Source organism: Myripristis murdjan, chromosome 4, assembly GCF_902150065.1.
Source record: "Myripristis murdjan chromosome 4, fMyrMur1.1, whole genome shotgun sequence".
In the NCBI taxonomy this organism is placed as follows: domain Eukaryota; kingdom Metazoa; phylum Chordata; class Actinopteri; order Holocentriformes; family Holocentridae; genus Myripristis; species Myripristis murdjan.
This window is the reverse complement of record NC_043983.1, coordinates 26,102,667-26,231,702: the sequence shown is the minus strand read 5'-3', so window position 1 is coordinate 26,231,702 and position 129,036 is coordinate 26,102,667. Positions and strand designations below refer to the sequence as shown.

The 129,036-nt window shown below is 42.5% G+C and overlaps 3 protein-coding genes across 5 annotated transcripts in view; 1 reads left to right on the top strand and 2 right to left on the bottom strand.

The window, feature by feature from the left end:
• Window positions 1-7,915: 7,915 nt before the first annotated feature.
• On the bottom strand, window positions 7,916-59,057 carry syde2 (synapse defective 1, Rho GTPase, homolog 2 (C. elegans)). Of its 3 annotated transcripts, none has more exons than XM_030050058.1 (8): window positions 56,694-59,057; window positions 46,797-47,098; window positions 45,514-45,940; window positions 32,943-34,138; window positions 27,660-27,786; window positions 16,441-16,622; window positions 15,752-15,983; window positions 7,916-12,099 (listed from the first exon to the last, which is right to left on the bottom strand). In XM_030050058.1, exons 1-8 carry the CDS (start codon window positions 58,885-58,887, stop codon window positions 11,354-11,356), a joined length of 5,406 nt encoding a protein of 1,801 aa, XP_029905918.1. In that variant the 5' UTR covers window positions 58,888-59,057; the 3' UTR covers window positions 7,916-11,353. The 3 variants fall into 3 exon arrangements, with proteins under 3 accessions (XP_029905918.1, XP_029905919.1, XP_029905920.1); XM_030050059.1 differs by having other exon boundaries at window positions 32,943-34,135; XM_030050060.1 differs by having other exon boundaries at window positions 58,755-59,057.
• Window positions 59,058-68,686: 9,629 nt separating this feature from the next.
• c4h1orf52 (chromosome 4 C1orf52 homolog) lies at window positions 68,687-73,734 on the bottom strand. Its single transcript, XM_030050114.1, has 3 exons — window positions 73,243-73,734; window positions 71,080-71,290; window positions 68,687-70,027 (listed from the first exon to the last, which is right to left on the bottom strand). Exons 1-3 carry the CDS (start codon window positions 73,558-73,560, stop codon window positions 69,873-69,875), a joined length of 684 nt encoding a protein of 227 aa, XP_029905974.1. The 5' UTR covers window positions 73,561-73,734; the 3' UTR covers window positions 68,687-69,872.
• Window positions 73,735-99,741: 26,007 nt separating this feature from the next.
• Window positions 99,742-129,036, top strand: part of col24a1 (collagen type XXIV alpha 1 chain) — a 115,770-nt gene continuing 86,475 nt past the window's right edge. Inside the window, exons 1-5 of the mRNA XM_030050414.1 lie at window positions 99,742-100,109; window positions 110,308-110,378; window positions 115,239-116,629; window positions 120,522-120,575; window positions 124,898-124,951. Coding sequence (XP_029906274.1) covers window positions 100,054-100,109; window positions 110,308-110,378; window positions 115,239-116,629; window positions 120,522-120,575; window positions 124,898-124,951 — 1,626 coding nt within the window. The 5' untranslated portion in view covers window positions 99,742-100,053. The remainder of the gene's footprint in view (window positions 100,110-110,307; window positions 110,379-115,238; window positions 116,630-120,521; window positions 120,576-124,897; window positions 124,952-129,036) is intronic.

Here is a 129,036-nt window from a genome sequence, read left to right as displayed (position 1 = left end):
TCAAGTGTTACCATGGATTTATTTAATGCCTGTTGTTCTTGTCCAGCTGAACAACAAACTGGCTAAAAATAGAAACTTGCATTGAAGATAGCTTAAAAAATATATATATAATATATAACTCACTTCCTCGGAAAAGCATTTTCTCATGTCATTTATTTTACCTCACAGCAGCCTCAGGATCATTAGGATCATCACAGCCTTGCCCACATCTAAAATTATTCCATGCAGGATGTATCAGGCTGTGTTTCCTCTCCATACACTATAAAGTCGTGTTTCTCTTTAAAACCTCAGAGAGGCCAGTGGTAGGTTTCATTAGTTGACCCTTAACCTCATAAGAGATCAGGTGACCAGGACGCTGCTTTGGAATGTTCCCTCTCGACCTCTTTTCATTTTCTAATTTCAAAGCTCTTAACAGTTTGGATTCCTTACTTTACAACCCCCCACACATACCCCAAAAACTTTCAGCACGGCACATACCATAGATGGCATAGACTTTGGAGAGGTGCGGTAATGTTGTCCCCACAAAAATAGAAAACCCAGGAAAGTGGAATGAATATAAGTCAGCTGGATGACTGATTTATTCAGTGCAGCATGCCGAAACTTTCAACACGTACGCAAAGCAGTTACTCGATCCACTGTTTGGACCTCACAGTAATCGGTAGTGACCGAGCCAACTGTATAGTTTTATATTTAGCATCTCGGTCAGTTCTTAGCCTGTAAACATATTGGATTTCTGTTGCAGATATCATTTAAAAGGTGATTTAGTTTCATTTGATGCACTCACATGTTTCCCAGTTTAATAACTTCTGCCTATATGTTGCTATTTGTGTTTTTATGCCTTCTTGTGAAGCACTTCATAAATTCTGTTCTCAGATAGGCGCCACAATAATAAAGTCTATTATTATTGATCCAAACAAAAGACTGTAACTTCCTCTTGGGGGGAGTCTCTGCCACTCTAAACCCTGCTGTCCCTGCCAGCATGATAAACTGTATTGGATTACTGATGTGTTTTGCCAGTTTAGCCAGGTTAAAAGCTCTTCAATTAGGAAAAAAAATAACATTCCTACTTGATGATTGAGTTTAAATAACTTCAGTTCGTCAGGTTTCCTGAGCACACTGAACTAATGAGAAAAGAACTAATCTTTCCTTTTCATCTCTTGAGCATCAGATTAAGGAGCATACCGTCTAAAATGTGATATGTTTCAGGTTAAAATCACACTGCACGTCGCCCTGTCTCTTTCACCTCAGGCCAGGATCTGTCCTCTGTATTATCAATCCATCAAAACAATCTGCTAGAAAACTTATCAAACTATTTACACACCGGTGGAAGTCAAAAGTACACAAAAAATGTGTGTGTGTGTGTGTGTGAGTGTGTGGGTGTCTGTGTATATTTTGTCCTGTGACCTTGAAAAGTTCGGTCCAGCTTTTTGAACATAAAGCTGGACTAAACTGGCGCTCTTCAAAAGCTAAAAAAAAAAAAAAAAAAAAAAAAAAAAAAAAAAAAAAAAAACAGAAAGAAACAAGACAAAGGTTTATATTTATAAGGTATATTTTAAAGTCAGTTGCTTTTTCAATGTTTCAATGCCAAAAGTGCAGCTCCATCTGTTGATGACATCAGAGTTTTGGTTCTTGTTTGTTTGGTCTCTTGCCTTGAGAGACAGTTTACATTCACAAACACTCATCTTGATCAGACTAAAATTGCTTGAATAACATAGTTTGTGAATTGTGTTTTTTTTCCCTTTGGGGTGAAGAAAAGACGTCAGGGTATCTGCTTCCTAGTCAGCGTCAGGCGGTCTTCACCTTGAAAAGCAAGGAGCCTGAGTTTTCCTGTTGACAAGCGGAGAGCGCTCTGCTGAGAGGCTGAGGAGAGCTCTGACAGGAGGCAGGCGATATCATATCATACTAAAATACCAACTGTATCACTCCACTTCCTCTGCGGAGAACAAAGTTATCGCCAAGTCTCATATCGTCAGCGAGATGTTAAAGGTTGGTTGCAGGATGAATCACAGAACACAAGTAAGGGTGTGCCACCTGCAAACTTATCAAACCAGGGGGGCCCAAATCTCCTCGCTGAGCCAGACCACAGCTGCCGTCAAGGTCTCTTTTCAGTCTCACCTTTCACATTTTTCTCTCCTATCAAGCGGAGCTAACCCCAACCCTCATCCTGTCCTCACATTGAAAGGAGATTGCTCTCTTATGGAGGAGAGAGAAAGAAAGCAGAGAGAAGGAGCGGGAGGGAGAGAGGTGATGAGCAGCTTACCTCTAAGAGGGATTAGCCTTATTAAAATGAAATAGTCTAGTCCTGAGTGACAGAGCAATGGAGGTGGAGGGGGGACGAGGCTGAGAGGAGTGAGAGGGTCTACGTTGTGTGAGGCCCGGCTTCTGGGATCTGAGGAGCCGCTCCTCTGTGTTCTCCTTCCCTCCATTCTTCACTTTCACCTCTCTCTCTCTCTCTCTCTCCTCATCTCCCCTCCATCCCCTTCCCCCTGCTCTGCCCTCTCATCATCACCACACTCCCGAGCAGGGCTTCGAGCAGGGGGATCTGTCAGCACTGCGTCAGAGATCTGCCCCGTAGCCCTCAGATGAGCTGCCAAGTACAGGGGCTGGCCCCGTGGGGAACAAAAGACCCCCCAAAAAAACACATCAGAAAAGACCCGGGACTTCGGTAAAATGTGATTAATAGCAGCCTTATTGAAGTACGGTGCACCTATGGAATGTCTGTCCAGTGTCGCCCCGTAAAGGTTCCCAGCAATTACAGAGGCTTAGCCATGCCATGTTCATAAGAATTACATGGGTAGTATATTTTGGGCACTTGAGTATCAACCAAGCTAAGCCTCACTGAACATGCTCAGCGACAGATGTACATGCTTAATTTTTCTTTGTAATTATAACCTAATTAGATGTATGGTAATCCTTGGAAGGAACCTGGAGCCATGATCAGAGCCAGTGACGGGAACTGAAAAATTAACTGAGAGAGCTCCTTGGGTGCTGAGTGAATCAGTCACAACTGATGATCTGGCACAAGGTCATCCAGAAAACAAGATGCATGGAATAGTTAGGACTGAATGAAAAAAGTGAGAGGAGTTCAGCCTTAAAACCACTGTGGTGCATGTTGTTTTCTTTCATCAAGGTTTTACAAAGGTGTACTAATGCATTCAGGTGGGACTTGTCAGTGCTTAAAGTCCTGTGTTTGGATGTCAAGAGGCTGGACCAATGACTCTCTGTTCCCTGGATCATGCTTACCTAATGATAGTTCTTGTTTTGCAAAGATTTGCACGTGTTTGAAAAAACTATTTGGATGGCAAATAATATCCAGTACATGGATATTATTTGGGGACATTCTGTTGAAGTTGTTGAAGCCTCACAACATGCCTGACTTTACCACTGATGGCCACTGAAAACAAAATGACAATAAAACAGACAAACTATAGGTAAAAAAAAAAAAAATGAGTTAAACTAAACAAAGGCTAAGCTAAAGTATTGGCAGGGATGAATGTGGAGTCTACGTCCTCATCACTTACCAGGCAGGTTTACCAGCGGCGTTACAAACTCATATTCCTGTGACGTTCATTGTCACTTTCCACATTACAGTGGACTGAAATAACAACACAAACACAGAGAGTGTGTTTGTGTGGGTCGACCTCTCGTGTTGAGTGGTTGGCTGCAATCAAAGGTCAGTGGCGGGAGCATAAAGGCCCAGAGGAGGAAAGGTCTGGTTTCACATGCAGGTGGCTGTCAAGGATGTTTACCCAAAGAGACCCCTATCTCTCCTGCTCTCTCTCTCTCTCTGTCTCTCTCTCTGTCTCTCTCTCTCTCTCTCTCTCTCTCTCTCTCCCAAATTAGAAATGAACAAAAGTTCAGTTCAGTTCACTCAGACAGACGGTCTGATATCAAGTGGCGTCCCTGACTAACCAAACTGGCTCCGTGTTATTATGACTACCTTTCTTCATATGGTATTCCACTCTGTCGCGTTTACTGGGACTTAAAGAACAGCTTTCCTGAACGCTTTGGACATTTACACAATTTCCAGAGAGACACTTTAGGGCCACCACCTGAATTTAAGCATAAAACCATAGTGCAGATGTTCAAAGGTGGAATTAAGATGAAGTTTATGTTACAGCTTGAAAACAGTTTAACTACTGAATTCTTTCAAGTCTCCATTTCCACTGAGAGTTGCATAACCATGTTTACATCTGAAATAAGATCCCGAGACTAATGGTGCCTGACAGACAGGAACATTATACCATGTACATGTAAAATTATATACATCCTCAGATTGTCAATGAAAAACTTGGCTCCATCTCCACATAAATTCCAGTGTAAATGTTCATTGAGGCTAAGTGCAGGTAGAAAAATTATTATTTTCATCTATACTTCAACAGGGATATTACACAGAACCACAGGGCATGGCTGGCATGGTTACATTCTGTACCCTACAGCTTTCCAGGCACCCCATACTTCTTTAAGACAGCTGTAAGAAGATGACATGAATGTACAGTACCGACATGAAAAAAGGCTGAAAACCATTTAGTGCTGAAAGGGCCCCGCTTGATCTGCCTTCTCATGCGAACTGCCAGAGATGTTTATCGCCTCAGCTGGAGCCCCTGAGGCTGGGTTTTCACGGTCCTGCTTGCAACTGATTTTAGGGTTCGGGTTGGGAAAATACATCAAATTATGTTTAAATGACGTCCAACTGCTTCAGCAAACTGTATTTAAATTACCAGAGCATACTTGAATGGGCCATCTGTGGAATATGCCAGGGGAATTCAAATGCTCTCCTGTCCCGGACCCCCAAGTTGACTTTCATGAAGACTCAGTTTGAGGTGATGTTGCTCTATAGACCCTGATATGAAAAAAATATGTTGTCTAGTGTTACGTAAGTTTAGATGCTGTACTTGAACATTTAAAAAACAGTTTCAAAGTGGACATTTTAAGAATTTCTACACTGCAAAAAACTTAAAAGTAATTTAGTTTCATATGTAGTCCTAATGATGTTTACTTTTAAGTGAAAAAAAAAAAAAAAAACAGCCACCGGGATGAAATAATCCCACTTATGTATGTATAACTTGTTTAGGTATAAACACGTTGAAACGAGGCAGAATAAGGCAGATCAGCCCACTGGCATCAACAAAACTCTGTAAACATGTTGATTAGCATTGGACACAAGCTGGTTTATCCCATCTCAGAGGCAGATTTTTATTTTTTTTTCACTTGCTTTAACAAAACCAGGACTTTAACACTGAATATGGGACTAATACAGGTGATTTTGCAGTGAAGTGACTTATTTATAGTGAAATTAAGCTGTTCTCCATTTTGCTGAGTGTCCTGTGGAGGCCTGTAAAGTACCACTTAGTGTTCCTGGACCCCACATTGAAAACCACTGGAATATGTTACTTCTCAGAATAGGTTTACTGTATTCATCCCACAACTGTTGCAGTGCTGTTGGTTTTGGAGCCTCAGTGAAACTGCAGCCTTTCAGCAGTGAGATTTTACAAGATGCCTTGATGCAGCTGTGTCCTGGGAATGTCCCTGAAGCTGTGCGCTGTGCTGGGAGATTCCCACAAGTCAACAAGGGCAATTCCCCGACTTTACTATCTATACTCTATGGAGGCTGGGCTCTTACTGCACTCTCCCACAGCAAAACGAGATGAATCTGCAAAATAAGGTCAACTTTCCTGAAGACATTTCAGTTACAGTAGGTCAGCTTTTCCTGTTCCACCAAAGATGGTCTTTAGGATGCTTTTGGGGGAAGTGGGCCCACAGTATCAAGGATATGAGCAAGAGTCTTGTTGAATACGTGATATGTGTGGGTCACAAACAAATCTGTTAGGGAATATTACAAGGAAAGAGTGGATGTTCATCTGTTTACGCAGATGCTAAGCCTGCCACTCATGGCCTGAAAATGTATTTTTTGGTCTGTGTAAACCAAGAGGTTGTGGCGTTGTTGTGCACAAGAGAAATTTTTCCTTTTTTAAATGGCCACAAGATCAGATGTGTGAGGAACATCTGAGCTGGTTTCAAGTGTGAATGAAGTTTTAGTTCAAATGTCAGTGTTAATGAGTGTTTTAGTTGGAATTAAAAAAAGCTAAAAATAAAAACTCATTAACACTCATACTCCAGCTAAAGCTTCATTTACACTTTGGATAAGAGCAGATGTGCGGCACATGTGATCATGTTTAATTTTAGTTGTTCTCTCCTGGACAGTTACCTTGTGTCCTGCCACGCCCCTCCTCGAGCTGCGCTGGCAGGGAGTTAAATCCCTGTGAGGTGCAACATGGCAGGCAGGCCAAAGGGATGGAGGGAGACCAAGACAGTCCCTGGTGCTCCTTATTCCAGGGAGGCAAACTACTTCATCCCATCAAACAAACATTAAATACAGAAACACTGATGAATGATAACACAAAATTACGCAAATTACATTTTTCTGACAAAGCTGCAAGAGCATTAGGAAGCAGCTGAATCTTCTGATGCCAAAGACGACCACCTTTAGGACACAGAACGTGAGGACTGTGTTTCAGGCAGGGAAAACTACCACCATTAAGTTTGTCAATGGTCTGTGCTTCCTAGAGGAGCCAAGGCCCTCAGTCCAGTGAGCCAAGTCATTTCTCTGTTGTGAAACTTGACTGCTTTGGGAAATCCTGCACATAAAGACAAAATTATTCCCTACTGAGAAAAAAAAAAACAAAAAACAAACAAACGACAATTTAACTGAATTCTTTTGCCGCTGCAGAAACATTTTTTTGTTATATTTTGATGTGCAGTTGACACTCTCCATTGTTTGCCATCAAAGATATTACAAAACCATAAATGATTAATCAGTTATGGGAAACTTGCGCTAGCAAATCTAGTATAAACACGGCAGTGTCTGTGCATGTATTAAATTGACTGGCAGTCTTGTCGCTGAAACCAAAAGCCAGTGATGGAATTTCTATCAGCGGCGCCATGAAAAACACAGAGTGAAATGAGCAAGGAAAAACACGCAGCGGAGGCCACATGTGAATGTGAAATAATATACTTTTATTATGACCATACATTTCTCAGGATCAGTACAAAGTAATTTTCTGTTTAGTGATGTTTTCCATGTGGCATTTTTCTCTCCAAAGGATTGACAGGACAGGACAGAGAGAGCAACCAACTGCGATGTGACACAAACAGTGTACACACACACACACACCAGTGACGTGGGTGTACATATATACATGCTCATATTTGACATAAAGAGAGGAAGGGAGGCAAGAGGATTATAATAGCGAGAGTAAAGCATTGACAGAGAAACAGGATGCCGCTCACATCACACGCTGTAAGCAGCCAGAGGTTACAGTTGTCTGGTTGTGGCCCTGTTCCAACACCGCTTCCCTCTGGCCTCCTTTCCTTGAAGTGACTGACTGATTGAACAGGGTTGTGTTGGTTAAATCAGGCTTGCATGACTAACTTCAGCCATATCTGAGGATGGATTTACACTTCTATTGTCATCGGGAGGATTTCTGTTTCATGTCTGGACAAGACTCAAAAGATCTGATGTGTCAAATGAGTGAAAAGAAATCTGACTTCCACCCACACTGTAAACCCAGCCGTAGTTTTTTAAAACAACGGGGGAGGGAATAATGTAATCAGAGCGGGGGGCTCGTTTACAAAAACCTCTCACACTGCATTTAGTGTCATATTCAGTCTTAAATCTTATTTTTCTTACAACACTTGAAAAAAACTGTCAGTGGGATGAGATAAACCCTCTTGTTTCCAGAGTTTTATTGAATCAAATGTCATTTTCTTGATACTGGTGATACTGATCTGCCTTATTCTGCCCTGTTTTCAACATATTTATACTTGTTCCCCGAAAAAAAAAAAAAATCCAAGTGAAACAGCACTGGAAACAAGTGGGATTATCTCAACCCACTAGCAGATTTTTTTTTTTTCCCCAAGTTGTCTGGACTGAAATCCAAACAACATTCCGAGGCAAAAACAATCTTTAAATGATCTTCAAGTGTAAGAAAAAAAAAAAGAAAGATCAAAATAAGATCGAGTTGAAGATGAAATTCCAAGTGGGTTTGTGTGAATGAGGCCCTGGGCTGTTCTTTGTCCTGCCCTCCCAGTGACCGGGCAGACAGATGGTTTAAAAGGAGCCCTGCTGAAATTCACTTTCACCACCAGCCCCTCTGAGAGCGAGACGGCACAAGTGACAGCTAGACCGTGAAGCAGGACCATGCACAGATATTATAGGGGGGTGGGGAGGGGTGGAGGGGCTCAAGAAAATACACAAAAGAGCACTTGAACACGGCCAAGTGCATTTGCTGCAAAAAATGTCCATCTTACCGAGTCACTTAGTTTCATAGTCCGCCTTGATGACTTATTTTTCTTGTTACCTATTCATATCACAACAGTCTACTATTTACAAAAACAATATAAATTTCTCTAGTTGTAAGAGAAATAGGATGACTGCACAGATAAGATGAATATTTCTTGCAACGTTTTAGCGGCTTGGCGATATTTGGCCCTGTTTTATTGAGATTATGGTGTACATATATATAGATATATATTTCTTTCATACAAAAACGTATATGAATGAAGACATTCTAGCTCACTTTGGACTGCGCCTGTGCATGACGGAGGTCTAGAGCCACAACACCACAAACTCTTGCGTACAGACAGTCAGAAACTGTCCCTATCAGATAGTCCAGTGCCTCAGGGAACTGCAGCAAACTGAATCAGTGTCTGCCTTTTAGTCCTCTGGAGGAAAGCTTGAACAATGCAGTCATCTGTCTATTGGAGCGACAGGGTGAACAAATGAGGATACAATACAAAATACATAGTCTCTATACACATAAATATCAAATACCAAGGCAGATGAGAAATATTTCTTGTTTATGTCAGTAAAGCTTTTGACCATGCAACGTTCAGTACCTAAAAAAACAAACAAACAAAAAAAAAAAACAAAACACCAAAATTATGAACACAGCTTAGTCCACCAGAGACAAAATAACAATGTCAAATATGTACACAATTATAACAAAAATAACAATATCACTCTTTCTGCAAGAACACATTTTATCATATATTTTACAGCTAAGGTTGTACCATTAGTCCAGCACATTAAGATGTGTACAGGTAGCTCGAAGGGAAGAAAGCGACTGTTACTACAAGTCAACACTACGAGGTCATCAGAAGTATTTAAATACGCCATTGAAACATAAGCTGCAAAAAATAATATACTCCGAATAATATGTATATATATGTATATATATATATATATATATATATATATATATATATATATATATATATATGTTAAATACTGATCATTCTGAATCCCTGGATCGCTGAAAACGTACTTTGTCTATTTAGGCATAGGCAACTAAATCATACTAACCAAAACCCCTCCAGTAATCATGTCGATGCTGCTCTGCAATTTGTGTTTCACATTTGGCTTTGTCTCTTTCACTTGTTTGATGCTCTGCCAAAAAGTGGGCAGCTGGGAGGAGATATCGGCGGGTTTTTAAGCCTTTTCAACTTTTATTGACTGAATATGATGCCAGATGAAACACATTCTCTCTTTTTAGTCACCTGCGTAAGATCAAATACACGTCTACTGTACACCTTTGTGCTAGCCGAGATAAGAGTGTCATCACACTTATCTTGCATCCAATTCGAGCAGGTGTGTGTGTGTGTATGTATGTGTGTGTGTGTGTGTGTGTGTGTGTGTGTGTGTGTGTGTGTAGCCATGCAAGCATTATAGAACCTTGTATAATTTGAGCTCAATGTGAACTAAATGAATTGTTGCATCCATATTCATTCATATATAGAAAAAACTCCTGTATATATGTATGTATGTGTGTGCATGTGCATGCGTGTGTGTGTGTGTGTGTGTGTGTTTTCATGTCCCAGGCTCCAGCAGAGCCTTGCATGGCTCTGTGCCTTGAGAGGAGGTTTCAGTGGGCTAGTTGCAGCCAAGTATTACTGCATGTACTACTATATCTACACTACTGCCTGCCTCATAAGTGCATTATTGTTGTACAACATTTAGTGTTTTGTACCTCAATAGAAAAGCTCTCTGCTGCCTTAAAGGGGAAATCCGCCCTAAAACAGAATTTACATATGTTACTCCTACAATGACCCGGTCTGGATATGAGAACACAAAGTTTACAAGCTCGAGACTCTCCAGACAGCCTGCCACTGAGAACCAAAATCCTTGGGTTTCCCCCTTTCACAATGAAAAAGAGACCAGCTTTCAGCTCAACCGTTTTAAATATGGAATATGAGCCTATAATGTCACCAACCAAATTTGCTGCACGACCACAGCTCCTCACAAACTCGATAAAGATTAGTATGGGATTTTTGTTTTCTTGCACAAACAATTTCCCCTTGGGGAAAATTAAGTTTGTGTCTATCTAGTAATTGTTAAATTCTGTTTTTATAAATTTGTTATTCACTTAAAGACCTACTACATCTCTGTCAGATGTGGTGAAGCGTTTCAGTCTCCCACGGTCCAAACGCTGTTTGAGAAGCTTTCCTGCGCCAAGTTTAAATTACGGGGAAACACTGAATACTTGGAATTTTTTGGCAGGGCAATGGTCAGATTTTAAGTCATTGCACATCCACACAAACACTTTTCATCACACCCAGCAGTACTCAGGGTGTTTTCCTGATTTGTACACATAAACTATAGCTTATTTAGATCTAAAATCATCCATTCACCAAGTATTCTGTGTTTCTCAAATGCACATAATCTCCAAATCACTGGTAATGGAGGAGGTCCAGGATTTCACTCTTCATCACATTAGAGGTTTGAGGTCGGGCCGCCTGAACTGTCCAAGATCATAGGAGAGACATACATGCATTGTGTTTCAGTGTGCATTTTTCCCTTGAAGTACCACCTTCACACAATTAAGGCACCTTTTACACCCCTGGGGGTCAATGGGTTCTTCTAATAAGAAGAGAAGCAACAATAACAACATGGAACACAGAACCGGACCGAAACAGACCAACAGCAATGACGATTAACAACAACATACAGTAAGACAGTCGACAAAAAAAAATCAAAGGAAAACACTGCGGAATGTCTATGGGTAAGGTAAAAAAAATGACACTGACACAAAACGCCAGAAGTGCCCCGTTACATTTCTTCTCATCTCATCCATTAGATTTACACACACAGCACCGCGCGCCACGTTGCCATGACGTCATCATCACAGGATCTCCGTGGAGTCGCTGTGGCTGTATCCTGAAGCACCTTGATTGGTAAAGTCAGTTCTCAACCCCCCCTCCCCAACTCTTGCCTTATCGGGCTTAGTGTGTGTGTGTGTGTGAGAGTGTGTGTGTGTGTGTGTGTGTGTGTGTGTGTGTGTGTGTGCGAGTGCGGTCAATATCCAACATTGAGCTTGTTCTTATTGAGCTCCCTCTCTAGGTTTCCTATCAGGGTGTCTATGCTCTCCTGCAGGTCCCTCAGGTTCACCCTGTTGCTGAGCACAGGGCTAATGTCCTGGATCTTCATGTAGGCCTGATACGTGTGCTCTTTGGGGAGGCGCGGGGGCAAGATGTGCTCGCACATCCTCTCCTCCTCCTCCGACGGCTGACCGTTGCCTGAACCGTCGCTCTCCACCTCCTCCTGATGCTCCTCGTCTTCTTCCTCACCCTCTTTCACCTCTTCCTCTTCCATCTGAGTCTCAACCGCCTCTCCCGAGAGTCGCTCCTGCTCGGTCGGAGCTGGCGCAGGAGTCGGGACGTCCTGCCCTTGATCTGGTCCTCTTTCCGCTCCTTTCTCCTGTCCCCTGTCCTCCGATTTCTCCTGCGCCTCCTCGGCCGGCTCCATGTCCTCAGAGGGCACATCATCGTAGTCCGCCTCCTCTTTACTGGGAGGCAGCAGCAGCTCGGGAGGGAAGTAGCTCTCTCCACACCCACTCCAGTCGCCCGCATAGCGGTTACTGGGGCTGTCCAGGCGTCCCGGTTTGGGCCTCAGGACGCCCGCCATCTCCGCATCAGTCAGGTTCAACACCTGGGGGCGCTCTTTTCTCCGCCGCAGAGGGAGGACGGCCAGTAGATCAGATGACGATGGGGCCACAGGGGCCACGGGGGTGTTTGCAGAGGACTGGCCATGTGGGTCCACAACTGGAAGAGTAGACACAAAGAAAGACAAAAGCAGGGAAAAAGACAGAAAGTGAGTCAGTGGTTAAAAAAAGGAGCTACTTTGACTAACAATTGTGTTTCAGTGCCACATCGATGACTTCACAAACAAACTGACATTTGCCTTGAAAGAAAAAAAAACCCTTTGGCAACACAACACTGTGCCTGCCATTTGCAAAAGGGCACAGGTGTATCTATCCTCCCCTGACTCTCCTGCTACACCAAAGAACTTTATTTTGAGTGATATTTAGACTAAGTGCTAATTATTGTGTAATGAACCCCCTTCACGGTCAGCACAGAGCTCTGAGTGACTCATTGATGTGTTCATTAGGTCCTTTCAGAACAGCTACTCCTGCTTGTCCGATTCAATTGCGAGGTGAGGCTTCTCCCAAAAATGCAGCCAAAATAATACAAATACAGCACAAGGTAGAAATGCAGACGCAGACAGACACACACATGCTCAAGTCACACTGCAATGCTCTCCTGAAGCTGCACTCACTTGAATTTAATGCTCTCTTTTATTATATAATTCAATTACTGTCAATTAAACCAAGCTTAGCGACAGTAAACTACATGGAAAGCACTCCAACACAACCAGCACAGCCCAGTTACCTGTCTCTCTCTCATTTCTCTCTGTCTTTCTCTCTCTCTCTCTGTGTACCTACACTTGTCGACACCGCTAGCTCGCCCTTACTGGAAACAAAAAAAAACAAAACAAGAAGTGTTAACAGCAGTTAGGCCTAAAGGATGTTTATACCATTACTTAAGGTAAATACTGGATAATGCAGTTATGGTGAAAATTATTTTGACAACTTGGTGTATGAAGGAAAACTTTGAGGTCTCTGGTTTAAGAACGATAATTCATGCTTGTTCATTTGTTTAAAAAAAAAAAACTCTGATATGCTATGGCTTCTATTCATTAAACATTAGGAGTGGCTGAATATCGCTGGTATGTGTGCGCAGTGATTGCATTCCTTGCATCTTCCCCGAGGCTGAAGACTCATCTAATTATCACCTAAAACAAACAGGAATTATCCTCCAGGAGAGACCGTGTTATTTGATTTCACCAGACGTGATTCAGTGATAAGACAAAAATTATGTTGACACTCAGCTTTCAGCATTATAATGGGAAGTGGAAGCGGCGGCCCTGTTATTATCCATTTATTGTACTTGTACAGTGACATCCTCAGAGAGAAAGGTAAAATATTGTATCCTCTGTCATTGGGACAAAAAATACCAACAACACAATATACTTTTTTCTGATGGTACATATGGGCCACAGAGCACTGCTAGTAGATTAAAAATACCAAGGGCCCAAACACACACACACACCCTCTCTCCTCTTCCACTTTCCCCATTGTGTGATCTCTCCCTAACCACCTGCTAACATGTGTAGGCACAAATACACGCAGTTGGCACAGCATATGTTTCACACCAAGAATTCAAGCAAATTTTCCACACACGATACCTCCCTGTGAGATTTGTCAAATACCAAGAGGCAGTAGTCACACAATCACACACAAACACAAAAGCACTCATGCGCTCTCTCACACACACACACTGTTACAGTGCAAAGACCTTGCCCTTGCAGAAAGCACAGCCTGTACAGTTGTCAGCTATCTCACGCTCACTCAGCGGCACAAGACACACACTCTTGAGGCTGCGGCAACAATGCCGTGGAGGGTTGGGTATGTGTGTGGGGTGTGAAGAGGCGGCTGAAAATATCCCATAATGGTTGTGAAATGCTAGGGTGAAGCTTCGAGGGCCGAGGGCTAAGGTTAGGGCTGGAATGCCTTTAATTATAGTCCATTCGTCCTACGCTTGGAGCTGGGGAAGTGGACGGAGAGATGTCACAAGGGGTGTAAACAGCAGCTTGCAACTAGACTGAGAGCTCGGTCAAGGTTAGTATTTCTCAGCAGAGCGGGTCATTACAGCCACCAGCCGGGTGACACAGGCTGCTGTCAGGACCAGGACAGGTCACTCCCTATCCTCTATTAAAGGCTGACAACCCTACACCCTGCCCCCACCTCCCCAAAACCTCCACCGGCTCTTATTCTCTATTTCTTCTCTGTCACATCTTCTAGAAGAGCCCCCCGAGGAAACATTTCCTATTTGAATTCTTCGCATTTTATTAACAATTCTCTTTCCTTTTGTTCATTACTGGCCACCAGCAATGATGGGATTTCCATTTGCTGACTTATTCAACTGCTGCACTTAGTGTAAATTGTTTCATGTGCCCCCCTCCCCCCCGTGCCGTTAAGGAGGGTGGAGGGTGCTTCACGTCTGTGGTTTACACTGAACTGGCTGAATTTGGGAGTGGGAGGATGCAGTTAAATTTAAGGGCAAGAGCATATGCCTACACTTTAGGTTCCATGACAGAGTCTGTTCTCCTTAAGGCATCAATCAAGATGAACTCAGATGAACTCTTTAAAAGGACCACGTTGGTCCCATTTTCATTATTAATGAAAGTCATGATTGAAACTGATCGTCACAAATATTGGCCATGCCAAAGCATTTCATTCCCAACTCCTCATGCTGCGAATACCTCTGATCTGTACACTCACTAAATTTGCTGTTTTACTCTATTATGAGCACTTGAAATTTGCACATTTTCAGCAAATGTGTTCAAGCTTCACTGAGCATTTTTCAGGGGACCATGTACTCCTTCAGTTCAATAAAAACATGAAAATCATCAACACTAGATAACAGTGAAGTGTTTTCATATGGTGATATCCTTTCAATCTGCTTGTAGACAGGGTAGCTCAGTTAATTTGGAAGTTTACACCGTTTCTACAGTTTCTCAGACCTCAACTGTATCACAGCGTCCACCGTCACACACAAGGACAGTCAGTTGCTTTACTTGGGGTGATCAGAGTGGGTATTAATTCAAATTAAAACAAATAAAGCACCAAAAGAAAAAATGTAATGCCAAAAGAAAAAAGGTCAATTTATTTGTCAAAATAATATTAAGCACAAATTGTGCAGCGCCTGCATTCATTTCCAGTGCTCCTCTATCCTTCCTGAATATTCCTTGATTTCCTTCACATCTCACACTGAGCAGACAGCTGCAGCCTGAGGAGAGCAGTTGGACACGGAGACAGATGACGAGTGAGGACGGCGGCTGGTACCGGGTATCTGTCCTCGGCTGGTGATTTATCTGAACACAGGGGGCCACGCCTCAAAGTTTGGTTTACAGTGGAGCTTAATGGCTTGGCTCTGACTGGCTCGGGTCTTTGCTTTCTGACATGATCAAGCACTCTGTGGAGAGTTTCATCTCTGAGGAGCCAACAGATGGTGGCCAATGGTTATCTGATGTGTTTGTGCCAGTGGTGGGTAACCTCAAGGATCAAAGCAGCCCAGCCCCTTTACAGTCCTGAGCGGAGCTGAACCACAGAGCTGGTATTAATTTGCACGAGACCCTCAAGCAGAAGCAAGGACAGGAGGTTGGTAAATACAGACCTACTAACATGTATAATCTGATTGTATGTTAGACCGAGTTTCATGTCCGCATACCTGGCAGAGCTGCGGAAAACTGAACAGAATTTGGAAACAGAATTTGTTGTCAAAGAACAACAAATTTAGTCAGTAACTCCAAAAAAAAAAAAAAAAAAAAAAAAAAAAAAGACAGGGGGGCTACCTGGCCAGAGCTGCAGCAGGTAGTGCAGGACTTCGATGTGCTTTTTGAAGTGCAGGGCGCTGGCCAGCTCCTCGGAGTCGATGAACACTCGGTTGGTGTGGCAGGACGCCTCCTGGCGCTGGCTGAGCAGCACCGGGCCAAAACACACCGCCAGGTTCTGACACGTCATCTTATTCACTTCCTGGTGGGACGCCACCAGCTTCAAGTGGTCCAGAAGCTTCCGCAGTGTCACCTGATGTATGAACACACATACACATACGCGCGCACACACACGCACGCACACAAATACATCAACAGGCAGACACGCAGGCATATTATTATGATGATTAGTAGTTGTAGCAGCATTGACGTCAGTGCTACGCTGCAAAAAGGTCAGCCTTAACAGATCAATCAGCGCCGTGTAGACTCTTAAAATAGTATTCTTCTTTAAACAAATGAAAAAAATCGGCATATTTGCTGATCAGATTCAGATTCAGTGGAGTTTTCCACCTGTGTCAAGGAAAACTGAATCAGTACAAGATGGAAATTTAAAACATATATTTAAGATCCTGGTAGCACCGCTGGTAGTGGCAGAACCAGCAGCTGCAATAGTAGTAACTATTTGTGTTATCATCCTGATCCTCATTATAACCATCATCATCTTCATCCCCATTTGTGTGACAGTCAGGAGGAATCTAGCTCTTCCTCACCCTCTCCACTTCGGGCAGGTTGTCCAGCAGGCTGACGGTGTGCTCGGAGTCGGCCTGGTCGTTCTCGCAGCCCGTCGCCCCCATCCGCAGAGGCCTCCTGGCCATGGACTCCAGCACGGCCTCATACAGCTGCTTGGTGATCAGAGGGTAGGGCAGCTCTCGCAGGTAGTCCTTCAATACGCCTGAGGAGGGCCGAACACAACGTGGAAGCAGAGAGAGAGAGAGAGAAATAAACAAAAAGAGCATGAGAAACACTCCAAACAGCTGAGAAGACAGTGCAAGTTCAGACGGTGATGACAACAACAACTGGATGTTAATTTAGCTGTTTTCATCGAGACACAATGAATAACCCCCAGAACCCGAAGCTTTGAACTCATCAAAGCTTCACTTGATTTTGCCACATAAACAAGGAGACACCTCTTATCCTTCACACGGGCAACTTAAATCTTAAATACCTGACAAATCGCTAACAATGTCATTTTTATGAGGCGTTGTTATTGAGAAATCAAAGGCTTTTCTTTTCCCTCTGTGTTAGACGACTGGACCTGGTGCACTCTTGGTTGGCTGCCAAACGAAGTCTCATTGTTGCCGTGGCTTTTTTTTTTTTTTTTTTTTTTTTTTTTGTGGCGTCTGGTGAGATGCCTGATTAGAGTCGGGCGTGACGCGGCAGCCAAGAGTGTAAGGGGCCAGATTTACGCGACGGCACATTCACACCTGTGACTTTAGCCCCCTGTGACCTAGACAAAAGCTGCAAGCAAATATGAAACCCATGCTGTCTGTCTCCACTGAGCCCCTGAAATATCACTGGCATGCCTTTTCATCTAAGACGGAGGAAAAAAAAATGAACAAATAGTGGAATACAAAAAAGTCTTTTGGCACTGTGACAGTTCTTTGCGGTGGATTTCTGTTCCCGTTAACCTCGGCGTGAAACTGGATCATTTCTCAGAGAGGGTTCAGGGCTGTGTAATCAGCAGTATTGCTTATGTTCAAAAGTAATAAGCAATATGCACTGCCTTTAAGACATAATATGTTTGTTGATGAACACTGGTATGATTAAATTTCATATCAATCACTTTTACTATTATACTCAAATAGCACGCAAATAAAGCATTCGCCCTATCAATTTAGAATAATGTTCTCTTTCCCCACCCCTGACTGTAATATTAGCGGCTAATTCATAACTGAAAACAAGTTTTGAAACCTAACTTTTGGTACTATTTAAATGAGAATGAGAATCTTCTGCTAGAAAACTGTTTTCATTTTTGTCTATAACCAGTGTCTGCCTACAGAGCAGGATATCAGCCATGTGAAAACTGGTTCCTGTGACATGATCAGACCCCTGAAACCGCTCGCCCACCCAAAGCCATTTCATCTGTTTCTAGGGGGAAAGGAAAACTGCAAGTGAAGATGGATGACACCACTTTGCCACATAAAATCTGGTGGATACACAGAAAGTGAAATATTCTGAGGTATAAAAACAGATAGAAAGGTATATAAATGTCTGTGCACTTTCATCCTGTTGGTCAAAGAAGCAGCGAGGCAATCCCTTAAGCTTTTGAAGCAGATCCTGATTAGGCTGCTGTGAATAGGAGCTCCTGCTTAGACACTTATACATAGCTGACTTGTGCCCCCGCACTCCTCCTCCCCCAGGTGTTTTTCTACTCAGCCTCTGCCTCCTATTTACAGCAACCTACAGTACAATTCACTGTAAGTCCACTGACATCCCCTTAGGCCTCGTGAGGGCACAACTTAACATGCTCGCTTTTTAATCCCACTAAGTCTTTTCTCCCCTCTTTACAAGAGCCTGCGGCTTAACGCTTCCCAGTGTAACTCACTGTATAAACCTGTTAATCTTTACAGAAAAAAAAGTTTAAAAATCAACATGAGGTTTATGTGCTCTCTGGGTTAAAACTCTCAAATTTTGCAGCAAATAAGCTTGCATACGAGCTTATGAATTGAATGTAGGACGTGTTGAAAGAAGGACATGGATTCAGTTCGCTGCTACACTTCCAACTCTCCAATTAGAATCAGATTCACATGAATTACTCCAGTATGGGCTTTCAGCACAAATCACAAATACATACTCAACACTTAGAAAAAATCAAGATCAAGCACAGAACAACTAAAATATAAAAATTCAGCTAATTTTAATGTGAATTTTGCTACACCGTGCATCAAAAACACAACAGGTAAAGTCATTAGAGCTCTAGAGTTCATTGAATGGGTATGTCATCAGTATTATTTTTCAGTTCGTTCCTGTTCTTTCATTTTCTGAGTCAAAAGGTATTTCCCATGGCTCATCCCTCTGCTTCCTTCTGACGTATAAAATGTGTCTTAAAAGTCATGGTGCGTGACAGTATCCCCCTTGTTAAGGGAGCTGTTTTTCTGATCAGCGCTGAGACTCAACACGCCTTGACAATGCACAGCAGAGAGAGAGAGAGAAAGAGAGGGAGAGAGAGAGAGAGAGAGAGAGAGAGAGAGAGAGAGAGAGAGAGAGAGAGGGATGGGGTGCATTCCTGAGGCAGGTATTGGTGGATCCAGTAAAAACACACAACAGTAGAAACAAAACTTCTGGGTTTCAAGCCAGCACAGACCATTAGGAGTTGAAATTAAGTTTCAACAGATTAATTAAAATAGCCACCAAGTTTGGTGATGTTAGGACAAACTATCACTGATTGATTGCCTAATTTGCGCCAGGCCCATGCATGCATGTTGGAACTGGTGGCACCCCCTATTGAGCAATTTAAAGATAGTTTTACAAACATAGTCCTACACTGGGAAACACATCCTGCAAGCACTGTAATGACAAACAAGTCCTGGTTGATTTGAATGAAATTTTACGTTTCAGTTTCATAATGATTGTTCCAAAGGTTGTTGACGTTTGTCCACATATGTATTGAGTCACGCCCTTTTGAAGTTCACTTGTCAATATCTTTAAAATGAAACATTGTATCAACGATCTTTCAGCAACTTTTGATACGCTCGGTCCCATAATGATCCACAGCAAATGTGGTAGCAATCAGACCTACAGTTTAGGAGGAGATGCCAAAAATGTGATCTTTAAAAAATGTTACAATGGCGGAAAATCCATTATGCTGGACTTCATGGGTTCTTAAGACAAAGTTGTAGCGTGAGGATAGACAGAGTTAAGACATTTCAAAGTTCAAAATTTTGACCTTTATTTATAGCACCCCCATCAGGCCGATTGGGGTCATATTTCTTGGGCAGCACTTGCACACAGCTTCCAACCAATGTGAAAATTTTCACTTTGCAATCATTAACCAACTAACAAGAATTTGAGAAAACATCTCTGAAGACAAAGACGAACATGAAGAAGAAGAAGAGGAAGAAGAAGGAGGAGGAGAAAAATAATAATAAATCAGCAAAAAAAAAAAAAAAAAAAACGCTTGAACCAGTAAAGACCAAGTAGATCCAACAATGACAACTATGTTCACAACAGGGTCAGAAATTTGGTTCTGGAAAAATTACAGTCAAACAAAATTACAGTGTACAGTGTTTTTTAGTTGTTTTTTAATCTGATTTTTCTTGAATGCATCTGCTATGCTTTTATCTCGAGAGGTTTGAGCACAAATTTTGGTATGTGCAGAATGTGATAAGGCCAGATAATGCAAAGGAGATTTAACAAAATCACTTTGTGAACATCCTCAGGCTTCCCCTTGTCAGTCTTCACTGAGACCTCACTGAGATAATTATAATCAGCATGTTTCATCGCTGAAAATCAGATTGCCTGGAAGCAAAATGAGCCATGCGTTTTTATCCTTATCTCAGCAAAGCAATGTTTTTTTTCAGCCACTATGCAATAACATGCCAAGAGGTACCACTTGACTGTTTTTTTTTTTTTTTCCCTCAAAATGGAAACACAAGCACAGTGGACCCGATGACCTTCCCTGCAATACCTGTGAGACAGGTAGTGTGGACATAAAAAACAGTAGGATACTTTTCACTTAGCATTGCAGTTGGCCCTTTTCGATTGTCAGGGGTGAACCTAGAACTTTCCTTAACCTGGGACTTGGCAGAACCTGTGAAGTTCAGGTTCAGCCTTTTGTTTCCTTTTCCATGCATGGAGAACAAACCGTGAAGAGTAGGAGGAGCTCAAAGGTTAACCTTTTTAAAGTCTTTGTTTTTCTCCTCTGGCTGTGCACTGGACGCCCTGCTCCTCTACATGAGGTGGCTTTTTTTTTTCTTCATTTCTAATGATTGATCTATGATTTATATATTTTATTATTTTATTACTGAATCCTACAAAAAGTCAATTAAAAGTAGAGTCAGTTACCTCAACAATCATGAGGTATCAGACTCTTGAGCTAACCTAAATTAACCCCTGCTTGTTCAATGATGACATCAGCCTCTGACACTTTTTACAGTGTTTTTTTTTTTTTTTTTTTCTGTTTTACCTGTGGGAGAAAAGCCGCCTCCTCTGGCCACTGCTGCTCATCAGCTGTGAGGAGACAGTTTTCCAGTCACGTCCTGCACACTGCCCCAGGACAGTGGCATCACTCAGTTACTAATATGTTTATGTTATGTTATGTTTTGACAATGTTCACATGAGGCATTCAAGATGGACTCTTTGTTCTCCCCAAATACTGATGAGGACATGCACCCCAACTTGCTGTTTGCATTGTTTTGCAGTTTTTCACTTGTGGCTTGGTGCTTATTTACACATATTTGCGGAAGTGTTGCCAAGTCTCCGCTCAGACGACAGCCCTGTTGCTTCTCCTAAAAGATTCTGAAACTCAGATTTTAGTATCACTGAAGAGGAAATAAATCAGATTCCAGGAATTTAACCTGTAACCGTGCCGTTACCAATGGAAATGCTTTCAGAACCCTTTCCTACGCATTTCTGAAAGAATCTAATGATGGTACCATGTAAAGGTGAACAAAAACATCACATGCTTGCCTACGCTCCATCTATTTCCATGTTTTTACAAAAATATTGCTCCAGCTGCAAGTATGGTTTAGAAAGAATGTGTGTGTTTGTGTGCATGCTGCTCTGAAGTGAGGAGAATACAGCCATTGAGGTAAATCATTAGCCTGTTATGAGTCAGTGCCTGTGTTTACTTTAGTGTCTAAACCCTGTTGTTGTCTGACCCCCCCTCTCCCCCACCCTCCCACACACCCTCCCACACACTCAGTCACACACACACACACACACACACACACACTCACTCACCAAAACACACATGCACATGCTCACTGAATCATGCACATGAACACACATTAACTCACTGAATCTGCACGACCACACACACACACACACACACACACACACACACACACACACACACACACACACACACACAAGGTCATTGGCTTATGGGTGAACAGGTGGGCTTCCTCTGCAGGTGCTCCACTCATTTTCACAGCCAAGATGACAGCAAACACATGCTGAGTGTCTGCTAACTCACTCTCAAACTGTTGGGACTTGACTTTTCACCAGGAGAAAAATGTGCTGTGTTTCCATTTGCACATTCGGCTGGCACTCTTACCTGGAGTGACTTTGACTAAGTACAAACAGTAGAAAGAGCCTTGTAATTGCACACAGCATAGCAATGAAAACACAAAACAATGCTACAGTGTATGGAACTGCAACAGTATCATCCATAATTAAGGCAGTGGAAACACTGATGATTGGGACTCATACATAATGCATACGCCATTTTGATGCAACTGTATTTTTTCCCCTATGCAATGCAAACTACTTCTATGTTGCAAATGTGCCACCAAACACTACAAGGCACACAATGCAATGGGGCACGGCTCTACCTTTGACCTCTTGTTCAAACAAAGCAGCAGGTCACTCCTCTTGTCAGTGCTGCAGTCAATGCCTCGCCCAGAGAACAAATGCGGGTTTGTTCTCCCCTCTCCTCCAGCACCACCCACCCACCCAACCTCCCCTGTCCTCCTCTCTCTTCCACCCGCATGCCCCCAGAGCGCTAGGGGGGGCCAGAGGAGATCTGTGTCGCTGCCTCGTCCGGTGGCATGGTGCAGCCTTGCTCAGTAGCTTTGGTTTCTTCAACTTTTCAACTTTCAACTCCAAAAAATGAGCAAATATAGATTTGCCTTCAGAAACAGTGGAGCTATCTTGCCATGTGTGGACTCATACGAAGCAGACCTTGGACCCATTTCTGATGCCCAACCCACAGTTTAAGAAACGCTGCCCTGACACCCACATAGGCCTGCAGCTCTTTGTGCAGAGGCTGCCTGCTTCTCTAGCCGGCCCAGGGTTCAGCTAATCCCCCATGCGTGAGCCAAATACCATCTGTGTTTGTTCGGCAACAAAGGGGGCACTTGTTAATGACTTTCCATGTCTTCACTGGGGCAAGGCTGCAATACACAGCCAATGGGGGGGAAGGAGTGAAGTTGGAAGCGAGGCTGTGGAAAAGACGAATCAGCAAGGCAAGTAGCAAACTGCAAAAAAAAAAAAAAAAAAAAAAAAAAAAAAAAAAAGGATCAATAACTGTGCTGAACACTCTTGGACTTCATCAGCTAACTGGGCTGGGGGGGCACACTGGCTTCCTTTCATCCTCAGAGGGCATACATCTGAACCAGTTTTCCATCAAGCCTGCTCTGTTCCATTTGGAGGACATTAGACGCCTTGTTTTCACAAAAAGGCCAAACAGGTTGAGCTCGGGCTTAATGATTGGCTAAAGTCACCCGAATGTCTTCCAAAACCAGACGTAACCAGACTTTCCAAAACTGATTTATTCTGCACCGTTTTTTTGACAATGTGGATAACCTATAAGGAGCTGCAGCTTTAAAAAAAAAAAAAAAAAAACAACCAAAAAGTGCTTTCCAGCCCGTGCTGTAAACACTTTGAGCGCTCTTGGCTGTGCTGAGCCACACTTGGCCCTGCTGTGTGGGGGGCTCAGTGGCTGAAGACACTGTTGCTTGTTGTTGTGCTGCTGATCTCCTGCCAAACGGCTCCATAAGACTCTAATGACTGACCTTTGTAACTGAATCCTTCCTCACCAGGTTCAGCTGCATCAACTTATTTATAGTGTTTTTGTTTCTCTTTATTGAAACGGTGTGACAAGACAGACAGCACCAAGGACTATGGACAGGATGGGATCGTAAAACAGAAAGCACAACTATTATTCAGTTACAACTCAGTCCAGTAAGAGTGCAACCAAGCATTAAAGTGGACATTTAAAGAAAAAAACTTAAGTGGAGCTGCTGCTCTGGCCATTTTAAGATCATTGCATTTAATCTATAACAAAATGGGTGAGAGTAAATGCACATATTTAATTAACAGTTCAAACAATTTGAAATGAGTGAATTGAGCATGGCCCTCACCTCTGCCTCTGCTCAACCCCACACCGCTGATGTCAATGCACGATTGTGAGCGGAGTTTAGAGAGATCTGAAACTTTCTGCCTCTACATCTCATAAAGAACAAGTGTAACAGCATGAAGCACGATATGCTGAGTCAAGATGATGTTTTTTTTTCTTCGTCTTTCAGAGCATGCCAGTCAAGTTGATAAGACCGCTTTTGGTTGCTTTGAGTGGATTGCGATTCGAAACAAAGGATTGTGATTTGAAACAAAGGAGGGCCACGCACTGAGCGTGTTTTGCAAGCTTTGGATTGAACTTTGACCCCTGGATAATCCCTTTCACTACCTCTGCTTTTAAATTAGCCGTGTGACATGCCAGCCCTCTTAGCTCATCCGTTTTGCCTGCTTATTAGCCTCTCCGCCTGTGCTGTGACTCCACTCTGGCATCTATACTACAGCAACCCCATTTTAGCAATTATTTTATCTTTTGTTTTCCTTATGAAAATCTTATTTCACTTGAATCTAATTTAAATTTCAAGAAATTGTGTGGTAAGTCATATTTCAAAATATTATCAAAACAGTTCTTGGAAGAAGTGAAATTAGGTCAATCAGTTGGGAGTGTTCCACTTATTTCAAAAACAAACCTTGTAAGACTAAATCCAGGACTAAATCACATGTTGAGGTGCACATTTTTTGAAGTGCACAGCCCAAACCCCCTCATCTGCCAGGCCAGCCGTGGCTCAGACACCCTTCCCCCTCTATGTCCGCTTCCACTCACTCAGGCCCATCTGCAACACCCACTCGCTCGGCAGAGCAAATTTAGACAGCAAGCAAAAACCAACAATCCACGCCGGTGCTGGCCCTTTTTTTCTAACCCGCTCAACTGTTAACTGTGTTCTTTGCCCTGCCATGCAAATGCATGCGGATCAAAGCGGGCATGATAGGAGGACGGCTATACGGGGCCTCTTCCCAAAACCAACAGCAGCTCCCACAATGCCCAGGGGCTTCCATGGTCTTCCTCTTTTTGTGGGAGAAAAAAAAATCATGACCAAGTCATTTTCTCCACCTTTTGCCCCCCAGTCTCTGTCCTAGTGTTGGATCATTACTCAATCCAATGACGCAGCTGTTGGTGGAAGCTGAAGAGTATGTGAGATATGTGGTAACTCAATCTCAAATGGCTGCAGATATGAATCAACAAATCAAGCTGCTGAAACAGAAGACAGCTTGTGACGCTGAGGAAGCAAACACTATCCTGGTTCCATATTAATGGAAAACTATACGAGAAGTCATTACGATCCCCATACATGGGCTGCAAACCAACAGGATTAAATGTGAACGATGAAATCACTTGCATCCTGCTATGGAATAATTTCACACTGATCGCATGTGCATGTGAAGGTCACAGCTTGTCTGTCACACTCTGACCTGTGAATTCACACACACAGCCAACAGAAACCCATCAGCACAACAGAGACTTTGACTCTGTCCGTTTCCCACTAACCAGCAACTTAAAGAGCACAACTCTCCTGTAATACAAATTTCAACACCGATATCGTAGATCACAGCTGTGAGACATTATTAGATGGTACTAAATTTGTTTTGTACAGATTATATTAAACACAATGCTATTTTTGGCTCATAGCATGCCAGTAAGGTTAATTTACTTAATTCACAGACCTAAGTGCACATGATGTCACATTCTGATTCTGTGTGATGTGAAGATAAAATTCATGGGCTGAATTTAGAACTAAGCCATAAGAGCTGACAGTAGAGTGCTGCGCTGGCTCTCTTGTATGTTCGGTGAGACTGATGCCTTGATGTCTTTGCTCAGGTAGCGTGCTGGGTTAAGATCAGACAAGGCAACTGACAATTCAAGACTGCTGAATTGAGCATAAATGTGTCTTTGTGAACGTCTGGAAGCAGCCACGCTGTTCTCATGACGATATCAAAGCTGGGGAGCAGCACGGAGACGCAACTCTCCCTGGCAATGGATTTCACTGGCAATTCTTTTCCTGATTTTTGATAAGGGGACACGGCAGCTGGAACACTGATTCTAGGACAACAAAACATGCTCACAGACAGAGGATGACAATGCCAACGCCGCCAGCTTTTCTTTGAGTGCTCTTCACACTTTTAGAGTCACTCTCTTCAGGCTGAGCTGTTTACTTTTGATTAAAAAAAAAACTCTTCCGTCTTGACTAAGTCGGACAGTAGAAAGCGTGTCTCAACCTGGGACTTGAGGAAGAAAGAATGACCTGAATGTACAGCTTGGCCTGCTTTGTGTGTGTGTGTGTGTGTGTGTGTGTGTGTGTGTGTGTGTGTGGGCCTTTCCCTAAGGCACCGACCCACACTGGCATGTTGACTGCTGGAATGCTTTTACTACAAACATCAGACCCACACACACATACACTCGAAAAGACACATGCATGTGCTGACCTATCTGCAGAGGACACATAAAGAGGAATAGCCTACATAATACAGACCCACTGGTTCAGGCATGTTTACTGGGCTGAGCGAGTACTTCATTCATTTCATCAGATCAATAAATGCAAATACCAGCTATAAATTATTTCCCCAATTTGTGCCGTTACTGGTGCACATGTGCTTCATAGCTGGTTATTTGATATACTGCTATAATATGAGTGCTATGATTCACTGCAGAAAATCATCAACACCTTCCTAAATGTAAGTTGTGCCTCTTCCCGCACACGCCACATCTCAAAACTTAAAAGGAAAAATCTCTCTTTTATCTGCGTCCTCTGCCTCATCTGCTCTTGTCCATGACTGAAGTTGACATAACCGGTCAAATCAATACGGGATCGCCGCTTTCACCCGGCATCACCTGCTCACCCTGTTTCATGGAAAAACCAAGTGCTGCTGATGTTTTGTATACTCAGTGTATTATGTAACATAATAAGGGTGAAAAGGTAGTCTGCTGGACAGGGAGCGTATCTTGAGATCGGAAGGTCAACAGCTCTCTCTGTGACAGCCACCGGCGCCGACTATGGGGGGGGGGGCATTGGGGTGATTTCCCCTGAAATGCTACGGTTGGGAGGGTCGTTGCCCCCGCGCCCAGTCCTGACACTGTGCTGGAGGCCAAATGTTTCCACATGAGGACAGAACGACAAATTACGTTAACTTGCGATTCAAGATAAATTCTCTGACTTTGGAGCCAAACTTGACCGATATTCACCCATGAGTCCTGTTCACGGTGTCCACGCCACCCTCCAAAAGAAGAGCCATTATCAGTTCAGTGCATCACATAAGAACTCACTCACTCAGTATCGTAAACTGATTGGTGTATATGTAATTAGCCTATAATGTCACTAAGTTGTAGGGCTAAGTTATAGGCAAATAGCATGAAACCCTCTCAATCCAAAAAAGAAAAGATCCATGGCAGCGCTCAACAACTGTTCAAAACCTCCATTCGGGTGCAATTTGATGGCCAAAGTCAGGGTTTATGGTTTGTTTAAAAATAGTATTAGCCTACACAACATTAATTTTGCGATGGTAAGCTGACTCTTTTGATACGAATGATCAATCTCAATCTCCGCAGTATGTGTTTTCAATGGTAGGCTGTTGAATGCGGCCAAATTGATTTTTTAATTTATTATTTAGTTATTTTTTAGATTAAAAAACATATTAATAATATTATTAATAATATTAAAAATATATCAATGATGCTGGATGAGATTTCTTGTGTTTGAATGCTTTCACAAGCATTTAATACTGAACAAAAACCAAAATATCTCTTGATATAAGGCTCCCTGTAGGGCAAAATCACTTCAAATTAGAGTCTGTGGCTTATTGAAAGTCAACTCCGTCCAACAACAGCAGTATTGCAAAATTCATATTTAAAGAACATCCTACATTGAGTGTGTGTGTGGTGACCCGGTGCTTTGTGTGCTCTGTGCTCTGGTGAGTTTACCTGTGATGACGTTGATGTCGGGGTAAGTGTTTTCACACAGCTCCACGGCATGGCTGTCTCTCTCAAACGCCTCTCGTAGCTCCTTCTTTACGGCCGCAGAGCCACACAGACGGTACAGACCCACCACCTGGAAAGACATACACACACATAAGTAGGTCAAACAAACACACACGGCCAAGCAGTCAAACAGTTGACAGAAAAGCGGACATTTTTACAACCCTATCGATCAAGTTCTACGTCTTTCCAAACAACGTTGTGCTGGAAGGAAGCCAGACCTACTGTCACGTGTCTCAAAACTCATTCTGGACTATTACTAGAACAGAGCAGTTTCATATATTTTACATATTAAAGCACTGAAGTGGATATTATCATTCAAGGGTATGTTTTTGTGTTTTTTTTGTTTTTGAGACCTTTTTTGAATGCATGTCAGGTCTATAGCCAAAAGATTAGAAAAGGAACCATTTAGACTTCAGGAAGAGTCCCACCTTGAAATTATGAACCTCACTTTATCATTCATTATGTTATTTTTCCTCAGTTGTCGCATTAAGAGGAAAGTTTCCACATTCTGCTGGTCAAAAATAGCCTTAATAGCATATCTGCCTGCCGCTTGAGGTTAGCAAAACCATTTTTTTGATTGTGGAATGCCATGGAGACATTTTTTCAACTGAGAAAAGCACTGACACTGAAATTTTCTTGCCATAGTGTGGCGAGCACCTGCTGAGGAGAAACAAACTGGCATTCAGAGTAGTGCTATGAATCGCTGCATGGCACAGCTCAGTGAAACAAGACCCAGGTGGTGCAGAGTGGAATGGCACCTGGCTGGTACAAGAAAAGCCACTTGGACACTACGTGCAAAACAACTGATCAATAACAGCCCAAATCACATGGCCTTACATAACCAAAAAAAAGGACTGCACCAACCTAACTGGGAGCTCCCACCCCTGCTGAGCCTTCATGAATCCCGGTACGTGGACTGAGTGCCAGCTGCCTCTTTTCAGCTAAAGGCCGACACATTTATTTAAGACATGTTTGACTGTGCTGTGCATTAAAAAAAGCTTTCAAACTTTTTCTGTTTAGGTAAATGACAATCCCATAAGAGTCATTCTCAACACATCTGTACATTATCCCATTGCCATGTTTGGCTACTACTACAGCATGACATTGAAAAGAAACAAAGAAATACGGTATCTGTCTGCGTTGTCCTAAACTGCTCTCATGGATGTGTTGAAAGTATCACATAATGGATAAAAGAATGGATAAATATTGTGGTCTTTTCAAAACTGAGCTGACAACACAGCATCAACAATGGACGAACTAAGCAGGGAACTCCTTCCAAGCGTAATTTCCTTTAGAAATAGCTTCACGTGTTGACATTTGATACTTGAGGCACTGCAAAAAATGGTCTCCTTGTTATGCTGGGATTAGGCCTGGCTACAGACATCCCATAATTTCTCCTACATGTGTCTGTCTGGTATGTGCCATAGCAGGCCAACTGGTGTGGTTGCCCTGGCAACATGTTAAGTCAGTGGGCTGTGAATGGCGGGTCAGGTCCGGTTACACACACGCACACACACACACAAACACACACACACTGCTGCCTTTACAGCGTTTCCAGGCTGCGGTCTCGGACCACTATAATGTCTCTCCATCTCCCCAGCCCGACTATTTGTGAAGTCTTGCTGTCCAGTTGAGCAGCGTTTTCTAAACCTCACGCGAGAGGGAGAGAGGAGGACAGATTAGGCAGGGATTGGGCTTTGTGTGAGAGTAAACAGAAGTCACTGGGCACAATGAACAACAAGTCCATTCAGAAAAAAAGAGCTTTTCTTTAGGGGGGAGCTGAGCACAGGCAGGGAACAGCTGTTAGTGAAGAGGGCTTGCCCTTATGTACCACTGCTGCTGGGCAACACAGCAGCCAGCGCCGGCCAAGGCCTATATGCTGAATAAGGCAAACACAAGGACCTAAACAAAACAAATCAAGTTCCCTTGACGACAACGTGGACTTCCCGCGACTGTAGGAACGGTTTCAGGATCAGAAATCTTTTCGTCTGGGATCAGCTTAACCATTTTTATTGAAACATCAAGGAGGCAGAACGGACAGAAAGGAAAGCGTACTTGAATCGCATTAATTCCCTCGAATGCTGGCCCAAAGTCAGTCCACTGAGCTGTTTACTTTCCCGAAACATGACTCAACTTTCTAATAGTTGGCCTGGACACTGGCCGAGAAATAATGATCTGTTCTCACCTCCATGACAAAACGACAGATTGCGTTCCTGGTGTGACTCAAGGATTCCCCGCATGGTTACACGTAGGACAGGAGGGAGCATAAGCAACCACATAAGCACATTCAGTACACACACATGCACAGAGAAAATTACACGTGCATGCATACAAATGTGTGTACATGGCTAAATGTACACAAATACTTAGCTGACCAAAAATGCAAGGACCTGTCACATCTGTGTCATTCCAAATTGATTCTGATAACTAAAAAAACACATACACAAAGCCAAGCAGACTGTTTGATAATGGTACATCTGTGTAATACTTCATTAAATCCTATCGGTGCACATCTTTTCCAACCAGGTAAGGCAGTATGTAGGTTATCAGGACAGTTCCTCCTTCAAAGTGTCCCACACTGTCTCTTAAAGTGGCACCAAGCGCTCAAGCACATAACTCCTGTCTCTGAAACAGACATGATCTGCAGGCTTTTCAAAACAGCCATAATCATGGAGCGTCTTAAAAGCTCGGAGAAGCCCTCAGGACATGCAGTTCTGAAAGACTCTGGGAAAAAAAAAAAAAAAGCTATCAAAGATCCACATAATCATTTGTTAAGGCACACTACTACACGTTTGGCCATGCGTGCTTTAGTGACACAGCCTGTAAATTCATCTGGGATCTGGTGTCAATCCCATCCTATCATGTCTGCCTGCAACCTGGCGGAGCCCTTACACTGGATCTTATACTGATACCCTGCACAAAGTCGGCTCTACTCTGTGCTACATCTGTGTAATGAAAGAAGGCAGCGAAGGGGGGAGAGAGATGGAGAGTGATTAAGACAAGCACACAGGGGGATAAAAGACAAAGGGCCCCAGAGAGACTGAGAGAAACAGATACAAATACAGAGGGAGACAGATAGAGACAGAGGCAGAGAAAGAGCGACAGACACCAAGACAGACAAGAAGACGCAGAAACAAAATAACAGCGATCCAGATATGGCGAGGCAGAGCAGAGTGAATTACATGCACAGAACAAAGCTGTGCTGATAGATTTGTCCTTGAAACTCCCCGGTAAGATGAGAGCTAGGTGGCCCAGGGGGTAGTCGGTTGAATTTGGCCATGCAGCGGTCCAGACAGCTCCCTCTATAGCACTGATAAATCGTCTTCAGGAGGTAGAGGACATGACTAGCCACCACAACACCACAACTGATATATCGCTGCAACCTAATGCAGCCTAATGCTAACTTGAAAAATGATCATTTCTATTAGATTCAATGAGATTAAACTTAAATGACCCCTGTGGGGAAATTGGGTAAAACTTAATAGTGCAATCAGTGTATACTATTCAACTGACAGTAGTATTCGTGTTGATTTGTGTGAAACAGTGTGGGGCTCGAGCTGACAACCCTGCAATTAAAACTTCTGTAGGCAACTGTTTTCCCTCATAAATCTGACAAAGTACTATTATACACAGAGGGTCTGAGCCCGACTGCATGCAATCAAAAATGATCCAGTCTGCTCCTGGGGAAGTAATTTCATTTGTTCAAATCCATCTCGGTACAACTCCAACAACCAGTCACCTCAAGGAGATGCTCCTACCTCATTGCCAATCATGTCTTCTCTCACACATGTCCCCAACTGCTATGCATGCTCATTTCCCTGGCTATATCTATGGCTATAGTCATTTATCTTAGCTTACTGTAGCTACAAAGTGACAGAGAGGGAAGCTGGCTTAATATTTCCCCATTGCACCGGCAGCGGAGCCACACACAAGCATCCATGAGGGTGGCGACTTGGGCAAGCTACTGAATCTCAGGTGGGTGCTGTTTGAACAGTTTGAGTTCAAATTTTGGACAAAAGCCCACTCACTCTGCAAAGTTATCTACCATAACTTCTACAAAATAAACCAGGCAGGCACATTTTGTAATCATAAAATATTAAATAAATCCTGGCACATGAGCAGAACTAAGGGGTGCACTTGAATGAATGAGATAATTATAGCATAACTATTATTTTTACTGCTGCTAGGAGGGCCCGGCATACAGTAGGAGGGGCCCAGAGTGGGGACTGGGTTGACAGATGAGCTCCTTGGAGAGGCCCACTGTTTGCCCAGTGGCCTCAGGCACCCGCTGCCCCTGGCATGCCCCCCTAGAGCGATCATTCAGGAACAGTGGCCAGACACTTTTACTGCCGGCGTCTCAGCTCTAATTAGGAGAAATGAGAGCTGCCGTGTCTCTCCCCTCTCTGGACTGCGCTACTGGGCTTCAAAGACCACAAGGAAGAGGGGTGAAACAAAATACGAGAAGGTCACGTGAGCCATGGGCACGGTTTAAACCCCCACCCCATCACTACCACCATATTTCCTCTTTATTCTTTTCTCCTCGCTCTCCCTCTGCTGCATACAGGCCAGTCTCCTCAGGACAGCCCACAGCTCTGGGACATCATGAAGTACAGTGCGTCCCTTTCCTCCATACTGCACAGGCCAATTACTCTGCATTATCACCAGCAGCAGAGTGAACTCTAATCTCATGGCGTACTAGGCTAAAAGGCTACTCCGGAAGTGGGATTACTTTTCTCTATACAAAGATGCATTATGTAATTGTATCGTGCCAACCTTTATTTCAGAATAATACCCATGTGCTTTTATTTATAGAATGGGATGGAAATGGCTTTCACTCATATATGTGTATATTGTTATTGTTGACTTTACAAGAGCTAAAAGGAATGGCTTTGCTTTCAGCTTGACCACCAAAATTTTTAGTTTACCCAAAGAGGTCTGAGAGGCTTTTATAGACACTACTTTATTGTGGGTACTTATGGGTCTCACAATCCTTCAGTTCAAATTAAAAACATCAAAAAAAACAAACAAAAAAAAAACCACAAAAATTAAAGGTTAACAACAACAATATGGTTTGTGTGTGTGTGCTCAAGTATATATCATGGCCAAAATGAGCATAAAAAAGTAAATATTACCATGCCGCAGAGCCGCTTTTTAATTAGTTACTGATTGAGAACATTTCAACATCTCTTCTCAAAACCAAAATCTATGAATCATAGACAGACTCACCTGGCAGCCTCTCTTCTCAATCTCAGTGATGCACTTTTCTATGAGCAGCGGCACCATGAGTCCCGTGTTCTCCCTCTCCACCACCCGCCAGGCTTCCACCCCAAATACCTGGGGCTCCCTGTCGGCATCCGGCCCCCCATCCAGCGAATTCTGCCACTGCTCCATCAGACTCAGCTTGACGTAGATCAGTCCCCGTGGCTCCAGCTTTACCGCCAGCTGATGGGAGCGTGTCACCCGGAAGAGGGCAGGTAAAACCACCGTGCCGTGGCAGCAGACACGGTTGCGTCTCGGCGTTGGCTCCCAGCTGAACACCACCAGCTTCAGGTGCTGGGCGTTTTCCAGTTCGATGTTGAAGGTGTGGTCCATGTCCAGGAAGGTGGTTCGACAGGTGAGGAGTGCAGTTCGCGCTTTGTTAACCGAGTCCACCTGGATGGCACAGTAGACGTCACGAGAGTCGATGCGTGGCGGTTTGAGGTCCTCGGCGCCATAGAAATGCAGGCTCATCAGTCCAGAGATGTACTGGCTACACTTGGGCTGCTCTGTGAAGCTATAATGACGGAAGGCATCAATGTCTAACTCCGTGCCATGGAGTTTGGGGCTTCCTCCTCCACTAACGCCTCCTCCTCCTGCACCTCCTCCCCCTGTCCTCTCAGCACCATTTCCAGGAGCTGTCTCCTTCCCTTTCCCTCCCTTCCCTTCCGCAGAGCTGTGCTTCCCAGATTTAGCCACCAGTTCTGGTGAGTCCCCATCACTAAGGTAGCCACCTTTACTGGCGGACTTCGAGCCGCCATTACTTTTCTTCTTGCTGAAGCTGTGCTGGGTGGAAACGCTGCTGTCCAGGTGGTAGCGTGAGATCACGTTGCGGCTAGCTGCTGCCACCTGCCCTCCTCCAGATGCAGACAACCTTGGAGGGCCTGAGAGGTGTGAGCCAGCCTCTGGCCCACTACTATTGGTTTTGGGCTCTGACTGGCTGCTTCCATTGCCGTTATTGCTATTGCTGCTGCTCGGGGTCCCCTTCACACTGAGTTTCCGACTGAGCTCCGGAAGCCTCTTCATCTTCATGGAGATTTTCCTGACGGTGCGAGGAGACTTGATCTTGTCTGGGAAGGACCAGTTGATAGAGCTGGCCTTCTTGGTGGGGTTTGGGCTGGAGGGAGGGGAGAAGCCAACTGCATTGGGCAGGTCAGGACCATCTACTGTAGACACAACAAGAAAACAGAGAAAAAAATGATTAAAAGGAAAGCCTCAACATTTAGATTTTTTTCCTTGGCTGGCAAGGAAACAAATATGAGCTTATGGAAACAAATGGGTCCCCCCCAGCAGCAAGTCAGTGAAGGAACTGTAACCACTAATTTCAAGAAAGATCCACCCTACCGCAGTGATTGCAATTAGCTTTTCAGATTGCTCAGTAAGCACAGATAAGAAATGGAAGAAAATAGTGTCAGCAAAACATGCATGATCCATAATTTGAAGAAAACCAGTTTATTTTCAGACAAAACAGTGGCACGCTACACAACGCCAGCACACCATCAGTGATTAGCAACCTAGTAATCCACTGATGGAAATCCATTAATCTTATTTCAAGGGTAGAACTGCATATAAACACTTCAAGTGGACTAGCCACCATTTATCTGAAGCCTCAAGTTAATGGTCTTTACCGCAAGACTCAAACGTCTTTGCATTGTGTTTAAGTGCAGTATTTTAAGATGATTCTACCACTTTAAACCAAGGAAACAGCGCATAAGTGAGGCTGACAAGACAAACTCAGTTGTCCACTAGCACTGTGCTACTCCCATGCCATTCTGTTGCATGAAAACCCTTTTTTGCTTATTTTTAAAGAAGGCTTTGTTCAATCAAATGCTAGGTACGTGCAACTGGAATGTCATTAGTACAGTACTTAGCCTTCAGGGAAAAAAAAGTGGTTTACATGTAGAGGGATTTCTATTCTAGAGAAACCACTGCTTGAGGGTTGAGAGCTAGAGTTACTCAAAGTCATTATTCATGTTGTAAAAATATCCATTTGGAGTGGACCTCGCAGGCAGTACTTGCCTAAATAGATGTTTACGGCATGAAATTTCAGGGTCTTAATGTCTATGCTTGAATGACAGCCATTGTTTAGTCTACAAGGCTGAATTGTGGATTTTCTTCTCACAGTATTGTATCCATGTGATGTATTTTAACAGGTTATTTCCACAACAACAGCTGTTCCATGGATGAACTAGTAATTTTCAGTGGTTTGCACTGTTTTTGATGTTTGTGCATTCATATGAATCGGTACCTTTCATGTGCATATGCTACCGCTATCCATAAATATACTGTATGCTGACGGTAATGGTGATTTACAGTCATATGTACAGTTTTCTAGGCTGAACACCAAGACACTTTTCTCAGAGCTCCCTCCTCAGTACACTGTAAGGAATTTCACTGTAAAATAACAGTAAAATACTGGCAGCAGGGACGCCAGTATTTTACTGTTATTTTACAATCAATCTACTGTTATTGATTTTAACAGTATATTACCGTATTTTGGATTACAGTATATGATTGTAGGATAACGGTGGGTGTTATGGTAATTTTACAGCGCATCTACCATAATTTATCTAACAGTATAATACCGTTTTTTGGAGTACAGCACATGACAGTAGGATTACAGGGTTATGGTAATTTTACAGCGCATCTACCGTAATTTATCAAACAGTATAATTCCGTTTTTTGGATAACAGTAGGCTACATGACAGTAAAATGGTAAATGGACTGTATTTCTATAGCGCTTTTCTAGGCTACTTACCACTCAAAGCGCTTTACACTGTTTTGCCTTATATTCACCCATTCACACACTGATGGCAGAGGCTGCCATGCAAGGCGCCTAGCTGTCCGTCAGGACAGAGTCAGTATCTTGCTCAAGGACACTTCGACACACTCTGGAGGAGGTGGGGATTGAACCGGGAACCCTCTGGTTACCGGACGACCGCTCTACCTCTTGAACCACGCCACCGGATAGCTATGAAACTTGGTAATTTTACAGTAGGCCTATATGGCAGTGTGTTAAGCTAGCGGAGGACACGGAGAAGCAGCGTAGCACGGAGTGGACAGTGTGATTACTCACTCTGACGCTGTTTTCAAGAACCAAGGACCAGAACTGACAAAGAAGAACACTCACTCTAACACCGTTTTCCAGAAAGTCAAGTGCAGGAATAGCCAGTTAGGCTAGGCTACATCTTGTCAAGCAAAAATGAGGAGTTTGATCAATAAAGAAGTGCTATCATCAAAAAAAGAAAAGAAACATAAGCCCACAATCATCAGATGATGCTGAAAGATAGTGACTGGACTTGAGAAGGGATCATACAGCAGCGCCTGTCTCCACTGCTTGACAGAAAATACTGTTTAATGCTGTTAAATTACAGTTTGTTATTGTTAACAGAGCATTAAATGTTAATTTACATGTAAGCATGAATATTTAACAGTATTTTACAATAATTATAAAATACAGTAAGATACTGTTACAATTTACAGCAATTCATTACAAATACTGTTTTATGCTGTTAAATTACAGTTATCTACTGTTATTGTTAACTGACTGATTTTACTGTTAATTTACATGTGAGGGATGACTATTTAACAGTATTTTTCAATTATTGTAAAATACAGTAGGATACTGTTGTAAATCCACCGTAAAAAAACAGTAATTTGTTACAGTGTAGTATAACAACAAATACTTATTATTTGCTACAGTGAGGCTTTGTTTTGCTGTTTGTTTTAGTCAGCGCAATATAATCTGTATGGAGAAATCGGGATATGTTGTAATGTAACTCATTACCCTTTAGTTTCAAACTGGACTTATCTGGTGAGTAGAGAGAGAGAGAGAGAGAGAGAGAGAGAGAGAGAGAGAAGAAGAGAGGGAGGGACGGGACATGGAGCCAGCGACGGTTTCAATGATTAAAGTGGAATTTGTCAAATTATGGGCGTCTTGCTACTCACCCAACGGGAAGCCTGAGCCCATTTCAAACAGAAAAACAGAGCTTTACCCCCTTCAACTCTCGGCTAATAAGATTTCCTCCTTGGCTAACCTGCCTCTTTTACACATTAGAGGGAATACCTCGCTGCATGGGTCCATGGGAGATCATGGCTGGACCATGTGACTTGGTAGAAAGGAATTACCTTTTTGTAGGTCTTTGGCCTGGTCCCTGCATTCCATGGTTGCCTTGTCTTGAGGCAAAACACACTAAATTGGACTAAATGTGGGACTGGTGGACTATTAAGATATTTAAAGTATCTTGGAAATGAACCCCTATTAATGTTGACATTTTTTCACTTGAGATAAAATTGCACTTTTTGTTTTTTCTCAGTAAATGATGTTGTCTGAATAAACCGCTCAAACAAAGGGGTGATTCTGTTAGGGAGAGTGAAACAGGCAGAAATTCACAGAGGCAGAGAGCGAGAGAGATTAAAACAGAGAGTGAGAGAGAGAGGGAGAGAGAGAGATACAGAGAGACAAGGGAGAAGTAGAGAAAGAGAAAGAGAGAGAGAAAGCTTGACCCTGCCAATATCCCGAGCTCTATTTTCAGAGGGGACCTGCTGTGCTATTCTGGAGCGAGGGGCTGAGAGGGAGAGAGGGAGGCAGAGGAGGTGCAACAGGATGTCAAGGGGTAAGATGGGGGGCAGGAGCAGGGCAGGGTGTAGCAGGCAGATGGGGACAAAGGCGCCCCTTGTCCTGGGACTCAGAGGTCTGGATGGTTAGCTGGAAGGCTGACTGGCTGGCTAGATTGCTGGCCAGCGTACGAATGAACGTGGCTGTTCTCACACATGCCTTACAAAACATGTTTAGCCTCCTTTTCCTCTGACTTAGTAGATTTCGCTCTCGTGGCTTCCTGCCAATAACAGATACAAAGGCGCTCTGAGAAGGGAGAAAATGGGTGGAGAGGGCTGAAGGTGCAAATTCACTGCACAACATCTGGGGAGGGGTCACCAACACAGAGAGCCCTGGTCAGCTCAAAAAACATGTTCTCTGACTTAGGCAGATTTTTTGCACATGTAACATATTTTGCAGAGGAAATTAATTTTTGCACAGATTTGCTTCTATCTAGCCTTAACTTTCTCCATGCTACGGTAGGTGTGAAATAATCTGGGGACAGGCACTACGTACAGAAGTACAATGCTTTTAATGAACCCATTAAGTGGTTTTAGACATAAAACTAAATGAATAGAAACAGCAGTTTCAAATCTCCTTTGGTATTGTATATCACATGTTGTAAGGTGCTAGGGCATTTTAAATATTAGTTTATTTTTTTTGTTTAGTTATTTATTTTTTTTTTGTTTAGTTATCAACACCATAATCCAATTTAAAGCAACAAAATTTCTACTAAATTCAAACCTCTGTCGGTAATGTTCCAGTAAACAATAAACAATATGGTGATATTTTATTGATGTGAAACTGCTACACATAGAACATTTAACAGGATGATGGAGAGAATTATTTCATAAATATGACGAGATAAGACACATGAAAAAAGGATCAACAGAAGTGCATTTTATACTCCAATAAAAAAAAAAACAGCATATAAACTGATGCTGTTTGATTCAGGGTTGAAAAGGTGGATGTCATCGGTTGATCATGGGACACTCACAGAGGTATACAAGCTTTGCGTTTTACATTTTGTTTACATTTGACTACAAAATACACTTAAACGCAAAGTAAAAAAGAAAGCTTTCTGAGTCTTGTAATCTAAACCAATATCCAGTCACTTCAGTATCAAATATATAAGCCTTGAATTTGAGGCCTAAATGCCTCATGACTGTAGCATTTATTTAGTCAACAACATGAACCTGGGCAACGTCCATGAGCCCTTTGAGGCAGACCCACCTTTGGTAAAGTTAATGACTGTTGCAACGCTGTCCTACTAACTTCATACACACACAAACACACACACACACACACACAGACACATAGAGCTGTGTCCTCTGTAGCCTTTGGCCTTGTGGCAGCAGCCAGCAGAGTTACCTGACACCACACTAGCTGAGGTTCAGGGGCAATGGTTTGACACCCTACCCTCAAGGGCCATGTTCCTGGGTCAAAGGGCAAAAGGCCTGCATTCCACCGGGTGACACCTGAGACAGGAACCGAGTCCACCCCCCACTTTAAACACACACATACAGAAACACCCACACAGGCTCTCACCGCATGAACACAAAGACAGCGCATGTAAATATGCATTCATAGAGACACACACACACAGACACATACGAGAACACACACACATGCCCTCCCTGACCCCTAGGCCCACCTCAGGCACTCTGCCTCTGACACCTCTTGACAAAGCCCAGGAATTTATGGCTGTTGATTGCTCTTCACAACACTGGGACCAGACAGGTGCAGAGGGAGGGCGTGTGTACGGATGTCTGCCTGTGCATGTGTACACTCGGCGTTCGGCACCGCAGTTTGGCACAGGGTGTACGTGTTGATATATAAGTATTTATTGTGTATGTGCCCAGCATGTGTTGTGGCTGAACGCTGGGATCTGTCTGTGCTGTGAGAGAAGGCACAGTAAGAAAGTGATAAAGTGTGCGTTAGAGAGAGCGAGAGGCAGGGAGAGAGAGTTGAACAGGGCGCCGACTCTGATAAGCTTTGGAAGGAGACAATAACCCGCTGTTCCCGATTACCCCTGTAAAACCTCCTGCATTCACTGGTGTGTGTGTGAGTATTTGTAGGCATGCAGGCAAGTGTGCATGCTGAACGTGAGAGAGAAAGGGCCTGGGTGTGCTGACAAACAAGAGGAGTGTACATAAATGGGTGAATGGCATACTTGTCCCGTAGTTTCACCTCTCCGTGACGAAGGCCCAAACACTGTATTGGTTCCTCTGCTTTGGCTCTAAATCATTCAGCACTGGAAGGCCTTTCAGGGGCCACGGGAGCCCGGGCGTTTCATTACAATGGTTACAAAACCCCTGCTAATATAGCCAAGCATGCAGGCCCTCTCGCTAGCACAACATGGCCCCCTGCCAAGGCAGCCCTCATGTAGCCTAGCTCGCCTACTGCTACAGGCATTCCTGCTCTGCTGTAACTCTAGCAACAGAGTGGCAGCTAATTCTAGACCCTGCAGCCAGGCTGGCCTCGTGCGCTGCCCTGATCCAAACAACCACCAACAAGCCACCGATAGCTGTGTAATAAACGTTGATGGATGAGCATCACTTTGCTTTTTCTGAACAACCGAGACACAATGAAAGTATCACTCTGACTTTTTTGGAGTTATCAATCATAACTTTGATGTGTAGGTAATTAAATTGTACAAAGAACAAAGCTATTTAAATAGATATACAGCTTTAGGTTTTATATTAATGGTTTTATTTTGGCTGGCTGCCAACAAACAAATAGCTCCTCACTGCTGAGCAATGAACCTTGTTTACTTCATTCCACAAAAATGAGGGAATAAATTAAATGTAAAATAGGCAGCGTAATACCATTGAAGTTATAATATAGCTATACCCTACAGTTTGCACTGCAAAATATCAAGTCTTTTCTTCCCATATTTAGCCTTAAAATCAGTTTTTCCTAAAACAAGTAAAAAGAATCTGCCGGTGGGATGAGATAATCCCAGTTTCAATATATTGAAGCAAGCTGGAATAAGGGAGATCCACTAACTATCAAGAAATGACATTTGATTGAATAAAATTCTGGAAAAAAAAAGTTGATTAGCACTGGCAAAAAGCAAGATTATCTCATCCTACTGGCAGTTTTTCACTTCTTTTAAGAAAAACAACATTTTATCACTAAACATGAGACTAAGTGACTTAAAATGGATAATTTCTGCAGTGCGTTTCACAGAAAAGAGCTTCCAATCACAACACATGGTCAGAAACAACCGCAATTTTTTTTTAAAAAATCAAATGCGACAAGTACATGTGACAGACTAAATATAATATAATGACAGTATACTGAGTACCCAACTGCAGTCTGCAATCAATGAGGGAAGGAAAGATTAGGCACTAAAAAATAGAGGAAGTGCTTTGCAACTGAGACCATAATTGCTTTTTACAAGTATTTTGGTAATGAACTGGAAAACAGAGCAAAAAAAGTCAGAGCAATGAGCAAACTATGTGAACTGAACTTCACAACTAGAGTGAAACTATGGAGTCTGCTGTGCTTTTAAGAGCTGCTCCTGTTAGCCCACTGAGTTGCTGACTTCCTCCAAACCTGACCTTGTAATCCTCAGCCTAGATTAGATTCCAACTCAGGTCGGAGCACTCGTGTAACTCTAGCAGCCCGGGCCAATCCTTGAACGCCGCAGCCAGCACGACCTCCTTACCGCACTGCAGTGACCAAAACAACCCCCAGAAATAGCACTGATCCCATTCTGAGCGCTGGCCAAATCAGATTCCCCGAACAGGCGCTAAAGGGAACAAGAGATAGGGAACACATCATGCTCACCACCCCCAAAGTCCATCAATCATTATTCTCCATACAAATAGAGCATTCAGATGGACAAAAAGCCAGTCAATAGGCAGCACACGAGGAGTCTGGAGTGTATCCGGTGAGGGAAAAAGAACCAGCCAGCCGGACAGAGGAAGCCCATAGCTGCACCGAGTCATATACATCTGCACTGCTTCATTTATTCAGCAGACGCCCTTATTCACAGTCAATAATAACTAAAAGGCCTGTCAATTTTTAGACCTCAGAATAAAGTGGTGTCTGTACTGACCCACATTCATGAGGAGGGGACAGCTGAAATGAAAGACAGAAGAAATGCTCAAAATCTAAAGTGAAGAGAAACACTGCAGTTCCCTCTCTTTATTTGGTGGTTATAGATATTATCAAGGCCTAGATCAAAGGCGAACTATCCCAGAAGGCATAACGGGTACTTCTGAACCAAATGTGGTAAAGCAACCCATGATGTGGTATTCTGCAGATACAAAGATGTAGTAAAAAATATGACAGTGTAGTGGAAACAAAGATTTTACTGTCAACAGATCTGCTCATCTAGGTTCAGTTAGGGATGCCACATCTCTGCGCTAATTCAGCACCAATTTTTTTTTTTGTTAAGTGGCATGAAGTCATTTATGGCTTTTGCAAGAGAATTGCAAGGGAATTAACAGGTCGCTGCTAAAGCTTGCGATTGCTTGTAACAGAAAAAAAAGTAATAGGGACCAGAAAGGCAGTTTTGAAATCAAGAAATTTTGGATAAGATAAGATAAGATAAGATAAAATATTCCTTTATTAGTCCCACGGTGGGGAAATTTCATAATAACTGGCAAGACGTTTAAATCAACAACTCTACAAAAGCCCTGCTGATATATTGTGGTCAATTTCTGCTATGAGACAGAAAAATTGCACCATTTGGGAATGCCATATGAATCAATACTTGGGCTTCAAGTCATTACCAAAATTTATTTTTTTGCTTACAGGACTGTAAATCACATAATCACATCATTGTATTTGTTGTCTCAGCAGGACATTTCATACAGTTCCTCTAATTTGAAATCGGTATTCTGCTAGGCTGCTTTGTTTTCTCTTTGAAGGCTACAGGCTGATGCTGCACTTACTGTGTTCTTATTCTGATGTAGGCGTATATGTTTGCTTATTAATGCGCACATGAGGTTTTTAAACAAAGGAGTGTGTGCTGAATGGGCTCTCCGTTTTTTGCCTGTGGTAAGGAGAACTGCAGAATTCACTGGCACTGCTATCGAGTACCCAAATTGGTACGCTGATATCCGTGGTGCATCTTGAAAATGTGCAGAAAATGATAAACTGTGTTTATCATTGCATTCAGCGTGGGGAGGCGATATGCACTGAAACAAAACAATGGAAGCACAATTTGTGACACACCACAGTCAACTGAAAAAATGGAAATATCCCAAAACACCCACCACAGGGTGACACAGAAAATGTGTAATCCCTATCCGGCCCTGTTTGGCCCTGTAGTGGATCGGCTATTGAATGCTGGGTGGGGTGAAGTGCCACAGTGGGCCCTTGTCCTTTTGACTCCAACCCACCATCCCCCAACCCTCCCAACCAGTTAGTATGGAGGAGGAGGAGGAGGAGGAGGAGTGCACTGTCATTCTCCAGCACCACAAACTGGCTTAGCAACAGTAGCCACAGCCCAAGATACACAAACAAGCACACAGACCCACATACACACACAAATAAAGACATATAACACACACATGCACTGCTTTGAGGATGTAGGACAGAGGAGATACTGACTGGAGATGCAGGGAGAAGGTGAAGCAATATTTTATTTGCACACCATCTTCAAACCTGCCTAGCCTCCTAAAGCTGAACTGTCCACTGCATGCAAACACACACACACACACACACACACACACACACAAGCAACCGGTCATGAGTGTTTCCTCTCTGATGACACGTAGCCGGGCCTGTTGTTCTTTTTTGTTGGGGTGAAGTGTGGGATGGCGTCGCCAAACCCACAGGAATCAACCGCAAAGTCAACAAGCAGAAGGGAGGGAGGCAGTTCCGGAGTGGAGGGAAATACACATACACACACACACACACACACACACACACACACACACTGCTCCCTCTTCTCATTTTCACAGCAGCCAGTCAGAGTGCTAGGCAGCCCACACTATCACAGAACTGCTACTGTGTGCTCCCACAGCGCTCCCATTAAACAGCCCCAATCTGAGAAGCGTATTATGGGGTATAGAGGAGACTCAGGTTCTTGAAAGGTAGAGAGCCTAGCACCTTGATGGAAAGTAATCTCTTCACAAGGAGGCTAGACAGCTCACTGAACCTTAAAAATGAGCCTTTCTGTTCACAGAAGGCCCAGATTCCTTCACTATTGAAACTACTGAACAAGCCAGCCTGCAATTATGTCCACTCACATCTGCTTATTGCACATGAAAGGCCCTAATGATACCGGCAAATTTCATGTTGACTGTAAAATTGGTCTGAAACCTATCAAACGGTACAGGCAGAAATAGCCTCATTTTAATTGGCTGTGTATGCCATGATTAGCACTTTTCCTGGGCTAGTGCTCTGAGACTCCTGGTTTAATCCTAATCCCACAAGGAAAGTCCTTTGAGGACGGAGAGTGTTGTTAATGCACGTGATTTCAGAGAGAGCCAGGACTCTGACGCCAATCAGTGAGGATCGAGCTGTTTACCAGCCGCCAATCAAACCTGTGTCAATCAGAAGGAGGTTCACATTGAAGTGATGAGTTTCCTTCTTTGTTCTGGGTGACGATTTGGCACATCAAGAAAGAACAGAAGAGCTTCTGTTGAAAGCTATGATATCCAGTCCATCACAAGGAGAACTGATATTTATTTACTGATAGTTCAAAAACAAAACGAAAAAAAAAACAGTCTCAAAAGAGTTGGAGTTTAATGAGCACAACAACCACAGTAGGTATCTTTCACATACAGTAGGACATTAAAATTTGCAACAATACTCTCAGTGAGTCCTTTTGCTGGTGTGAAGCTGCTGCTACATAACAATTAAATTTACATAGATTCACTTTGGCTGAGTGTAATGAAACTGTTCAGCCTCACTTTGGGTTTGCACAACTAAAAAAGGCCGTTGCGTGCCATAAGGAAGACTTGTCAAAAGTTGTAATTATGGGCTCAGCCCAAGATGTGCCAATTGGTTCAAACTACCATGTTGCCACATCAGAGAGAACAAAAAGTCGGAAGTGAAAAAATAAACACAGCTTATTAAGACACAGGGGGACGTGTGCTAACTGTCATCATTATATCATCTTTTCAGACCACACTCCTGACAACAATCAGACACACAAATAGATTAAAAAAAAAAAAAAACACAAAAACAGAAGAGAAAGCATCCTGATGCATTTACAGCAATGTTGCTTATAGGCTGCGGCCCTGTTTCTTTTGTGTCTGTACAAACGTCAAAGGCACCGTTTCAGTCGGCCCAGGGCAAGACGAAATTTGCACAAATTAGGGCTGAAAATTTTTAAGAACCAGCCATTCACAATGTACACAGCCCTCTGAGCGAGCTCCAGTCACAAGTAAATGGATATTCTATCCTCTCAGGAATGCCAGCTCTGAATTCCGCCTGGCTAATGTCTGTCTGGGTTTAACTAATGAGGAACACTGATATGGAGTGATATGATTAGACAGCCACAACTCCTGTCTACTCCTATCAAACTGAACAGACCAGGAATTGCAATTGTGTTAATGCGGGCTTGGACTGTTATAGATTTTTCAACAGATTTTGGATTTTAAACGCGCAAAAATCTGCTTTTGGTGTCAATTCAGCTCAAGCAACATGTGAAAAGACACATTTTTCATAAGTGTAATTAGGGCTATAGTTAGCTGTGAATCGCTGAGGGCTAAACAGGCCTGCTGATCCTTTGATTAGTAACACCTATCAACACTAGCAGTAATTAGTGCTCAAGTTGTGCACAACCGCAAAAAATCTGCCGAGACTAACTAGCTGGAAGAGAGAACGACAGACAATGAGTGGCCCCCAAGCAGCGGTCCAGATAAAGAGACGCAAAAGAAGAAAAGAAAATTAAACAAAAGAATAGACTGGATGGTAGGTTGACAAAAAGGAAGAGGGGAGCCAAAGTAAGACGGAGCGTGTGGTTGTGTTTCTTACCTGCGAGTCTGCTGGCGGAAGGCCCCCCCTCCTCCTGAGGTTTGCACGCGAGCATCTGCCTGTGCAGATGTAGTGCCTCTGTGGAATGTACGGCATTGCCCTGACTCCCGTCTCCTCCACTGCCCCCGCCCACGCTGCCGCCACCACCCAGGCTTTCCCCCGGCGCCTCTGGCACAGCACTGCAGGGGCCCTCCGGGGCTCGGCCACCTTGTCCGACATCCCCTCCCCTGCTGGGCCTCCTCTGGGGCGCCTGAGGCTCCCGTCGCGGTGGGACCAGCAGTCTGACAGCCGATCTGTGGGACATCTCTGGTTCATCATCCTCAGGGATCGGGTTGTACCAGATCTCGCCTTCATCGTCTGCATCGTTCTCCTCAGCTGGGTCCACACACCGAGGCTGAGGGGCCACCCTGGTCTGACCCACACTAACCTAAAAGCGTCCAGAAGAAGAGCAACCAAGGCATCGTCAGTGGGACCAGGCACCTTAATCAAACACATTAAAACCTCATGTCTGAGTCATGTCTGAAATCCAAATTACTTATGCCTGACATTACATTGGCAACTCACCTAGCTGTTGTGCCAACAATTTTTTTTTTATCAAATTCAAATCAAAGTTAAATAAAACAATAAGTCCAAAACAAAAAATCAATATTAAATCAAATTAGCATGTGTTAATGCCACATATTGCTGTTGCAGCCGCTGGGTTCCAGCCCGAGCCCTTTGCTGCATGTCATCCACCCACTCTCCACCATCTTTCCTGTTTATCTTTATTATATCTGTCCAGTGAAGCAGAAATGCCAAAAAAAATCTTTAAATCTTTAGTGCAAAGACTGCAAAAATAACAGTTATCCTCTATTTAAGAACTGTATATACTGATACAAATATTAAATTACATCAGCCTTCACATTAATGCCAAAATCACTGGGCTCGATACTGAAGATCTTAGGTAAGATTTTATCTTGCCTAGACATTCTGCTTTGGTCTGGCTATGGTCCTGCAACTTTGGGCGGTGGTCCAAGGGGTTCAATATTCAAGGAAAATATTGCACAGAGCTGCAGATATCGCAATATTCGACATTATCAGATATCAGTCCAAGCCTAGCTGGCACCAGAATTTTCTGATCAACCTTTAAGGAAAGAAGTGAGAGAGGAAAAAAGGCATGAAAGACCAGAAATTAAACACCTTGAGCAACCGCCGTGTTGGACCCATGTCAACCCAGTGAGTCAGTTACTTCCCCAAAGCACTCAGTCTCAGGCTCATGCACACTGAAAGATCCTGATGCTCACCTGAGGCAGGTGCAAGCGAAGTGGCCGAGAGGGGGCTCCCCCGGGGGGTCTCAGGTGGTCTGGGGAGGGGCTGGAAGGAGGAGGAGGCTGATGGGGGACCTGGCTGCTCTCCTCCTCAGGTGCCAGCGTTCCCTGGGGCTCGTCCTTGGCGCCATGGATCTTCCCAAGGGAGCTCTGCTGCAGCCAGTTACGTTTCTTGGAGACGGTGATGGTGTTGAGCGGCGGTCGCCACAGTGATGGCTCGATCGTCCTACCCACCTCTCGGCTGTTAGCACAGGAGCCCTGGACATTCTCTGTGAAAGCTGGAAGGAGTGATGGAGAGAGAAAGAGAGAGAGAGAGAGAGTTATGTCTGCTTGCCAGGAGACGCTAAGAATTATTTTGCTTGGGTAATACTGGTTGCCAAGTCTAATAATCATCATCACTGTCATAATCATTGAATCATTGGATTAGCGTTGAATCTCAGATTAGCTCAGAGGATTTCAACTTTATGTCATGGCCTGTATAAAACATCTGTATCAAGAAACCACAGGAGTGACAGTGGCTGTAGTATGGGATAATGCCATTATATATATACACACACACACACACACACATACTCACAGGCATCCAACGATGCAAAAAACCCACACACATGCATACACCCACATAAAAAAACACTCCACATCTCCTGTCTTTGTCTTTTCCCTCCATCAGAGCGTGATATGAGTCCTAACTATTCTCCCATCTCAACTTTATTCTGACCAAACACAAACTTTCAATTACACAGCCGCAGGCCCCTGGAGTACCTCCCCCTTCTCGCCGCTCTGGCACATTACTCTTCAATGACTTCCCATTTCGGGAATGTCAGCTTTGGGAACATGCGGGCTCTGAATTTAAAGGAGAAGATCACAGGGAGACGGAGGGATTGAGCACACGCTTCTTCCAACATAGCGGAAAGAAACGCCGAAAAAAAAGAGAGAAACCGCTGACATTACAGCTGTGAAAATAGAGCTGGGAGAGGAGGGGGGCGGTGGGGTTGGGGAGAGGGGGACAATAAGTACAGTCAGTGGCGGTGTGTGTGCAGTGAAAAAGGCCAAATAACAGAGGTGCTGACATGGTGCTTTGCCTTTTTCAAAGATGCCCCAAGTCAAAGAAATTGAAGAGTGCCCGTGAACGTCTGTGCCTGCGTGCGTGCGTGCGTGCATGCATGTTTGTGTGGTAGTGTGTGTGTGTGTGTGTGTGTGCGCACCGAAGAGGGAGGAGCGTGTTGCCTAGCAGAGAGTAAAAAATCTTTTCCTACGAGAAGACTGTCTGACATGAATTTCATTTTTTTTTTCACCAAGTGTTGACAAGTCGTGGGTTGATGAGCAGATGCAGAGAGAGAAAAACAAGCTCTGTGTGTGTGAGGGAGAGAAAGAGAGAGAGAGCAAGACAGAGAGAGAGAGAGAGAGAGAGAGAGAGAGAGAGAGGTGCTGAGGGCAGGGTCTTGCTGTAACATGTACAGCAGGCCCGTGTAAAAGACTGTTTTGATCCTCGGCACCCAGACAAGCCCCTCCACACGCTATAATGACAACTTCTCCTTTCCTCAAGGAAATGCATTTTCATGCAAGCCAGCCTACATCCACCAAATTACAGACTTGGGAATATTTTCACTTTATGAAAACAAAACTCATAGGATGTACAGTGTGATTGTACCACTGACAAGTGTGACAGAGTCAGATCAAGCTGCACTTGGAATTTTTTTGCCAGCAAACTGAGAGAAAAGAGCTAAAGCACATACAAAAATCACATGGCTCTAACGTTGCATAACCCCTACTCAGTAGCTTGAGACTAAGGTGCTTTTTTGCTTGGTTGCTTTTATTGACAAAGGCCTTGAAAGCAGCACAGAGAAAGCATAGGACTCTGTGGCGCAAGGGCTCCTTCGGGATTACCTGAAAGTCAACTGGCTCTCTGAGCTGCAGGCTCGGCTTTCCTGTGATCTACAAGGAAACTTTATTAACGCTTCAAGAGAGCAACTGTTGACTCGCAATAATTGCTGCCATCTCCAGTGCCCCAAAATCCCTTAAACCCCAGTCTTGGAGTTCCTCTCACCACAACAGACAGGGTCATCAACTTTCAGTCGGTTTCTCTGCTTCATAGAAACCCCTTTCTACTCAACTTTTTCCATGATTACTTGAGAAATATGATAGTCTATAAAGTGGGATGAAAACAACGGATGCCATTCCCCCGGATTTCAGCCTATTATATAAGATGCTTATGAGAATATAAAACAGCTTTCAGTGGCTACAGCAGAAGCCACTTTTTTAAGACACTCCTAATCTCCGCAGTGGAAAAAAGCACAAAGCCTGAAAGAGAGAAATACAACCCAGCACCATCCCTCTGTCTTCCATTTCAGTTTAATTCAAACAGACCACTACGCTGCTGGGATTTAAAGCACATCTCCTGCCATTCTGCTCCTGTTAATTTACAGAGGGTGCCAGCCAGAAACGTGCATGAACCAAGCCAGCCGTGTGTTTGCATTAGCCTGGATTAGACTGCCGTTGTCTTTGAGGTCCTACAGCTCTGTAGCTTTAGCATGTGCTGACTGCTGTGTAGGGGGGGGCAGCATGTTAGTATTAACATGGGCCACACTGAGTCCTATGTGCTAGAATGCACCCTATTGATACATTTTTGTTATAGCTTGTATTGAGTTTGGGTGAGGGTTTGTCAGACGCTGTCAAGAGGTTTTTTCTTACATTCTACATAATCTAAACATAAGCAAAATCCTGTGAAGAAAATGCATGAATACAGTTAAGTGGCAAATTTGTTTTCAAATTAGTAGTGCAGGCTGCAGCCAGCGGCCTGAACCTCTACACTGGAGGCTCAGCTGCCAGTTTTCTTTCAAGGCTCGGTGGTTTGTTACGCGAGACTAGCAAGAGATGGTTGTGCGTGGAGTTGTTGTCAGCATGCCATCTCCTTTAAGGGGTCTTTCTTAACTGGAAGAGGAAACGTGCTCCGACACGAACAGCATTCCAGACCACAGCTCCAGATTTACAGCCCTCCTCTGTCTCCTTCCACCGTCACACTCTTCCCAGCACAGTAGGTCACTGGTTTAACTTTAACAAGTGAGATAGCAGCCCTATAAATTGTTATCTAGAGTTGCTCCAAGAAAACTGTTGTCTTCTTAACAGTATCTGACAGCAATTCTCCAGCTTCTCTAACCTCCTTACTATCAGCAGATGTCAATAATTACTTCCTTTGCTACTTCTGTTTTGGACTACATTTGATTAGTTTACTTTTGTAGATCACTCTAACAGATTGTTTTTCACTGCAGAGCAATAGGCCTGAGTGTTTTCAAGTTAAAAATGAAAATAAGGAGTAACTGTGAATACAGTGGATGCATGCCATCACAACTGATTTTTTAAAACTGCATGTTATGCCGTCCTACATGTATTATCTTTAGCCTATAATCAGTTTAGTCAACAAGGGAAATGCCATTTCTTTGAACTACATGAACGACATCAAAAGGGTTTAACTGCGGCGTTTGATTGAAAAGGCACAGTAAGTATGAGGTACTGACATACAAAGGAGAAAAATGAAGCCTTAAGACAAAAAGGAACATAAATGCTGAAGGATAACATGCTAAAAATGGGGCTCCAAACAAATTTATTCCATATTGTTAATGTTGTTTATCAGAAGCGAGTGACGTTCACGTCTACTTTTGACATACTGCATCCCCAGAAGTGCCACACTGAGGCCAACTAGAAGGGAAGAAAACATCCACTGTGAAATAACTGCACTGGGAGTAATGACATCAAGTTAAAAGCAAAGGACACAGAGATTACAGAACAGCCTGCGAACAAAAAGGATACGAACAACCAGGTCAGTGCTATTTTCCTCTGTGATTTCACCTTGGCTCTCTGATGTGTATTTGAGTCTATAACACTCTGTTCCAAGTGGCATTTGCTGTTCATAATCAAAGCATTCGAGATCCGCTCACCCAAACCACCCAGATCATCAAAAATGCAGTCGGCTGCAAGTGTACATGCAGTACTTCTCCAATCCAAAAATACTCACTACAGAAATGTTAAAAAAAAAAAAAAAAGGCAAATGGCAAATTTTGTTTAAAAAAGTAAATAATTCAGGTGGAAAGGGCTTGGATGTTTTGACAAGGGAAAAATAACTTTCCAATGTGTTCATGTACTAGAGATGCATTCTGACATCAGGTGTAAATGTTAGATGGTATATAGACACAATCCAATATGCATGTTCATATCAGGTGTAACAGGGGTCTGTGCATGTGTGTACGGGTGTGTGTGTCTATTTGCATATGTGCATGTGCCCTTATTTGTAACCTTTACCCTCGTAATTGTGCACTCACAATGATTGCTAAGTCTTGCTTGCCAGACCCAGCACCTTTCGCCTCTGGCTGTCATTCGGAGAGATTGATGACCTTCAGCACTACCTATTACACCCGATGCTGAGCAAAGCAGCAGATCTGCCAATTAAAATATCCCTGAGCGAGGTAGCACCGCCTGACTCGCTGTGCCTCTGTGGCGTTGTAATGTGCTCTGGCTGGGCATGGAAAACTCACACCCCTGACCCGAAGGTAACAGATGGCCAGGGCACATAATGCAAGGGTGTATGTGTGTGTGCGTGAGAAAAAAGAGGGAGACAGAAATGTGGTGCACGGGTGGGGAGGAGTATTGTGTGTTTGTCTGTGGCAATGACAGGAATGCAAACGCAGAAACAACAGGCTTACTTCCTGGATGCGCTGGAATGAGGCTGAGCTCCAATAATGTACAAGATACAAACCTTACTTAGCAACTGAATCTATTTCTCATTCTCCCTCCAGCCTCTCTGAGAAAAAAGACACAATCCACTTTCCCATTGTTTTTTTGTTTTTGTTTTTTTTCCTGAAATGCTTTTCTTTATAGAGCTTCCTATTTTGGTAAGTGCAAAAGACACCAGCTTCTTTTCTGTGCATACAGACAACACTTTGTTGTGCATGCAGAGCTTCTAGCTCCCCCTTCAACAGGGAATCTTTTGCTGTGTGCCATACATTCCTGTTGACGCTCATTCATATGGTAATGAGGACTCTTGGTGTAGATTTTTCTTTACACCAGGACAGAGCCGAGATCGCCCAAGGTTGCATCATGTGTCAACACTTGAATCCCACTGGGGAGTCCAGGCAGCCCAGGCTACTAATGCTAATGCCACTTCCTCCTATAGGCATGGGTTGGAAACCTAAATTGTGTTATGCTGTCACATCTCTCTCACTCCCTGCTGCGCTTTTCCACACTATCAATTAAAAAAAGAAATCTTATAACATACGCTTTAGGGGTGGGACTGCACAATCCAAAAAAAAAAAAAAAAAGCACATGGTCTCTCAGTTTGACCCAACAGTCACTGGGAGACCCTTCAACAAAGCCCTGAAGTTCCTTATGCCTCCTATTTAAATGCTGCCACCTATCACAATGGTTTTGAAAATGGGGATGGGACACCCAAGCATCCTTAAGGGGTCCTCAGGAAAAAGAGGAATAACTTAATTTCACTATTATTTCAATCAGTAGAACTTGTTATACTACGAAAAACTGATGAGCGATTATTTTAATATTATCTTTTAATCTCACCACTTTTAATCTGGTAATGTTAAAGTATGGCATCTGAACAATTCAGTGTAAAGCACCAACCCAAAATAAAGTTTCATATCAGGGTCCCCAGGGCAAAATCACTTCAAACAGGGGACTGTAGATTAATGAAACTCTGGGGTCCAGCACATAAAAACTTTGAAAATCCGGGACTTAACGAATACAATTCAGGCAGTAAGGAGACATTTTGCATCCATTTCCCTTGCCAAAACAAGTTGCTTGAGTTTACCTCACGCTTTGCGCAGACACAGAGAGCGTATCATGTGAGTCATACAACTCATAAACCATTCTGGTATGCTCCCCTGATGCCTAGAGTGTCTGCTCCATCACCTGATCTCTCTTTAGCACTACCATGCTCCATAAATCTATCCAACACAGACACAGCAGACAAGACAAATTATTGTACCCCACCATCAGACTTCTGTGTTAATGTTAAAAAAAAAGAAAGAAAGAAAAACACTGGAGCTCAGTAACAAGGTTTTTGGCACGATGCAGAAGCCAGATGCCACATTGTCCTGACATGACTTGACAACAGTCGAGGACGATAAGATTACATGTTTCTGCCTTCCCATCTCATAGCTCTTCTGACTGAATTCATTCGAGAAGCAGGGATCACTTAACCCAAAATACTGACCGATACTGCTCTAAAAAGCTAACTGATAAACCATTTTACACTTGAAAACTACATACGAGTCTATTTCAAAGGAAGCAAATCAAACCGAGTCCTGCTCTTTGTTGAGGCTCCATCATTGTGCCATAAATCAGGTCTGTCATAAATCAGCTCTGCACATTTCCAATCAAATTATACTCAAAGATAAACAGAACAAACAAGATGGTGAGCAACAAATAGAATTAACCAATTTTTGTCACAATGGTCTCATTTTCCTGCAGCCATTATGCTATCCCAGAGAGCATTTTGCAAATTGTGTGTGCTTGTGCTGATGTCCACTGAAAACCCAAGTAACTGCTGTACTCATCCACATGCATGCTGTAAAGTGCATGTCTTGTATGAGAATCTCTTGAGTGCAAAATCTTATGTGCATATTGAAGGATGACAGTTTATCTCTCCAGGCTCCCCCAACCCATAAACACATCTGCATGTTTTCAGATTATAACAGCTTTTAAAGATATTTAGTTCCTGCTTTCGCAAATAGGTGCAGGTAGGAGCTATAAACAAATAGACACTTTATCTCAACTTTAATTTTGGCACTACAGTCACACAGGTTTTACGACCAGTGCATGACATCATATCAACAATAATAGTGATGGTGTTTGCAGAGGAGCTATCAAATTAATTTGAGAAAGACACACTGAAGCAATTATTCTAAACATGTGGGTATTAAGCAAACTTTGAGTAGTCTACATATCTCAGCTCCCCTCCAAAACGGTCACTATTTCCAGGCATGCAGCCTGAGGGTAATTGTTCTCGCGTGATTGAGATAGTCTGGACCAAAATAAGTACTGACAAAAGAGGATCTGGGCTCCACAAAAATAAAATCTCCAAGCATGCCCTTTGGGGCGTCCCAGAGGTGGATCTCTTACCCCACTGTGTGTTGTGTGTCTGGCTGCGTCCCAACACTAAGTCTGACTGAAATACCATTCCTAAGTTCAGGTCTGGCCAAAATGCACTGCCTGTATACTGGAGGCCTGCCTGCATGCCAATGCTAGCACTCTGCTGCAGAAAAAACACACCACAAAACCATAAATCCTGCCGTTGCAAATACAAACACGCATCTAAACAGAAGAGACATGTGTTTGCTCATGGGCACAAACACACTCACATGCACGCACAAACACACACACGCACACACACACACTGCCAAGGACAGACACCCACTCACATATCTGGGTGATAACCAACATGAGTTTTTACACAGTAATTAAAGAACAAGTCAGTGCAGAAATAAATTAACTCCAATCTAATTAAGCGAATGCTTCTAGCGTGAAATATATTGTCTCATTACTGAGTTCACAGTGAGGTTTAATTTCGAAGAAACGCCCAAAGGGAGAAAGAGGTCCATTTTTAGTGGCAGAAATATATAAATATTTGCATAAATTAAGATAAGACCTATAAACTCTATGAAGGGAGTTTCTGGTCAGGAGTAATTCACTGGTGCTTTTGAGAGCTTTGGCATTTTTTTAAATGGGTCTTTGTGAGGTACTGAGAGGCCCGCAGGGGCAAGATAAGCCCAGGGCTGACCTTAATAAATACTTAATCGCCCTTCATTTTGTTCATTCATGGTGAGGAATTAAGTGACACGATGCAAACAAGTTAAACAACAGGAATGGCATCCTAAATATTCACTCCAAAGTCTTTTTAAAATGCAAGTTACCATGGAGCTAACCAGAGCAAACGACGGAGGAGGAAAGCAACATGACAGCCCAACCCCCCCTTCTCTCAAACATAGACCCCCCCTGAACTCAACTCTCTCTCTCTCTCTCTCTCTCTCTCTGACCACAGAGACTCTGCAGTGGCTCTTCTCCTGGTTGGGATTCCTCTGGCTACAGCTGTGGAAAAGTTCAGTGGGGACAGAGAAGGGGGGAAATCTGAGCAAAGTGGGGAAAAATAAAGAGAACAGAGGGGGAAAAAAGAGGGACAAAAGCCTACAAAATGAATATGAAGAGGAGACTGGCTTGATCTGTGTTTTGACAAAGTGGAGAGAAAGACAGCGGAGTATAAAACTGAAGAGAGAGCTCTGCGTGAGTGAAAAAGCACAACAGCAGCTCTCTGCCCGTGCAAATCAAACGCAGAGGCCTTCCGCTCCCTAACCTCGGAGATCACACTCTATTTCTAGCAGCACAGCACACCGACAGTCAACAAGGACCTGCACATGTGGCCTATCGTCTGTTTACTCTGGAAGAGACGCTCAGAAAACAAACACACAAACTCACAAGCGCACATACAGTCACACACAGACACCCAAACGCATGCAAAATAACAGTGTAAACAACAACATGACTGGCATAAAATTAGCAATATGTTTTTGATCCATTTTCTTCCCCCTGTGTTGGTGTACCTTGCACAAAGCTTGCCCACTGCGACATCCTGCACAAATATGCACACACAGATTTTCCAGCTCATATAATTACACCAGCTAACTGCCCTGCTCACACTCATTTGGGCTCAGCATGGAAAAAAAATGTGCATTTCTTTTTGTAAATGACTCCATTCTATAAGCTAATCTTTAAAAGACCCAATCCTCATAATGACTTACTCAATTTGACACTAATGTGACAAATACGATGAATAAGGGCTGGGTGATATGATTGAAATTAAACTTGAATTTTTCAATGTGTGGACATAAACTGCTTTTTCATGATTGGAATTAGTATCGCAATACGAATTAGGATTTTTTTCAATATCGATTTATAGCACAATATGACTCATGTATACAAACTTGCATGTTAAACACTCAAGTTCATTTTCATCCTATTGAACCAAATAGCAATCTTAGGTATGATATCCAAAAAAACAATAATAATCTTTAAATATCTCATGCCTAAATTATAAAAATTTGCTTGTTATCATCGGTTTAGACAACAGAATGGTGTAACAATATCCCAAAATCACTATATCATCAGAGTATAATTCTACTGTAAGATGATAAACAGTGATATTGAATTATCACCCAGCCTTACTATGAATACATGCCATTTAGAAAGTGGGGCTTACACGCTGCATCTGTGGCTACACCACTGCATTTAGTTTGCATTTCAAGCCCCAAACAAACTCATGCGGTGTACATTGCAGATTCATATTTAAATAATGAGACATATCACATTTCTGTGGATGAGAGGTTTCATGATACAGATGCTTTCAGCGTCTTTGCACATCATCACAAACAGAACATCAGTGATTCATTTTGCGCTTTACAAACATGATGAAAAGTCATTCACACACATTCAAAACCCCACCACCAACACCACGACAAAACACCACTTTGACTAGCAGAAGAGAGTGAGTTAGTTGTTATTTTACTACACTGTGAGAGATCCTATGACCGACGTGCTACTAATTTAGTGTTAAAATGCACCTAAATTAGTGTGAAGGAGAGGACCCCGCCACCGGTTAGAAAATCTTAAAAGGAAAGCAAAGAGGATCTCTGGTGACCCGTCCCTTTGCTTTGCATCCAGAACAGGAGGAGTGTGTGGGGTGGGCCGCCACCAGACGGAGTTTACTATGAGTGTGAGGGAGGATGACAATAATCAGACGGGAGGAAGGAGGGTGAGAGTTCCCCGATTTAGTGGATCCACGGGAGTTGAGGCCACTCCGTATAGCCTTCCTACCTGGCTGCTGCGCTGACGAAGTGGACTGCCGTGGTGACTTGGTGCCAGGTTTCCCTCCACGGATTGGGCTCAGTGACTTGGACTTGGCACATTTTACCCCTCGAGCCCCGCGGCTGGAGGTCTGGGCCCCTGCTTTACACGCCCCGGGGTCAGCCTGAGGAGGACAAGGTCTGTCCTGGCCTCGACCTCCGCGGGGCAAAGAGGATGAAGAGCCCTCAATGCGCTGCTTCATCTCAGAAGACAGCAGGCGGCCCTTGTGCATCCACTCCTGCATCTTGTTGACGGTGACGCCGTGGCTCTTGTTGACAGAGTTGCCAGTGGCCCCCTGTGCCCAGGTTCCACTCTGCTTCTGCTTGTTATTGTGACCCTGAACGGTGGATGCATCAGTATTGTCTGAAGAACCTGTGAGGCTGTTGACCGAGCCGCTGCTCTCGTGGAGCCGGCTGCCACGGTCATCCTCACCACCAGTGTCCTGCAGCAGCTCCTCACTGCTGGCAGCATCATAAACGGCCTGAGGGCCTGACAGCTCACACACTCCTGGGACTTTGGCCCCTTTTGCCTCATTAGCCTCTTTGGTCCCTTCACAGATTTCTGGGCTCTGCGCTCCGGAGGCCTCTACACACAGCGAGGGCCCACCAAGATACCTGATAGCTCCGTCACTAGCAGAGCGCACCAAAGCGGGTCTTATCTTTGTAAAAGACAGGTTTAGCATGCTCTTACTGTTCAGCCGGCCTCTGACACACGACTCGAGGTTCCCACTGAGGCACAGCAGGAGTGAGTCCGTGTCAGACACCTGCTGAGCACTGTGGTCGCCTCCTGAGGACCAAGAGTCACTATCCATATTCTTGGCAGACAACCTGGAGCACAAGCTATCCCGGGAGTGGCTACTGCAAGACGAGGTGGTCTGCTGCTCAATTAAACCACCACTAAGCTGCTGGACATCCAGGTTGATATCATGCATGGCATTAATGAGAAGGTAGTAAGCCTCTTTCAGCTGGCTCCTGAGCCTGTCTGTTTCTTGGGCACTGTTACTGTCACCGACTTGTCCCTTATCCTGCCCAGGCTGGGTCAGCTCTGTCACCTCCACTTTGCTGTCACTGTCACTTTTCGCTCTTACAGTTTCATAAAAAGGCAGAATCTCATTATCATAGTAATCCTCATCTTCACTGTCTAAAGAGTGGTACCTAAGTGACCCCTCTCTGGCGCACAGGGATGTCATGTTTATGTCGCATATCTCTAACTCTGTGGGGAAAAACGTCGGGCTTTGCAGACCGTTCCCCCTGATGTCCCCTGCACACTCGGGCGAGCTCCCATAGCTCTCGATATTTCTGATTAAAATGTTTTCCTCTGTGTTGGAGGAGATACAGTTGGGATACACGAGCGTCGCGCAAGCTGGCAATTTTTCCTCCAGCGCTGGATTGCTGTCAAAACCCAAATTGGCGTTATGCGTGTGTTCATTAACAGCCACCACATTCCCTGCCATGTGCCGGTGTCCCAAACGGGGATCTGTCCCATCTCTGCCGAGGCACATTTTTGTCCCGTTACTATCACCAGCAGCAACGCGACACTCTGTCTGCTTAACGACCCAGCTATGCGGCTCTACCCGTGTGCGGAATAAAACGTGATTACAACTGTCCCCAAACCCGATTGAATCTCCGACTCTGCACTGCCGCGGGACGGGGACCAAGTGTTTTCTCTGGGCATGCGCTCCTGCAACCGGGCCCCCCGCCGGTAGCGAGACTTTACCGGCGGATCGTGGCCCCTGGTGGCTTCTATCGCTCTCCCCGACCGCATGTCCACCAAACTGCCTGCCTCTTTGAAGTGAGACCCCCAAGAGCTCCTCATTAACCCGACCCCTGCCCCCGCTGGCCCGCTCCTGGGGACATGCGCCGGCCAGCGCAGCGCGACTGTCCCGTACTATAAACCCTCCTATTTCTACCACCGACCCTTCAACACAGTTCTCGTAAGTACTCATTCTCTCTGCCGTGTAATCCAGCCCTGTGAGCAGGACTACCGAACCAGCCTCGAAGTCTCGCTGCTTTTGCAAAACTTTTTCTTTACCTTCTCGGCCCCCATTCGCCGCCGCAGCAGCAGCAGTAGCTGGAGAGCCGTATCCACAGCCGGCCGTCGCTCCTTTCTTGGATTTCTTCCCCCGGAGTTTCGCTAGTAAAGTCCTCCGCAGAGGATCAGCCATTCCTTTCCCCTTGCGCCCAGTTAATTCCTCCCGGTTTCGTTCAGCACTCTCGCTCCAAAGGGAAAGGGCCGACTCGGTTCTCCTCGCTCGCCGCGGTCAAAGCTCGCCGGGCGGACGGGCACCTCTCCATTCTCCGCTGTCACCTCCGCTCTGTCGCCTCACTGTTGGCTCACTGTGCTCAACTGCACCACCTCTCTGCTCGCTCTCCCTGTGTGTATGTCTCTCTCTCTCTCTCCTACACACACACGCACACACACTGCTCTCCCTCTCTCTCTTTCTCTCTCTCCCTCTCTACACAGCGCCTCACCTCTCTTCCTCGTGCTTGCAGCTCAAATACTTGGAATATTTTCCTGGCGAGGTTCATGGACCTTGTGCATAAAATCATGCGCAAAAGCCGCCTCAGGACCTGGCCTCCTGTGAAACTTCTGGCTATCCAAATAAGTTCATAGTGCAGTGCCAAATAAGTTCATCTTGAGTCAAAGTAGCACGCTACAGCCTTGTGATTTAAGAAGACTGAAAATGTAAGACTAATATCTAAAATGATCAGGAAAGGCAGCCAAAGATATAAGGATAAGTTGACTTAATTACCCTTACGGAGAATAACTTTTAAAGTAATACTCCCATACTTTACAGGGATGCAAGTAGCCTAAACAAATACTATAGCAAAACGATTTAACTAGATATATAATGTAGGAATATTATTAGGTGGGTAATATCATAGTGATGAATGACTAAAAAAAAGTCAGTATTTAAATACCAGAGACAAGAGTCTGGCCTGTATGAGAATATTATGGGAATATTATCATGATTGCCTATGAAATCTAAGTCACACTGAGTCCCCAGAGAAGAGTGATTTTTAGGACTGTCAGTGATATCATAGCTGTTCCAGTAAGCCTGTGCTAAATATGATGTAATGTGAAATGTAGCTCCTCGATCAGAAAAAACACTCCCAGTAATGAAATTCAACACATATTTGTCCCAAAATGTGACTGAAATCCAGTGAGTGAGCAGTGAGTCAGGACCCCAAATTAACACCTTCACTGGTAGCTGTGAAGGCATTTCAGCAAACAGGAGCAGGGAAAACATCTCTCTTCTGCCAGAGGAAAAACAAAAGTGTGCTTGACCCTCTAGAGAAAGAAGGAGAAATGTGTTTTCTCTAGTCTAAGTAACAGCAGGCATCAGTAAGCCAGAAACAACACTACTACTGAATCCCCTTTACCCTTCACAGATGAGCAAGCTTTCTTATGTCACAGGGAATTTGTCTTGTTTGGTAGCTTCATCTTCATTATTACACAGACATGAAGGTAATATTTTTCTCTTGAACAACAGCACCGTCCCGAATGCACAGCCTGCACATGATGGATCACTAAAGGTTATTGGACTGACACTTTTATCTGAAGTGTATCTTGAGTAATCCTCTCCTCTTTGACCTCGCATCTAACCCCTGTCCCCCCTCGCAGTACAGCCCAGGGCATTGAGAGTGGCCGAGACAGCGGGGAGAGGAATGAAACATACTTGACTTGAACCTTAAGCCATTTGTTTGCTGTTGTCTTTACTTGGAATGTGCAAGGGGATAAGAGCTGCTGAAAACCTGCAGTGGGTGTGTGAGTGCACATGCGCTTTCCCTCCCTCCCTCTTTCTCTCTCACTCTCTCTCTCTCTCTCTCTCTCTCTCTCTCTCTCCCTCTCTCTCTCTCTCTCTCCCTCTTAAGGCATGCATTAGCGCATGCACACACTCTCTCACAGACAAACACCTACGTGCACTCACACATGCACCCTGGCTGGATTTGAATCCCTTATAACCCTCCTGGCATACTTCTGTCTCTATTATCTAAGATACAATGTCTTGCCATGATTGAGGGCATTTATTGTCAGAGCCATTCATCGCCAGGCCCCCGCCATCCCACGGCAGCACCCCCTCCCTCACTCCCTGTTCCTTCAGTAAAACATGATAAGCATCTGTTATTGCTCTGCAGGAGCCATGTAGGCCCTGACGCCTCGTCCTGCCTCCCTGACTGACTAGACCCTGTCTGGGCAGCTATTTACAGGTCAAAGCCTGCAGGCTGCATAGTGTCTGTGTGTGTGTTTGCGTGTGCACACTGTGAGAAATGGTAGGGTGGGGTGGGGTAAGGTGGGCAGACTGCAACAAAGTGAGAGATATTGGCAGGGATAGATGGGATAAAGACCTTTGCACCATGCAGAAGTGGTGCAATTGCTCAACACACTGCAGGGCATAAGCAGTCTCCCTTAAATGAATAACCTCTCACTTTGCTGTTTTCATGCAGAAAGTGATACACGTGTCAAAAACGGCGACCTTGTCTCAGCAACGCCTCTTGCCGAGTGGTAATGCAGCAATTTTCATGACAAAGTGCATTTTCGAAGCTATATGTCTTTACTTTCATTAGCTTGCAAGTCAGCACACAGTGATGCACTGTTACAGCAAAATTGGGTTGTAAGGTACAAGGTCATGTCTTTTCCCCTTTATCTTATTATGAAATAGCTCCTCTCATCCTCTCACCAGACATGAGCAAAGCTGACTTAAAAAAAAAAAAAAATCAACAATAAAACAGTCTAAGGAGTTGAGGAAATATCTTGCACACATAATCAGCATTTGTGGAGCTGCACGGCAAGCTGTTTCAACCATCCTGGGGAAAATTAGGACATTTGTTTCCCTTTTTGCTTTTCTTTCTTTTTTTCCCCTCTCAACCAGTCACTTGTCCTCTTTGTGAGGGCAGTGGCAGAACATCTGCTTAGCTGGCCCCTTTTCAGATGGCCTGGCCTGGGAGTATATGAGGGAGAGAACTGTGTGTGTGTGTGTGCGTGTGTGTGTGTGTGTGTGTAAGAGGAATATAAAGAAAGAGAAATGTGTGTATGTGCGTATTTGGGTGCGCATTTGAGAGTGTGTGTTTGGATGTAAGGCCTTGCAGCTGTTGGGGCTCTCCTCCTGATGGCTACCCATTGTCCCCCCCACCTCCCCACCCTGTGCCCTCCCTCTTTCTCTCTGTCCCTGGCTGGTTTATGGGGCCTTCCCCTTTTCTCAATGCACACCGCAACTAAATTTATGTCCTTGGACACAAGCCTTTCTCAGGGTATAAATTAGACTGGATGATCCCTGTCAGAGTAGTGTTGCCAGGGGCCTGCAGCTTTACGCTTCACAGAATCACATTCTTTTCATAGCCATTCACTCATATTTTACAACTGAAAAAAAAGAAAAGAAAACACAGGGAAGCCCATATTGTGTCTCAACATGAATCTGCGAGCATGTTTACACGTAAACCACTGTCTTGTTAATATTAAAGTTCGGGTTTGACAGAAAAAGGTTTTTAAAGGCCAAGACTGCATAGGTGATATGCAGCCTGTGGAGCCTATGTGTTATTATTTTTTTTATAAACGTCATAGATATAGGCTCTGTGCACAAAAGAATATCAACCTGATAAGCCCAGTAGTATGCCAGATTAGTTGCAGACAGATACACACACACACCTTTTTTCACCTACCAAGACAAGAGGAGGAGAAGGGATGATATGTAGGCACTGCCTGCATATCTCCCCGTCTGCTATACTTGTTTGTACAAAGTTTATAATAGGTTGATAGGCAAGACTAGCTGAAGACAGACACACAGGCAGATGGATATACAGACAGACACATAGCCATTCTTGTGATTAAAAAAAAAAAAAAAAAAACAAGGTTTTAGTGTTTCCCATAAAGGTCTGTTGTTGTCAGAGTGGAAAAGCATCTGAGACAGCATTTAAATCATCATAGGGTACTAAAATGTTTGGATACATTAAGCTTTTAAATATTAAAAAAAAAAAAAAAATCACAGTGGATATTAGGCCTATAGAGCACTTAGATGAATAATTAAAGTGTCAAACTGAAAAAACTTTTTTATGTAGCTCTGACAGAGAGGAGCCTCCATCAGTCTGGCAGTGAACCACATGACTTGATAATATTCAGAATTTACAGTTTTTTTCGATTGCTTACACACTAAGAACATACTCTTAAACCAATGTGACAAAACTTGAAGTCATTGGAACTAAACCTTAAACACAGCGTGGCCATATCTTAGACACAGGTGCTGTTTTGAACTGTGTTTGCAATTCTGCAACACACTTCCTCCTGAACACTAGACACTATTTCCTACAGAAGACACCTCGCTCAAAAATGAAAGCATGTGGTTACAATTGGGAAAACACTTATGTTCAAAATACAAAACACATCGGGTAATTAGATAACCCGAGACACACACATGAAAGCACTTACTTAGAAAACTGAACACCAACCAGTCAGGGCCTAAGCACTACAAACAGGCCCCATGTCAGCCATGTTGAGTACTTTGCGTGGAGGCAGTGAGAGAAAGAGGCACAGGAAGACATCGTATGCGATGTGGATGATATTTTGTAGCTGTATGTAGTTTGATTTTGTTATATTGTTTTATTTTTGCTTTACATACTATGCATGTATGTTTATTTATGTTTGTCAAAAGGCTCTTACCATGACAAAACCTTTCAAACATGCAGCAAAAGCACATTTTGTCACCGCCCAATACAACTAATCCACTCACTCACTCACTTCATACTCAACACCAGAATGCAACACAGCCTTTTCAGTCTGAGCAGGTTCAACCTTACTTTTTCCTGCGTGTACAGTAGTCATATTTTTTTGACGATTTACATCGTCACATATTGTAAAGCAAGTAGCAAAAGCCAATATTTCCCTCAAACAACTCAACTTCTGCCCAAATGAGTAGATTCCTTCAATCAGCTCTACTGTACTGTACCACAGCTGACAGCAGAATACAAAATACAGCTGTCAGTTTGAACAAGGTTCTCCTGTGAGCTACACATTCAAATGTGAACTTACAGTAAAGAACTGCATCCAAACTCAGAAAGGCTTTGAAGTGAAATTTTACTGTGTTGATGGAAAAACTGAAATACTGTAATTCACATACAGTATTACACAGAAAAACTCAAAGGAGTTGAAAAAAATACAGAATACAATTTATAGGCCCTTTTTTTGTAGGTGCATACTGACTGATTGGTGATTGGTGGAAAGGGCAGTGATGCAGGTGCACTAGTGATTTCATAGAGATGCAGGTGCAAAAGAGTGTGAAAAATGTTTGAATTCAATGAAAAGGTATGAACACATTTGCAAAAGAAAACTTGTGCTGTGGTTTGGAGGTGAAGATGACGACAAAGTGGATCCCAGTTTCATTATACTGGAAAAAGTGATTGAAAAAACTGTACTGTAAAGTACAATATACTGTATACTGTATACAGTTGACAGAGTTGACACCTTTCTTATTTATTTTTATTTTTTGGTTATTTTGGAAACAGCTGTTACTGTGAAAAGATGTTTAATTTCTGTTTTGAGCTTTGCAGAATTCTTTTTGAAGCAATAAATGAAAAGCAGTAAAAACTGCAGTGTTTTGTGTTAAGTATGTTATTGTGTTGCTTGCTGCTGTGAAAGTGTGTTCATATTATAGAAATGTGTATCCTTTTGTTATCAGAGTTGCATTTTGACAAAGGATTTTTAAGTTTTGATGACTGAGTTTCAGTTTGCCATAAATGTGTATGGTTTATTTCCAGGTGTTGTGTCTTATTTGCGTTGTGTTTAGAGTTTTGGCACAGTGAGCAAAGCATTTGTAAAATGAGTTCAAGCAATCAAAAAAAACTGTAATACAATGGCAATGTCAGCCTGATAAACCAGCAAAGCAAAATATCAGTCGAACCCTCGTTCAGCGTAGTGTATGTAAACATCATATCCCATTTTCTCGAGCCAAGATAAGCTCTAATCTGGACAGATATAAATCTGACTGAGATAGCTGGAATACACAGTGCTGTTACTATCCTGCATGGTGGCATGCTCTGTTTTTTTTTTTTTTTTTTTTTTTTTTTTTACTGGCATGAGAAGCTGTCAGCTGTCAAACATAATTAATTAGTTGCTCTGAAATTCTGTGAACTCTTGAGACTACAGCTGAGGAGAGAAAATCACTGAGGATTTCACACCTAAGCACATCTACAGTACAGTCTAAAACTCCAGTGTGTGTGTGTGTGTGTGTGTGTGTGTGTGTGTGTGTGTGTGTGTGTGTGTGTGTGTGTGAACATTCTGACTACACCACCCTGCTATGCCCACTTAAGCCTGATGAGGCAGAGGACAGGACAAGGGTCAAAATAGCAGAATCCACATTGATAGCATCTCCTCTGTTACTGACCAGCAGGCAGGTTAGTAGACCATCACTGGCTGATCTCTCCTTCTCTGACACACACACACACACACACACACACACACACACACACTCAAATACACACCTGGCCTGGGCTGTCTTTGTGTCTGTTTCATATCTTTATCAACAGACAACCTCTGACATGTTTATCATGACAGGAGGTCAGGCTCCTCGTCTCCTGCTACTGTGCTCCACCGTCTCTGCACCACAAAACAAGACCAGTCTCACATAATGCGTCTTCAGGCATAAAAAGTTTAAGGTTGAATAAAGTTCAAAGTTATATTAAAATAAAAAAATCAGTATTCTATATCTTGCTGCACTTGAAATGATTTCATTTGTTCCAAGATAGAGCAAAACATCTTCAATCACTGATTTGAAAAGTTTTATCCAAGACAACTACATCAATCCCTATGTATCCCCATTTTATTCCTAAGTCAAATTGTTTTTGTTTGCGAGAACAACAAGTATGATGAGCAGGAAGAAGGAGGAAATACAGGAGGAAAAAAAAAAACTCTACTGGGGTTTGATGTTTTGTTAGCAGGCTCACAGATGCGCTTATAAATAGAAAAAAATCACACCCAAAGTGAAAACTAGCTTAGCACTATTTACATTTGTTTGTCGGTGATGAGCATCTGGCAAAATGGAAAATCAAATACATCACCAATGCTAGAACAGTAATAATAACAATAATAATAAAATAATTTTTTTTAAAAGTATCAACATAAAATGTGAGGACTCTCAGAGATGTGAGGTTACGATCATACTCAGTCACCATGGTGAGCTGGAGACATGTTTCCCTTTGATTTTCATTTTTCTGATGTAATATGAAATCAAGCTATCTCAAACAATACCTATTGTTCTTTTTATTTGTCTTAGTGTTATAATCTGATATTTCTGATGATCCAGTGAAACTTTTACATAATGTTTGTGGGTGGCAGAGCGATGGAACTGTTAGGTCTGCTCCAAATAAGGGGGATCGAGTGGAAACGTTCAGCTGCCTTCAGCGGCCGGGACCACAGTATTACTGTAAACTCTAATATTATGTTCCTCTCTGAGTGTAGTTTGGAAAATTCCATTCTATCAGAGCTCAAGTCGGCGCCAAAGACGAGGATCCTTGGTTCATAGAGAATCTTTTATCTACACGGCCTACTTTGAACAGCTCACTTCGAGAACTTACATTACACTGTAGCGCTACACCAGACAGAAAATATACTGTTAATATGCTATTTATCTCAGATCAAAGCCCAAATTTCTGAAGCATGCGCCTGCCTCCTGCATTAGTTTTTTTTTTTTTTTTTTTTTTTCTGCTGAACATCTGTTTCACACGGTTGGCCAGTTTGCTGGTGTGAAAAGCAACTGTTTGCCTCTAGAAAACATCTGCCTGCGGCTCCTGCTGGCAGGAGGCTGGTGAGAGGAGACATGAAGCGTTCACCTCTCAACAGTCAGCATTCCCTGCGAGCCACACTGACAGCTCTCTATCCTGGCACTTAGCGGCAGGCCTCTCAAGGAGTAAATATAGCCTCTGAGCTGGGCTTGCATGGATGAGTGAAGATTTGAGGAAATCAACAAGTCAGTGGACTGATACTGACCCGACACCCTGCACCATAGCAGTGAACTTAAATGGCATACATGATAAATTTATGAGCATGTTTTTTTCTTACAGATCTATAATTTTACTACCCTTGAGCAAAATGCTGTTTATTAGGATGTGGCAGTCAGTGGTTGATTTTAAGTTGGCAAAGCTACCTGTCAGTAGGTAGGCTACACTTGATGACTGAATGATAGATGATGAATTAAAATAAGCCATGGTCAGCAGGGGCCTTTAATAACCCACAAAATTATTCCAGTTGTTCACTGAGCTCAGATTTTATGTTACCCTGCAGACATGAGTAGTTTTGGTTGAGAGTGCATATTAGACTGTGGGGCTGACATTTGTGATTTGGCATTTGAGTGTCACAGTTACATGGAAGTGTGTTGTTTTGTTTTGTTCCATATATTCATGCTAGACCCAAATGTCAAACAAGAAATGTAAATGTGCCCGTAAAGGTGTTAGCTGTGTGTGCCTGTGCAGTGCAAAAGAAGACAGAAAGATGCATGCACATTTACAAATGTCACTACACTATCATCTAAGTTCCTGAAATTCACAACACCTCGACAACACCTTGCTTTTTGGTCCAAACAGTAACAGCGGTGACACAGAGTTCTCCTGTTTTTGGCTCTGGATCCCCTGCAGCAGATGAGAGCCACAGCAAAGCTTAAAAAGGCTCTTGAATCCTCAGTTGTCAACAGAGGTTTTGAGCATACAGTACATGTGTTTGTGACTAAATTTACATACTAGCTGCAGCTTTGTGCTGAGTGTGCAATAGTGTCACAAGTCAGATAGCAGCTGCAGGCAGGCAGATTGGGGCTCAGTGAAGGTCCCTGGGTGCTCAGCGGCCATGATGAGGTCTTGACCTCGTAGTAAATGTGTCACAGTGATAAGGAGGCAGTATGACTGACACTTCATAGCTCTGGGTAGACCAACAGCTCCACTCCAAGTGAAAACCTTCTTCGTCCCAGTGGCTTTATTTAAACCCAATAAACGACACGGTTTTGACCCTGAAGAAAATGACCAAGACAACAAGCGCTTCTTTAATACTTAGGTAACTGATAGGTTGCCCTACGTGGTAGTTAGTATAGGCCTAAAGCATCAAACATAAAGGAAGGATGTTTTGAGTGAGCGACATGAAACATGAAACCAGAATGTTCTCTCTTTAAAAAAAAGCAGAAGATTAGGTCAGTCATGTGTGACATCCAGTGGGAAGAAAACATGCCTTCTTTTGGTAACATAACCTCTGTAACACCAAAAAACACAGTCCAGGAATGCTTTGGATATCATATCACAGGAAAACAGCTACGCTATACGAATTCAGCAACACCGAAAAAAAACTACACTGGCAAAGTAGCTTTTGCACTCACACTTCCAAGAATAGACCCCTGCAAAACATCCGTTTTCTGGGAAAGTTGCAAAACTGACAGCAATATGAAGCATTTTTCAACCCTGATACATGTGACCCGGCTGGCCATTCCTCATGCAATCATTCGGGGAAGAAGAGTTATTTGTTCGTAAATATGGCTGATAAAATCAGTTTGCTGCTGTTGTGTAGGACCAGGTATGCATTTCAGACAAGGCCAGGCACATACCTGGAAGCTGGAATTTTATCAGAAGCATATTTACCACTATTTCATGTCAACCCATGATGACAGATAGGTCAGGAATTCCTCTGATCACTAAACTGTCACGAAGTGGAAAGTTTTCATTTTTTCTTTTAGCTGAAACACCATTATATTTGCTTCAATAGTCAGAGAAATTCTAAGAATGAAAACAAACCCTTTTCAACCAAAATTAGGCCACTATTATACAACCCGTTAGGAGGTCTGTACATTTTGCCTTCATAATTTAAGCGTCTCAGTTAGTGCTATCTACAGTGAGCTTCAGGTTGCTTTTTGCAGTTTAACTTCATTATCAAGAGCAAATGTGACTGTGAAGCCTAATTTGCAAGTTTGCACAATATTTCAGAATGATGATAGGAAGACATTTTACAGTAAAATATTTATCATTTATTGCTTCAGAGGTGTACGACAAATAATATTTCACTGACAATAAACAATTACAGCAGGTTGTCTAAGCACACTATACAGATTTGTTGACAGAAATGGAAGAATCCCTTCACCACTTCTTCAATTTCTTAAATGTTTTGTTTATATCCCACATCTGGGCTAGTCTAAAGTGCTGTATAACGCCAGGTGTCACACAACTCAAGAAACTATATAAATTCATGAAGTAGCTAAAGAGTGCCAAAATAAAACCAGCTACCAATCAACATTTCTTTTCTTAGAAATATCATTCTTATGGGCTCTTGTTGCCTTTTGTGTCCCCAACACTTAGACAGCAATGGACATGCAGCAGGTCACTCTAAAAGCTGAACACTCACTTCTTCCAGTGTGGCTCAGAGGCGACATCTAGTGTGCATAAGCGGGAACAACAGCTGGAAGTTTCTCACCATAATTTAAATTGAAATGAAGCCATTTATTACACTTTTTGTCAATTTAAATAGAAAGCTGCTGCATTAAAATACACTTTCCCATAAACACAGGGATAATCATTTTCTTCGGCTAAATTTCCAAGCATTGGGTCTGTTTGGTGGTGATTGTGTATTTACAACTGAAAGAGAAATATAGAGAATATACAGAAGTTATGCATGTAAACCACCACAGTCAGAGGTCACTCTCTTATTTTAGTTACATAGTTAAAAAAAAAAAAAAGAAAAAAAGACAAACAAAAGAGTCCAACAAACAACACAATAGTTACTCGGTGTCATGGCAGGAGAGCAAAGCGGCTGACTGCTCATCTAACCAGGGAGGGAACACAGCAAAGAGGGATCTGCCGGGACCAGAACCAAACAAACACGTCAGACCTGCACTTCAGCATTATTATGGCGCTGGGGTGCTGCTATCTGAATAACTGAGAATTTAACACTATTATTTATGCCTGTAATCCCAATGACACAAACCCATTTACAAAATTTAAACCAAACGTCTGTCATCAAGTGCACCAGCATTAATTTGAAGACAAATATTGTTACAGTATTCCAAATCATGACACCTTATAGCCAGCTATCTCTGTTCACAGCACACCTCCCCAACGGTCCATTTGCCAGTGTCTGTGGTTCAATGTCTGTCTTTAAGTTAGAAACTGATGCCTTGCTGCAGGCAGCTCGGGCCTACTCCAGCTGCTGCCTCAGGATTCTCTTCTCCTCCTCGACGAAGCTCTTGTCGGACGTGGCCTGTCCCAGGTCCCGCTTCCTCTTCTCCTTCTGCTGGAAGGTCTCCACCCTGCGTTTCTTAGCAGACATGGCCTTCTGTGCGTCATCCTCATCTAAAAACCAGAGGAGGGGTGAACAAAATGGGGTTGTAAACTTTGAAATCAGTGCATCCTGTGGTGATCCATTTCCACTAATCCTGAAATGTGATCTGCTTGTCAGGATACCATTTTAACAACAGCAACTTGGTCTCAGATCAAAACTTACATTCTGAGATCTGTTTTTTTACATGTGTGTCAAGCGGACTACAAGGGAAAAAAGTCCATTCCAATTATCTTTTACATTTTGTGTGTGTGCTTTATGCGGGTGTTAAAGCTGGGGTAGGTAACTTTGTAGAGTGGGCAGAATTTCATCCAAATTTTGAGCTCAAAAAGCCCCACCCCACACACACACCTGAAATTCACTAACTCGTCCAAGTTGCTTCCACCCTCATGCACGCTCATGTGTGTGGCTCTGACGCTAAATGCTATGGTGGAATAGGAAGTGATGAGCCAGCTGCCTTCTCTGACATTTTGTAGCTACAATAAGCTCAAAGAAATTGAATAAGGTCAACTGGACTTAGTTACATGTCTAGAAGATGTTTCGCTCCTTATCCACGTGGTTTTCTAGACATATAACTACATCCAGGTGATGCCTATGACCTGGACAAATGAGAATATGCACAGACGTAGCTACAGTAAGGTTGTGTAGCTACATGAGTCCAAAGCGATGTCTTGTGATATTTCTCACCATGAATTTTGTGACATCTTGCAGTCTGTAAAATTTGGGGATGTGTTCACAACATCACAACATATTTGCAAACCTCTTCAGTTCCAGATAGTTGAAGAGAGACAATGACCTGGAAACATGTCTTTAGTCTCAGTGGAAATCACTCAGTGTCTCAAATATTGTCATACCAATAGTGACTATATGGAGCTGGTTAGAAGCTTATAACTGAGACAACTTTAGAAGTGATTTTCCACTTTTACACCACATTTGAGCTAACACAATAGTATTTGTAGTGAATTACTGTCAAGAAACAGTGCGACAGCAGCAGCAGGATTGAACACTATATTGGAGCTGACTAGTGAATCATGATATTTGTCGCTTTGAGTCCTGCAGGACTAACCTGAGTCAGGGGACTGCTCCTCTGCGGGCAGGAAGCGGGCATTGCCAGTGTAAGGTTGTGGTGCGTCGTCCCCATTGTCCTCATAGACGTTGGACCACTTTATGGCCATGTCCATCCCCGGTGGTGGCCCTTTCTTCTTCTCTGGCTCTGAGGCGTAGCTCTGAGGAGGGGGCACAGCGTTGGTCTTCCACGGCTTGAACTCTCTGGCGGGCTGCAAGCGGCAGAGGAAACAAGACAGAAGAACACCAGGTTGGAGTGAGGTGACTATCCATTTTTCTTTTTAGTCATTGTAGGAGCACACGTACCGATTACACAGCCTGAAAAAGAGCAATCAACATCATTTAAGACCCAAAACACCCCAGCAGCCATCTGTTTGACCTCAGATCCTCCAACAGGAGACCCAGAGACATTCACACCCGCACAAGCAGATCAGGAAAACAGATTCTTCCCACTGAATTCATAAATTCACAACTGAACTCTGAACCCAAGATAAGGACAAAATTCAAGCAGACGGACTAAACACGATAACCAAAAAATGTGAATATTCGTATGTCCAAAAAGGGGTTTGCATGTTGTTTGTGTGCTCACAGCAGCAGTAGCATTAAGCATTTAATCATCCTGTTAGCTTCAAATTTACTGACATTTTTTAACAATTGGGGTCAATTTGAGCTATGCAATTTAAACCTCTCAAAAATTATCTTAATAAAATCTTTTAATAAAACCTTTTAAATAAAAAATAACCTCCACACTCACCCCCATATTCCTCAAAGTTCTTGTGGAAATCATGTTTTTCTCTCCCAAATGTCATATGAACTGGACTGGCTCTCTCACTGTGACAGGTATGGTTATGTTTGGTGAGGGCCAAAAAGCAGAGGGAAGTTTTTTTGACATGTTACAGTTCCTCAGTATCATTCAAAACAGCTAAAGCAAACGTGTGCAAAAAATTTTGTTAATTCTTACATGTTTTATCCAGCTAAAAAAACGACACTGATGCCTACAAAATGTGTACAGGACACTGAAAACATATCATCAAGTTAAAGTGCAAAGTAAAAAGTGCAATATGAAGGAATAAAATGATGTTAAACATGTATTTGGAGGCGTTAAACATGGAACAGGGTCACGTTGAGCCCAAAGATAATAGAAGGGTTAAATTAAAATTAAAACAAGAAATGCAAATAGACGTCATACATCATGTTAGCCCAAAGCAGCCACAGTAACATGTGGCCTTCATAAGCATATCACACCTAAGTAGTTAATAGTACCTACTGACTTCTCATATGAAGTGTTCTCACACTCACTCTCACACAGAATGCGTAATAACGTGCCATGTTGAACCATAAAACACGGGTCAACAAAATTTACTCAAACCGCTTTTTTAGTTGCAACAGCAGAACAGTGGAATACTATCCCTACAAATATTAGAGAGTGTATTAATTTTAATCATTTTAAAAATAATGTTAAAAACTGGTTGGAAGACAGACGCTCATGTTATGTCATTATGGCTTGATAATACCTCCGGCACTTGTCCTACAGGTGTGATTATCATGTTTTTGTTGCTGCATTTGCACTGTATTCATATACATATACACAAAACATAAAACATAAACGTACTAAATGTACGAACAACCCTAACCCTAAAATTTAACACCCTCCATATTGTTTCCTTTTGAAATATTAATATCGCAAATGCTCGTATCTAAATAACGATATGGGAACGATATATCGCTCAGTCGTAGTTAAGATAGATAGATAGATAGATAGATAGATAGATAGATAGATAGATATACTTTATTGATCCCAGACTGGGAAATTCTTATGTTACAGCAGCATTAACAGAATAGAAACATAAAATTAAATTAAATTAAATTAAATAGAATAAAATAAATGCAGAAATATATACAATACATATATACAATAAAGACTATATGCAGTAACAAATATAAACATTCATATGAAATATGAAATGTACAGATGGTATATGAATTTAGTGCTGTCATGTGGATTTGTCATGTTTTGGTTGTATTTGCTTTGTGTACACACCACAGGGACAACAGAGGGAAACATTTAACGCGCACTGCCCCTGTTTTCAATGAACTAATGAATGAAAATGAATGAGTGAGTGAGTGAGTGAGTGAGTGAGTGAGTGGCTGGCGGTGGCCGTACCTCCTCCGGGGCTTTCACCGTGCGGCTCTCCCAGTCGATCTGCTTGTTCAGCGGGTTGTAGAGAAACGCAGGCTTGGACACGGAGCGGAACAGCTCGTCGGGTTTGGGCAGCGGGGCTCCTCCGGCGGCCCGTTTGGTCCCCTGGCCGGGAGACCTGCCGCCGCCTCCCGGAGCATCTTCACCCGGCCTCTGGCTCGCCTTCCTCAGACTCTTCCTCTCCTCGTCCGAGCCGCTGCCGTCCCCGTCATCGCTGCTATCGCTCAAATCGTCGTAGCCCGAGAAGAAACGAAAAGAGTCGGACTCCTTCTCGTCGCCCATCGTGTTTTCGGCTCGCTAATGTGCAGCGGCGGTCAATTCACATAAACGTGATGAGTATGTATAAAAAATAAAACCTTAACGGCGGAATCTGGGTAAACACTGTCAGTTAACTTTTCGCTACTCCATTTTGAATCAGCCTCCCCAAACAGTCGTAAAGCGCTCAAGCAAAGTCGTAAGGACAGTCGCAAAACCGCCTCATTAAAGGCGCAGTCCCAATTATACTTGGCTCTGTTGTAAATTAATGCCAGCGTGGACTAGAATCTACTGTCTCTGGGAGCATTTATATATATTTTTTTTATCAGCACCAGTCACTGCAAGTATTTTACTGATCCGGTGCCAGTTTCCATGAGAGAACCTAGATCTATTGGAGAGAGAGAGAGAGCCAAACCACAGCCGGTGACCGCTATGAGACAGAAAAACAGTGCAGTACAGTCTTTTGACCATCGGGGGCAGTGTTGAGCAATTGCTAAAGAGAGATAAAAGTAAGAAATGCAATAAAATAAGCACTACATTTGAGCCCAGTATTTATAATGAAGACATATTTATGACATGGCATGAAATCAATAGTTGTAAAACTGTACATAACTATGGAACAATGGGCTATGGTAAATTATAACTACAAATATAGAGAAAAAGCTATGTGCGTTCTGCTGCAGTTGTACCCCAGACCTCCTCTAGATGTCGCTGTTACTCATTTGCATTCACTTCAACGTCCTCAAGATTCAGCTTTTTTTATTTCAAGAGTAAAAAAGAACATTGTTAGTCAGCCATTAATACAGGTTTACAAAGTGGATAGAGGCTTATCTATAGTTATAACTGATATTAGCTCAGTGTTGTCTAAAGGGTGTGCCGCTGTTACACCTCCTATTTAGATATTAATCTTTAATAAATTGCTAAAAAAAAAAAAAAAAAAAAAAAAAAAAAAACATCCACAACAAAACAAGACAAGTCTAAAAAAAATAATGGATTTTATCTCAGGCCTCAAGCCAGTGAGAGAATTAGGATACAGCTGATCCCCTGTGCAAAGAGATTGTGATATGTCCGCCACTTTGGACAACATTCAGTGTCTCTGCATGGACATCTAAATATCAGCATCTGGATCATGGAGGATTTTGTTTGAGTTTTGACAAGTAAGCGAGTGAAAAATGTGCATGACACTCCACGACCACTAGAGGGCAGCATTGTCATATCAATACGACAGGGGACAGGGCAGGAAGAGTCAGTTTGCTGCAAAACTGCATTCCACATGGTCTGATCGCTGACCACCCAGGTTTGCACATCAAAAATGTGTCCATCTGTCCACCCCACAATTTATATCTTCAAACTGTAACCTTTAACCTAGGACATTGCAGTGCCAGAATTCTTCACACTTTAATATCTCCAAAATACTCTCCAGCGGTGCACATAAAGGTGTCTCACACACTTTGGATCCATTATTAGATTCATAAAACATGCTTGAAGCTCATCTCCTCAGCTTCCTGACCCACCACTCGGACCACCATCGGCACACCGAAAGGTTAAGGCCTTTCTCCTCCACCTGGACGTGTCAGTTCTGATGATTAAGAGCGCTTCAAGAACTTAAGTATTAAAGCCCTGAGTCTGTTTGGTTGTCTTCGATCAGGCAGCCAGACTTGGAGGGGCCAGCCGCTACCCCAGTGCAGAGGTCAAACATCAGCTAAAGCACACCGGGTGGACAAGGAAACATAAATCTAGCAGATATACTACCCACAGTTTCTCTCCTCGCTCCCTCGCTGTGCATTTTCACTAATGACAAAGCCAACTCTTCAAACAATCTATTTTACATTTCTAAGTGAGCTGTGAGTGCAGGCTCGATCTGTGCTGAGATTTACTGCCAGTGCAGCCGTAACAGGGCCTGAAGGTGGAAGTTCATCAACAGGAAAATATTTGCCTTGTTTCCATTACGGGGCCAGAGCTTATTCATTACCTTTGACGGCAGAGGAATTAACACTTAGCTGTAGTCATACTTGCAGCAGCAGTTTTGATTGATTAACTGCCCAATTGCGCTTTTCTTGGATATAACCTCAATGTAACAAATTGTGTCTTTGATCATATATATTTTCAATTGCCTGTAGTCTCAGAAATCCTCTGTTGTTGTCACTTTGGAAAAGATAGCAGGGAAGATGGTGATGGTGATGAATGGGAGCAAAGTCATAGATGTGACCGGCTGATAAGAGAGCATATTTACTGCTTACACGGCCCACATCTGATCGCGTCTTTGAAAAACAAATGATGGCCGCTTGCAGAGCCTGACGTTAACTTTCCTTGCTGGCAGGTGATGACACTGTGTCAAGTTGTAGTATGTGAAGGAGCCACGGGCTGCAGGATTATATACAGCCGCTGACAATAGCAGAGATTCTCAGCTGACAGGGAGACGCTCACAGGATCCAGGAAACATTAGTTTGGGTCTATTTATGAAATATAACCAAACAAATGCGCCCTTGTTCCAGCCAGAGCCACTATTTGTTCTTATCAGCTGCTTTTGTAGGAAGCCCTAATGGTCTTACGTAACCCTTGACAACAAATCATGGACAAATTCATTTCATATCATTCAGTTTCCGTGTGGTTTGCACCGGCCGTTCAGCCTCTTGGCCTAGCTCCAGCTGCTAGTTCAGAGTGTTTATGCCTCTTCCTTTCGTATCGCTGACAGGTAAAGAATTGATTCCCAGTTGATTCATGTCAGCGACAAGTGTGCTGACCTTGGAAAACTAATTTTGCATGCTGACAAGATATATGTCTAAGCTTTGCTGTGTCCAAATACGGAGGATATAGCTGGGGTTTCGCTCAGCTACTGGTTGAGGTTTTTGGGGTGAAAGCAACACATCATAACCTCTTCCAAGAATGCATCTCATTCTCATTCAGACGTGATCCATATTCCATACTTCTTTTTCCAGCGAATGCTCCTTTCTGTGTGTGCTTTCTATGTTGATCTGCTGACCAAGATGCCACTGTGGATGGTTGCCTTGGTGTAGTTTGGCATGCATTTGTTTGTATTGCTCTTTTTTTTTTTCATTTGTCTGTCTGAACCTGTACCACACTAACTTGCCAGCACCAATTCCTTGTTTGTGCCAAAGAACTTGGGCATAACAAACCTGATTCTGATTCTGCTTGTTCGAACTCTTTTATCACCAAGCGGCAACTTGCTGCTTCTTCATGGTGATTTATTGGTACTCTTACTGATGATTTCTGTTTTGCAAGGGAGCTGATTCCATTCAGGTTTACTTGTCCCAAGTGCAAAACCCCCGCAACTGTATTTCACCTGCCCTGCAATATCCTCATGTCCAAGTGTCCATTAAGTGTCCCTCATGCTTTCAGAGCCGCTTCTTTGGGGATGATCCCCCACCCAGTAGGTGCTACACTTATTCTGCTGTCTCTGCTAACATTAACATTAGTATTACTTTTGTGAATTTTTGTTCCTTTCAGACTAAATGCATTCTGCAGTTATCACAGTCTGGAATGTCCAGGATAAGAGTTTTATTTCTGTTTATTATCATTTCTGTTGTTGTGTTTTTTCCATTTTGTTTTACTTAGTTTTCAGTTTCACTTTTATTTATTTTATTCATTTATTTATGTTATCATTATTATTGTTGTTGTTATCAGAATTATTGTTGTAATTGTTTAGTTTTAACATGTTTTGTTTCAGCTCTAAAAATAGTATTTCATTTTTTTTTTTTTTTTAAAAGGTGCAACGTCATTCGATCATCAAGTATTTTTTCAGCAGGTATTATGTAAAGCAAACACTAAATCATGGTTTATTTTTTCCTGTTTATTGACATTATAAGTTTGACTTTAGCTTTATTTAATTATCACAAAGTCTTGTCTATGAAAATGTTTTAACACCTAGTTTTCACCTTACTTTTAGGTTATGATAATAACCTTGACAGATGTAGCTTGCTGCCCCAGAGCTACGCTGCTACACCGCCGTGGGAATGCGATCCATTTCCTCACACATGAGCTGAGTGTATTTTATATTTCTAATCACATTCTTAGTTTCTGACCAGCCTCAGGGCCTGACTGCTGTAAGAAACAAGTGGAGATCCAGCAGATAGTGTCCTGGCAGAGATCATCCTTCCTTTGGCTTTTTTTTTTTTTTTCCCTCCAATCCTTCATGAAGCCTGACCATGATGTGTTAAATTCCTCATGGAGGTGAAAAGCCACACCTCTCCACATCTCTGTTTAATCTAGCAATTCATAATCTCTTGAACGTCTTTATTTGATCCAGGGGCTTAGCTCGAGTCAGGACACATCTGGGACAACAGCAGCGGGGAGTTTGTTTAATTTTAGCACACGGGGGTGGTGGGCAGGTACATGACTGATCTCTTTCTGATCTCTTTCTTTGAAACTGGTACAGGTTTAATCAGGGAAATCAATCAGGAATAACGGCTGTGACCTGAATTCACCTCATCAGTCGAAATCATAAAAAGAGAAAGCAGATCTGATAGATACCTCTGTCCCCTACTGCCTTCACTTACCATACATCAGGAGCCTTTGGCATTTGATGTCTTAACAGGACTGTCGAAATAGTTGCGACTCTTGCTGATGCCACTGAGGTGACCTTTGACCTCATGCTCTGTTGATGTAGTGGGATGACACAGGAGGTAGAATTAGTGACCTTAAAAACCGTTAATGAAGAGAACAGTCAGCCCATTCTCAAGATCATTGCCTATTGTATGTTCAGAGGTCTTTTTCTGTGGAAGCAGTCAAGTGTAGGTTACGTTTTAAACAGAGCTGAGTGAGTGCATCTGAGTCTACAAACAGACCTTTGCATTAAATAACTATAAACTTCGTTAACTGCATAAAGGTTTTGATTTTTAGCCAGCTGCAATTGCTAAGACAGAATGCATTGCTACCATGCAGCTTTGTTGGAAAAATGAGACAGCAGTTCAATAAAGCTCTTATAACCCCTTTATTTTTAAATATTAAAAAAAAGGTAAATTATAAAATTGTTGAATTAAAATGAGTTCTTTAGTCAATGAATCTCAGTCGGTCAGTGATAGATGATTCAACATGTCAGCTTTCACAGGGCAGCCAAAGTAAAATCCTGGGGCTGCTCCATTGATCAATGAGAGACTGAGGAATGTCTATCTGAATTTTTTATTTTCAAAAGTTTATCATGCTATATTTGTGTTACTATTTCAAAACGAGACAATTTACCCAGAGAGTAATCTGCATATATGGCAATCAACCTTAATTTTTCATGCTCTATGCGTAGGTGTGAAAAGGTGTTTATTCATCCTCAGTAGAATTAACACACGCTGGAAGTGTTAATTATTCTGTGTGTATGATAAAGCTGTGTGTGTGTGTGTGTGTGTGTGTGTACATGCAGGTTTGATGTGTTTGAGACCAATGCTGGAACCCATTCCTACCAATGCTCATGTTTATTTCATATCTCATCACTTCCAATGTTACTTCATAGGTATCTTTCATCACTCCCTTTATTTTTCTTACACTCTTTTTCCATTTATATTCAGCAGTGATACTGATGAAGTCTGAAAAAAAAACGTGTTGTGGCTGGTCTGGGTGTCAAAGAGAGAGCAGGCTGTTTGTTGGAAGTAGGATGGTGAGAGTCAAAAATCATGTTAGTACAAGTTTTTTTTATTATTATTTGCACATGGTGACAGTACAAACATTAGAAAACACCTGTGTATTGCATCTTCACTACATTTTCCATTTTCTTACCCTTGCTTTCTTATTTCTCTTTCTCTTTTTTCTTTTCTCTTGCTTGCCTCTCATGCCTCTCTGTTGTTCAGGTACAAACATGTATCCCCAGCTGTTTCTCAAATCCTTGCACACACACACACACACACACACACACACGCTCAACCTCATCCCTGGTCACTTAGCACTCAATGCGATTTAAAACCTGAGAGGTGGCATTCTGTGGCTCGTTGCATTAACTCGAGGCCCTGTTTGCACTGCGGCCTGTCGAGGCTCGTGGCTGAAGGCCGGAACGGGATCCAACTGGTGTGTGTGGCAAGCAGAGAGAACGGGTGCAGTGAAAGACAGTCAGATAGAAAGCGAGAAAGAGAGAGAAAAGAATAAATGAAGCGGGGGCGGGGGGGTGGATGTGGGTCAAAAGGACAGTTTGTGGGCGAGTCGGGGGGGTGGGCAGTGGGGTGGGAGGGGCGGTGATCATCCCCATCACATGGTCCAAAGTGTCCCGCAGTGTGGATGGCTGTGGGCTAAGCACACACAGCACCCTCAACCCCATGCCCTTCCTGATGCTTTGATATCTCCCGCTCCAACAGCACAGCCCCATATGCCCCCACCACATGCCCACACACACACACACACGCACACACACACACGCACACACACACACGCACACACACACACACAACTTACCTCCTCAATTGTACTCCCAGAGGGTCCATTCCATACAAAAGTGCAAGTACGAGTCAGTGAGTTAGTAATGTTGTTTGTGGAGTGCCAGGCCTTTCTATAGGCTTCAGGCTGATTTACTGTCTAATATAGATTTCACAAAGAAGAATGATTACTGTATGAGGTAAGAGACCAGGCTGGATCCGCCTGCAGCTTTTGATTAGTAGTCTTTATTGTCTCCATGTTGAATCGTATTAAAAACACGCTGACTAGAGCAAAAAATAAGAAAATCACTGGCCCGGTGCTTAAGCTTTAAACTCCGTCCATAGCCTTTAAGACAATTGCTTCATGCCACATAGGAAATCTGTGTTTACCTCATTTTATCATAAAGATTTCATATTAGATCGGAGATAATTTCCGCACGGTCTTATATACTAATCCATTTCTCAGCCGTTCCTCAGCTGTTCCATATCGTTATGCTATAAACTCCAAACTGGAAAATAGAAAGTGATCTGTGCCATGATGCTCTTGCCATTCATATTGAGATTGCCAAGGGATTCTCTCTGTTTTGACATTTTTTAAAAATAATATAGTAGTACTATTGTTAAGTTTTGGTCAGAAAATCAGCATGCATGCTGCGCCTGTGGCAGTCCCCATTTGCATCTTTTCCACTCTGGGTATCCCTTTTTCCAGTTAAAGCTCTCAGTGGTTCCCCATTTGGTGTGGTCTCAAGATTTTCTGAAAACAAATGACTAGCATGTTTCTGTTTTCCTGATGTAAGTATTCTTTGAAATTATTGTATAGGATTATTTTGCAGAAACGTACGATCCTGTAAATGTAGCATAAAATAATGCTGAGTAGTTTCCATTTCAATTGACAGGAGGCAGACACTAATCGGCCCCACCAGAACTTTTCAGAGTTGACGTTTGCTTAAACACTTCATCATATAGAGGTTGAATCCCATCCTGGCTACTCTTAAGAGGCAGGGGACAGATTTACACAGGGCCTGAGGTGGTGCAAAAATAAACAGAGACAGACGGGAGTGGTTCTAGGATCCCAAGGATGAGATTCAAGGCTGCCTGGAAAACAGATTTGTCAGATTTTGCCAAACAGACTTGGTAGGGAGGCCTCACTGTCTGTATGTTCTGCACATTTCACAGAAGAATGCTTTGAGCCAAGGCCAACAGCATCTACTTTCTGAATGCATAATTCAAATGGTCTCATTCAGTTCTGTCTGCCAATCATGTCTCCAAACAGAAGAGGAGGAGTCCTCCTCTGGAGAGTTGGTATCCAGTTGGTGGCTACCCATTGCTATTCCCTGTCAGATAGGATCGAAAGCAGAGACAAAGAATATGCCTCTAATACTTAAATACCACAGAGTGGTTGTGGCTTTAGGCTTCCACTGCTGGAGCCCATGCACTGTGGCACATATGTCTGCATGGAGAGCAGACCTTTCTCAACTATTTCCCAGAGGACTTAAATTTTCAAAGCTAATTTCCTTGTGTCCGACTCTGATTTTGCAAATTACTGCCATGTATTGCCTTATCAACTTTTTTCCTTCTAGTTTTTAGGCGAGTTGCTCAGAGTAGCAAGAGTACTTCATTGAACCAACCTTAGATTGCAGGTACTGGGCAAAGATTTTTGTTTGGGGCATTAGAGGCTCTTTGTAACTGCAAGAGATGTGTTCATATCTACAGGTCATCAAGTATTGAATTTATATGTAAGAATACTTTGTCAGATGGTATTTTCCTATGACAAACAGTGAGGGCAGATTTTTGTGGAGGAGAAATCATTGCCAGACCTACCTTCAGGTCAGCACTCCTTGGCATTACCAATTCCTGGTAACCCAGTGGCTAATTGATGTTTTTCTCAAGAAAATGTGCATTGTTTAACAACATATTGCTAGAGGAGACATAGTTGGCGCTCAGAACAAGAATGTAATTTGTAATAAGAAGCAGCTTGGTGCTGGAGTGGCCAGCATGCATGAAAAATAAAAGAATGAAAAATTAACATCGAAAAAACATGGTAGTAGTAAAGTGACTCACTCAGGATTAGAATCGGGGTTCTCTGAGCTAATCTCAAAGTTGTGCTCATGTCTTACAGCTCTGTGTTTCATAATGGCACATGTGTAGTAAAGTTGTTTTTTTTCCCCCTCTATCTTTTTTGGGACTGACCAACTGTTAGGGTGACTCATACTAACTGCAGAGTTCAGCTAAAAACAGCACATGTACATGCTTTACTGAGCAATATATGTTGATTGAAAATATCACTAAGTCACTTGTGATAATAAAGAACTATCATATAGGCTTTAGCTATTTCATGGCATATTTCAATAACATGCATCCTTGCCCTTTTTTGGGCAAAATTTACAAAGAAGGGAGGATTCCAGGAAAGATTTTCAGACTTTGCAACAAACTGAGCCTGAGAATCTGCAAAACAACATGAAAGCACTAAGATAACTGGGGGCATTGCCCTTAACTGCAGGCTATCAAGGTGTTTTTCCAAAAGCTTCAAACATTGTATGACTCACAGCTCATTTCAAAATGGTGTTTTCATGAGAAAATCAGTAAACAACGTTTTATCAGGGTGTATCAGATGTTATTATTTATGATACTGAATTTTGGAGTGGAAATATATCAAGGACTTCTTACTTCTGTCACTTGTGAGAACATTTACACAGTTTAGAGGGCATTGGCTCCAGAACACTTGAATTAGGCCACACAGAGTGTTTAGAGTAATTTTATGGTAATTTTCTGCAATTCCTGGAACTCTACAGAACCAGTTCCCAGCCACTTCAGTTGCTCTGGAAAAATCTGACACAGAGCCCAACTAGCTAACTTGCTGTGACTTCTATGTGCATAAATTTTTACCACTGACACGAGCTTGAGCAGAAAATGACCAAATTCTCATTCTTGGGTAAACTATTCCTTTAAGTTACGACTGTATGCGCTGTATGTGTAAAGTGCAACCTCTGCAGAGGAACATCTGCTGGAAGCGGGAAAACGGCTGCAGGGTTTGTCCTGTGCTCTGCTTTCTGTATCGTCTGTTCCTTTGCCAGTCTTCTCCTGCTGTAGGTCTGCTGTGTGATGGGGCGTGTAGGAAAGGAATTGGGGGCACATTTCACACCTCGGGGGCAGCTTGGTTGGGGGTTGGCAGCGGCTACATGAACAGAGTGCACCTGGCTGAGCGGAGAGGTCCCCCAGCCTCCCTGGTACGGACATGGTTTACAGATCAAAGGGGTAATCCCTGTTTCATCCAGTCAAACACTCCTCCTCCTCCTCCTCTTGTGCCTTCTGCCCCTTGGAGTCTTTCCACTCCTTTGTCTCCCTAACTCCTTCCAATGGGAGTATGCTTTGCTTCTTCGAAATTGCGGCTTGCTCACTGAGATTCTGCAAAGTGCTCTACCGAGAGACACACCTCGTCCTCACTCTCATCCTTGAACTACCTGTTTCCCCTGATGCCCACGGTGAACCCTCGAGCCCTGGCTGTGGGATTTTCTGACTCATTAGGTATGCTCAGTCAAGTGGAGCAGCCTGCAGATTCCTTCCAGCCAAGTTCATCAACCCAGCCAGCAGCTCCAACTGTGAGGTGATAGGAGAGAGGGGGCTTCAGCCATCAAACCCTGCCGCGACTTTGTTTAGTGTGAAATGAGATGAGGAGGAGGGGGAGGAGGAGGAGGAGGAGCAGGAGAAGATGGGAGTGCAAATCAAGCCAGCAGATGGTTTTGATGCAGTCAGGTACGGGCAGCCGGCAAGCATCGTGCCCTAATGCAGTGCAGCGTATTTAACACATCTTAGCAGTGTAGTTACAGGAGTGTTAACGCCTGTCAGTTACATGGCTGCTCGGCTTGGCAGCAGGTGGCTGTTTGACCCAGGGTCGAATGTGGAGACGGTGTCCTATTGACCTGAACTGTTAGAGGGAATATGACTGCCACAGAGTAAAACACAGAAAAGAGGAATACCTTTTCACACCCACATTCTTGAAAGGTGTCCTGTTGACCGAGCTGTTAAAAGGATAATGGTTGCTCTCATCACATGTTCTCTGATATTTGATCATAGGCTCTTTGGACACCTATTTCATGCTGTCTTTATTCCACTGATTTCTCTGTTAAATTGGTTGCATGCACTCTCTTGGGATTCATTCTCATGACTTTTAGCACTTTTAAGATGCTGTAATGAAGCAAAATGTTGAGCTGTGACTGGAACAGGGCTGTAAGGTTAACCGTTTGTCTCACAAAGAAATTAAAATGTGTGTAAGGCATATTTATTATGATCATCATCAGCAGGTTGTTGTTACAGGGTTTGATGAATAGACATGCAAAGGAATGCTTATAGCTGGGGATCAGCTGATATAGTGGCAGATTATTGGCATTGGCCAGTATCAGCTTTAGCAAGCAATATTGGTCCAATATTCTTTTAACTGTCACTGTTGAGCTAATTGTGCAATTGGCTCTTTTGTTACCCCTTTTTCTCCAAGTGAGTCACTTCATAAAACTGTAAGATTAGTTACAGAGCAAAACTAACAAAGTCTTTTGTTCTTAAAACATATAACTATCCTAAGACAGGCCTAGGTGAAAAGTCCAACGTGTTTTGCACCTGTATTTGAAGTTAAAAAAAAATATATATATATATATATATATATATATGCATAGGTATTGGTATTGATATTGGCATCAACTGTTACTGGTGGGACTGCATTGTATATCAGCATTGGATTCAAGAAACTACATCGCTCCACCTTTCGTTGTAGCTTTTCACATCTTGAGGCACCAGTACCACTTTCCTATAATAATAAGCCATGCTGATTTTATGCTCAGGCTTGTGGGGATAATAAACAAACAAAAAGCTCTCTCCAAAACCTTCTCAGGCAGTGGTGCTGGCTGTAACCCTTAGGTTAGGTGAAACTACTCTTGCAAACTTAGAAATGGACTCTGCAGAAGAAACGATGATTTCAAGGACAAAGGAAAGAGGCAGAGTTGATTTCTGTGTGTGTGATAATCCACTTTACACCAGTGGGAGAACAGAGGTCATTTCACACAGCTCCACTGTTGGCCAGGAGCTTCACAGGGTCCCTCTGTTGGACAGTGATAGGAAGACTTTGTTAAGAGCTCTCTGTTAGGGGAAGTTACGGGAAAAGAGGGTGCAGCACCCACGTTACAGTATGGTACAAATCTCACCAGTCAACAAGGCCACTGCACAGTAGTTATAGGGTGGGTCGGTGCTGATGCAAGCATTGGAGCTGGTGTATTAGATTCCACATACATTCCATGATTCAACAACGTGACTCTGCCAGCACATCTCTGCCCCCGTCTGTTTGACCAAGGAAGGCCCAAGATTCACTATCTGTGCTCAGATCAGACCTGGCAAGACTGATGGAAGAAATGCACCGGGACAAGACACTTCAGGAGGTGAAATATCTCTCCAAATGAGAATATCTCCCATTTTTCTGCTCTGTTTTACCCATTCATTATTTCTCTGCTCTGAAGCAATTCACAGGTCGGGGCTGTCTTTTATTGTATCTTTTTTTGTCTGAGGAAAAATGGGGGTGAACAAGTGGGCTTATACAGATATAGCCTCACAAAAAGGGCAATGTGAAGTGTCCTGTAAATAAATGCAGAGGAATTAGACTGGGCTAGTGGCCTGAATCTCTGGAATGACAGCATGATTACTTACCTCTGAAATACAAGTGACAGCAACACCCACACACAGCATGCCTGCAAAATGACTGACAACTAGCAAGGATCATCAAAGTCTCTGGCACTTTTTCCAGTGAGTCATTTTAATGAACATTCACACTAAACATTCACATAGCAATTCTGTAGCTCGTCATCTTGTTTCATTTAGAGGCATTCCATACAATTGAGCTTGCCTTTTCTCAATTTGCCTCCTCAGAAGAGAACGGGGTTAAGAGTGTGAATCCACCAGCAGGCGCTTTATGGAGCTTGTGGGCACAAATAATAGTTGGATGCGTTTACGGTGTTTTTTTAACACAAAGGCCACAGGCTGCTCATTTCACGGAAATTGTTCACAGATCTCACTTGATCACTGTCATCATCGACACAGGCTCATTCCCCACTTTATTGGCTATACGTGCTGTTTAGCTCTCAGGGTGATCATGTTCATGCATTTCTTCTGTGCCTTCTGTGAACATGTGAGGTATTTGACTTGAACCGTGTCCCAGTCTAAGTGGTTTGTGGGATCAGTGTCTTTACTGTCATGGGATCCAATGTTTTTACTGGCTTTTATGATGCTTTTATTTTCAACAGATTTATATAAAGAAAAAGCAAAGATACAGATGAAGAAGAAATAATTAGATTTATTAGATAGAAAACAAGATGAAGCTATTTTTTGAGAAATCCATTCAGTCTCTTTATAGATCTCATTACATAATGAACTATACCTGACATAACCGCTGTCCTGGACAGCCTCATGTTTGGGTTTCCATCGAGCTCAGTGTCCAGCAGACCCAGTCGGATCAAAACAGTCTAAAAAGCCGTAACAATGACCTCAGGGCTCTCTCTGTCTGGACTGCTTGTTCAAATTAATTTTCAGCCTTCCAAGAAAATGTGGTTTCAGAAAATGCACATTAACATTTTAATTGTTGTAATTATTAAGATGCAAAACTGCAAAACATGTGCAAAATGTGTATTTTATTATGTTTCTGTTTATTTATTTGGAGGTTTATCCCTTTATCTGAGCATGTTCAGCTCCAAGAGTGTTAGGCAAAATTGATGGAGAGGGTCATTCTGTACTGCATTACAGTTCATATAGGCACTGAAGGTTATTCCTATGCTGCAATATGATGCTTTACATATAGAGAGTTTTGTTGTCTTCTATCTTCTTCTATTTAACATTGGATTTTGTCTAATTCTAAAGTGCACTGAATCTGATTGTGCAAAATGTGCTGTCAGCAAATCGTGAAATAGCCTGCTGAATTTCCTAGTGGTTGGCTCACTCACATACATAGTGATGTGATGGGCTCAAATCTGGCCCTGCTTTACGACTGACGTTGTTAACTAAAACGTTGTTAAGGTTTTTCCTCTCCTGTGTCCAAGTGGTTTTAGATTGGCATACTGGATAGGACAGCATACACATATGAGGTAATAATGAAGACACAAGCCAGCTACACTAAACACGGCTGCAAACCTGTTAGCATACACACATAAGGTAGTTGGGGTTCCTTCATCTGTGTCTGTGTGTGAGGGATGCAGGCTGTCTGTTTAACCTGGGTTCTGGCTGACAGGTGGTAGAGATCTGCCCCAGTGGCCAGTGGGGCAACAGGGCAGTGGAGTGAGCTATTTTTGTTGTGATGACAGTAGTCAGAGACATGGAACAACTGATGGGATAGGGAAACGTCTGAGCTTAAACTGGAAGTGACAGGCCAGGGACAAAAGGTGCCAGTCCTTGCTACCCTTTTAGCCTTCTGTTAAAAGCTCATGGAACAGGAGAGGGCAGGGCATGTGAGGTCTCTTCTTATCCCCCTAGTCTTGACCAATGCCCTTCTGAGTGAATTTTCCCTTTAAAGATTAGTATTTTAACCCTCAAAGTTTTTGTTTGTAACATACTGGCGCAGCTCTGCAGCGGTCTTCCCTAAAACAACTGAAGTCAATGGGTGCCATTTTTTAGAGCTCTACTCTACAGAGTTCATGCAGCATGATCCAAGTCTTCATGAGCCAAAAGACCACAGCCTGAGTGAGAAAGTCTTAAATGTACAGTTATTTGCACTACAGTCTTAGATAACAAAACATTTAATGCACAGCCAAGCCTCAAGCAGCCACAATCTGCTCACAAGCTCTGAAAGAACAGAGTGTAGACATGCACGGCCTGGGTCTTTTCCACTCAGCATGACTGCTCGGCTTCAGGATGGATCATGATTGCATCATGATGCATGATGCTGTATGGAGATTTTGTTTGTTTTATTGTCATTTTTCCCCCCATTTAGGAACTCTAAAAAGCAGTAACCATTGACTTTAGTTGTTTTTGAGAAGGCTATTGTGGAGTTGTGCTAGCTACCCCCCGTCGGTTGTTGGGTGTTTCAGCTGGTATAGGGTTTAAATGGGGAATTACATAATGACAACATTTTTTATTTTGGGATAAAGCCGTTTCTTTAAACTATCTTTTATCTTAAACTAAATAAATCTTTTCTTTTAACCAGCAAAAAGAAGTCTTATTTTCCCCCATCTCCAATTTAAGACTCTATTTCCACTAAGCATTGTGTCCTAGACACAAAATTGTCCTAAATCACAATGTAATCTGATGTTGATACACTGTTTGTTCCATTTTTGGCCGCTGAATCCTGTCTCCGTCTTGTTTTATCTTCTTTTCCTCTTCCTGGGGGTTATTCTGGAAACCAGTTAGCACAGCAGGTCCTCTTCTCCCACACCAGTGAATGTATGTTTTCCCTCCACTGAAACTGGGAACAATTTTCTGTGCAGTTGTTTCTAATCTTCAGCAGAACACATTGTTTTGTGTTCGTTGTCCAACGGAATAAATAGTACACCTGCTTTTCATTGCTTTTGTTTGAAGTTGAGAGTGGATGTACTTGGGCCTCACAAAAGGCCTGGCTGTAGTTGCATGTACAGGTAGAGAGAAAGAGTGAGGAAGTCCTGGGGAAAAAGTGAGATGGGCTTTTCCCTCACCCTGCTCCCGGACTATCTAAAAAAGAGATGCACCACCAAGATATTCACACATGTAAAAATCATAAGCCCTTTCAGAGCAAAAACATCAGGCTGTTTTCCTGCCTCTTCTGTCTCCCGCTCCTCCTATCGGGACCTCAGCCAAATAGTGTTTTAAACATTCATTGTGTTTGGTTGGACCCATCTGGAGAACCAGATGGTTAGAGCATACTGCATCAGTGTTCACATGGTGTCAGGTAAGTTTTCAGTCATGGAAAGTGTTTTAAATCAGCCTCAAAATACATCAGATCTGGCATTCCCAAACTTATTCACATCAAAGACCCCTTAAACACATCATTATTACACTATGGACTGCATTTAATAAGATCTACGATTAAGTCCTTGAAATCCCATCTGAGAGGACTTTTGTTGTTAAGTATAAATTAATACCCAATGATATACTGTAAATGAGTTCATATGAAAGTAGATAGGGAAATACTCATCCTTAATTTGATTCCAAATGAACAAACCTCTAAGGAGTGAAATAATGAAATTAAGATAGTGCTCATTTTTCTGGAACCCACCTGAAATTCAAACCCCAGTTTGGGTACCTCTGAATTTGGAAGCTCAGACTCTCTCTAATATCCATTGAGATCTCCCACCATCAGGACTACCTGGACTTGTGTCTTATGAAAGCAGATGGACTGTGGTGAAATGAAAATATCAGATGATAACATTCTGTAATCTCTCTCTTTTTCCGTCCAGGAGATGGATGGACATGGATATGAGGGCAGATTAACGGCATATCTTTAAGTCATAACGGTAAGACATGGGGAAAGATATTTTAAAGATAAAGGTAAATCAGATTTATATGATGAATGATGGTGGATAGAGAAAACAAGGTCGGTGTGTGAGCAGAAAGGGAAAGCAGGTCTGTTGTCAAAGCGGACATGTGAAATGCTTCTGATGCTTTTAAAAACTGCAGAGGGTTCACTGAAGTGAGGACCCTGTAGACTCAACTGACAAGTGGAGAATAATCACATAATGTTGAGTCTGCATGGTTCTCATCGTCAGGCTAACTAACTGTTGTTATTTCCCCCCTTTTTTCCAGATTTATTCCACATTTTTGTCCATTGAATCTAACGGACCTTCGATCGGCACTTTTATTGGAAATATGGAAATGACAAAAAGTAGAACCAACAAAGTAGAAACATGTTCCTCTTCTCATCTTTGCTGACTGAGCTTTTATTGTGAAAGGTTCTGCAATCTGTCATTAATCATTTGTTGTCTGTAATGGATATAATTTAAAATGTAGTGCAAGTACAAAATTATTGGCTTAAAAAAATGTAAAAAAAAAAAAAAAAAAAAAAAAAAAAAAAAAGTACTCGCACAAAAAAGCCACTCAGTCACAGTAACATGAGTAAATGTAATTAGTTAAGTCTAAAACATGAATTTTCCACCTCAGAACACGCTGACATTGGAAATGTTTAGCTCAGGAAGCTTTCCCAGAGTCATAAAGCACATTTTTGGTCATGCTGAGTAAGACTTTCCCACCCTGGCTGAAGCTGCACATGTGCTTATGCATCACAGTGAAATTGTTTGTTTGACAGCCATGATGATCTTAAATACATTAAACCTCATAAACTCATTATTTTTATGGCATTTGCTGGATGGTTACAGAGTTAGAGAGTTACAGTTAAAGTGACAGTGAAAGGGAGAGATGATGGGACGATTTATGTAACAGACGATGGATTTGAACTCATGATGAAAAGCTTACACATTGTAGGCTTTGACTGGCTGATTCACCGCACTGCCCAACGTAACAATGATTTCCTTTGTGAATTGTCAAATCTCTATCATGATTGTTCAACACATTATCCTTATGTAATGATTATCGTCTTCGGCATTGGCTGCACTTCACACAGAAAATATGAAGGTCCTCAGGCCTCAATTACTTGCAGCCTAATAGTATCACTGGAGATAAGAAAGAACATGCCTTTCAAGCCATTCTCTCATCCTTCTCATGAAATGAAACGGGATTTTGTACGAGGGACATTATAGTTAGCAAGCATAAAGCCACTCTCTGTTCCACAGCCAGCTTCTTGGAGAATTCGCGCCAGAGGATCAGCTCCAGAGATGAAAGTGAGGTCAGGGTAGCTTTTTTTTCTTCTCCTCCCTAAAGCAAGCAGCCTCTCTGTCTACTCTGTCTCCTCTGCTCTCCTCTCCTCTCCTCTCTTGGTCTCCAGCTGGTAAGAAACAGAGCTTCTTTCGACCCTGCTGCAGAGGGCTTTGGGAAATCAGATCAATGTGGGTGTAGCAATATTGTACAGCAGTTATATAGTAAACTGCTCATTTATTCATGCTGTCTGAAAAAAAAAAAATTCCAGGTTCCTACAGCCTATGGTTCCTACAGCTCAATAATAATAATAATAATAATAATAATAATAATAATAATAATGATATTCTGAAACAACAGCCAATAAAAGACACAGAGAGAAAAGTTTCTATGCAGAAATCTTCATTTGTTTTCTAAACAACCACACTTTAAGTGATTCATGGAAGTAAAAAGCCTATATTTGTTGCACTGATTGCATTTCCTGAGCAGGTTTATTTCTATTTCTGCACATGATTGCTTTTGTTATGGACTATTTGCAACTTAGATAGTGTATTACTGCGGCTTGATGCACAGTGATGTACAGTACAAGTCCCACATCTATGCATCTATCTTTCTCAGTTTCTTTCCACAGTTTCAGGAGTAGCTACAATGCAGCAGAAATGTATCAAGCGCATAAAAAGTGGGACATGTCTATCCTGTCAGAGTACATGTGCACTGATAACAAGCAGACCATTTCCAGACTACATAAGAACCACTGACCTCACTAACCTACTAACCTCATTGCTTTAGATTGTGATTTGATGGAACAATTAATCACAGGGCCCCATTACAATGGGCCGAGGGGAGTTGGTTAAACTCAGTCATCTAAAAATCCAGTTCTTCATTTTGAATAGAAAGATGGCGTCACAAATAGAGAGACTATCCTGTGATCAGAGCACCAGGGTTCAAGCCCCCAAGACACTGAAACTCCAGCTCCATTAGTGCTGATCTACCACCCTGTGGAAGGAAAGGGAAAAAAATAATTGGACCATTTTAAAGACAGAATGAGTAGGATTTTCCTCAAAAACACCAGAGACTCATACAAAAATAATCTCTCTCAATCCTCACTTTTGACCCACTAGAAGTGTGTGGCAGTGTGTGTATCAGCAAAGACCCTTTAAGATTTTTTGTTGAACTTAATCAGTTACACAACCCTTGACCATGTCCAACCCCTGATTATGATTCACATTTTTTAGACAAAAAAAAAAAAAATCCATCTATTGTCCAAACCGCTTATCCTCACTGGAGTCGCAGGGGGTTGCTGGAGTCTATCCTAACACTTAATGGGTGGAAGGCAGGGAAACACCCTGGACAGGTCGCCAGTCCATTGCAGAGACAAAAAAAAAAAAAAAAAAAAAAAAATCTAAAACATAAAGAACACTTCATGTGGTAACATGAATGACATCCTTAAAAGCAGAATGAAACAGATGGATTCATAAAGTCTGGAGGTATCACCTGAAAGTAAGTTGCCAAATCCACCACCATTTTTCCCTAACATAGTTAAAATGTTGTGCCACCAGGTTTATAAATGCTTCTACAGCCTCAATGAATGCTTAATTTCTTTTGTTAATATTAATGTACACCACTGGAGAATGCCCAGTCATTGTGAATTAGTCAAAATAATTCAAGTTCAATGTGGAAGATAATTACCGGTTCCATTATGCAAGTGGGGCACATTGCCAATCAAATCCAATATAAAGGAAAATATAAAGGAATGCTCTGTGTTGTGGAAATAAAATTAATACGGGATAACATGTAAAACCTCTGTCTCTTTAACTTATCTTTATTTTTACTAAATGTCCTTCATCTGATTGAGGCTGCGTACTCTGGGCCACAGAAGTTTGCCTGGCCGTACAAGCTCACACAGGACAAGGTGAGACAAATTTACTTTGGCACTTGAATAATTTACATGCTTTGCTGACTCAGTGGTGATTTAACTATGTGCTAAATTAACATTCCCTTGTCACCACTGTGTATTCATTTATCAACTTTAAAGGGTCAACATGCTCGCTAAAGACAAACATATCTGTCTGAAAACAGGTGTTAAACATATCTTGCATTAAGAGAATATGTTTTATGTTTTTGGGCAGTATTTAGTCCTTGGCATGTCCAAAAATAACTTAGAAGAATTACACATTCAGGTGATGTCCTCTAATTAAAGATTAAAAGACTTAGAAATAATTTGTTATTCCCTCATTCCGGTTCTTGGTAAAATCTGAAATTTAAAGGTGTGCTTTTTGGATGGAGACATTTTTTATCAAAGTTTCTTCACACTGCATTTGTTTCAGTTGGCGAGTGCAGAGTTTCCTTTGCTGCCAGTGAGAAAGAAGGGAAAGTCATCACAGTGTTTTTTTTTTTTTTTTTTTTTTTGAGTTAACAACAGGTGATATCGGAGCCACCGAGGCGCAGCAGCAGTGAAGAAGCAGAAGTGGGAAATCAATTACATGCACAATATGAGGAGCAAAATGTCTTTATCTTGCTCAGCACATTTCTTCCTTTCCTGTTCTTAATTTCCTCCAACTCCTTTGGTGTCTTGCTCAGGTATGGTTAACTACATGTGCAGACATCGCACTGTGTTTCCCAAAACTAGTAATTGACGATGTTGAGGAAACCATAAATGTTCAACACTTGGGTCAAGTTGAGTAATTTATGCACAGCAGGCTGTGATTTTGGCAGAGTTCGGATGCCAGGGTGGTATGAGTTGACAGACGGGCTTGTTTTTGTGGGCTTGGGTGACTTCGGCGAAACATGTGCAAAACCAATTATTACACACAACGCAATCCCTCTGTTAGCAGAGCCCTAGAGTGGGAACTAATAGAGCCATTTCTGGTGTACAATGTGACATTAAAAAATATTAAAGCAGCAACATAGGCTGAATGAAGTGCAATGATGACATGAAACTTGGTAAAAGCTAGTCATTTCTCTTATTAAATTTATAACAATAACAAAGTGCAGATTGGCAACATAAAGAGAAGCAGATAAGTTTTAGCCTTTAATGTTGTGAACAACTGAGATGTCAGTTGTACAAAAAGAGGCTCCAACTTCAATATCAGGAGGGTGCTCCCGATATTTTGTACATTCACGCTAAAACATGAATGAACGACGACTTCATCAAATTTCTATGAATGAAACTGAATGTTTTGGGATACTGTTCAACTGAACCATCAACTAACCAGGCAATGTTTCAAGAGTCATAAAAGTAAAACGCATCCAGAGAGCGTACAAGGTTTCAAAACGGAATTCCACACAAGGCATCGTCTCCCTGTGCTGCACGTTTCCCTTCTCTTTGCCCTTCTCCACCCCACATGACCCCCCCAGAGGGCTTTTCACTTTCCCTGCACACTCCCAGACTTCCTCTTGGCCCAAACACCCCCTCATCCCTGGACTCCCCAGGCCCCACTCTCACTTCTTTCCCATGGTCCCCTTAGCTCTGCAAACCACCCCTGCACACACACACACACACACACACACACACACACACACACACGGTCCTCCATGGAGGATTGTTCAGCTATACGCGTACCAATCCTTCTCTGTTCCACCATCTGTTAAGCACTCCCCCAGCTGTTGCCCACTCTCTCCCCACTCGGCAAAATAACAGCCCTACTAGTCAGTGACACACACAGAGGGCAGAAATTACACAGGGCCTTGGCTGCTAATTAGAGAGGGAGGCAGGTTTAGCGTCCAGCCAGTCTGCAGGTATAGAGTCAGCTGTCAGCCAGGTCAAACAGACACATGCCAACTGACTACTTTCCCTAATGCTGCCTTCAGACTAAGAGATTTCAGCAATCTTATAAGTTTCTTGCAAGTCACGCTGTGTGACATGGATCTAATAAACTTGGGTAGGATATCAAGTTTGATGCATGTAGACTGTGCGGTGATGACTCGTTTTGAATCTTACAGACAACGACGCGATTCAGTATATAAGAAAATATCATCAGTGTGCGTCATCCATCTGCACCACTGTAGTGGTAAACAATGAAGCTACGCAAGAACTGAGCTTTTGCAGTTGTGATTAATGTGTTTGGACAAAAATCCAAAGAAGAGGAGGAGGAGGAAAAGGAGAGCGTGCATCCAGTCCTTTGTTGGAATCCCAAACACTTTGTTTTGCTCATTTTACCTCCAGCATTGGTGTCAGTGTCAGTGTTTTCCTGTACATATGACTTAATCACCAGTAAATACCTTTTGATTTCTAACTTGCCTCCTGGCCTGTGTTTGTGTCCACTTGCCTGCCTCCCTGTGACAGTCAGATTCATGGCAGGTGCTGACCAATGAGCTATTTACCTAATTACACACACTTAACAGAACGTGCCTGCATCATTATGTTGGGAAGAATGCTCAAAGCTTGCTAGAGGGAGAAATACAAAACCAAAGGAGTCAAAGAAGCCACAAAACTCACACTGCAAACAAATATCAGTTTTAACAAGCCCTTAAGGCTCATGTTCAGTGTAAAAAATCTTTGTTTTTCTTAAAAGAGGTGAAAATACCTGCTAGTGGGATGAGAAAATCCCAACTGTTTCCAGTACACTGTTTCCAGTACACTGGAAACAGGTATAAACATGCTGAAACAAGGCAAGTATGAAGAAAACGACACTTTTAGAGATTTATGGAAACAAATTGATTAGCACAGGAAACAAGTGGAATTATCTCATCCTACTGGCAGAGTTTGTTACTTGTTATAAGAAAAACAAAATTGAAATGCTGAAGTTGTGACTATTTTTTTTTCTATTGCAGAGATAATGAATAATAAGGTATGCCAGAATTCAAAGAGACTGTGTGCTGCTATACTGAATTAATCCATTCATAAAACATAATGGAAAATGAAAATGCATTTTAAAAGCAAGCCCACTACTTTACTTTGGTACAAGAAACAGTGATGTTTTATTCCTAATAAACCCAAAGCCCACCTCTATCTCCTCTACTTTCCTGCCACTTTTTTCTCTTTAGCCAGCCCACGTTGACTTTGGCTTCAGTCTGGCCCTTTGAGGCTGATCGTTTCCACACACCCCGCATTTACAAGCTGTTACTGTACCACAAAATGTAAAACTGAAAGACAATATGCTCCTCCACCAATACATGGTGTTTGGATTCAGTCCTTCTGGTGGGAAGTAATCCTTCTGGAGGACGACAAGAGAGTGCAGGTAGGAGTGCAGGAGGTCCCTTGAGGCTGTTTGGAGCCCTGTAACACGCTCATGTCCCAGTCAATAACAACAATAACAACAACAACAGCCATTACAACTCCAGGCAAACACACAGTCCTGATAAATATCTAATGTAACAGCAAGTATTTAACGTCCATGGCTTCTAAAATGGCCAGTTATTTGAAAAATCATTTTGTGAATTTTAGACCATAAAAATAGTTCACATATACAAAAATAAACATACAGCACAACTGTATATTCCCATAAACATGTATTAACAATGTAAATTTCACATGACATAACGGTGCGCAGTGTTTTGTGAGTTTCAAATGAGAATTAGATTTTTCATCATAGTGTGGGTCTCTTTCTGTGTTCACTTCCATGTTGGTGTGCACATATAGGCCCATAGAAGAAGAGGAGCTTTGTACTGGCAATCAAATCAATCAATCAAACTGCTTCAAAGTTTCAAGTTTCTATCATTACAAGTAATTTAACTCTGATTCTCACATCTCTTGATCATCAAAGATGACAACTGACAATCTCACCATCAAATGAGCTTACTGGCCGACAGAATGGGTTCAGGCAGTGCTGAGGCTCAGCTCTGCATGTGGTGACATGGGTAGAAGGCAAAGAAAAAACTATGCTGGGAATCACTCAGTACTCCTTTAACCTTTTGAAATTAATTTCACTTGATTTCTTCCTAAAACAGGAAAAAGCGATAAGCAAATTAACAAGAAATGACTTGGAATGGTTTGTTGCCAAGGTGAAAAAAAGTTAAGATTAAGGTTTCGTGGTCCTGGGTTTAAAGATTTAAAAGACAAGGATTTAGTTTGTAATAATAGCAGTAATAAGGTATAATGGAGATGTGGGCTTTGTACATTAGATTATGTAACATCTGATCGTATGGCAGGACTTCATCCAGGACCACATGCTTCCTCTGATCGCAATCCCATCTGGCCTGCTCGTACCTCCAGATCTTCCCCATCATTGTCCGAGAACACTGGTCTGCTGACCGCCATTGTGGTTTCGATTCAGTTACCACACATTTATTAGTCATCCCATGTATCGGTAATGAAACTTCAAGAGGGAAAATACCATATGTTTCAGAGGATAGTCAGTGAACATGCAAACTCATCTGTGTCTGCCATCCCTTCAAGAAAACTGGAGGTGATCTGGTTCTGATTAATGGACACCAGCCAATCAGCACCAAAGACTTTGGTGCATTATGATGCACAATGGACTAATTATTACACATCCAGACATGTGGAAAAGTGTCAGTTTTGTGGCCCATTTCAAAGGCCAAAGTCAACTTGAAAAGTTTGTTGTAAATGTTTTGGATATTTGTCTCGAGTAAACAAAACAAAACAAAACAAACAAACAAAAAAAAACAAACAAAAAAAAACAGGTCATTTACAGCAATAAAAAGTGATGCAATTTTGCAGCAAGAGTAAAGCCACATGTTCATAGTGTCATCAATTGGATTGCAGACTTGGGACTTAAGTTACAATTTTAGAGTAAAAAAATGTTTACAGGTCTGCTTCAGAGCGAGAAAAGCCCTATTTCCATTCTGTCAACAATATGACATGTCTGGATCCAGACTTGATCTTCTACGTATTTCCAAATATGTACTATTGAGCAAAGGGCAAATGCTCTGTCTCTCTGAGGGAGATATTATTTAACCTTACATGGCCTAAGGCAGGACTTCTCTACAAACTGATCTTGTAATTCATTTGTTCATGATGTTGATTCATGATCTTGTCAGAGGACCAGCATCTTAGTGTTTCTTTTCCTGGAAGTGGTGGAAGAAAACATCTGCTCAAGGCATTGCTATCCTGAGATGCAGGCTGATGGCAAAGCCAGAGTGCATCTCAGCGGCACGTGCTTCCTCCTCTGAGACCGCAGTCTTTGATGACGAGGGGAAGACAGCTTGACCCACTGCAGCAGACAGACACAGACCTCCGTGGCACACAGAGCCTTAGATGCCTTGTTTGCATTCACTGCAAAATGAATGCTCTGTTGCTTACCATTGCTGATCTTGACTAACCACACTGTTTATAGTGGCTGGCAGGCTCCCGAGCCAATCAAACAGCCTGGAGTTTCCATGACATTTTGACCTCCCCTCCCCCATATCATTCCATGTTTGAACATTATAATTTTTTCCCCCTTTTGGTATTTTCAAGTGTCTGGCTAAGGAACTCAGCGTGCTCCACCTGGGATTAGAGGCAGGAACTGCTATGTCTCCTACTTGCAACCCCCTTCCCTAAACTGCAAACCATATGGACTCCCCCCTCTCTCCAGACTGAGCCGAGGGAGGCTGAGGACGTCTGGAGGAGGATGCTGGGGTGTGTGAGGAGGGAGGGAGGGGACCTGGAGGCCCATAGAGCCCTGTTTGTTCTAGGTTAATGGGTTAACCTGTAGAAGGAACGGTGGAAGTGGGTTAGAGCCTGTTTGTTTGGAAAAATCGGTGGCCACGATAAAGAAAAGAAACAGTATCATTTTCAAGGACGGAAACACAGTGGGGCTGTGTTAAAATGGGGTTGCAATCAACGAAAGAAAGATTATTCCCGCATATAACCATAGCCAGTGCCAGGGCAAAATACTTTATGATGTAAACACTTTGGAAACTAGAGTTTGTTGATCCTCTACAGTTCATGATAAATCAGTGCTTGTGTCAAAACATTGATCTTGACAACCTTTTCAAGTGGAGCCAATACTATTTTTAATCATGACAGGAGACAGGAAGAGGAGGATGGCTTGAGACAAAGGTCAAAAGTCAGAACTCACAAACTAGTTCCTGGATTCAGTTTTTCTCCTTCCGCTCAGAACTGCATCTTCTACATGTTCATAAGTGCATCACATGGTGGTCTGCATCCTAACTGTTTGTTATTGGGATTTCATGTCAGTAGAGATGCAGTTATTGGGAGGCCCTGGTTTAGGACTGCAGTATTTTTGGATGCTGGCCAAAGAAAGTAAAGACCAGGTCACTTTATATACAGCACAGTCCTATACTCCCAGACTGGATGGTCCATTCTTACTGCAACATCATTCTCACATCAAACCAATTCATACTGGATTATTCACATCAGTTTCACCCATTTTCACCTAATGGGACCAGAATGAACCATTCATATCATGCAAGACCATTCATAAATTGGGCAAAGCAATGCCCAAATGACTACATTAGAGTTTAGTCAGCGGTGATCATTTTAGAGATGGGATTCTGACTCAGATTTAATGAATAATAAGCCAAATGGTTTATTTTGCCACGCAGCCTCCTGCTTAGAGAGATGTTTAGGCATAAAATGTCAGGTCTCCATACATATACACTTTACCATTGCCACATGCCTTTAAAGAGCTGCAACACCTGGCAGATTTGCCTGCCAGCCCTGCAGTTTATCTCTCATTTTCTTTGTCTGGTTTACTTACAGGCATGGTGTGTGAGTGTGTGTGTGTGTGTGTGTGTGTGTGTGTGTGTGTGTGTGAGAGAGAGAGAGAGAGAGAGAGAGAGAGAGAGAGAGAGAGAGAGAGAGAGAGAGAGAGTGCACAAGTTTGTGATTAAAAGAATAGACATATGCACCTCTTCTGCGCTGGGCAAAGACCAAGGCATTGCACACACTGCAGTTGCATAGTAAGTCCCACAGTGAAAACAAAGGGCATTGATGAGCACAAGCACCCTATCCGATCCGTGATGTCACAAGTCAGTAATTGGTGAAATCTAACACCACCAGCTGGAAGGAGTTGTGTTGGGGTGAGTACGGCTCCTCTTGCATCAGTGCAAGTCAAGGCACATTGCAGAAACGACCGCCTGGAGGGAAAGCCGCGCAGAGCTGGATCTGTATGTCTGTTGTGTTGGAAGGCTACTCTGTGAGCAGCAGTCGAGCTCTTAGTCTCTGTGTCCCCGAGATTAACAAGCAAAACACTGCTGCCGCTCGGCTCACTGCTCCCCAAGCCTGCATTTCACTGATTTTTCTATGCAACTGTCGCGCGTCTCCACTTTGGATAGAAATAGCCTGATCACCGTGCGCTGCAGAGCGCAAAGGAGCTGAGAGGCACAAGTTGGGAAGAGTGGGAGAAATCTCTCCTCTGGACTGCAATACAATGAGGAAATTCTGATGTGGCAGTCCTCCTCCGTTCACTTTACGCTTCCTTTGGCTGTTACCAAAGGGTTAGCCCATGAGCCGGTATCCTCTTGTGTGTGATTCTGTTTTCACCCAGATCTCTGCTGCCTGGACAAATGCATACAAATGCATTTAGGAGCCCAACGGACAAGGAGTGGACACGTTTCTCCCGCTGCAGCAACGTAAGTCAGCATTTGTTCAAAATAGTGTGCAAGCATTATCCGTGTACATTACTAAAACTGTTCCCAAAGCATTTTTTCATTTATTGGCAAGCTCCTGGCGATTCCTCTCTACCGGGGATTTGGCATAATTTGGTGCCAGGGGAGACAATGACTAAGTTTTGACAAAGCCCCAGCATTTTGCTATTATTTGCTCCCAAAAACTCCAAACTAAGTTCACACTGAGTACATTTCCCGGGAAAACAGTGCAGTTATTGATGACTGACAAGATATCATTATTTGGTCATTATAGTGAATTATTTGATGGAGGTCACCAAGTGCACAACGCCTAGAGGGCTCATTGGTCATGCGAGCTTCCCTGATGTGATTTTCTAAAAAGATACGGCTTCCCATTAGATGTCTGTTTATTGTTGGCTTATCTCACAGCTGACAATAACTACAAAATCACATTTGGATCCATTCACGAGAGGCCAACCCTTGCCATATGGGCTAGTTGACACTCATACTGTCTAATGGAGGTGTAAATTAATAGAGACTGTTTGATTTGACAATGACATTTTGGAAAAATGTTATGCTTCATTTGAAGATTGGCCAGTGTGCAACAAATGCAAAGATTTCAAGGTGTGCACAAGTCCAGAAGTCATGGCATTGACCTCGCCATATGGGCATGTAGTCTTGAACCTTGGTGGTACTAAATAATATTATTTTAATACCTTTGGTCCTTCTCATCAGCTCGTTTCTTTCATTTGTTTCTTACTTAAACAGCTATATGTATAACCAATTAAAAGGAGTAGGCTTTGGAGGATGCCTTTGGACCAGTGGTCTGTAGGAGTTGTTTTATGTAACATGACAGTGATAAAATTCTGTATTATTACAAGCTTATACAAACAATGGATCAGATATCTGCACAAAAGATACTTTGAGTTAACCAAAGCCAGTTGAAGTTTTGAGACTGGGGAAAAAAAGAGCTTAGTGCCCTTATACCTAAACATTCCTCATGGAAGTGTGCATTATTGACATCCAGCATACGAGTTTTGCTGCCCTGTTACATTTGGCCGGGACTGCCTAGCTGCAGAAATTTGCATGCCTCCCAAGGCTGTTTAACAGAAATTTTGTTTCTGCTGTCAGAAGTCGGTCCAAGTTGTTTGTACTGTTATGAATCCCTCCCAGATACGATCTAAAATGAGCTGTGCTCACAATGTGTTGTATTTTTCTGCTGATAGTGTTCTAAGGAACATAAAGTCATCTTGAAATTCTGGGAAAAGTAGTCCCTTTTGTCCTTGAGGCTGAAAATGAGAGCCTTATGGGGGAACTGAGCTGACTGAGAACAAGCATGAGCTCCTATGAATTCACTGGGAGAGTTAGTGTGTATGCATCACTGGTTAAAGTGGCTCCTGAGCTCCAGACAATCACTCACTGTTGCAGGCATTGCTGCTCCATTGCTGCCAGTGGATTGGACTGTATGGCTGCACAGACACACAGCCACTCACATACACTTGACTGAAAGCCTACTTCCTTCTCAACAGGAGTTGGACTTAGACTCTACATTGTAATAAGGTGATGATGCACGTTTTTGAGTCAGTGAGGAATGTTTTAAAAAGAGAGAAGAGACTGCAGTATGAGACAAATAACAGATGTAGGCTTAAATTAAAGCATACACATTGCTGCTTAAATTTGTATTACATTTGACCTCAGAATGTTTCTTGTATAATGGCTCAGTGAAGTGGACTTGACAGTAACTTTGAATGTATGTTATCAGTGTTATGCTTTGTATAGGCTATGATGCAATGGTTTTGGAGGAGAAGGGTATGATACTGCTGGGGTGGTGGGTAAACAGTGTGTTAACAGTGACTGTTGGCCACAGGATTCAAACAACAATCTGTTCTCAAAAGAAATACATAAACCAGTCTACTGACTGTTCAGCTTATAAAGCTACAATGAATAAAGTTTTCCATGTAACACTTCCAGTTAGCACTCCACAACTCCTGTTGTAACTGTTGTAACTACTTGAATTACAGTGTAGCCCAGACTGAGGCTCTAGCATCACCTTTTATTACATATAACATACCTTTTCATACTCTTTTTGTTTTACTATGCATTGTAGTGTAGAGTGAGTCCATAGTCCATCATATTTGGGGACGTATTCCTTGTAGAATTCTAGTGGTCAGTCTAGAGGGAAAAGCCTGTTGGAAATTTAGCTGAATTCTTTTAAATTGTATAAAATAAGGAGAAACTGGGTTATAAAATTGGTTAGGACCAACCTAATGGATGTTTTAACTTGCACACTATGGATAGGTAATGACATTTTTGTCACTGCTGGAGGATCACATCACTACAGGATACTCTCTTTAGTTGGCTTTATTTAAAATGTGACTCTTAGTTGGTTTTGAGTCATTTCCCATAGGCAGTGTTGTTGGGATTGTATGCAGGTACAGGTTATAAACAGGTTATAAACTCCCTCTTTTTAAGGCTGTTTAGAGTATACTCTCCTGTCAGCCCTGTAACCCTTGAAATATATAACATGGTGGGATCACAGTATATCCACCTTCCCACAGCAAAATACCCACCTTCTCAACCACCGCTACACCCGTGGCTGTAAGGATTTTGGCCCGTCTGTGTGAGTGAGTGTATTTAGCCCTTCTAACATCTGCAGGTCTCCCGCAACAGGAAAAGGGCAAACCAATAAAGGCCAGTGGAAGTTTACTCACAGCCCTTTGTCTGCTTGCTGTCTTGTGGACTAAGTCAATCTTTACTCTGGTCTGCAATGACCTCTTGACTCCCGTGACCAATCTGAGTGTTTCTGGAGCAGAAAGGTGAAAGGAGCTGACAGACGAGCACCAGCCTCTTGGCCCTGTTTCAGATGTAGGAAACACCAATGCTGCATACAGTGTATTCACACTGAATGGCATTGGTCGGAGAACAGATTCACAGCTAGATTTTGTCCCATGCAAATTGAAGATACAGCGGAGAAAATCGATCGCTTTTAAATCTACCAAACACTTACTCATGTTTTGCTATTGTCTAACAAATGTTTGGGACAGAATGTTTGGCAGTAAATTAATGCACGTTTTGTAAGCATGTTTCCGTCCTTAGCAAGGGAGGAATTGGGAGCAGACACTGAAACCTGGAAATGTATTGACCCATTAATTCTTGCTAATGGCCATTTCAAGGAAGATGAATCAGGCCAGTGCCTTCATAATGAAGTCATAATGATCTGCATACAGGTGTTAATGCTGAAACACCGCCAGTAGGAACAGATATTGGCTCACCATCAGCAACCCATTCATGTTCAGGAATGTTTTGGTCGAGACTGAGAAGCTGAGTACCTGATTAGCAAGAGACTTAGACATTTTCATTCAGAGAATTACTCCCTTTTTAATCGCATGTGGTTAGTGTGAGTGTGTTTGTGTGTGTGTGGGGCGGGGGGGTTTATCCTACATTGTTGTCATTTTTTTGTGCCCTAGATGACTGATTTAGTGTCTGGTGGTCTGTCTGTTATGAGGAAGACTGTGGCTTTTTGGAGCACTGTGTCAATTTATGTGTGTGTGCTGTCGTAATTGACTGTGCTCTGATTTGACTTCCACTCCATTTAAACTTTGGCTCAACAGACCCACATAGTTGCCAAGTTGTCAAGAGGGCACATAGGGATGCAGACTAGTCAAATACCTCTGGGACGAGCTTCATAAACTTTAATTTTCTGGAAAAAACGGACTACTTAGAAATCCATGAATCTGCTTTGTGTAGTGTAGAGTTGTGATGATAATATGAAAGCTGAAACATATTTAAAGCCAGTGCTAAGGGATAAAATGTTTTGGCAAGTCTGGGTGACTCTAAGGTTGGGTTTGATTTGTCCTAACAAATCACAGAACCTTTTCATTAAAGGGCAAAGTAAAAGAGAGAGAAAAGAGCTTTGTATATCTATTACCTTTGCTGCTGATGGGTTTGTGCATGTTTTTTCTCCCCCTGAATAGACAAGGAGCTGTTTTACTGGCTTACCTTCTCTTTTGTTATTCCTACTCAACGTTAAACATTTCAGAGTTGTTTGGGCGGATTAACAGCTTTGCATGGTTTGCTGCCACTAATGGATTTAGTAAGTGGCCTGCCAAATTAGCCATGTAAACAATATACTGTGAATGTCAACGGTCACAAAATCACACCCTGAGAGTCGTCAATGATAAACATAAGAAAATTGTTTCCCTTTCCTTATGAGGACTGTAAACAGAACTTAAGTGGGTTTCCCCGTGTTTGCCAAGTCAAATTAACCACTTTGCCTCTCAGTCTTCTTCCTCATTTCAATGAACCATTGTTGGGGAACCAGTCTAATTTTGAGGGGAGCAAAGTAAGTTCTCTTAGTGCTGGATAGATTCATTGCGGCAGGGAGTTTTAAGTTGTGATTATTTATAGTCTTGACATGGCACCCACTCCCCACATAGTGGTATTTCCCTTAGTCAACACAGCAGTGTTTGGGGAGCTTTGTCTTGCTTTCAGCAGTCATTCTCATAAACCGCTGGGACTGGGAGGCATGTCTTAGTGTCCTGTCACTTAGACAGGGTTTTACCTCGAGGATTTAATAGAGAAACAAAGAGATTCAGGGGCATCCAGGTGGATCAGCAGGTCATGGTGGGCACCATCATGTACTATTGAAGCTGTAGATTTTAATCTACCTCATTACCTCCTTCATGTCCTCTCATTCCTGTGGCCTCCTTCCTGCTACCATATAACAAAGTGAAATACAAACAATCTTTAAATAACCAAGAAGTTATTTAGTCAGTTACTCCAAACTCAAGAGGTTTGGAAACACTGACCTTTGTCCTCACTATGTTTAAATGTAGCAAACATAACAAGCGTAATGATCTTAGTGTAGACCATCATTCAGTCAGGGCACTGGAAAGTTCCCACCACTTGCTCTGATGTCATTGCTCGATGTGCTGAAGTGCTGATCCAGGTCTGTTTGGTGGTAGGGCTTCAGGGATGCCTTAAATAGCCCCGAACAGAGAGACAGGCTGACAGACAGACAGAAAAAGGCAGTCTGAATCAGCATCAGATGGCCCCACTTGGCACTCCAAAAGGGGATGTTACGTGTTATATTTAGTAGATTTTTTTTGGTCTACTTTTAAAATCTGCCAAGTTTTAAGCTGAAACAGCCACTCACTCGCTTTATACATGTCAGTTTTATCCTCCCTCAACTCATGAGTGATTGTATTCATATATTCCCCTTCTTTTTCCCCTATTTTTTTTTTCCTGCTGTGGGGGTGTGTGTCTGTTTTCCCGGCCGTGGAATGTCGCACCAGTTTCTCGATGGGGAACAGGTGACAGGGCTCGTGTTGTTCCCCCTTATAGTCTTTCCATCCCTCTCTCTCTCCCTTTTTCTGTTTTGCTCCCTCTCTTATTCTCTTACATTTTCCTGTCTGTCTGCATGCTGCTCTCTCTTCCACTCAAGCTGAGGGAACCACATCGGACTGGGAAAACAAACATGGTTACCCGCTTGTGGCTCTCAGTCAAACAGGGCCACACAAACACAAACAGTCTTTTTTAAGGCGTACATCTATTACCATAATCCTCAAAGGCCACAAAGGAGACATGTTTGCATGGCAGCACTGATTCTATTTGTGGCTGCCACACTGGCCTAACAATCCCTCAACGTCCGAGGTGTGACTTCAGCCTGTAACTGATGACTCCCTTTTAAGTAGGTGCATGTCACTGGTTTAGGCTACTGTCTCCGAGTCTCTTGTAATGCTGCCACTCAATTTTAGTAGTGATAATCACCACACAAGCTGCCAGAAGCCACTTCAAGTGGTGGCGGCAGCTGTTACTGTGTACAGAGCTGTGTGTCAGTGTGATTGATTGGGTCTGACTGTACATAGTGTGCTTTGCTGCTCCAGATGATAAATGTTCTGTAAAGTGTGTTGTAGGACCAAAGAGAGATGACATAACAGCAACTGGGACTACTGTTTTACATAAAGTCATAATATGACTTCCTCATAACAATTGAGCCATCCCTATGTCACTACCAGAGCAGATTACACTGCAGGTAACTGGCCATAACCATATTCAAATTTCAATGCAATGGGCCTTTTTTATTTCCATGTAGTTACAGTTCATCTGACCATCGCACAGGCAGGCTGGGAAGCTCAGCTGGTGTAAGAGTGAGATTTTTTGACCCCAGTAGTTCTGTGTCCCTGGGGTCCCCAAGTACAAAAAATGGCAAATGATTTGATGTCACTCTAGTCAAGTTAACTGAAGATGAGAAAGAAAAGAGTCAATATGGGTCTCATATATCAAACTCTTAAAGCACAAATTTGTTCATCAGGTCCTCAGAGTACATTATCTTGGCTGGGCTCCTCAGCCTGACAAATAATCTACTTGCTGCATGCATGTTAACACATAGATTGTGTGCAGTGTGACTTTTCAACACCATTATCATGGTGTTTTTTTTTTTTTTTCAAGAAAGACTGGGCTGTATACACTCTGCTCCAGTATTTGTTCTCTTTGGCAAGACAGTAAAGATGAAGATAAAGAAGACACAGGACACGCAGTAGTTGTTGGATTCAATCTTTGGCCTGCAGGAGAACATGCAGCTCCAAAGGTAATCTCCAACAAACTTGATATATTATGGTGAAATTCTGTTGAGAATACTAAATATTGATTACGAAGCTAAAGGGAAAAATGGAGACTGGAATAATTGGGTTAACAAATCAATGGCAATACAGCACAAAATGAAAATTTGCACCAGTGTGGTTTTTCATGCTTACTGAATGCTGATGCACATACATTGTGCTCCTGGTGATAACACTGTCCTCCTCTCTCCTGCCTTTAGTGGCTGTGTACATGCCTGTTCTAGTGCTGTACATGGTGGGCAGTGCCACCTAGAGGTGGGGTCAGTGGGGGTCAAATACCTCTGTATATTGAACTGCATGAACCTTTTGAAAACTGAAGATTATGACACATGAAGAACATTTTTAGAGTCATGTAGATATGTGAATTAGTTAACAATGATGACAACAAAATATATGTTTTAAACTGGTAAGGATGCTTAAAGTTATTTTATCCTAATGCTAATAAAATTCATTTCCGTATAATCAGTGAAATATGAGTTAAATGATCAACTTCTTCTAATGTTAAGTTTTACTGTTATTATTACAGTTGTCCCATGCAATGCATGTCTTTAATCTATCAACCAGTGATCACATTTATTATCAAAACCATTTGTAATTTGATAATCATGCAAAATGCTTCTGTAACAGATGACAGCTACATTTTTTGTCAAGTTACTGCAAAGCTGTTGTATGTAATTTGGTTTTTGAACCCTTGTGAACATGACCAGTTCACCCCATGATCTTTCTTACTCTAAAACACATTAATTGCCAGGTAGTTGTGCCTTTTGAGAGGCTTTGTGAGCACAGATCCAGAATCCAGTGTGATCTTTACAAGTTCAATCAGCTAGTAAATCAGAGACGGAAAGTGACATCACACATAAAATGGTGTTTAAGTGAAAATGTATTTTATTTGTACCTCAGTGTGATGAGGATCGCTGTGACTGAAACATTTTTAGTGGTTTGAATTAATGGCATTTTAATGGAGAACACACCTTCCCTCTTTTGGTTGCACTATATTGCCCATGTGTTCAGTCCCTACAACACACATGCACATCCTTTCTCTCTCTCCCTCTCTCTGTCTCTCAATATGTAAAAACTAAATCTCAATATCAGTTAGAGGTTTGCTGGGAAATGTGTGCATGAGCAGCATTTAATTATTTTAGTGACTATCTTTGTTTTCAGATAATTCATCTTTATGAACAATAACACAATACAAAAGTGCAACTTTTCACTATATATCTTCAGACATAAAAATGTCACATTTTATATTCCTCAGTAAACACAGACCAGTCATACTGCCCTCTCTAAGGGGCTCCCACGTTTTTCCTTTCCGTTCCCCAAGTCTACAATGTAAATTCAGTATTTAGAAACATTCAGGAATGAGGATCTAGGGACTTTGTACACATTTGAGTGGATTCTCCTCCATACTTACTGAAAACATTAAGGGTAGAATCAGTAATAACCCAATTGTGACATTTATGCCTACAACATATAGAATGACTTACAGTGTTGCTGATTTTTGCAGCATGTCATGCTTCCTCCCCTCATGGATTTGCTCTCATATTGCATTGAATATCATTTAATAGAACAGAAGTGCAGTATATGGTCTGTGCATGCAATCCATGATATTAGGAACAAAGTGGAGGATGTTTCAGCATTTCTAGGAATGGTGGGCTGCAGTTCCAAGTTAATCAAGTAAGACAATAAAGACAATAAAGATGGGTCTTATCCAGTGAGACTCTGTTGTGTCTATTCTACTGGTATGTTTAGAAGCTGAGGAAAGTAGTTTAAGTCCTGAGGATAAACTGTACATAGGCTGTATGTACCATCGCTGTTCTTGCTGGCCATTAATTCATTATTCACTATAGAAACAGCTAAATATGAGAATGTACACACTCTAGACTGTATGGTACACATGGTGAACATTGTAACAGGCTAACCTTAATGCAAATAGGTGTTTAGATTTTTTTTTTTTTTTTTTTTAGTTTTCATCACAACTCATACCTGGGGACAAGTACCCTACTATAAGGTTTTTCTTTTTTTTTTTTTTTTTTTTCTTAATCCCATCTCTGTAACTCTGTTTTCATAATGTATTATTTGGCTCTGTGGAATACTTATCTCTAATTGGTCAATTGCAGGATTCTGCATTAGATATCTGAATATTAGTTAATAAATACATAAATAAGAATAATAAAATAATAATAATTAAAAAAAAAAAGGGAATAGATTGAGTCCCGATTCCTGCTCTGTTTCTACTCCTAGTTCTAAGTGACCGTTGCCATGGTGAGCGTCGTCAACGAACCGTTAATCACTAAGGACCTATGGACACCTGCCGCAGCCAGAAAGTTGTGATAACAGAGACAACCAACACTTTTTTATGTTAACAACATGAAACGTTCAGTCCTTGGTTGGACATGGCGGGAGAAAACAAGGAAGAAGGTAGCACAACGATAGACTAAACCCGGAGTAGGCTAGTTAGGAGACGGGCTAACAGAAATGTAGCTAACACTTGTCAGGTTAGGTATCCAGGTCGAAGTTAACTCAAAGCGACGTCTGGCGGTGGACACGACAACCTCCTGCCGTGCCCACCTCCACAGTGTGGCATGGTGTGTGAAGGTTAGAGGATAAAGGCTCAGTCCTGGAGCTTTGCAGGTCTTTGTGTCCGCTACCAAAGCCTCTCTCCTCTGTTTAGCTAGACCTAACGCTAGCTGTGGCCGTTTGGTAACGGACACAAATACAGTGTCAGGACTGTTTGTTATAACGCAGTCCTCGGGGCTGCCGTCGTTCACTGCGAGGTACTGAAACAACCTTTAAAGGCAACGATAAACGATGATTATTTGTCAACCAATTTTGAGCAACCAAATCATTTCATATTTTGTTTTGATATCCACTGATCCACCAGGATGCTCCACTTATTTTGACGGTGGCAGTGCCTATCTGTGCTGAAGGACAGATTTCCGACATCCAGTCTTGCAAAAAATTGCGCATATGTCATCAGTCCAAAGCCTTGCAGTATAAACTAATCAGTGTTTTTTTTTTTTTTCTCTAAACAGCTGATTTCAGTTTAATCTGTCCCCATGGCCGTCAAGCATAATTCTGGACTCATGATAGCTAAAGACTGGGTTGAAAGCAGAGCCAAAGGATAGTCAATGGTATTTATCCAAGATTTACCACAGTTTTGTCTACTGTTAATCCACTTGTGGCTGAGACAAGACCTCAGCAACAGTCCAGTGATATTCTCTGTAATTCTCTGATTCAGTATTTTTTCATCTGAGTGTATTTTAATGGCTTGAAATCAGATATTTATGAAGTTGACATACCACAGCTTAACCAGCTGTCAAATGCAGGGATGAAACCAAAAACAGCAGTGCAGTCGGGGGAAAGCATAGGGAATCTTGAACAATATTACCAAACTGACATGAGTTGTTTGTGGATAGAGTGGCATTATTATTCAGATTTTTTTTTTTTACACTACCCACATTTTTCTGCACACCCAAATTCATTGGTTTATACACGGTTTTCTCTTGTGATCTAGTATCCTCCATTTACCAAAACTAATGTGTGTGTGTGTGTGTGTGTGTGTGTGTGTTTATGTCTCCCTCCAGGTGGAACTTCCTCCTGCTCCTGTCAGTATGCTCAGCAGTACTGTCCGCAGAAGAAGACTACTTAACAGAAGGTAAACAGCAGAACACTATCTCTCAGCATAAGCAGTTTTAGTAGAAAGTTTCACCCTCCTAATATCATATTGGTTGAACCCAAATCCATTGCCACCAGGTTATTGCTTAGAAAGAAAAAAAAATTGGCCGGACCACAGCAGGGCCAGCCCTACAAACACAAATGTCCATCCAGAGATGAAGTGACTTGCTGACTGACTGATGAAGTTAAACCACTGGTCAGCCAAGTGCTGGAGGTTTCTCATTGGCCGTTGTTCTTTCAAAATGAATTCTATTATGTCCTCGGGGTGTTTCCACTCATTGACTGTAGCACATTCCAAATGTATTGTGCGCTAAGGTAGCAAGACCAGCTCGAAATAGCTGCTTCAAATAAACAATATATCAATCAAGAGAGACGAGTGAATAGAGAAAATATAATTTATTACTGTAGATAAGTGATGATAAGTCTTGATTATAAAATCTTTGGTGCTTAGACTCTTCAGGGAGATTTTCATATTGAGGGACATCAGCCCTGAGCAGCAGCTTAATAAATCCCCCCATAGAGTCCCGACACTGGTGGTGCGGTTTGCTGATGATATTTAATGAGACTGCCGAACTGATAATATGTGAGGTTCAAGTGGAGATGGGGTGGTGCAGGGATGCGTAAAGGGCACATGATTAGATGATGTGAACAGCTGATTTAGCTCAATTGACTTCACTAAAAAAAATTGCATGGCTAGAGTATTAGAACCTACTGGGGGTCACTTGAGGGAAAAAAGTACTCTAGGTCTAGAAATCTATGCACATGGTTTACACATCATGCAGATTCGTAATTCAGGCCCCTCGATTACGAATCCATGCCCACAATGTGAGAGCTCAGTTCATAAATCTGTGGGAATGGATTAGTAATTCATGGGCATAGTTTACAAAATTGCATTTTTGAAAAGAAAAAATGAAATTCAACTGAGTAAAAGACATAAGTTTCCAAAAAAATCAAATACTCAATGTGAAGTCCAGATAATCAGAAAATGTACAGTACAGCACTACAGCAGTAAAGTAAATCTTCTTGACCTTTACCCTTAAGCCATGTCAATAATGGATCATGACAGCCCTGTATGCCATTTGTATTGCTTCAGACCTCATCTTATAGATAGACAAATGCCTGATTTTTGCTACCTCACTCAATCTTAACTATCAAGTTGTCATGAATCATGAAAAAATAATGGTAGGCTAATTCCCTAAATCTGGGCAATTTCAGAACACTGTCCCTACAAAGTGCTTTTTTTTTTTTTTTTTTTTTTTTTTTTTTACTTTGCAGAGCAATATCCAAAGGCCAAAAAAAGTATGCAAACATATTAGACCAGAATATTAGACAAGACAAGAAGATTAGACATGATGCAAAATGTGCATTTCCTTTGCTTTTTATATTTTATGTTTTTATATTATCTGAACTAAGTTCTACAAACCATTTCTATGTGTAAGATTCATAATAAGCTCTCAAATCAGTGCATGCTAGGTGAAAGTATTATAGGAAATGACACAGTTTGGAGGAGGGAGGGGGAAGCTATATTTAGCAGTAGTTGTCGTCATGATAATTTTTAGGCAGGATGCAGGCAGTGTGTCTCTCAGAGGGACCGCAGCTGCAAACAGGAGCTCCTCTTCCTGTGCTTTTTTTCTTTTTTAAAAGTCTTCAAATCTTCTTCCTCAACATGTCCAGTCTTGCTCTCCAGGTCTCAGAATGCAGGGAGAGACAGCCCAAATAGCCTCCTTCCATCCCCTCCTCCATCCATTACCTCTTTACTTGCCTCTCTGTCTTTCTCCCCTGACTGCTCTCATCTCTGGTCCATCTGGACAAAGCTCTGAATATGTTCCACACAAATATACTGGGAAGTACATGTTAAGAACAGCACTCTGGGAAAGTGCACCAATCAGTCAGACAGAGAGGAAGAGGAAATCTCAGATAAATGCTCAGCATGTTTTGGCAACTGTGCTGGTCAGATGCTGGGGATAAGGTGATAGCCATCTGTTTGTTTAACACAGCATCAAGGATAAGAGGGGCTGGAGGTGAGAAGGGCAGAAGTTAGGAGGTGGTCAGAGATAGCAAAGTTGATGTTTTCATTAGTGCTCAGTACTAACTCTGTACTTTTCAGTTTCTTAATAGCTGTTGGACAAGTATAATCCCATGTATTCCTCGATGTGAGTTCCTCGCAAGAACTTGTTGAGCTCATCGAACTTATTGAATTCTTTTTAAGAACTTGCAAGGAACTCAACAAGGAAGAACTCTGTCAGAAGAAACTAAAGAAAACCTGCCACTCAAGTGAACTGTTTGCACCACCTGATCTAGCTAAGAAGGTATATTGTTTTTTGACTGGCATATCGCTGGGCTACTGCCAGAAATATATGCAAACGCAGTTTAAAGTCAGTCACATAATGAATCTTCCCATTTTATTTCACATTTTGATGATACAAGGAGTAGGCTATATGCATTGTTTGCTGACCCCTGCATAGGTTCACTTTCAAGTATACCATGACAGGGTCTTCTCTCCTCACTCCAACTTGGGTTTTCCTCTGTCCACATATCAGTAGTTGAGGATCCCACTCCATGCAGAATCAATCCATCATAACTGCAGGAGGAGGAATGCGCACTGAGAGCTGGAGCGGCTTGTCTTCACATATGAGACAGATTAATTGGAATCCTGGCTGACGTTACCTCAGGCAAAGAATGTCAAGGACATCTCAGTGCGTGCTCAGATCCGCAGCAGATAGATAGACTATCTGGACAGCAGGCATACAATCTTGCAAAGCCACATCTACCAGGACAAGTGTCTAGGTAGATGATCCCCATAAGACCCATAAAGGGTTGTTTACATTGCAGGTGGCATATTGCAAATAATATAGCGGTTCATAATGCTAATTTGTTCAGGATGTGAAACAGTATGTAATAGATCAGTATAATGCAGAGTATTCTACAAAACATTTAAATTATTTAGTACTGATAATTTCCTACACATATGTATTACATGTTTAATGACTTCAGTACCATGTCAGCCTATTGAAACCAGTGTTAGCTGGACTAATTGGGAAGCTACCAGTTTTTCTCAGTGTCTGCAAAGCTGAACATCTGAGGTTTATGCTCTGTCTTACGTTCTGATGAATGTGTTTATTACGAACATAAATACATTATCCTCTGGTAGTTTGTTCCCACATTCTGCCACTCTGCTGTCAAGGTTGTCAGTCATGCATTTTAAGTTACTGGCAATTTGATTTGACCCCCAACCAAGGTGAAAGGCCAAAAGATCATACATGTGCAGCATGTCCAAAATAGGCATGTTCCAGCTTTGCTGTGTGTTTTTCTTTTATTTTACTGACTACGTTTTTGATTGTTGTTAGCAATATGAAGGCACAATGCCCCTGGTGTAAAGAAGCAGCTTTTTAAATACATTTTTTAAACAGATATAGAAAATAATAAAACACAGTTGTTTAGATGAAAACTTTGCTGTGGAGATGCATATCACTGGTTGAATTACAGCATTCAGCTCCCTCTCCAAATGGCAAATCAATAAACTGGCCTAGGTCAGTGAGCTCCCCATGCACGGAGGATAATTGTTTCAAAGGAACTTAGCATCTCTGGATTCGCAATGAAAATGCCTTCACTGCTGCTTCTCCCCTGGGATCTCTCGACCAAAACATGCGTTTATGCACACACACACACACACACACACACACACACACACACACACACACACACACACACACACACACACACACACACACACAGAGACGCTTAAACAGCTCTTCTGTTTCTTGGATTCCACAGTGCTACTGCCTCTGTCTGCCACCAAATTCATATATGAACCCCCCTCACCCCACCCCACCCCTGTTCCCCCACCGCGCCAAAATGACTGACCCTGTTTTGATTCAGTTGACATTTACAGTTTGTGTCAGATGTCCTTGTTCCCCATTTGTCATGTTGTCATTTTAATATTTTTTTCTGAAATTGCTGTACTATTGCTGCACAGTGAAGACATATGTGACACATGTGACACATTTCCCTCCAGCTTAGTGATCTGTCTTTTCCCCTTTATTCAATGCCAAAACTGCACAAGTATCAATTAAGTGCCTTTGCCCTGCTGTGCCTCAAGTGTCAGTGGACCTAACATACATTTTTTTTGTAGAATTACCTGAGAAAAGAGTGACTCATTGGAGGAAATCTGTTCTCATGAATCTCTGGTGGCAGATTGATTCAAAAAGGCTGTGTGAACTGGGTTCCTATATCCTGGTGCTGCCCCATCCCTCTCTAGTCCCCTCCACTCATCTGGGCCCCAGCTGCCTCTCTGGCACTTGCTCTAGTAGAAAAACAAGGAGGGGTCACCGGCATCATGGAGAGACCGCTGTGCGGGTACAATGGTTGAGCTGTGATTTTTTTCTTCACTCATTTAGCCGAAGGAGTACAGATTGAGTACAGTCCCACTGCACATTTGTTGCAATGATGTGTATTTCTTTCTGAATAGCCAAAGAGGATTGCTGGGGGTGAATGAAAACTTGCAGCCAAGGTGCATAGTTAAAGGGCCATTAAAGTAGTCTATTAGGTTTATTACTCTCTTTCTCTGTGACCAGTGTGATGCTACTCGCCTACCACTCTTTGAGAAATGATGGCCTGCAGAAATGCAGCAGAAATACCTGGTTCACAGTGTAACAGTCTCGATAACACTGCTTTGTCCTTGGCTTTTTTTGATTGCAAACAGAGTGTCTTGTGATGCCAGCCGGCAGCCTTTACTAGCAGTTGAAAGCCCCCCTCCTAGCTCTGTCCAGCTCTGCCATAAAGGCCATTTGTGATCTATTCTTGCTATGTTGAGCTTACCAGTGTCTCTTCTCTCCTTCAGGAGTGGATATTCTCTATCGGCTGGGTCTCTCTCCCCAGAGCAGCAGAGACAATCCCTACGAGAGGACCACCTCACCCTCCTCCATTTCTGCCACCACTCCCTCATTTCCAAACCTCCCTCCTCCTGAAGCTGGGATTTTACTTGACCCAGACTCCCTCTTTGAGGCCCCAGCAGGCAGCCTGTTCCCGCCAGAGATCGGTGAAGAGTTTTCTGTTGTGGTGAGCCTAAGCTCCTGGCGAGCAAACAATGCTTTTCTTTTCAGTATCAAGGACAGCAGGGACAGGCTGCGTTTTGGCATTCAGCTGCTGCCGCGCAGAGTGGTGGTTTACACTGCTGAGAAGGCCTCCATCTACTTCACCTATGACTGTCAGGATGGGCACAGACATTCATTTGCTGTGGGTGTCCGTCCGCGCTCAGTGTCCTTCTATGCAGAGTGTGGGGCAGTACACCAGCGAGAGCAGACGCTCAGCAGGCCTCACACATTGGGGGACTCTGGGGGCCTCTTCACCCTGGGGAGGATGAACTCCAAAGCGGCAGCATTCCATGGCAAGGTCTGCCAACTGGACATTTACCCCTCAGCCCAGGCTGCCTCGCGCTACTGTAACTACCTTAAAAAACAGTGCCGGCTGGCCGACACTTTCCGATCACCTTTGACATATTTAGGTTTGGATATGGAGGCATCAGATCCCACTTCTAGCCCCATGACCGATACCCCCTCTGGAGTACCCCTTACCATTCAGACCCTGACGATGGCCAGAGCAACCACAGAGCAACTATCCCCAGAAAGTTCCATCACACAATATTCAACCCTCAGCCCATCAGTACAGCCGAATCTGGGGGACCGTAGTCACATCTCCATGTTGGAGCCCCTTGCACACTCCACTGCATCCTCTCTCCACCCTGACAGCCCCACCCCAGCCACCCTGAGTGGTTTGGCAACGTTGAGCCTCATCCATAGGGCAACAGTCACCACTACCAGTAACACGCCAGCAGTACACAGCAGGCTCCAGGGAGCCGCTGACCAGTCTGAGAACAGCACAGAGGAGGAGAGCAGCTCGGGGAGGCCACAGGAACCAGATGGCACCCCAGGCCTGATTTCCCCAGTCAGGCAGAGTCGTGTGAAGGAAGGTCTCAGGAACAACTCCAGCACCAGCCCCAAGGACTCAAGCACCAGGCCCAAGCAGACTGACCAGCTCCTGGAGACTCAGCTGAAAGTCAATGGTACCACATTATACCGTGAGAATCAGGTGGACGCCTCTGAGGAGCACAGCCTAGATGGCAGCTATGATGATATGGACATGGGAGGCTATGACTATGGATATGAGGAGCCAGAGTACTTCTATGACTACGAGGGTGGTTTCCGCGGCCTCAAAGGAGAGCCAGGTCCTCCGGTAGGTGCTTGAATTTATGAATGAGAATCACAGCTACGAGTGATTCTGGAACAGCTTTCAAAGAGTTGAATCACAAGTCAGTGCAGTTCTGTGCATGATCTAGAGGAAAATTACATTGCAAAGCAATCACAGCTAATTTACAGTCATTACACTGTAAGAATTGCTTTGTAACATTTGGCTTCCTTACACGCTTCCAGGATATATGAAAAAATATTTTGGCAGGGCGGTGCACTGATTTAAAGGTGATGGCGTGTCCAAGCACTTTTCTTTTTTCATGTATCAACAGGTGGTTAGAATAACACATGTCATTACCCTTCTGAAATACTGCCAGCCACGTTTGCTCTTGTGTGAGTGGGGATAACTCATCTTTAGGTTGGGAGCTATAGCCTGGCAAGAAAAAATGAGCTGTCCATCCAACCTTATGATGTAAGCTAGCTGTAACGAGTGCTTTGCTTCTCCCGTGACCCTGAGCCAAGTGAACACTGTTTTATAGCTTAGATCCTTACCCATTGCTTATGTTTCCATGGATGTGAGTTGTTTCAGGTCTTTCTCTCTACACTGTTTGAAGTTTCAGAATAATGGCAGATGTCGGAACTGACAGACAAGTTTCCTTAGAATTACCTTATCTATAAAATACAATACAGTGGCTCAGTGTGTAGCACACTGCCACCAAGAGGGTTGTGGATTCAAATCTTAGCCTTATCAGAGTCTAGTATACTGCACTATTCTTAGCACTAAACTGCCTGGGTCAGAACCTTTTTGTAGTGCATCCACTTTTAAGAAAATTATCATTAATTATCATTAAATGAGTCAGAGTGTTTGTTCTTTTCTGCCGTTGTCCTCAACTGTTTATAAACAGCATGTTGACTACTCTGACAGTTTTGATGAAGGTGTGTTTTGAATGCTTCAGCTGAAGGTCAGTGGCTCTTTCTGTTTGTGTCATTACCTCTGCTGTTTGAACTTGAAAACAAGGTGGTTTACCTCCCTAAGGGAAATACTTTTGTAAGCACATAACCAGGCATGTACCATGGCATGTGTAGGCTGCTGCCAATCTCAGAGAGTGTTAAATGATTATTTAAAAAATGTATTTTAGTTTTTGTAATTGGTGTTTCACAAGCAGTAATACATTCTTTTTTCAAGCAGCTTTTTTTACATTGTAATTGTACAGCTCTAACATAAACAACTTGCAGATGTTTGTTGTTATTTTAGTTTAGTTTGTTAGTTTATTTGACAGAGAGACATTGCATATTAATAACATTTCTGAAAATGTGTGTTTTTTGGGTTTGCTTGGTGAGCAATTTCCTTCATAGCAATGTTAACTTACCCCATTTTATGTTGGGTCAGATTAGGTAGCTTATAACTTGGTGTGAGGCATAGTCCATTCATTACTGTGAGATTATAGGAGGGATAAAGTTAAGGATGCTTCAGAGTTTACCTGAACTGAACTTCAAAGGCAAGGATGGAGGAAGTACATAAGTACATAAGTACACAAGTCATTCATCACCTGCCAAATGAGTTTCCCTTCTTGGAAATATTTCAGTTAGGCTACACATTCTGTCATTAGGGCTATAGCAGACAACTCACTTACAAAATGTTGACGGTTATATAGTGGCCTTCTCTGTGCAGGATTCAATTCTATCACATGAAAAGCAAAGCTAAAAAGACAATTCATTCTATTTGTCAGAACATCGGCTCCTTGAATTGACTCAGTTGGGAGAATCTGACCCCTGTCTTGGTGGTTACAGATCAAACATATGAATGTTATCACTTTATTTCATTTGTGTCTTGGTCTCTTTAGGCCCTGTTGTTGTGGTGAAGGCGGTTGTGTGCTCACAGTTTCCATGTGTCTGTGTGTGGGAGTGCAGAGGAACAACCAGCTGTTTCTTTCTCCTTCTCTTCCTCTCTTTGTCCTTCGATTCGCCTGACATTCAGGATGCTTCTGACTACCCCATAATAATCTATTGCCTTAGTAACAGTACTTAAATATTGGTTATGAATAGGCATGATCTACAATGAAAGGGCCATTGCATAGCAAAGTAGGCTGCTGCCAGAGTGAGGATATTTGGGGTATAGCAAGGAGAAACATTAAATGTACTGTATCAGAGTAGTGAACCCTTAGTTTAGGACATGCCTGGTTTGATTTGCAATCCTGTTTCCACTTGGTAGGCTACTTCTAGGTTTTCTCTTGATTTGAATATTGACTCTTATACTATGCACAAACTCTTGACAAGTTTCTCTGGGGGAGAAGAACTTAAAAGGTTTGAGGTGTAGTTGTGTATTGGAACTTGTTGCTTAAATAGCTCCCCTTGGCCAGAAGGGGAATTCCTCCTCAGCTGACTTCCCATGAGGCATAACTTGGTTCAAATTTGAAAAGTCTGTCATTTAATTTGAACTCATTTACCGTCGCACATTTAATGAAAATCTAATCTGATTTCTCTCAATTTGTGAATCTGAACAAAATGATCTTTTTGGCATTACTGGTAATAAACGATAGAATATTTCTTTTTCATTTTTTTTTCAGTCGGAGCAGAAGCCTGACATTCCCATTATCACTGAATGGCATGCTGTATCCCAATGCACTCAGTTGACCCTCCTCTGAGAAACCTCAGTGATCTGCTCCATGTTTGCTTTGTTTGGAATAGAGTGTCATAATGCCCTCCGAGGATATATGTGATAACCGCTAATGACTTTGAAATGCTTCCATTTTCCAATCATAACTCATTCTAGGGCAGACCAAGCATTGGCCAATCAGTAAACAAAGTGTCAGTTTGCACTGCTGGTCAGAACTGACATTCAGTGCATCTCTAAGGACCCATCAGATAACAAATATGCTAGCAGTGAGTTCTCATTCATCATCTGTGAGTGGGACAGAATGTCACAGCCTCAAACTTCTTTCACCTACAAAGGCAGTGTTAAAGACATTCCTCATTCTTCAAATTCATGGCAATTCATATAGCTTATTGCTATGAAGGCATATTGCCACTGTCAAGTGTGGAGCTGACAGCCCAATTTTAGTACCAAGAAATATGAGATAACATTTGTATTTCCTTCTCCCTCAATTGATTCTTCAAATCTGCGCTTCATTCCGCAAGCTAAAACATGCCTTGAGGTATTACCAAGTGCTTGTATCCAGTTAAAATCTGACTTAAGGTATTTTGAGAGACTTTTCCAAATTTCCCATGTTACGCTGTTTTTTCACACCTCTGAAGTATGTGCAGCTATGAATGTGCACTTAGGTGGTTTGTGTTTATGTTGTGAGTATAGATAGAAACAGAACCATGTACAGAGTGTATTTTTAATACCAGGAAATATTTGCTCTCTCACGTCTAGAATTGGATGTGAAGTTGCAAATATGAAAGTGGTGAACCTTAGTACATACAGTTCATGCCTCATTTGTAAGAATCAACTCACTCTTTGAGCATCATTCAGTGTTGTAGAGCAATGACAGAGTATTGGTAAATAAGGCACGTTGTTGGGATAGGCTCTGAAATGCAGAGGTGTTGTCAACATGTGTGAATTCCTTATTTTGTTTGCCTTTTCTTTTACATCTTGCATCCAACTGAACATGACATACAATTGTTCCATATGTTTCATGCTATGGTTTTTCCATGACGAAGCTTTATGTGGCGTCAGACTCATCCTGAGAATGTAACTTGACCCTTATGCTCAGAGCTTTCCTAATAGCACTTTTAGTTGAAAACACTTGGCTCCTTTCTTTGAACTTAATAGCTCTTACATAAATATAGCACAACATACTCATCATTGTGGAGGCCTGGACAGTGAACTGCATGTTATTGCTTGTCATTAACATGCATCTCTCTCTTTTTCCCGTTTCCCTCTCTTTCTTTGTTACTTTCCCTTCTTTCTCTCCCTCTTTGTCTCTCTGATCTAGGGTCCTCCTGGTCCCACTGGTTTACCTGGTCCTCCAGGAAAAAGAGGCCCTCGGGTGAGTGTACTGTGCCTAAAGCTGATGGTATGGGGGCAGATTGGTGTAAGGGGAGTGGACAGTATTGCCTTGAAGATAGCCTTAAAAGGCTACTGTCTGTCATTGCCTTTACTTGACTGGAACCAAGGGAATCTTGTGACATAATTTCGATGATGCCTTTGAGGATTCTTCTTTACACACTAGCAGAACAAAAATCCCTTATTTGACCATGTCTGTGTATGTGTATGAAGAATTTGACTTTATTGAATAATCAAAACAGGAACACAGATAACACCTTTGAAGGGGTAAGTTATGGAAAAAAGAGAAGAAACAGAGAAAAGAGAAGATTACAGAAGGTGCTGTTGTTTTTAGAGATGTCAGTGCTCTTTATAACAACACATAGAAACAGTCATCACAGGGGCTAGTTTGGGCCAGGAAGCTCTGTAGTTCTGTCGCTGAGTGAATACAAAAAGGTTAAGGTCAAGTTTATTGGCCTTGAAGGCACTGAGCCTGCTAATCAACAGCACCAACACATTCAAAGAAGACTCTCCTAGTGCATTTTCACCGCATCTTGTGGCAGCCACCAGACACTGGCGACATGTGGTTTGCTTGTACTTACCATTACTATCCAACTGGGCCTGTGGGGGATGAGGTGCTGACAGACATGTTTGTGGTTTGCGTGATTAAAATCAGGAACAAGGCTCAGTTTGTAATGGTGCATGACAATGAGATAGTCTGTGGAGAGGATGCATGCAGTGTTGTTTACTTCCCTGCGTCTTTGGAGCATCAAGGTGGAGTGACCAAACAGCTCCAGATGCAAGCAGCAGCAGCTACACTGGGTCCATTTCCACTCTGATCTTAAGACTAAGTCATATGCAACTGCCAAAGCTGCCATGATGCAATGCTGTGATCACCACCACAAGCCCTGGGGGCATCGTTAAACAGAACAAGACTTTTTACTGAGTAGATGCATTACGCATCATAGGAGACTGTGTATAAATAGGACTTTTAGTGCCTCTTGAAGTTTATCCTTTCATAACAAAAATATCAGGGTTAATTTAACTTACAGAATGTAGAAATCAGGGCTGGTATTTACAAAACATCTTAAGGCTAAAAGTGGCTCCTAACTGGACAATTTAGGAGCAACTCCTAAAAATCATGGGAGTGTCACTCCTAACTTTAAGATTTTTGGATGAGAGTATTTCAAGTTAGAAAAGTTATAAAAGTTAGTTGCTATTATTGATACTGCTTACCAGTTGTGGTTGTTGTAAAATTCAGTTTCATCTGGTGTGTGCAGGCTGCAAAGCCTTCCTGCTCATACACACACCTGTCCCGGTGCGCTGTCCACATATAGGCTAGTTTATAAAATCGGTCCAATTGTCATTCTTAAGTGCACCTTCAGGGCTCTAGTTTCGCAGACTTGGCGAGGCGGGGGCATAGCGCAGATGCGCTTCGCCAACTGGGTGTGGCCAGGCGGATTTTGCAAGTTTGGCACGCCGTGTTTGGTGGCGCAAGTACTCCGCCGTCCCTCCTACCGGCGCAAGGGAGGAGAGAAGGCGTGGAGTGGGTTTGACACAGCCGATTCACATTTAACCAATCAAATGAGCCCCTGTCCTTGCCTTTAAAATGCGCTGCGCAAAGGCGTAATCAAAGTTTACACAACTGACACCTAACTGTCACCAAACCTCACAGGCAGGCTTCCGTAATGTCAGGCACATGAACAATGCAATAAATAAAAAACACTATTCAATGCTATGATCACAATCAGCACATACATATATCTCCATATCAACTGTCCCGTCACAACTGATGTCAGATCAAAGGAGATTGGCACTGTTTGTGCTGATTGTGAGGTTTTGGTGATGTGCGCCAGTCAGCCAAACTTCCACTGCGCTGGCTCCGCTGCGCCTTGTGCTGGAAGTAGACGTGGTTTCAGATGGCGAGCTTTTGGCGCACCTCGGCGAAGCCTTTTGGCACGAAACTGTCACTGCGCCAAGCTGAATCTGTCGGCACCTCCCCCCGCTGCGCCGCCACTCCCATCTCGCCGCACCTCGGTCTGCGAAACTTGCAAACTGTCCGCCTCTCCCGTTTCGCCGGTCGAAACTAGCTCTGCGCGGGGTTCGCCTCACTGCGCCACCCCGCGCTGCGCCGGGAAACTGGAGCCCTCAGTTATGTTCTGTCTGAGACTGATGTGCTCTCAAAAAATAAAACAAAAGTGAAATTCTTTAGTTGGCTCCAAACTGGCAGGTATTAGTAACTGTGTTTACACTGCTTGTAATCAGTAAGTGGACACTTTGACATTTTGGAGATGTATAGAACTGTGCAACACTCCCAGCTTTCATAGAAGATGATCACTCGTGCAGTGCAAATATCACCACATTTGGCTGTTAAACATTAGTTTTCACTGGAAATTGCTGTCATTGTGTGGACAACTCCTTAACTTCAAAAACTGGGACCCTCCTTCTTTTAGACATGCCAACATCATCTTCTACAAGTATTTATATCATCAATTCACTGACAGAGAGATATCCACTATCAGTCACAGTGGGCATAGTAAGTTCATAAAACATGACATCATCCATAGCAGTGAGGTCAAGTTAACATGTTTAGATAATACTGAATTTCTGCCTCTAAGCTATGTCAGACCTTCAAATAAACAAAACCCTCACATCAAGACTTGTCAACTCCAAATAATAGTCACTGAAAAATCAACTCTTTTTAACGCTAGAGACTATCCGTGTGAATGGAGGGATTTCTTTCTATGTATATTATTTGTGTGTGCATTTGTGTGGATGTTTTGCTTTTCCATATTACTTAACTGTAATATTCAGACCTGATGCTTTCTTTTTTTTTTTTTTGCTTTCATCACTTGCCTCTTGTGCTCTGCTTTGTTTTATTGTGTCTAAGAGGTGCGGAAACCAGCAGACAGACAGGCAGATAGACAGACAGGCAGACAGACACACGCACTTACACACATATGCAACCCCCCTCCAGCCAACAGTAAAACATGTCTCCTAGTAAAAGGCTGAGAGAGCACATGGCTGCTACAGAATGTACTGTAAACTCATATAAGATGAGTCATAAAGTGCAGACACAGGGCCTGGGATCATTATGTGGTGGGATGTTGAGGGCAGTGTGTGGTGCTGTGGTTATGTCTCCAACTCTGTGTTTGCTGCCTCAGCACAGAATACCAGATTCATTCTGCTGCCTCTGCTTGTTAGTGTTATCAAACTCTGAGCACAGGGACCATAGCCATATGGTGTGGGCATTTGTCTTAGAAACAGCCTGTCCTGTATTTTAGTGGTAGTTATATTGTAAAGCTTGCCTGAAGGTTGCAACTTAAGTATTGGTGAGGGTGGTAATACTGTAAGCAGCTATCTTATGAAAAGGAGTTACAGTAAACTTAATTATTGCAGTTTTGCCTTTTTGCAGCAAAACTCCAAAACGGAAAAAAAATTATCCTCATTAGGTTTTTCCGTTCATGGAATTTGGTTAATTTTGTCATTCAAGTAAGCACAAGTGAAAGATTGGGACTCATTGTTCAAACATGTGATGTAATTTCCACCATAATTTTTAGCCAAATTATGCATTTTCTGTAGTTACACAAGAGTCATTCATCATTCAAGAACAACGTAAATGGGAATTTCCTTTGTATCTATTTGTATATAAGCCAGTATTTATTTATGCATTTGTTCCGTCATTAATGATGATGAAAGAAGTGAGAGAGCGAGTAAGAGAGATGGACAGAGAGAGAGTATTCTTACCTCATGTGGACTCCCTGTTTCAGAGAATGCCCAGCCAGCCAACAGCAGGGGTGCAGATGTGTAGGAATGTGTAGGTGTGTGTATATGGTGTGCATGTGCCTATCTTTGTGTATTTGCAGGCATGTGTCTGCACGTGTGTGTGTGTGTGTGTGTGTGTGTGTGTGTGTGTGTGTGTGTGTGTGTGTGTGTGTGTTTGTGTGTGTGTGTGTGTGTGCACATGTATGTGCCCTTGTGCATTCACTGCATACCTATGATGTTGAAGGAGTGGGATTGGTTCGGCACGCCAAGGAGAAATGACATAATATATGTGTTTTGTATATGAGGGATTCTGAGGGGAAAAAAAAGCTGCTCACTCACTCTTTCTTGATCAGTTCAGCACACATGCACACTTTCACGTTGTCTCTCTGTAGTTCAGAGTACAGCTGGAAGTGTTAGCTTCCATCTGATTCATCTTAAACATTGGGTTGTCGTTATGTACAATGTACTTTGAGATAATCTCCTCTCTCTCTCTCTCTCTCTCTCTCTCTCTCTCTCCCCCTCTCTCTCTCTCTCTCCCCCCCCTCTCTACATATGTTGCAGGGTCCCACTGGTCCACATGGAATCCCAGGACAGCCCGGTCCACCTGGCCCCAAGGTGAGTGGCCTTCTCCTGTACTAGAGAGATAGAGACAGCTCCCTGGGAGCGCCAGACAGTGTCCTGGTTAGTATCTGGGAGAGTGTTGGGGCTGTGGAGGAGCCAGATGCATTCCCTCAGAGCCTGAGCCAGCTCTAGTGAACCCCAGACACAGGCCAGGGATGGTCAATGTCATGCTCTACATCTACACTACTTCCCTCTCTGAAAAAAGATAGTATTTTATGTTTTTCCAGTGGAAATGAACCTACTTCCGATTCAGTGGTGAAATGTAAAATCTTATAAAAATAAAATAAAATGGCTTGTCCACTGCAAAAGGCTAAACAACTATACATTCGTTATTTATTCCACCCTGAAATGCTTTTGCTCTATTTGTATCCTGTTGTCAGTACAGATTATCGTTATTTGGGTTTTGGTTTCAAATAAATAAATAGTTCTTTTGATCCTGTGATATAATAAAGATGTTCTTGCACTGGTGCTGTGTCTAACTTTGACAGAGTCTCACATGGCCACGCTTTGGAAAATTGGCTGGTGAATTATCTAAATTTCACCCTCTGGTAGCATCAGCACGTTCAGTGTTCGAGGATGGTCCAAAGGTCAGACCATATATCTCCACAGGCATGTTTCAAATCTTTTATGTTTCTCATAGCAGAGGCGGAACAGACTTTTGCAGCTGGAGGGTAAAAGGCTGAAATTGTTTGTGTCCTCTGATCATTTTCTTTTTCTTTCTAGATGGTAGAGCCCATATGTCAGGACAGTCTGAACCCTAAGTCATAAAATCCACAAATTTGTGTAATTTTATACGCCTGAAATTTTGCGTCTTTGAAGTGGTGATCAATATGATGGCGATGTGATTTACAGTGGCAGGGTTGGTGAGGTTTGGGCTTGCGGAGTAATTTGTGTACAGTAGATGAGGGTCTAAGAGTGTGGGAGTCGAGAGACGGGATGACTAAATTGAGCTCCCCCATACTGCCTAAGGTAGATTACTGCCATTCTTCAGACTTCCCTGCTTCCCTGCCAATCATCGAAGAAATAGAGGCTGAGAGAGAGGGAGAGAGAGAGACAGAGAGAGAGAGAGAGAGAGAGAGAGGCATACAGACAGCAAGCAATGTAATTAGAACATGAAACCAAAGAGAACATTGTGACTTCTAACTAGCCTGAAGCTAAGTCTTTGAGTTCCTTGTAACTGATTTGTCTGTTTTTATCATTTCTAAATGAGTGCTGTCTCCTCTCCTGGGTGTTCATGCCAGAAAATAATGGAATCATTTAAACAATTGTTAGGCTCAGCTTTCTCATCAGTTACTGTTGAGAAGCCCTTGAGTAAAATTGCTGTCTTGGACTGTAAAAAGTAATGCTGTCCAATTTGCATGAGATTGTTTTCTTTGCATAGCAATTTCCTTTTGATGTCAATTCATTAAGATGTATTTTCTTTTTGTCAGCTATTAAAACACCAATACTTGATATTTTTTACCCTGTTTTAAAAGATATTTGATTATACTTATGAATGATCTTGTTGGCCTTTAAACATATGTTGAAGTGGGCATACCTTTATTTCAGGCTAAATCAGAAAAATCATCTAGCCATCCCCCCAAGTTTTCAAAATTCGTTCAATTGCTGATTTTTATTTGGTGTGGTTGTATTTTTATGTTCTTTCTGTAGGCTTACACTCTGCGCTAATGGAAATGTGTTAACCATATGTTCCATTGTCTAAGCAATGGGGTGTTAGACAGCATAAAAGTTGTGATTTCATACATGGTATAAGCTGTATTATGCCAACACTATGCTGTAACACGTACAGATGTGTGCACATGAATTCTCTTGCAGTGCAGCACAATTACACACAAGTGCATATGTATGTACACGTAGCACACATACACCTGCATGTGTTCAAACAGACACACATACACACACAATCAACTTTGATGTTGAACGACAAAGCTGATAGTATCCTGCCCATATAAGACTACTTAGAGTGACTGACAATTACGATGGTAACTATAGCGTATGGATGATGTCATGGAAGTGATCATTGTTTCATCTGTTTTCTGTGTGCTTCTGTCTCTGATAATGAGTCTTCATTTACATTACATCAGCTAATGACTCATTGCATTGCTATGGCAAAAGGTCTTTTATTCCTGCCATGGTGATAAAAAATAATGTAGTTGAATTTAACTTTATGTATGAGAACAGCTGCCGCTTGGAAGTTCAGTTGTTAAACTCCATGTTTTTAATGCATTTCCATATTATATATTAGAAAATGATACGTTAGTGCAGAGAGAAAAGGTAATGACACACAGCATAAGATGCAAATTGGACTCAAACATTACAAAGTAATTTCTTCTGTAAGTCAGACATACTTGTAAACCAGCTTATCTAAATATATGAAACAGGAGAAGCACAGAATATTAATGTTATGTTATATTAATTAAAGGGAATCAGGACTGGGAATCAGGACTGGATATCATTTCTTTCACTAATTGGTTAGTAATGATGGTTGGTGAGTTTTTTTTAGTTTTTTTGTTTGTTTTTTTTGGTCTTTAGTAGTTTGTGGAGGTCTCATACAGTATTCAGTGTAGACAGGTAGTTTAGGTCCTCACCCTTCTATTCCCTGTGGACACATCATGCCAAGATAAAAACACCTCAACGGCTGGAGATTTTTCCTGGAGGAGAGGATATGAGTTGTAGCCTCTTGCCTCAGAAACTAGATGTAGCCTACCACCTGGAGTTTGAACCTGTGACCCTCACATTCAAGATGTTCAACTGTTACATAAGACTGAGGCGCTAGGCAGCTTTGTACAGACGATCAGACAATATCCATTCATGCACACTTTTATTTACATGTAGATGCAGAATCACACGTAGTTGTAAATAATATGTGAGTCAGCTGTTGTTATCAACTACTCAGTCTATTCAAAGAAACAACTTAACTGAAGAAAATCATTTCTTATGCCTTATGTCAGATACCAGGTATAATAAACAATGCTACACATTTAAATAGCTAGAGTTTTAAAGATTTTGTAAATCCAGTAATACTAGTTGGTCTTTTGGGATCTAAATCTAGTTGTAAAGAGATCAGCCATTGCCCCAGCTGTTTCTGCTTACTGAGCAGCATTGACTGATGGCTCTCTACAGGACGTACCTCTGTGGATGTATATGGAACCAACGCTACCACTCGTAGGGTTTGAGCCCACCCACACTAAAGTTATATGCATTCATGCGTCTGTAATCTAGTTTTGGTAAAACTGTTTATCAAATGGCAAATGGCATCTATTATAGCAGAGACAGTTGTATTTTCCCTTTAAAGAGCCACGCGATAGCTGCTAAGAGTGTGTGCTGGTGGGTTTGAACCAGACTAAGCCAGATGTAGGAAGGCATGTTGGCACAGTGTGGCATGGGCAATGATTGGGGTGGTGGTTAACTGAAACAACTCAAACAAAGCTGTCACCACTTCCATCTCACTCCAGAGCTCAAAGTAACCCCGGAATCCACTACCAACCCTATCACTGCTTGTCAGGGCTTGCACCATTAATCATGATACATACTTGATGTCAAGAAAACAAACAAACAAACAAAAGAAAAGATAGCATTCTCAATGTCTGGTGAGTTTTCCTAAGCATGGGACCAGATGTAAAGGAACCACTGGCACAGTTGAGCAAGGATGTGGGCATCTTCATGCAGATGTTTGTGGTAGATGTGGTTCTCACTGGCCACATACACTCTGCTGTTAGTGGGAAACAACCCAGCAGAAAACCCTAATTGTCTTCACTATAGGAGCAGAAACAAAGGATAAGTGCACAGTCCTCCCACCCCTCCCTTTGTCTGTCACAACATTGAATTTTGACATGGACATGTTTGTTTGTAAGTGAGCATCCCTTGACCAGAGCTTTTTGTTTGTTCATTTAATGAAAGAATTTGTAGCCTACATTTTATGAATTATGATCTTTTCGCCCACCTCATCCCACACATAGAAGAATGTCCAGTTTTTCCCTCTCTGGTTTGTCAAACAGAGCACTGGGAGATGGATTGATGAGTTCTGGTGCGACCTTGGACGGTGTGTGAGGCTGGTTATGGGTCTCCAGTTGGCTTTC

Coding starts and splice junctions, on each gene's coding strand:
- syde2 (XM_030050058.1), bottom strand. CDS start 58,887: ATGGCTGATCCTCTGCGGAGGACTTTACTAGCGAAACTCCGGGGGAAG. Junction 47,099..56,693: donor TTCGTCAGCGCAGCAGCCAG/GTAGGAAGGCTA, acceptor CACTCCTTCCAG/CTTTCACAGAGAATGTCCAG. Junction 27,787..32,942: donor TTGAGAAGAGAGGCTGCCAG/GTGAGTCTGTCT, acceptor ATGTCTTTCCAG/GTGGTGGGTCTGTACCGTCT.
- c4h1orf52 (XM_030050114.1), bottom strand. CDS start 73,560: ATGGGCGACGAGAAGGAGTCCGACTCTTTTCGTTTCTTCTCGGGCTAC. Junction 71,291..73,242: donor CGGTGAAAGCCCCGGAGGAG/GTACGGCCACCG, acceptor TGCCGCTTGCAG/CCCGCCAGAGAGTTCAAGCC. Junction 70,028..71,079: donor GGAGCAGTCCCCTGACTCAG/GTTAGTCCTGCA, acceptor TCTGGTTTTTAG/ATGAGGATGACGCACAGAAG.